Source organism: Rhinoraja longicauda, chromosome 29 (genome assembly GCF_053455715.1).
Source record: "Rhinoraja longicauda isolate Sanriku21f chromosome 29, sRhiLon1.1, whole genome shotgun sequence".
NCBI lineage: Eukaryota > Metazoa > Chordata > Chondrichthyes > Rajiformes > Arhynchobatidae > Rhinoraja > Rhinoraja longicauda.
In genome coordinates this window covers 14,489,364-14,633,542 of record NC_135981.1, presented here as the reverse complement: position 1 = coordinate 14,633,542, position 144,179 = coordinate 14,489,364, and the positions used below count along the sequence as shown (strand labels likewise).

The 144,179-nt window shown below is 43.6% G+C and overlaps 1 protein-coding gene across 1 annotated transcript; it reads left to right on the top strand.

Annotated features, from left to right (window-relative positions):
• Positions 1-39,771: 39,771 nt before the first annotated feature.
• stk17al (serine/threonine kinase 17a like) lies at positions 39,772-100,612 on the top strand. Its single transcript, XM_078424654.1, has 7 exons — positions 39,772-40,009; positions 68,747-68,959; positions 87,362-87,506; positions 93,172-93,298; positions 94,350-94,398; positions 95,004-95,183; positions 96,785-100,612. Exons 1-7 carry the CDS (start codon positions 39,912-39,914, stop codon positions 97,044-97,046), a joined length of 1,074 nt encoding a protein of 357 aa, XP_078280780.1. The 5' UTR covers positions 39,772-39,911; the 3' UTR covers positions 97,047-100,612.
• Positions 100,613-144,179: the final 43,567 nt, after the last annotated feature.

Here is a 144,179-nt window from a genome sequence, read left to right as displayed (position 1 = left end):
CCATTCACATCTGTTCACCGATCAAATGGCTTTTCTTCTGCTGAAAAGATTGCAAGGCCTGTTCGGAAAGCAGTTTAAAATGGCCATATAGCTAGGGCCCCCGAGTAAAATATAGTCGGGGTCTCAGCAGATTTCTCCCATAAACAATGGAGGACCAGACACGTCACCAACTCCTTTTCTCCAGAGATGCTGCCTGACTCGCTGAGTTACTCCGGCATTTTGTGTTTATCTTGGGGTTTTATAACATGCCGGTAGCTTCACGGTCATCCTTGCAGAGGCCGGCCTTTTATTCTGCGCAGTTCTGCTCACCCCATTACAGGAGGCATGTGGAGGCTTTCGAGAGGGTGCAGAACAGATTTATGTGGATGCTGCCTGATAAGAGTGCATTAGCTAATAAGAAGAGGTTGGATTAGCTAACAAGAAGAAGTCAACTATTTTCTCCGGAGCGTCGGAGACTGAGGGGAGAGCTGATAGACATAGATAAAGTTATGAGAGGCATAGATAGGGCAGACAGTCAGAACCTTTTTCCAAGAGTGGAAATATCAAAACACAAGCTTAATATCATGTAAAATATCATAGCTTTATGGCAAGAGGGGCAAAGGTTAAATGTAACCATTCCAAACTTGTGCAGCAAGTTTGATTTCCAGAGTGCCAGGGGTGGTGGTGGAAACAAATATAATGGTGGCACTTGAGGTTATTAGATAGGCAGATAGATATGCAGGGAATGGAGGGAAGTGCGGGCAGGTGAGATTAGTTTAACTTGGCATTATGTTCAGCACAGACATTGTGGCCTGTTACTGTACTGTACTGCTCCATGTTTCTTTAAAATTCCAGGGCATTTAATTAACTGAATTTAAATTCCACAATTGGAGGGGCAACTGGGAGACATGGATTAAAAAAGTCATCCTTAATTTCAAGGGATAAACAATTTTGAGCAAAGCTGCACAAAAGTCAAAGTTTCTCTGCGTGACCACTCCTCTGACAGGCCTTCACTTATGGAGCAATGGGTTAAGATGACATTTTTTAAACCATTATAATAACCTTCCAAAACAAAATTTCCCTCCACCAGCGAGGACATGGCTTCCTTTCAGGAGAATAGTCTTAGCCATAGACCGAAGATAGACACAAAATACTGGAGTAACTCAGTGGGACAGGCAGCATCTCTGGAGAGAAGGAATGGATGACGTTTCTGGTCGAGACCCTTTTCCAGCTCTAGACCCCTCAACATCTCACATCAATGCTTTGTATTAAAAAGGGGCACAGGAAAAGTGACGTTGGGATATTGGACCTGTCTCTCTGCCTCCCTAGCTGGAAGCTGACAGCTGTTGAAGGAGAATGGGGAGTCAAAGAACCTTCTCTCTGGGCGGGTTGAAGTAATGGCTAGTTGCTTATTCCACATCTGTTAAAAAAACATGGAAAATACCTCAAAACAAAAAACAAAGAACCATTTCCCATTCTGAAATTGGAGAAACAAGTAGTTGAAATAAAAAGCTTCCATCTCTCAGTGATGTAGAGCTCGTGCCTCCGAGGGTTCAAAGCCCACCAAGAATGCGTGTAACTGGAGTCCTGGTGTCAGAGGCTGGGGAGGGGCGATTCACCCATTCTTCCCTCGATCTGGGCTATAAATCTTCCTCTCAAAAAGCATTGACAGCTCGGCAGACGATGTTGCCCTACAAACTCCTCGTTATCTGACTTCACAAACAGTGCTAATGGTCTATTTAGCCACAGATGAATTAACCTTTGCTTCCAAGCTGACACCAGGTGACAGATGTTCAGTTGCTAGTGGTTTCAAGTGACCCAAGCAAGTTTTTTCTTTTAATCCTTGGGTCAGGTCGGCACAGTGCGGGGAGGATGCCGGTTCATGATAATTTAATTAGTGAGAATGTCCATTTAAAAAACATAGAATACTTAAGGTCAAGGACATTGCCTGCAGTATGTTAACTCTTTGCTTTCTAACTCATCAACAGCAGGCTAAACACAGTTGAAACACTTTAGATGATCTGTTTCAAGTTAGTTGCCCGGGCTACTCTCATGCCAAGTATCCGACAAATATTAAGTTCACTTCATAAACTGTGGGAGTGGAGGTGCAGTTGGAGAGAAATTGAGATCGGTTCCACCATGAATTGTGAGTGTTGAAAACAGTCTTGGACTGGCAAATAGCAGCAAATGTGAAGGGCAAGTTGCCTAGGTGCCATTCTGGTGTGGCAGGAGACCTTGCCATAATGGACATCTTGCCAGACGTACTCCGAGCGGGTGGATCTTTCCACCGATTGAGGTGCAAAGCTGAATGCCGCATGCCGCCATTTGGAGACTGGTTCTCCGGCCCTCTCCCCCCCACCCCCCCCCCCCCATCCCCCACCCCCTCGCTTGGTCGAACAACCTCTGCATAGACTGCATCTTCTTAGTGTGGACTGCATCTTCTTAGCATGGCCTGCAGTGGTCCGGCCTGGCTGGATGGTGAATCTGAGGCCATTGGAATGGGAAGGATGGGCAGGGGAGAAGTGACTTGCTGAGAAGAGAGACGGCAGCAGGTTATGCTTCACGGACCCACTGCAACTCCCAGTGGTGGCATCTCTGCACTGGGAATAATCACTGGCCGTACCGCCTTTAAACTCAGTCATCTGCAGCAACTATTGCGATCGCTGGCTGCTGCTGCAAAAGCTGCAGTGGAGTTGCAGAGTTGATCATCAGACAGTACAAGGCTGGCAACTTCCATGTTGGAAAGGATGGGCTCCACATTCTGAGTGAAGCCTTGTGTCAGGTTGATATTGGGCTCCTTCCTGCCCATTGACACTGAACACACTCACTCCAACCAGCAAGCATTTCACAGTGTATCAGCATTCCACTGGGATGAGTCCGTCTCTGGTACCAAGTGGCTTCATCTGTTGGCCAAGGTCTATGCCCATGACCTGGTGGCAGACCTCTGGTTTACCACCAGTTCAGATTCCATTTGTACGCAATCCTCTAAATCGGTGTCTGACCGGTAATTAAGTGACGGAGTTACTGTCCTGTCCCCTTGCAGTTCTTCCAGCAGCCTGACGGGTTGCGGCTCCTGTGTATCTTATATAATTAGTCACGGGAGGGGAGTTCCAGGAGAACGGGGAAGGTAAGTGGTGCCTGTTTATACTATCTGCAGATTGCAGATAGTAAGAGAGTGATGGAAGATGGGATGCAACAGAAAGGAATCTGACTTCTCCAGATTTTGCATCACTCTCTTCCCTCTCCTTGAGATGAACAAAGCCTTGGCAAGTGTTTTCTCCTCAAAGGTGTTTAGGACATGCAAGTATTTTGGTCCCTGAAGGAAGGAGATTGATGGGAACCAAGTGATGGCTGTGTGAATGAAGTAATCCAGAGTTGATAGTGCAGGTGGTGGGGAAGTGTAACGATGACCAGAGGACGTAGGTGAGGGTGGTGGGCAATATTTAATAGGAACCAGAGGGGCAACTTTGTCACACAAAGAGTGGTGGGTGCATGGAAGGAACTGCTAGAGGAGATGATTGAAGCAGGTACTATCACAATGTTTAAAAGACATTTGACATGGACAAAGACAAAAAAAAAACCATCGGATAGGTTTACAAGGATATGGGCCAAAAGCAGGCAAGTGGGACTAGTGTATATGGGGATTGTTGGTCGGTGTGGGCAAGTTGGGCCAGAGAGCCTGTTTCGACGCTGTATGACTCTATGATCAGATTAGTATTTATACAGATGATAAATGAGATAAATATTAGGAAGGACATCAGAGGAAACACATTTAAATACTGGCATGGGATCTTTTGCAGTCAGTTGGAAAAGCAGATTACACTTCAAGTTAACCCTGGTCCGAGGGTCAGCATCTCTACCAAAGCAACGTGCTCTCAGAGTTGCAATGAAGAGGCTAAATGGGACTTCTGAGTGCCATCACTGACCACCCATGGAGCCATGTCTACCACAGGTGCCTGGCAATAGGATTTCCATTTGCTTTGCCAGTCTCCCATTATCAGAATTATGGTTTTCACTTCGCAAAGCTTCTATCGGCAGCTGTGAAACTTATCACCATGGTCTGCACGCTGACAGATATAATTAAAATGTGAGAAAAATACATTGAGTTTCCACTGTGGTCAACACAGCTCCAGCCTGTGATAAAGGTGATCACAAGCCCTTTATGGCCCGATTCAGGCAAATGGGACTTGCTTGGATAGGGCATCTTGATCGGCGTTGTCGAGTTGTGCCGCAGAGCCTGTTTCCATGCTCTGTGACTATCTTATTACATCTTTTGAAATATGACGTGTATGGAAGTTGATTTTTAATTTTATATTAGCTATAAGACTAGAAGTTGGAGACATTTAAACAAATGCCATTTTTCAAAAATAACAATCAATAACTGGTTGGCAGTCTTGATATACCCTGTTTTTTTCTTGCGTCGAGTTAACCCCCCACCTCCTCCGATCAGCTGAAGAAGGGTCCCGACCCGAAATGCCGCCTGTCCGTTTTCTCAAATGCTGCCTGACCCATTGAGTTGCTCCAGCATTTTGTGTCTATCTTTGGCATAAACCAGCATCTGCAGTTCCTTTTTTTTTAATCACAATTAATAATGGCCTTGCAATGTTTTAGAACGTTCGTTGTCGCACTTTTTAATCATGCCTTTTAAGTATTGATGTAGTGTTTACTGTATGCACACTCAAATGATATTGATAATATAACAATATTTACATTCCTGCAGCGTTGAATGACGTCAGCTGCCCATCAATTGCAGCTTCTTTCTTCGGAATGAACGGCAAACTATTTCTCAACCAAGTCTAAACCCAGAGCCAAGAGAGAGCAGAGGTTAGTGTGCACCCCCATCATCACACTCCTGCGTCACTTAGCTCCAGCACAACGTTACTCAAAGCACCTGGAATTTATTTAGTATCCATCGACCATGTGAGCACAAGTGTCTGCAGAAATGGGCTCCACTCAGGCAAGTGCGCCTGGATTTTGTTGTATGCACCACTACAATGGCAATAAGGAAATTCTATTCTATTCTATTCAAATAGAATTAAAGGTAGAAATGGTTACCTTGTGGTTAGATTTAATCCAAGGATCTACACCTTCGGTCAAATAATTAGTCCTTCGGTTAGCGATGAAATGATTCAGCAGAATCCAAAGTTAAGCAAATTACCCACAGGCATGCTCTTCTCCCACAAGTGGTTATGATGTAAAGAGAGCTCTCCTTTGACTGATGTGCCACCTCGAATGACTCCTGTTAAGTTGGCACTAAAATTAAAATCAAAAGAGAAAGCGTTGGAAACGCTCAGCTGATTAGGCGGACATAAAACCAAAAGCAAAAAGACAACCGCAGCTGTGGCTCACCTACAGTCTGTTTGTCTTTTTGTTTTGTTTTTTGTCTTAATTGTAAGTGTTGGATGTGATGTAGTCTTTTTTTGTGGTTGTGTACTATGTGGGGGGGGGGGGGTGAACTATAAAAATTGTCTCTTCCGAACGGAGACATGAGCTTTTTTCTGGGTCGTGTCTCCGTTCCTGCTGCGGCCTACCATCGGCCAAACACCTGGAGCTGGCGGCCTCCAGCTGGGACCACCTGGGGCTCTGGTTCGCAGAGCCCGCGGACCGGACTGTACTCACAACCTGTGGAGTTGGCTGTCTACAGAGGCTGTGGTGGTGCTGCAAGTGCGGCTGCGACTCGCCTTCGGAGGCTTCGGCTGCGGGCCGCGGGCCCTGTGGACGTCGGAAGCTCGCAGGTCCCTGGTTGGGGGCCGACTTCGGGAGCTGCGGCAGCGACTTTGTCTGCCCCGAATCGCGAGGCTTGGGACGGCCCGCTGCGGACCTTTCACCGTCCGGCACGGCCTGGAATAGGCCGTGGGACTTTCCACCCGCCCGGCGGGGGCTTCAATGTCGGGAGCCCCGACCGCCCCGACGTGGCAATTTCAACAGCCTGCCCGCGGATGAATACGGCAGGGAAGAGAGAAGACATTCTGGTCTTCCATCACAGTGAAGAGGTGACTGGAGGAGACTCACTGTGATGGATATATATATTTTTTTATGTTGGTTTTTGTGATTGTAGGTTTTATTGCTTTCTTTTTATTGCCTCTCATTGTTGACTGTGGGTAACGTCATTTCGTCCAAAAACATGTTTTTGGATGACAATAAAGGCTATTCCATTCTATTCTATTCTATCTCCATTTCCTGTTGAAGACTCTTGCCATTTCACTGAACAAGTGTTTCCAGTATTAGCTGTTCTTTTTTCAAAATGAATGACTACCCTTCATCGTAGTTAATGACCAAGCCCTTGGGTTTGCAGTTCCGGCTCGGTATTATTGTGAAATACATTTAAGACCTAAGTAGTCTTAATGGTTTATATTTAGGCCCGCCTACTAATTGTCATACAGCATGAAACAGGCCTTTGGCCCAACTCATCCATGCTGACCAAGTTGACCCGACTAAGCTGGTCCCATTTGGCCCATAGCTCTGTAAACCTTTCCTATCCATTTACCTGAAGGAGTGTCCTAATGGTTACAATACCTGCCTAACTATCTCCTTTGGCAACTCGTTCTATTTACCCACCACCCTCTGTGGAAAAAGTTGCCCTTCAGGCTCCTTTTAAATCTTTCCCCTCTCAATTTAAACCTTTGGCCTCTAGTTCTTGATTCCCCTATCCTGGGGGGAAAAAAACCTGTGTATTCATCCTCTCTATGCCCCGCATCATTTTATACACCTCTACAGGATCATCTCTCAGCCACCTGTGCTCCAAGGAATAAAGTCCAAGCCTGTCCAACCTCTTACCCCGGGACCACTCATTGGAAGCAGATTAAATGCAGAAACAAATCATGGAAACTAAGAAGCTTGTGGTTTCTGACCTTTGCCAGGTAATGTAAGTAGCATCCACAGTGGATAGCCTGAGGATAGTGACATCATCCCAGTGAACTTCACCATGCAATACTTTTGAAATGATGGAGGAATTGTTATAACTCTTGCCACACAAGGTCACCCAAATAATTAAGGAACGAATACAGACAGAACACCCCCTGCTCTTCAGCAGTTTTCTAACAATCACATCCTTTTAACAGAACATGTGGCAGAGTTTATCTCGGGGAACTGGATGTCTCCATATACTTAACATGGGGCCTATATTATAAGTGGCTTGTCACTGTATAAATTAAGGATGAGCCAAAAGTCATAGAGAGACACAGCAAGGAAATGGGCCTTATAGTCCATCAGATCTGTATCGACCCAATAGACCCATTCCACAATATTCCCATCTTTATTTCCATCAAAATTCCCCCAAAATTCTATTGCTCATCTGTACACCAGGGACAATTTACAGTGGCTAGTTAACCTGTCTGCATTCCCCTGAGTTGTGGATGGAAACCAGAGCACTAGGAGGAAGCCCACCTGATCACACAGAGAGTGTATAAACTCTGCACAGACAATACCCAAAGTCAATATTGAACCAAGGTCACTGGGGCTGTTGAGGCTGCAGCACTACCAGCTGTATCAGTTGCCCTAAAGACGTTTAACACTTTGAATGCCAGAGAGTCCTGGTGGGTGTTGGGCAAATGATTCCAATCTTGGTGAGGTATGGCTCAAAATGTGAGTGTGGATTTTAAGGTTGTTGAATAACTGCGTAAGGTTGGTGAGAGAGAACAACATGAGAGTAGAAGAGAGTGTGCAGACTAAGTTTACAAGGATGTTTCCAAGGCTAAGGAGGTGTAGATAGGCAGAGAGACTGGGGCAAAAGCCTGTAGATGCTGGAACCCAAGGGGCAAGAGAAACAAGAATGTTTAATTGTCACATGAATCTGCAACAGAACAATAACATTTATACTTGTCGCTAATTTACAGACCCATTGATGCGCCAATAAAACAAATAAATATAAAATTAACAATAATACAATAAATTATCAGTTACATTACGTAACCAGACCACATTAGATAAAGAGTGCAGAGTTTTGTTCTCAGCAATGTAGCACATCAGTTCCCTAGACAAAGTCCACTATCCACACTGAAGTAGACGTGAATTGGACAGCACCCTTGCTTATGCAAGGACCATTCAGAAGCCTAATAACAGAGGAAGAAGCTGTTCCTGAGTCTGGTGGTGCAAGCTTTCAAGTTCTGTACCTTGTGCCAGATGGAAGCAGGGGAAAAAGGAATGACGGGGGTGGGACAGGTCTTTGATTATATTGGTTGTTTTTCCGAGACAACATGAAATGTGGATGGAGTCAATGATGGGAAGTCTGGTTTGTGTGATGTACTAGGCTACATCTACAACCCTGCAATTTCTTGCGGATTTTAAAGATTTTTTTAGATTTAGAGATACAGCGCGGAAACAGGCCCTTCGGCCCACTGAGTCCGCGCCGCCCAGCGATCTCCGCACATTAACACTATCCTACACACACTAGGGACAATTTTTACCCAGTCAATTAACCTACATACCTGTACGTCTTTGGAGTGTGGGAGGAAACCGAAGATCTCGGAGGAAAGCCATGCAGGTCACGGGGAGAACGTACAAACTCTGTACAGACGGCGCCCGTAGTCAGGATCGAACCTGAGTCTCCGGCGCTGCATTCGCTGTAAGGCAGCAACTCTACCACTGCGCCACCGTGCCGCCTTGGGCCGAGTTGTTCCCAAATGAAGCTGTGATGCATCCCAGCAGTATGGTTTCCAGGGTGCATCTCTAGAAGTTTGGAAGAGTCACTGGAATCATGCCGAATTTCCTCAGTCTCCTCAGGAAGTAGAGGCATTGGTGTGCATTCTTAGCTGTCGCACCAATGCAGCTTGATCCATGACAGACCATTGGTAATATATAACGCAAAGGAACTTGAAGTTCTCAACAATTTCCACTTCACACCATGGAGGCTGATTGGGGATGTGCTCCACCACACTTCCTGAAGTCGGAAACGAGCTCCTCTGTCTTGCGGGCATTGAGGGAGAAGTTATTGATGACATTGAGGGAGAGGCTTACTTGGACTAAAACTAATTCCAAACCCACAGAAATGCGGTTGATGGTTTTAAACTGCCCTCTGAAAACCTTTCGCTAAAAATGCCAATGAGGAATGAAACATAGAAACATAGAAAATAGGTGCAGGAGTAGGCCATTCGACCCTTCGAGCCTGCACCGCCATTCAATATGATCATGGCTGATCATCCAACTCAGTATCCCGTACCTGCCTTCTCTCCATACCCCCTGATCCCTTTAGCCACAAGGGCCACATCTAACTCCCTCTTAAATATAGCCAATGAACTGGCCTCAACTACCTTCTGTGGCAGACAATTCCACAGATTCACCACTCTGTGTGAAAAAAAACTTTCTCATCTCGGTCCTAAAAGACTTCCCCCTTATCCTTAAACTGTGACCCCTTGTTCTGGACTTCCCCAACATCGGGAACAATCTTCCTGCATCTAGCCTGTCCAACCCCTTAAGAATTTTGTAAGTTTCTATAAGATCCCCCCTCAATCTTCTAAATTCCAGCGTTAGATGCCACAATGGGCATTAGATGCCACAATGCGTGAATATAGAAACGACAATTGTTGCTTTGCATTTGCAAAATGATTCTCCATCACAAAGTCCTATTGGGACATGAGAAGAATTTCGATTGTTGACTTCTCATAGTTGCCAAAGGTAATATTCTAATTATTGCTTTCCCAACAGATTTCATTCAGGGATGTGCAGAGTTCTTGCTTCTGGGACATTCCATTTGTATTTATTATATTTCCATCACATAACAATGCAAGGCACCCTCTGCAAAATATTTTGATGGATAATGCTTTACATATGTAATCTTTGTAATCTTCACTGGAATTAATTTAATTGTGGTTGGTGGTTTATAGACAAATAGATAGGTTTTCCGTTGTTGCAGTGTCCGTGGGCTTCTCTAAGTTGCTGCTGAGCAGTAAACAGAATATCCCCTGCGGACAGGAGAACCGGGACTGAAATCCAGCGGTAGTGGAGAAATGGTGATATATTTCCAATATGTATTTCGGAAGTAGAAACATTTTGAAAGATCACAGAATTGAATGCTACTGGGAAATGGCGCAGAAGAGTAGAAGTTCTGTACCTTTTGCCAGATGGCTGATCCAGGATGGGGAGGAATCTGCCTACAGAGGGGAAGTGACACAGCTGGCGTCCTGGTGCCATCGCAACAACCTGGAGCTCAATGCTCTCAAGGCAGTGGAACTAATTGTAGACTTTCGAAGAGATCCCCCTCCCCTCCCCTCCCCCCACTCAAGGGTCTCGACCCGAAACGTCACCCATTCCTTCTCTCCTGAGATGCTGCCTGACCTGCTGAGTTACTCCAGCATTTTGTGAATCAACAACAACATAGTCACATCTGTGGAGTCATTTAAGTTCCTTGGAACCATCATCTCCAGGGACCTTAAATGGGGGGGCTACCATCGACTCCAAAGTCAAAAAGGCCCAACAGAGGATGTACTTCCTGCGGCAACTGAAGAAACACAATCTGCCACAGGCAATGATGGTCCAATTCTATACTGCTATCATTGAGCCCGTCCTCACCTTCTCCATCATGGTCTGGTTTGGCTCAGCCACCAAGCACGACATCCGGAGGCTGCAACGGATCGTTCGCACAGCTGAGACGGTTTTTGGCTGCAACCTTCCCCCCATTGACGAACTGTACACTGCAAGGGCCAGGAAGCGAGCGGGCAAGATCATCTCTGACCCCTCTCACCCTGGCCACAAACTCTTCGAAGCACTTCCCTCTGGATTGTCAAAGCAGTCACAGCCAGACATAAAAACAGCTTTTTTTCTACTCAATAACCAAAGTCTGTAGTCTCTTTTTTGCTCTGGTTTATTTTCACCCACATGTTTAGACCATGATGTTGTATCCTTATTGTTTTGATGTGGTTATGCTTTATTCTTAATTGTTAACTGTATGTTTGTGTTGTCATTTGTGAGCGGAGCACCAAGGCACATTCTTTGTATATGCACATACTTGGCCAATAAACTTATTTATGGAAGCAGGGAAAAGAAAAAGTGACCAGGGTGGGACAAACCTTTGATTATGTTGGTTACTTTTTGGAGACAGCGCAAACTGTAGATAGAGTTGTAGATGTAGAGTTGTTCCCAAACCAAGCTGTGATGCATCCCAACAGTGGCACAGAAGAATACAATAGATGTGGGGCAGGTCAGCCATGTTCATATAGTATAATGAGGCAGGCTTGATGGCCTGAGTAGCCTCCTACTGCTTCCATTTGCTTATGTTCACATGTGGTAACTCTCAACTAAACATCGGTGTCCCGTACAACAATGTACCATGGTCATACCAGATGATATTCTCAGTTCTGTGGCCTTGTATACACTCCAACTTTGAGCAATTAAATATATTTGTGAATCTCTGAATCTTGCCTGGAACAATCCCAAGAAACATATAAAGTGAGGAGTTCCTCAGGGTCGAATTTGACACCAGGCCTGGGGATTGTGACAAGCAATTAGGTCATGTTTGTTAATTACATTGCCAACTTTGTGGTGCTTGTTCACGAGGAACTCGATGTTCTTCACTGCTAACTGTGTTGTTAATTGGCTGGTCTCGCTAACATGGGGCCAATATTGTGAGCAGTTTTCTTTGGAGAAATCTGACTCCACATCTCTTTAGCACAAGGAGCACCACAAGGCCCTGATAAGTGTTGTGCTATTGATTCTAATTGAGGAAACGTGAAGAATTGAAGAGTGGACCATGGCGTTTATAAGTTGCTCTTACGACTTCAGTGGAAGAGGAGAAAACAGAAGATCCAGTGAAGAGCAGTTATGGGAAGCATCACAGTTATGAAGAACAATTGGAACAAAAACCTGCAGTTGCAGGAAATCCAACATAAAATCCGATAATACAGGAAGTACTCAGCAGTTCAGGCAGCATCTATGGAGAGAGAAAGATAATGTCAATGTTTCCAGTCAATGGTCCTCTCTCAGAAAGGGAAAAATAATGAAGAAAATGAGTGTGGTTTAAGATACGGAGAAGAGAGGATGCTGAGAAAGGAAGGAATGAAAATTTAAAAAATGCAGTTGCTTGAAATCTGAAGCAAAACAGAAAATGCAGGAAACATTCAGCAGGTTAGGCAGCATCTGTGGAAGGACAAACAGCGTTAACATTTCCATTGAAAACCCTTAACGAAAACTGGGAAAGAGGGGAAAAAAAGGATACTTTTTAAGTTGCAGAGAATGTGGAGCAAGGGATGTTCAGGCCAAAGGGAATATCTCTTTGAGGTACAGGCCAGAGTTGCTGCACGGAGGATTTGTCAATGGAGCATTTAGAAGATTCTGTGACGTGTTGCAAATAGCACCATGCTAATGAAGGAGGAATTTATGTGCCTTGTATGATTCACGCTTTTATGTGTCTTCTGAGTTTATGCCTACAATGATGTTTCATTGTACCTGCACCTCACTTTACTTATGCATGTGACAATAAACTCGACTTGACTCAACTTGAATTAAAATACTTCCATTATTTCTCTGTCCGTCTTACCAACATTCTTCTGAAACTGAAAGTCATTCTCCTCTCTTATCAACAACACAACAGTTTTCATTTAATGTGCAAACTTAGATTCTGCATTCATATTCAGATCATTCATTTACATACAGATGCAAGGGAGTCAGATGATCAGATATAGATTTATTGGTCTCACATATACCGAGGTACAGTGAAAAGCTTTGTTTTGCATGCTATCCACTAAGTTAAGAAAATACAATACATAAATACAATTAAGTCAAACTGAAGTATAATAAATGGGGCAAAGGGAAAGTTACAATGCGCGGAGTATAGTTCTTGGCATCGTGGCACATCAGTTTCAGAGACAGTCCAATGTCCACAATGGGATAGAGATGAATCAGACGGTACCCTGATCTCTGTGATGCACCACCACTCATAGGCTTCCAGACACAGAAACAATCTGTGACCATCATTCTCTGCCTGCTATCCCCCCTAAGTATTTTCAAGAGTGTGGGGCTAAATCATAAGAGCTCTAAAAAGACAGAGCCACTGTTGCACACTGTGTAAGAAAATAACTGCAGATGCTGGTACAAATCGAAGGTATTTATTTCGCAAAATGCTGGAGTAACTCAGCAGGACAGACAGAATCTTAGGAGAGAAGGAATGGGTGACGTTTCGGGTCGAGACCCTTCTTCAGACTGTTACACACTGATTGATGTCATGGGCTAGCTGCTGTACACACACCTACGGTGGATATTCAGAGAGTGTGTGTGTCAACCCCTACACAAGGGATGTGGCTTGTATGATCTGTGTTAGAAATATCTGTGGATTCACTGGGGATATAATTTTGGATCTCTCGGGGCTCTTGCAAGCCTCAAAACCAAACTCAGCTCAGCTCAGCTGTACATTCACCATGTGGTTGTCATTTAACTCGTTGTACATGATGTTCATTGCAGGAGATTAAAGGTTTTCCAAACACCATCCATGTGCTGGCTGCACATATTTAAACATTTGTCTGGATCTCAGCTCAAGCTTTCATTTCAAGTGGTTAAGAAGCACAAAGTGGTGCATTGTGAAAACATTGCGTGTCCCCACCTACTTTTATACCATTTTACTTTAATTTCTAGTCTCAGGTGATGTTGTGTATAGAATAATACAATATCTGTGAAAGCTTGTTGAGAGTTATAGAATCATGGTACCATACAGCACAGAAACAGGCCATTCGGCCCACTACGTCCATGCTGACCAATGGGCACAAACTCTTGGGGCTAACGGAATCAACGGATATAGGGAGAAAGCAGGACCCTAGATAGAGCTCTTAAGGATAGCGGAGTCAGGGGGTATGGGGAGAAGGCAGGAACGGGGTACTAATTGAGAATGATCAGCCATGATCACATTGAATGGCGGTAAGTTGGAGAGTATAAAATCAATGGAAGAATTGGTAAAATTCCAAATTCCAAATTTAATTTAAGAGTTTATTGACAATTGGTTTCCTGCAGAGGAGACATGCAAAATGCTAGAGTAACTCAGCAGGTCAGGCAGCATCCCAGGGAAACATGGATAGGTGACGTTTCAAGCCGGGACCCTTTTTCAAACTGTTTTGGGAAATGTGATGCCTCGTAACTCTGTGAGTGTTGTATAGATGCACTCTGAGATCTTTTCACTCTGCAAACTATGTCGGGGAATTGTGCAGCTTGGTCTAAAACCTTGTGCAGAATCTCCTGTGCAAGAGATCATGAAATTGCTGCAGTCTGAAGAAGGGTCTCGACCCGAAACGTCACCCATTCCTTCTCTCCAGAGATGTTGCCTGACCTGCTGAGTTACTCCAGCATTTTGTGATACCATGAAATTGCTGCAGATATATTACGAATGAACGAGCCGAGTAACTTTGTTATTTTCACCCTATCTTTGGAAGAATGTGTAGCTTTTGGTCATTATCTAGATGGACAGGCTGGGCATGTTCAATGACTTTCCCTTTCTGGAATAGGGCAGCCGAATACAAACATATCATGTTCTGGTGAAGATATTTATTCACAAAATGCTGGAGTAACTCAGCAGGTCAGGCAGCATCTCAGGAGGGAAGGAATGGGTGACGTTTCGGGTCGAGACTCTTCTTCGGACTGATGTCAAGGGGGCGGGACAAAGGAAGGATATAGGTGGAGACAGGAAGATAGAGGGAGAACTGGGAAGGGGAAGAGAGGGACAGAGGAACTATCTAAAGTTGGAGAAGTCAATGTTCATACCGCTGGGCTGCAGGCTGCCCAGGTGAAATATGAGGTGCTGTTCCTCCAATTTCCGGTGGGCTTCACTATGGCACTGGAGGAGGCCCATGACAGAAAGGTCAGACTGGGTGTGGGAATTCTGGTGAAGTGCAGTAGTGGTCCGCGTGCATTGACATCCAGTTCCAGTAAGCATGAATCAATGTTATTCCTTGTATGTGGTGTGCTCGTGGATTCTCAAGGCAGAGGAGGGCAGCTCTATGAAATTGGTGCACAACCTGCCCCAAAGCACAATGAAAAACACAGCCAGCTCAAACATTTGATGGAAAGAAATGTGAAACTAACGTGGCATGATCCGATTTTTGTTTTGCTTGCTAAAACTATTTTCATTCACAACAACTTGCATTTCTATAGCATCTTTAATTGAATGGCTGGTATATAGTGATCATTGGATAACAACTCCACGGGAACGCAGCAGCTATGTACAGTGCAAGTGCCAACCCGTGGTGGACCTCGGTACCTAAACTTTGAAAGAGGGAGGTCAGAAATGATCTGAATATCAACGCTTTGAATCCAGAGCAGAATTATACTAAGTTAGGGAACTGGAATCTCTTCACGTTTCACCACTCATCTTCATACCAAGGGGTGACTGGTGTAAGAGCATTCATCTGAAGGAGGGTAAAAGCAACAAACTTATTTAATATTACTTAGTCTTAATATTTTACAGTTCCTGTGCTTTGAGTCTTGTTAGCAAAAGGAATGGCCATCAGTGATGGTGAGATAATGTCAGGAATTCATTCTGATATAGCAAAGGGATCTTATATGCTTGGAATGAAGAGAGAGGTGGAGAGAGCGAAGACCATGGAGAATCTTGGGTTTTAAAAATTGTTCTGTTGTTTAATGAGGCCAGATTGGCAATTGGGCACCAGGTTTTTGGGTTGTAGAGTTTGTTGTGGAATGCATTGGAATAGTCAAGTCTGATGATAGCACTGATGTATATTTAATCAATAAATGAACTAAGTTGGTGACATTACTGAACAGAAGGAGGCAACTCTACTGATGCCATGGTTCGGAAGCTTACATTCGGGCCAAACATAACCCCAATTTTGTCAACAGCCTCATTGGACCTCGAACAGTAAAATAAACAAACTTTGTACATTGCTCAAAAGTTACAAATCTTTAATCTGCATGAAATATCTCCAATCATTCACTGGCACCAATGGAACATTGGTCTTCCAGTGAAATAACCGTCTCAGCCTGAGTGTAAACACACATCAGGATTATGAATAGCCTTTCATTTTATTTATATACATCAATTTATCTTGCATTGCAGCGTTGTGAACCGAGTGCAACATGGCCTCAAAGCAAAACACCAAGTTTGTTCAATACTAATGAATGTTTGAGAGGGAAAATAAAGAAAAAATAATTGTCAGGTTGACAGGACACCAGACTCTTGCCTCTGCTACTGTCTATATCTCAGCTCGGCTCCCATTCCAGGTGCTTTCAATCTTAACAAAACATTTCTGAAAGATAAAGTGGACACAAGAAATGATCTCTTTTCATTGACCACATTAATCAAATCGACCATTACACATGACACATTGTTCCCTGTACTCGTGCAGTGTAAGACATCCAAAGAGCTTTCACCAGCCACTTGCAGATGTAATATAATGCTTTGCATTTAAATCTGATTCACAGATTTATTGCTTCCTGCCTGTGGATATCGCTTTGTCTAATCCTTGGAAAATTGCAACAAAAGCTGTTTTCAGGATCATTTCCAAAATGCAACAATGAGAGAAAAAGATAGAAGGCAGGTATTACAAAATATTTCCCGAGAACTCTAATGTAAGTCTTGAATTTTGCAGATTCACCCCTCCCCTTCCCCCTCCATCGCCTGTATCCACCTATCACTTACCAGGCTTTGCCCCCTCCCCCCACCTCTTTTCCAACTTTCTCCTCTCCCCCCCCCACTCCATCAGACTGAAGAAAAGTCACAACCTGAAAGGCCACCTGTCCACTGCTTCCACAGATGCTGCCTGACCCGTTGAGTTTCACCAGCACTTTGTGTTTTACTCAGGATTCTAGCATCTGCAGTTCCTTGTGTCTCTCTTTATTACTGTCCTCCACTATTCTCTTCACCGACGAACTTCTCGCCCTTGATGCTGAGATGCTGCCTGACCTGCTGAGTTACTCCAGCATTTTGTGAATAAATACCTTCGATTTGTACCAGCATCTGCAGTTATTTTCTTACACAACTTCTCGCCCTTAGTGATTCCAGCTTCTCTTTCACAAGTTCACGGTCTCTCTCTCCCACCGCACTGTTCACCGGCTCCCACACCACTTTTAATCTTCCTGGTTGTAACCTCCCACGGTTTAGTTTCTGAAATAGTAATTAAACAAACACATTGTTGCTCAGTAAAACTTAGTCACCGTGCTGCTTTGGATAGCTTTTTATTGCTGTTTAGTTAGTCCACATGCTCCAATCTAAACACTGTGTTCTTCAATGGAAAGTGTAATCCCAGTCATAAATAAAATCAACCTTAATCACTTCGTCCTTTCACTCTGCAGCCACATTCCCCTTCCTTCACTCATCACATCCCGTCTGTGCCCAACCCTGATGCAAACCCTCTTCCAGCTCAAACAGCTGCATAGAGTCATAGCCAAAGAGTCATACAGTGTGTAAACCGGCCCTTCAGCCCAACGTTCAAGACAGAGTTAGATAGACCTCTTAATGATAACGGCGTCAAGGGATATGGGGAGAAGGCAGGAACCGGGTACTACTGATTGTGGATGATCAGCCATGATCATGGTGAATGGCGGTGCTGGCTTGAAGGGCCAAATGGCCTACTCCTGCACCTATTGTCTATTGTCTATAACTTGCCCACACCGGCCAACATGCCCCATCTACACTAGTCCCACTTACATGCATTTGGCCCATATTCCTCCAAACCTGTCCTATCCATGTACCTGTCTGTTTCTGTATTACAAATAAGCTGCACTTATACAAGTCCCAACTGTTTCTCCTGCAGCCCATCATTTTCTACAGCCCTCAACCAAACCCCACCTCCACCTTTGATGGTCCAGTCTCGAATAAAGCCCTTACTCCCCCTCGGGAGAGTTGCTGCCTGACCCACTGAGTTACTCCAGCATTTGTGTTTCCTGTGACATATGTATGACCCAGCAGGAACCTATTGGGCCGAATGGATGTTTCTATGCTGGGAATCCGATGTGACCCCCCTGCAATCCAGAGGTTATCAATGCAGTTATGATAAAAAGAAATGGTAATATTACACCTGGCATATACATTGGTTTAAAGGATCAACTTCTTGGTTGCTTCTGTGTTCTTATCATAAATCAATTTCAAGTTCAACTTTTTGTAGTTTCTCAAACAAACACAAGGACAGAATTGAATTAAAGATGTGTCTGGGTTACTGCAAACACATACAGATAAGATTGCAATGAAACAAGAACTGCCCAGTCATGTTTTATTAGATTAATTTGTACAAAATTATTTTACTTAATTCATTGAAAAACAATATTTGTGTTGATAATATTCCCAGAATCAATATAATTAAAGTACATTCAAAGGAAAAATGTCTGACTATGAAGAAAATGGCGATATCAATAAATGTTGCCTGGTTATTTTAAATAACCTGGTTATTTTAGTTTTGCGGTGAACTGCCCCTTATTGTTCATATTTGCAACAAAATACCGTTGCTAAGGTAACAGGATAACTTCAAGCCAGATGCATAGCCAGTTCAGACACGCAAATCTCTGAAATCTCAACTATTCAGAGAACCAGTCATCTTTGTACTGCTCCCCGATGAAATCCAATAGGTTTCACTTAAATGCTCATCAATGTCCTCTTGGTAAGTGTGGGTGGCAGAGTTGTTCTTAAATGGTGTTGGTCACAACAGTCATTTTCCACTCTAGGGAGATCGTTGGACTTAAATTACTTTGTGTGCCATATTTTCAAATGTTCTCCAAGTGTTGTGTAAAATTGTTGATGACCTGATACAATCGTGCACAAAGCTACCCTGATCGTCTGAGTTTCCATAGTACTTAGTTGGCTCATGATTTATGTCTGTACTTTAAGCCTTTGTAACCTGGAATTCTGTCAAACCAAGAAGGAAAGAACATCAACTTTTAACTTTGCAGGGAATCGTCTCTCATGAATCCTTTCCCTTTTGATCAGTTTTACGGTCTGAAGTTGTAAGGGTTTTGAACGCTTCATGTAATTGTGGACATTATGAGCAGAAACGCACTTCAGTCCCACAGACCCCAGGCTCTACATTCAGGAGCTCAAATGTCAATTTGGACGCATGGTTTCTTTATATCTTTTTGCCGTTCTTTGACAATACTTTTTTGTCGTGCTCTATGCTCTGGGCTCCAGATGGTTCAGGAGTCTTTTGGGGGAGGGTAAAAGAGAGGTTTATTGAACAATAGGATTCTTTCCAAAAAGCCAAAGTCTCAGCATGGCCAATTGGGAATTTCACAATTTGCTGGTCATTTTTAGATCCAGGTTACGTTACAAAGATCATGAACGGACTGCACAAACACAACTTATTCAACACTTAAATCAATTATGGATAGTTGTCATGCCAGAATTACTCAATGTGTCAGGCATTGCCCACCTGAGGTGTTCATCAATGATTTATAATCTACACACAGATTTTAAATCTTTAGCTTATAAATCAAAGAGTGATTTAATTTTATAACGATTTTTATCATGCCTTTGAAAACTTTGAACAAAGTCTAAACTGGGCATGTTTAGGGAAGAAACATCAGCTCAGTAAAACTAGGTATAAAAGTCATTTTGAAAAGAAATGGATCTTATTCAAGTTGAATGAATTTGTATGTCTGTATCAAGGTTGATGGTCATTGGGCTGCAGATTGCAGAGTCCATTGAGGAGATTGAAAATGGGGGACATTCCAAAATAAAATTGTATTTGCTAAATATTTAGAGGGAGGCAGTGCATCCATATATTAAAACTCTTGTTTGTTTGTTTGTTTGTTTGTTTGTTCCTGAACTACAGCCAAAATGGTACACGATAGCGCGACAATTTTAGGCCCACCTTTCTCACCGGCGTCCCTTTGGTGCTAATAGAAAAAGTTTCATTGAAATCGGTGTTATATTTTTAAAGTTATTCACATTTTAAAGTTCAAATCTATCTCCCGGGGGGGAGGGAGGGAGTGGGGGTGGAGGGAGGATAAGGGGGTGTTGAGGGGGATAGAGTGGGGGGAGGGGTATAGAGGGAGGGGGGGAGGGAGGGAGGAGGAGGGGGTGAGGGGGCGAGGGAGGAGGAGGGGGGAGGGGGAGGGGGGGAGGGGGAGGGGGGAGGGGGGAGGGCGAGGAGAGGGTGCTGCACCAATGCAGGAGAGGTTTGGGCCCAACGCGTCCACTTGGTCTAGTTGTTTACTAAGTTGCACACTGCTCTCAGGGTTCACCTGACTGCATCGAAGAATGCAAACTTCTGAGGGATGCAGGGTCAGGTAGAACAGTGAAACACAGACGGAGCTTCAAGGCCCAGATCACCCGACCTGAGTGAGCGAGACGAAATGGAGGTAATATGGACATAATTCCCAATCAGTGGGGTATCTATGGTATGGCAGGTATGGCACGTGCCCTGGGCGCCACTTGAAGGGGGGCACCACAGAGCTGTTTCTATTAAAGTCAGACAAGCCAACCTCGGAGAGTGAAAAAAGAATGGGACTGTAGGCATTCTCATCCCAAACACCCGCACCATGAGGCTGGTCATAGTCACCCCTAACGCCGCTTCGGGAATCCCAGAGCCAAACGCTGGTCCTTGGTTAGCTGGGACATTTGAGCAGGTCGGCGGTCACCCTCGCCAGTTATCACATGCAAAATATAATGGAGGCTGACGTGAGTAGATGTAGCGGACCTCCAGGTCAAAGGCGTGTGCAATTGAAACATAAACACAGATTGGGGCGGCGGGTGGAAACCATCTTGCCTCGCCGCGTCCACTTGCTGATGGCCGGCACCGGGAAACGCGCGCCCAGAGATCCCTTGATTGTAAAAATAATCCCTTGGCTTGGCTAAAATATAAATAAAGCAGGCAAGCAAGGTCGGAGGTGGCTGTCTGCTGCCACGGCCTCAGGCAATGAGTGTTTAACCCCAACCCTGGAATGATTCCGTAGGGAAAAATGTCCCTTGGAGACTGAAGGTCCGGTGCTCGCTGCCTCACGCACGCACCTGGCTGACGGCAGATGTCCGCTCTTGCTTCAGACCTCCGCCCGTCTATGTTGTGGCTAAGGTCCCTGCTTCACAAACTCGCCGTCAAAACCCTCTGCTGACGCGGTGGCCCCGGTCTCTCCGAACTGCGGGCCAACTCTCCCGGGAACCCTTCCTCCGCGCAGGCCAAGGCGGTTAGCCGGGTGTCAGGTGTTTGGACAGGGGTGCAATTTCAGCGCTTGCCGAAGGCGCTATTTTCCGCAGAAACGCCACTGTTCCCAATGTGGTTCACAGACGCATAATCAAACAGAGGGGAATTATTGCAACACACGAAGAAGGAAGTTGGAGTAGTTTTATAACTTCATAGATTTAACGATTCTACTGGATAGGTTGCATTGTGAGATTCATTGCCTTTGCATTTTGAATTATAACCACTATCAGCGACCAGAGGTTGAGGGGGGACTTGATAGAAGTATATAACATTTTGAGAAGCATACACAGGGTAGACAGTCAGAACCTTTAACCCAGGGTCTTCTTCTTTCCTGTCCATCTTCTATGTTACAAATGTTACATCACTGTCATCGTCCGTCCTGAAAAGGGCGCAAGCTTCCGGCAACAATCAGTGGGAGCCATCACTTGTACAATAGACGATGGCGGTAGCAGAATTAGCTCAGGACACTTCCAGTTTCCAGCCCCGCGACATGGACGCTTCTACTATGGGGCCTTTACCCAGGGTGGAAATGTCCAACACTAGAGGGCATAGCTACAAGGTGAGAGGGTGAAGGGTTAATGAAGGATGTGTGGGGCTAGTTTTGTTACAGAGTGATGGGAGCTTGGAACACATTGCCAAGGGTGGTGGAGGAGGCAGATACGATGGCGGCATTTAAGAGGCTTTAAGATATGGACAGAAAAGTGTAGGGAGTGGAGAGATTAATTTAACTTGGGATCGTGTTTGGCACAAATGTTGTGGGCCAAAGGGCCCATTGCCTGTGTTGTACAGTTCTATGTTATTACTAATCTATTTAAAGTTCCATTAACAAAATAGAAAGGTGCTGCAACTTTGCCAGGGACAGCACAATGACTGTTCATTCAACAACACAACAGGGAATCAGCGGGTTTGTTGAATGTCAGATTATCCATTCAGAGACATTGAAAGGCAAGAGCTTTTTAACAGACAATATATTAAAGGAGATGTGGAAAAGGACCGCGGATATTCATTCTACTTTTAGATAGTGTTACATCAAGCATCACAACAACAGAAGAAACAATTGCAGTTTTGGTCTCCAAATTTGAGGAGGGATATTCTTGCTATTGAGGGTGTGCAGCGTAGGTTTAATAGGTTAATTCCCGGAATGGCGGGACTGTCATATGTTGAAAGACTGGAGCGACTAGGCTTGTATACACTGGAATTTAGAAGGATGAGAGGAGATCTTATCGAAACGTATAAGATTATTAAGGGGTTGGACACGTTAGAGGCAGGAAACATGTTCCCAATGTTGGGGGAGTCCAGAACAAGGGGCCACAGTTTAAGAATAAGGGGTAGGCCATTTAGAACTGAGATGAGGAAAAACTTTTTCAGTCAGAGAGTTGTGAATCTGTGGAATTCTCTGCCTCAGAAGGCAGTGGAGGCCAATTCTCTGAATGCATTCAAGAGAGAGCTAGATAGAGCTCTTAATGATAGCGGAGTCAGGGGGTATGGGGAGAAGGCAGGAACGGGGTACTGATTGAGAATGATCAGCCATGATCACATTGAATGGCGGTGCTGGCTTGAAGGGCCGAATGGCCTCCTCCTGCACCTATTGTCTATTGACTGAATTTGACAAACTAACTCTGATATTTCATCGCTTGCTCCACTCGGCCATCAAAAGCCTGAAGTCCTCAGTTACCCATGCCTTATCTCCAGACAAAGTTAAGCAATCCAGACCTCTAGGAACATTCAAACACCCTCCTTCCTCAGGAAATTGTTCCTAGAATATTCCTGGAGAGGTCTGGAGAGGTTACGTTTGTTTGGAGATAAGGCAGGAGTAAATGAGGACTCCAGGGTTTGGCTGTGGAATGACGTTGTTGTGACAGCAAGCAAGGATAGGGATACAATAATTTTAATGTTCAACACTAGGACAAAAATGTTGAAGCAGTGTTTTGAATCAAATTTGCATTTTAACAATATTAGATATTTATTCATCAACCGTGAGTGTGCATTAACATACAGCTCTCTGCACTCTTCTCTGATGGAGTGTAGGCCGGTCTATTGTGGGGCTGATTAAATTGATGCTTCTCAATGGAAATGAGCATCCTACTGGAGTCTGGTTAATTGTCTACATTGGGAATGGAAGTGCAAGTTCTGATTTCGCTCGATGGCCCCATCACGAGTTAGAGAGAAAGTGACTTTTCAGTCTTAATGTTTAGCTGAAATGTAAGAATTTGCCCTGACTGTTGCATGTGGTGAGTGAGAGTCCTGGAACAGTGGGCATTTGAGATTTTTTGATACTAATTCAATTTGAATAAGAGGGTAACAGCAGGTGGTGGTGACCTCAAGACGAACAGCAACAGCATGAGCACAAGATTGGATTTCCAGGAATGTGTTAGACTATACAATGATGTTAAAATTCTCATTGAATTAACATTAGCTGCTGGCTTTTGCCTAATAATACAATCCAATCTTAATTTATATCCGTTTTTTAACGATTATTTGTCGATTCATTGTCTTCGACAGCAGTTGCCCCGGGGCAAGTGTGTGAACTGTGTCACAATGGAGCGCCACACTTCAGAAAAAAATCACTGTACTGATCTGAACCCCAGGCCCATGACACGGGTCAATGCTTAGACCTTTAAGCTCTGTCTCAGAGATGAGAGTCTTTGCAACTGACAGGTCATGTAAGGTTATCTGTCTCTGAGTCACATTAACATTGTCATTATTCTTTATATTTTCAAATCCGTTAAACCTCTATGTTTTATCGGATTAATCTTTTGCACAATCCTTCTTGGGATGAATGTACCAGAATGGGACTGAAGAATCTGGTTGCCTCTCTAGGGCTCTGGTGATTTTAAGTCATATTTCCCTGTATCTGAAGGCAAGTGATTGCAAGCTGGCCTTTGTACAATGAACTGGAATAACCCGAGGCAGCACTACACATGGGCACTGTACACTGTCCACAGTACAAGAGGTCCCAGTCTTAACTCAGACTCCAAATCTGGAATATCAAGATTCAGGACTAACTGTTAGCAATCTTATTGTACAAATGTCTAGCATACTTGTTCCAAATTCCTTCCTTTGATATTTTGAAATCGATCTTAAACAATTTAATTTAAATGGATAATATCTCGATTAAAATAGCAGAGTGGAATTTGATACAGGCTTGTGAAAGCACCTTGTATTTTTATTGCATACAGTCTTCAGTACCATTTAACACACACATACATACCACCAACACAAAAAAACCTATCACACGAACACGAACACAGACACATGCACATGCACACATGCACAAAGTTAATGTTAATGCCTCTGCATTTTTCTCAATTGCATCCCTCTCCTTATTTCCTTAGCTGAGCTACAAATCTTTTTCTTTGAATCTGGACTTCCAACTTTGGACTAAGAAATATTTGCTTCCTGTCCTCAGCGGTACTGCCTCCTCTTTGTTGTACAGGGGTCAGCACATTGCCATCTGAGGAATTCTGCTTGGAGGCTGCATCCTATGTCTGAGCGTCACCATGCTTAACAGAATATATCGTTCTGGAGAATATGGCTCTTTTTTTATACATTTGCAGAAACATAAGCTTGAATGAAGTTGTTCCAAGCATTCTAAAAATTAACAACAAAAAATCCTTTGATCGAAGCAGCCTTTAAATTGCACAGAAATGCCCCCAATTCAACTCTGCAATAAACATCATGCATTTTTGTAGAGTTAGTTCTACAGTTTCTCTGTCATTCCAGAGCTGGTCAGAATCATAACTAGCTTCATAAGAAACCTTTCAGCATGAATAGCCTCAGAGTGAAAATGGCTCTGGCCATACGAACCAGGAACAAAACCTGGTTTGTTCAGAACTGTAACAAAGTCTGCATGGTATTACTTCCATATATAATGGATTTGATCTGATGTCTTGTCCTGTGGGCTACCTCAAATGCATCCTTTTTTGATTGGACAGTGGATCTATTGAAGTGCAGATCATATGATTTGCAAATCATGACATTCAACCATTGTGCAGTGGAGAACATTAAAATTCAGTTATTGTGCTCTTGATCTCCCGATGAGCGGAAGAGGAGCATTCTGACCATGGATTGCCTTCGTATGACATGGATGCAACGAGATAAAATAAAATCCACTTCACATTTATTTAAAGGAAATTTGATCTCTTTCCCTCTATCCATCCATTTATCCGCCGACTGTGAACTGTGTCTATGGTTGCGTTGTGGCCTCTGGTTTTGCACTATTATGGGTATCTAATATTATGGTTATTAATTTATTGTATTGTTGATTTTTATATATTTATCCGTGTGTCAGACCGCAACAAGTAAGAATGTCATTGTTCTGTTGTTTGTCCATATGACAATTAAACACTCTGTTTAGTTTAAAGTTTAGAGAAATACAGCATGGAAACAGGCCCTTCAGTTCACTCGAGTTCTACTTTCCCATTCAGTGTGGAGGACCACTGTGAGGGGGGAGGGGAAGGGCAATGGAGGACCCGGCGTGGGGGTGGGGCGCCGTGAGGGAGGTGGGGGGAGAACAATGGACAAGGGGGGGGGGGAGGAGAAAAGGGGAAGCCGCGTGCTTTGTAACTTTGTCAGCGCCGTAGGTGGCTGCTATTTGTTTTCCTGGTATATGCAAGCAAAGAATCTCACTGTGCCTAGTCACATGTGACAATAAAGTATTCCGATTCCTATTCCTACACACCAGGGGCATTTTTTCCTTCACAGATGTCAATTAACCTAAAAACCCACAAGTCTTTGGGATGTGCACCAACCCCTTGATCTGCTGAGCTGTTTTACGGATCGACAAGGGAAGGGAGCAAATCAGAGATCGACTGACCATCCTTGATCAATGGTGTGAAGAATCTGCTCGAAAGAAGTACGTTGATAATTCTATCCTGAAGATCTTATTTCTCCGAATGAGAAACATTTAGGCATTGATCCACAGGTCCACAGGGAGATCAGGAGTTAGGCTGTGATGTGAGATTGGGAGGGGGAGAATTGTAGATCAAAAAACTATTGCTGTATATCAGTTGATAATTCCTCTGTCATGCTTGAGATCTTTCATCAATACCATTATTTATATTGATTGATTGATTGAAATATAAATCATGGAAACAGGCCCTTCGTCCTACCGAGTCCACTCCAGGTATTGATCACCTGTTCACACTAGTTCTGTTATCCCACTCTCTCATCCACTCCCTACACACCAGGAGCAATTTACAGTGGCCAACTAACTTACGGACCTGCATGTCTTTGGAGACGTGGAAAGATTTTTAAAGACGTACAGTCCCTCACACCTACTTCACCATGGCAACCATTTACATGAATGCTACTTTTCATTCTCTCCACATCCTCATCAATTCCCCCCAAATTCTACCACTTATCCTCACACAGGCATCAAACATTGCAATGATTACAATTGTTCAGTGGCCTCCCTGAGACTCTGTTTGATACTCAATGGGCAGGAAATCCCTTGGACAAACTGCCAGACTTCGGCACAGGTACGGCAGCAAACTTGTTCACATGGAATGCACCTCTCTTGCCATATTTCCAACGAACGCACAGTGCCAGAGTTGGAGCAGCTTCAAGGAAATTCCTGGCCCATGTTTTCATGAACACAATGTGGGCTTCGTGAACAGAAGCAAAAGGAAGGATTTGATAGTCCATGGGGGAGGGGGACACAGAAAGAATGGTTTCAGGGATGAGGAACTTCAATGAAAATAAAAGGAAAAAGGATGGTGCTGGGAATCTTCAGGGGAAGTTTGATAGGTGTTTACGATCATGTCAGGGTCAGACAGGTTAAGTTGAGAGAAGTTGTTCTAATCGGTGAAAATGTCACAGAACCAGAAGGTGCACACAGATTGGGAGTTTCAATGCATTGCCTGGAAGTGGAATGGGTGCAGATTGAACCATGGTTTGCAAAGAGGATTGGAATCGCGAACCAGAGGGCATAGGTTTAAGGTGAAGGGAGAAGGATTTTGTAGGAATCTGAGGGATTCTGAGGGATGGAACAAGCTGCTGGATGAGGTAGTTGAGGCAGGTACTATTGCGACGTTTAGGAGGCAATTAGACAGGTACATGGATAGGACAGGTTTAGAGGGATATGGGCCAAATGCAGGCAGGTGGGACTAGTGTAGATGGGGCATGTTGGTCGACGTGGGCAAGTTGTGCCAAAGTGCCTGTTTCCACACTGTATGACTCCAGGACTCTAACATTATCAGAGCTATGACCAAAGAGCAGGAGAATGGGACGGAGTCAGGGGAAGCTGAGCAAAGTGCCAGAAGCCATTCACTAGGCCAAATGTCATCTTTCTGCTCGTAATAGTACCATCATCCTTTCCCATGATTTCCATGATAAGTGATTTCCAACCTTTTTTGTGCTTGGTTCCGATTTTCCTGAATGATCTGATTATTGTACTTACACATCCCATCATGTCAGTGCTATGTCTGAGTACCCATTATAAAGTACCCATTATAAAGTACCCATTAACCCATTTCAATGGCATGTGACCAAAGTAATTGGACACAGGGCTGCCACAGAGAACAGTTGAGTTCAAATCGTGCCTTTTACTTACTAATTCTCATCAGACTAGTTAGGTTTACCGCTTCAAGGAAGAAGTGCAACCAAAGTGACTGAGGGAGCACAGAAATATATCCAATTACAACTGACCACTAAACAATACCAAGAAGATAATGCTGAAGTTCACATGCATAGCCATTTAATCTTCCCAACAACAAGATGCAAGAAAAGGTTAAATTGGGATAAAATTGCTGGATTGTTAGTTTGTTTGCCGGTTGAGAATGGCTGATCATTAATTTTGTTCCGAGTACAAAACTATGCTTCTATTGTACATCAAAGCAAATGCCAGCAATACCCAGGTCTTATCAACTGAATGAATCACTTTGATGTACAAATTGTTGTACTGTAACTTATTTATAAAGAAAATTAAACATTAAAAATGCGATATTGTTTTGTGTGGGGACACTTATCAGAAAAATGTGCAGATTGTCGGAGTTTATGAAGGTCTTTTATTATGTACACTCCATCCCACCGTCTCCCAATACACTCTGGCAGGTGACCTGCGCAGCAATATAGGAGCTGCCAGCAGTTAGCTTATGATAAGACCACTTGCAATGTTTGCCAGGTCGCGAACCCCATTGAATGTCGCACCCTCTACATTTAGCATTAGAAATCGGGCTTGGAAATTCATGTCGTTTTTTTCGGCACAAGGTCTCTCACATTGCGTAAACAATGCAGGCATTAATAACCTTCCTTACCTGGAGAAATTAGAACACAAGATCCATTAGTCAATGTATACTGGAGACAGTTGGAGAAAATGGAGTGGAGAATGTTGCAGTAGTAAGCTAACAAAGCAAATAATTCAACGTTATTTCCAAGATGTTGTTCCAGAATCACAGAGCATAACAGCAAGGACGACTTGAGTCCACTAATCCTGCACAGGTAGCCCTGAAGATCAACATAGTTCATCCACTCCCTCTTTCTTTCCAATGACCTCTGACATATTTTCTTATTCTAGTATTTATCTAGTCCCCTTTCAAATACTGTGATTGAATTTGTTTGCAAATCCCTTCCTTGCAAATCATTCCAAATCCAGTCACTGAGAGAATTGCCAGAGTTTTTATTTTCCCTGACCCTAAACGTTTTCAGTGCAGCCGGCTAATTAGAAAGGTGTTCCAAGATGCTGCCTGTCCCGCTGAGTTACTCCAGCATTTTGTATCTCTCACAGACACTCCACTGATCTTAAATTGCAGAGCCGTATTTAGCTAATTCTGAATCCTGAGGAGAGCTATCTCTTAGTCCAATTACACACAGCCCTGGTGAGATTAGAATTGACATGTAATGTACAGGTCTGATCTCCTCGCTTAAAAAGGAATGTTTTTATGATAGAGGGAGTGCAACAAAGGGTCACCAGGTTGAATCCTGGGATGGGTTGTTTCGCCAGTAAGGAGAGATTATGCTCACTAGGCCTATGGTCTCTTGAGTTCAGAAGAATCAAGGCAAATTGATCTTATGCTCAAGTATGGTGAGGTTCAGGCATGAAAATCTTGCATGCAGCATCACGTGCACATAGACTCAATACACACCAAAGCAGAAACTACTCCTAACTGACGGTAACAATGAGATGATTATATATATACATATATATACATACACACACATATATATAGATATATATACACACACACACACACACACATATATATATATATATATACACATATACACACACACATGTGTGTGTGTGTATGTATATGTATGTGTATATATATGTGTGTGTGTGTATGTATGTATGTATGTATGTGTATATATATGTATATGTATATATTTGTGTGTGAGTGTGTGTGTGTGTGTGTGTGTGTGTGTGTGTGTGTGTGTGTGTGTGTGTTTGTGTGTGTGTGTGTGTGTGGTTATATATATATATAGAAAGGAACTCGTTTAACTCAGCGGGACAGGCAGCATCTCGGGATAGAAGTACGTGACGTTTCGCGTTGAGTCGGAAGAAGGGTCTCGACCCGAAGCATCACCTATTCCTTCTATCCAGAGATGCTGCCTGTCCCACTGAGTTACTCCAGCATTTTGTGTCCATGTGAGTTACTCCAGCATTTCGGGTCTATGACCTAAATGATGTAGAAGTGAATGTAAAGAATATAGATGGATTGGTGAGTAAGTTTGCTGATGCAGGAGTTGCAGGCAGTGAGGAAGGCTGTCAGAAGGTAAAGTGGGATATAGATCAGCTGCAGAAATGGGTGGGGAAATGGCAGATGGAATTTAACTCGTGCAAGTGTTCGGCGTTTCATTTTGGGTTAAGTGTAAGGAGAGAGTATAGAGTTAATGGCAAGGGCCTTAACAGCATTAATGTGCAGAGGGATCTTGGAGTCCATGTTCATAGCTCAATCAAGGTGTCTGCACAAGTAGAATGGTCGGTAAAGAAAGTGTCTGGTATGCTTGCCTTCATTGCTATGAACATTGAACATAAGAGTCAGATAGCCATGATGTAGTTCTATTGGACTTTGTAAGACTGCATTTGGAGTATTGCGTGCAGTTCTTGTGGCCCCATTACATGAAAGATGTGGAAGCTTTGGAGAAGCTGCAGAGGAGGTTTACCAGCTTGCTGCCTGGATGAGAGGGTTTCAGCAACAGAGGTTGGATAGACTTGGATTGTTTTCTCTGGAACATCGGAGGTTGAAGGGGGGCTTGAGAGAAGTATGTAAAATTTTAAGGGGCTTAGATAGGGCAGACAGCAAGAACCTTTTTTCCAGGGTGGAAATGTCCAATACTGGAAGGCATGGCTATAAGGTGAGCGAGGGAAAGATTAATGGAGATGTGCCGGGCAAGTTTTTTTACACAGAGGGTGGTGGGCCCTGAAACGCTTTGCCTGGGGTGATGGTGGAGGTAGATATGATGGTAGCATTTAAGAGGCTTTTAGATATTGTGATATCATGAGAGGTAGAGTCATAGAGGGGAGATACATTTCCTCCCGGTGGATGCAACAAGGACTACAAACCATCATGGCTGCCAGCAAAAGACTACAGAACCCATAGTCAGCAGGGCTGCCTGCCCTGCTGACACTGATCGCTGCTGATACTGATTGCTGCTGACACTGATTGCTGCCCAGCTGAACCAGATGAGCTGATTGCCTCAGTGAGAGAGCTAAAAGGGAAGGGAGGCAGTATATTTAAAGAGAGAGACAATGACTGGAGCAGAGAGAAGCAGTGTTTGAGTTATATTTGGTAAGAAGGCAGCAAGCTACAGTTTTGATTTAACTACCTGTTTTGGTTTTGTGTACCTGTCTGCAAACAATTAAGTTTACCTGTTTTTGGAAAAGACTAAATATATGGAATTTAAGTTTGGAAACAAGAACGTTTTTGTCTTCATTTCCGGCACCCACACCTCCCAACCTTCAAGAGAAAAGCTCCCGACCTCTCAAGACATCACAATATGCATATGGAAGTGCAGGGAATAGAGCGATATGAATCACGTGCAGGCAGATGGCATCATGTTCGACACAAACATTGTGGGCCAAAGGGCCCATTTCCGTGCTGTACTGTTTTATGTTTTATATATGAGGACATAGCCCTCTGAGCTTTGGATGGAGCTAGGTGGAACAACTGCAGGTCTGAGGTTTTCTCTGGCTGTGGTATCTAGAAATAGGGTCAATCTCAGAATGAGTAGTTGGCCATCCTGAACTGAGATGGGATGAAACCTTTTCACCCAGACTGGAGTCAATCTTTGGATGTGCTTCCCAAGTTGGTTGTGGGGAATCAGGGTCAAGTCAGATGTTCATACTTTTTCGATCTTAAGGGGTTCGTGGGAAATGGGGCTGATGCAGGATATTAGCAGGAAACATTGGATGACCCACGTGTGCTAATGTGACAAAATCCGATCATCTCCCATTTCAGCAAGAACAGGTTATTATAAACTCTGGAGTGACCTTTTAGTTTTGAAGTCTCGAGAAGGCTGTTTGTTTACCCTCTGCCCTGCTGGAGAAGATGCAGTGCTCTGAAAACAGATGGAAATGGGAAGAAGGAAATGGACTTTCAGAGCTTGCTTTCTGTGCCATTGCATTTAGCAACAGCTTGTTTATGTTGCCATCATTCTGAATTGTCATTGATTGCTCTTAAATATCTTTAGGAAAATAACTGCAGATGCTGGTACAAATCGAAGGTATCACGAAATGCTGGAGTAACTCAGCGGGTCAGTCAGCATCTCAGGAGAGAAGGAATGGGTGACTGAAGAAGGGTCTCGACCCAAAACGTCACCCATTCCTTCTCTCCTGAGATGCTGACTGACCCGCTGAGTTACTCCAGCATTTTGTGATACCTTAAATATCTTTACTTCATTTTCCAATGAATATTTGAAATCTTTTTAAAAAAAGGAACCATTTCAGCTGTAAAACCCCGGGGAATTTCATTGGTCATATTTATTCTATTCCTGCTCACATGCTGTGGTATGTTTTAACCTATGCTTGTATCATTTGGATTCAATTATAAAATTCAAGAGCTCATAAACCAAATGTTTAAAATGTCTCTGAGAAAACATAAATAATATAACTTCTGTTGAACGTGTTTGGAGCTCTTTCAAAGAACATCGTTATGGTAAAAAGTCTTAGGAAATAGCAGTAACCTTTAGAATTATTGCAGATTTCAGAGTCTTTGTACCAATTTGAACTAGAACACTTGTTTATAAATACCATGTGAGTATCTGAAGGAGACTAGCATTTGAAAGGAAGGTTGCAGCTTTGAAGTAGAGTTTGGGGATTTCAACTAACAGGATTAGCAGCGTTTCTGTAAAGGTGTGAGGCGTCGAGATTGTTCAAAGTTAAACATTAACAGGGCAAAATCTGGACAGCATTGGCCTTGCCAACACAAATGGTCAATGCATTTTAAATGCTTAAGGAGTTGAACACCAAACCACTACAATCATGTCTTCCTTTTGATACCAAACCTTAAAAGCATCGGTAGGTTTTAGAGGATGAGAGAGGAGTGTTGTGGAATAAGATTTAGGGTAGAAAATTCCAAATTTAGTATCCAGACCCCTATCCATAAAACTGCAGTGACAGAACAGTGTCCATTAGAATACAATGGAATACAATGGTTCTTTGGTGTCATGTGTGCACAGCACAGTGAGATGCTTGCACAGGTCACCGTATTTTGGCGCAGTTTACAAAAGGAGGAAAGTCCAAAGTCCGGTCCACATGCTGGATGTACTGGGAGAAGATTAGCCTTGATCTCGATAAATGGTGGAGTGGGGCTATGATTCTTGCTCCTGATTCTTGCTCCTGATCCTTACATTAAGGGAGGACAGTGTGGGAGATCAGTGGAAGCTCATGGAGGTCAGGGTCCGAGCACATGATTGCCATGTCCTCCTGGTTGGTGGCGGTCACGGGATTGAGAGCCGTGGTACCAGCAACAGACCCAAGCAATGGTCCACATGACCAGCCTGGATCATCATCCCACTGTTGTACTTCTGAGTTATATAATCTCCATGAAATAACTGTGTATAATTGGTGAAAATTAATAGCACTGGATAGTTCAAGATCTGGTATCAGGAAATAATTATGAAACAAAGTGTTTCATAAACACTCGATCTGGCACTCACTTAAATACAAATCAAAACAGCCTGAGCAGATAGCTGGCACTGATAACCAGCCAGACTGGTATAAGCAGGAGCAGGCCATTGATCTAGCCCGCTCTGCCATTCAATGTGATGATATTTTATCTCCTTTCACTTTGCTGTACTAATCATATATCCCCCGATCCACATCATTTCAAAAATAATACTATTGAACTCTGAATTGAACATATCCAGTGTCTGAGTCTCCACACCACTTTGAGGTCTCCTGGTGAAGAAACGTGCTCTTGCCTCAGTTCCAAACAAGCAACCCTTCGTTTTCAGACTGTGATTCCAGACACCCCAGCCAGAAGAATCGTCATCCCTGCATTCACTCTGTGAAGCCACCTACCGATTTTTGACAGCATGTTTCAATAAGATTGTCTCTCATTCTTTCAGTATCCAGACATTATACTGTAGGTCCAGTCTGCTCAATCTTTCCTCCTGAGACAAAACCCAAGACAGGAATCAATCTGGTAAACCTTCATTGCACTCCCTCTATTTTGGGTATATGTTAGGGAGACCAGACTTTCACACAATGTTCCGCCTCTGGTCTCTCCAGGTCCTTATATAATTGCCATATCTAATATCCTCATCTGCAAGAATGAAGTTTACGCAACTGATACCCCATCTTAATCCTGCATTGGATCACATTTCTGAAGCCACTGCACAGCATCTGGTAGTTTTCATAATTCCACATATTATCAGCAAATTATTCACGCTGTCACCCATTACCTATTAATAAATGTATGCAGTGTTCTTTATATATATGTATAGACATAAAGGTGTCTGTATGCACCATTAATAAACATACATCTCACCTGGCCAGACAACAAAATAATGATGTTTAAATTTTTAGAGGTGCCAGTATATTGTAGACACAATCAAAAAAAAAAATCACTGAGCTTATATATCTTTGTTTGTATAAAATGAACTGATATTGGATAACGGGCTTCAGATTTTCCTTCCATGTCTAGACCCTCCAATTAAATTGTGGCAGTTGTAATAGAATAAGTCAATGACAAAGAAGTAATAGTTTGCAAAGATAAATAATGACGGAAATGCAGGAATATAAAACTATGGCATCAGGAAGTGAAGTCGTGTGTGAGAGCTCCAAGGAAAATCTTTAATAATAAAGTGTATATTTGTTGCAACATTTTAAAACCCTCATTTAACCAGCATTGAATATGACCTTTTTACCTTGGTGGAAGATGATTGTCACAAAGCAACATGAGTATTCAAGTTAATTATCATATGGAACAATTAAATTCTTACTTATTGCAGTTTAACAGGCACAATAACGCATCAACACAAGTAAATATGCAATAACCGATAATACCAAAAAATATTTGTTATACGAGGTAACTCAGTCTCACAATAGTGAGAGCCAAAGTATGGAGTGCAACCAAAACAATGTCCATAGTATTTCCGTGCTGCGGTAGTGTTATGGTTTTCATTAGGGTTGTGCAGTGCGGTTTAAGAGTCTAATAGTTGATGGGAAGAAGCTGCTCTTGAACCTGGAGGTAACAATTCTCAGGCTCCTGTACCTTCCTTTCAATGGCCATAATGAGATGAGGGCATGGCCAGAGGGCCATGGGTCTTTGATGAGATTGGCAATGCTTCCTGACCACACCTGGACCACTCCTTCAGAGACCACACCTGGAGTATTGCGTACAGTTTTGGTCTCCTAATCTGAGGAAAGACATTCTTGCCATAGAGGGAGTACAGAGAAGGTTCACCAGATTGATTCCTGGGATGGCAGGACTTTCATATGAAGAAAGACTGGATAGACTCGGCTTGTACTCGCTGGAATTTAGAAGATTGAGGGGGGATCTTATAGAAACTTACAAAATTCTTAAGGGGTCGGACAGGCTAGATGCAGGAAGATTGTTCCCGATGTTGGGGAAGTCCAGAACAAGGGGTCACAGTTTAAGGATAAGGGGGAAGTCTTTTAGGACCGAGATGAGAAAGTTTTTTTTCACACAGAGAGTGGTGAATCTGTGGAATTCTCTGCCACAGAAGGTAGTTGAGGCCAGTTCATTGGCTATATTTAAGAGGGAGTTAGATGTGGCCCTTGTGGCTAAAGGGATCAGGGGGTATGGAGAGAAGGCAGGTACGGGATACTGAGTTGGATGATCAACCATGATCATATTGAATGGCGGTGCAGGCTCGAAGGGCCGAATGGCCTACTCCTGCACCTATTTTCTATGTTTCTATGTTTCTGACGATCCCTTCTATCACGGAAAGGTCAATACGTGATGGATTTGCCAGCGTCCACCACTTTCTGCAGCCTCCTTTGTTCCTGAACTTTCGAGTTAGCAAACTTAGCTGTGATGCAACCAGTTAGTTTGCTCTCTATTGTACACTTGTGGAAACTCAATAGAATCTTTGGTGACATGCCAATTCTTCTCAAACTTCTGATTGCATCAATCTGCTAGGCCCAGGACAGGTCTTCAGAGATATGCATGCCCAGGAAATTAAAGTTGTTGAATCACAGGAAGCAAAGTACACATTGACTGCACCAAAGTAGAGGTGGTTGAATGCTTCAAGTTCATAGGAGTAAATATCAACAGCAGCTTGTCCAGCGCCAGCCACATCAAAGCTATAGATAAGAAAGCACATCAATGCCTCTATTTCCTTGGAAGGCTTAGGAAATTTGGCATGTCATCAACAATACTCACCAACTTCTACAAATGCACAATGGGAAACATTTTATCGGGATGCATCACAGCATCACATGATTTGGGAACTGCTTCATCCAAGAGTGCAAGCAATTACAGAGAATTGTGGACACAGCTCAGACCATCATGCAAACCAACCTTTTTTTCCCCATTGACTCCATCTACACTTAAGCTGCCTCGGCAAGGCCACCAGCATGTCCAGCGAGTTTCACCCTGGACACACCCTCTTCTCCCCTCTCCCATCAGGCAAGAGGTACTGAAGTGTGAAAACGTATGCCTCAAGATTAAGAGACAGTTTCTTCCCAGCTGTTATCAGGCAACTGAACAATCCTGTCATCAACTAAACAGTACTGACCTACCCTCTACCTCATTAGAGACCCTTGGACTAAGCTTAATTGGACTTTATTGGACTTTATCTTGCACAAAATGTTATTCCCTTTATCATGTATCTGAACAGCATAATCGTGTACAGTCTTTCTGCTGACTGGATAGCACACACAAAAATGTTTTTCACTGTACCTCAGTACACGTGACAGCAAACTAAACTAAACTAAACTAGAGTAAACTAAGGTAGACACAAAATGCTGGAATAACTCAGCGGGTCAGGCAGCATCTCGGGAGAGAAGGAATGGGTGACGTTTCGGGTCTCGACCCGAAAGGTCACCCATTCCTTCTCTCCCGAGATGCTGCCTGACCCGCTGAGTTACTCCAGCATTTTGTGTCTGCCTTCAATTTTAACCAGCATCTGCAGTTTTTTTCCTACACTAAAGTAAACTAAACTCTCCACTGCCATTCCGTAGATGAAAACAGGTTCACGGTTCCTTAGCTTTCTCTTCCTGAAGTCAACAAGCAGTTACTTGGTCACACTAATATTGAGGGTAAGTCTGTTGTTCTGGCATCATTCAACCAGAATATTGACCTCCCTCTACAGTGGTAAATTTAAAGATGGTGTTGGAGCTGTGTCTGACCGTGCAGTCGTAGGTGTAGAGAGAGTAGTGCAGGGGACTGAGCTCACAGCCTTGCGGCGTCCCTATGCTGATGGTCATCGAGGAGGAAATACAGAAATACTGCAAAGGGATACTCGACAATTTACAAGAATCTAGATGACTAATTTTACCACATCGCCACATGAGATGTTATGGACAAAATGACTACCGTTAAGGTAGACACAAAATGCTGGAGTAACTCAGCGGGTCAGGCAGCATCTCTGGAAAAAAGTAATAGGTGACATTTTGGATCTAACACCCTTCTTTAGACCAGTGTGAAGAAGGGGCTCGACCCGAAATGTCACCTCTTCCTTTTCTCCAGAGATGCTGCCTGACCCGCTGAGTTACTCCAGCATTTTGTGTCTAGCTTCGGTGTAAACCAGCATCTGCAGTTCCTTCCTACACCCTGAAGAAGGTGTTTGGAATAGAAATCAAATAAGCTGGTAAAATATTTGACCTGATGCCTGGATTTAACGTAAATGCAACCTTTACTCAGAAATTACAGCTGCAGTTATGATAGAAACCTTTCTGCCTTTGTCACCACCACCTTTGGTGGGTGAATTCCCATTCTCATTCAGTTGCAGCAACAGCTGTGATCAGATAGCACGAGCACTAGAGATACACTGAGCCATGCAGAAAGCTGACACACTGGAGCTAAGCACTGCTCCACGACTGAAGCCTGATGCCTCTGTGCTTGTGTCCTGTGACTAGCTATATTATAAACTTTATATTGGCCATTGTCAGCTGTACATTGCACTTTATGGTTGAAATTCTTGCACTTGAAAAATCACTTTAAATAGACCATTTTCGAAAATGTCACGTGAAACCCCAGCAATTCATAGGGTCATAGATTCTGCGGAACAGGCCCTTCAGCCCAATTTGCCCATGCCCACCAACATGCCCCATCTGCCCGTTCTTGCCCCCTAACCCTCTAAACCTATCTCACCCATGTACCTGTCCAAGTGTTTCTTAAATGTTGAGATAGTACCTAACTCAACTACCTCCACCAGCAACTCGTTCCATGTACCCAGCACCCTATGTGCAATAATGTTACCCTTCAGATTCATGACTTGCCAACTTTTATATTTAAATGCCTTGACCAATGCAAGTAAGCATGCCATATGCTTTTTTAAAAACCAACCCATCCACTTGTGATCCCACTTTCAAGGAGCTATGGACTTGAACCGCAAGATGCAGTCACGACCCAAAATTTCACCCATTCCTTCTATCCAGAGATGCTGCCTGCATTTTGTGTCGATCTTCGGTGTAAACCAGCATCTGCAGTTCCTTCCTACACATTCCCTATGGAACTCCACTGGTCACACATCTCTAGTCAGAATAACATCTCTCTACCATTGATTCCTTTCTACCATGACCACGCTAATTTTGAATCTATGATAGGCACAAAGTGCTGGGGAAACTCATTGGATCAGGCAGCACCTCTGGAGAAAGAGAACAGGTGACATTTTGGGCTGGGACCCTTCTTTAGGCTAATCTATGATGGATGTCATGATGGATCCCATGCATCATTATCTTCTGAATCAGCCCATCATGAAGGTCATTGCCAAATGCTTTAGTAAAGTCCGTGGAGACAACGTCCACTGTATAACCCTTAACAATCATCACCCTCTCAAAACCTCAATCAGATTCAAAAGACATGACCTCCCCTGTACAAAACGATATCTTCTCATGGATTGAATAGGGTTGAATATTGTGTGTGTTCTTCAGCAACAGGAGAGGTCCCAGAAGACTGGAGTGTAGCCAAACCTGTTGCATTGTTTAACAGGGGCAATATGGAGAACCCAACAACTTTTTCCACTCAGAGGTAATGGGTATATGGAAAAGGATTTAACAGACACTTGGATAGGTATATGGAAAAGAAAGCATTTCGAGGGATATGGACCAAATGCAAACAAATGGGACTATTTTAGATGGGGCATCTTGGTCGGCATGTACGAGTTGTGCCAATGTGCCTGTTTCCATGCTGAAGATAGACACAAAAATGCTGGAGTAACTCGGCGGCTCAGGTAGCATCTTTGGAGAAAAGGAATAGGTGACGTTTCGGGTCGAGTCCCTTCATCAGTCTCCACGCGAAACCTCGTTGAACAACTCCAGCATTTTGTGTCTATCTTCGGTGTAAACCAGCATCTGCAGTGTCCCTTCTTATTCTGTTTCGGTGCTGTGTGGCTCTGCGACTAACAGTAATAATTAAGTCTATGCTTATCCAGTGCAAGTCAATCCTGTCCCTGAGAATCTTATCTGATTATTGCACCGCAACTGATGCGAATCTCTATAATTTGCTGCATTATCTCTACTTTCCTTTCTTAAACAATGGGACGACTTTGGCTGCTCTCTCGTCCTCTGGGGTCACACCTGTGGCTAAAGAGGATGCAACAACAAAAAAATCCATCCATGGGGAAAGCGACGGGTAAAATATCCCTGGGTATGCATTAAATTGACGCCTTTTTGGTTGAACTGGACCAAGTTAGCCTGATGTGTGTTAGTTAGCCTGATGTGTGTTAGTTAGCCTGATGTGTGTTAGTTAGCCTGATGTGTGTTAGTTAGCCTGATGTGTGTTAGTTAGCCTGATGTGTGTTAGATAGCCTGATGTGTGTTAGTTAGCCTGATGTGCGTTAGTTAGCCTGATGTGTGTGTTCGCCTGATGCGTGTTAGCTTTAATTTGCTCAGCTGCATCTGTAGGTCGCTGCCGCGGTTTAGGGGCAGCGCTGTCGCCAATGCTGAGCAGCGATTGGATGCGGGCGGAGTGATGTGGCCAGGAGCTCGGCTGCTCACACTGTCTCATGTCGGGCTGCAGTGTAGTGTAGTGTATCAGAGCACCGCACACTCGCCCCGCTGCAGTGCAGTGTGTCTGAGCCCTGCACCAGAGCATTGCACACCAGCACAGTCCCGCTGTAGTGCAGTGTGTCAGAGCAGTCCCGCACCCCCACTGACTGCCGACCGACCGACCGACCGACCGACCCACCCCTGCACCAGTCCCCGGGAACCTGCCCCTGTCCCCAAGTCGCCCTGACTTGCACCGAGGAGCCCACGCCGGCCGCCCGGGTCCGCCACAGACTGCCTGAACACTTGCTGCAGCAATGATGAATCGCAAGGGAATGGTGGCGAAGATCCTCTGCCGAATACGGACCGACTCTTTCAGCAGCAATTACACGCTGCTGGGCAAGGAGCTGGGGAGGTGAGTGCTGGCCGAAGGGCCGCCGACAGATGCTGTACGCTGGGGCACCCCCTCCCCACTGACATCCCCCCCCCCTCCCCACCACCGACCCCCACCACCGACCCCCCCTCCCCACCACCGACCCCCACCACCGACCCCCCCTCCCCACCACCGACCCCCCCTCCCCACCACCGACCCCCACCACCGACCCCCCCTCCCCACCACCGACCCCCCCAACTCACTGACAACCCCACCCCTCCCCACTGACACCCCCCACCGATCCCCACTACCCCCCGCGTACTGACACCCTCATCCCCCCACGTTTCAACCCCCCCCCCCCCCCCGCCCCACACTGATACCCCCGCCACCCTGCACTGACATCCTCCCCCCCCCCCCGTCTCCCTCCCTACACTGACACCCTCGCCCCCTTCCCCACTGATACCCCGACCTTCCCCCCCCCCCTTACATTGTGCCCCCCTTTCCCTTCCTGTACTAATAGCCCCCGAACCCAGATCTATCCACCGCAGTGACCGGGCAAAACAGTAAAACGATCCGAAACGTGGAAAGGAGCAATTAAACGGGGAAAGCGTTTCTGAAAGAGGCCGGTGCACCGATTAAAGTGACAGGTCGCGTTTTAACGTCGAGGTGGGGAGAGGTCAAACCTTAACCTACAGATGTGTGGATAAATCAAACGAGAGTTGTTTTTATTTACCATAAGTATGCACCATGGGTCTGGAGAAGCTAAATTAGTTTGTTTTTGCTTTGTTAATGTTTGTGCAGCAGAGTGCATTTTAATTACTGGATCAGTGTCTTAATTGCTATTGAGCGCATTGTGCAGCCGTTGTTAATAAACACTGCGAACAGTTGCTGTTATTTTAATCGTCGCTTGAAGGTTATGTGCATGGCATTGCAGATCATAGTCGTCGTCGTCCCCCCCCCCCCCCCCCCCATTACGTTAAGCCAAGAGTGGCCAAAGGATGACAACTGAATGCGTTGTTCAAGAATGGAGACAGTGAGAAGTATAATGTCACATCTCTGCCTCGTAACCAGCTTCATGGGCTAGTTTAAGGACACAAACCGAGTGCCATTCAAAACTTGGTGCATTTTATGTATTTTTAAAATTATATTTTAATGCTTTTTGCAGGGAACCTGGTGGCTATTTCTCTGAGTAATTGCATCCCAATCCTTATCTTAGTCAGTTAAGTTAAATCTTATGACTTTAGACACAATTCGATCTGCTGTAGCTGGTTGCTTTCACTGTCATTCAGTTCCTGCTCTCATTCCACAATGGTGAATTGACCAAAGTTCTCTGGATATATCCCCAGACAGAACCCAGGTTAGTTTGAGCTTTGATTGCTGATTTGTAGTTAGAAGAGTGGCTGACCAGAAGAGGGCTTCTGAAAGCTGGGGACAGCCCAGCTCTGATATGGAATCAGTATTTATGGATCGAAGCAATATAAACAAATACAGGATATATGGCTTTTATCACAGGTGAGGCTAGCAATGTCACAAGGTCTCATTGTTCCCAATATCCTCTCTTGTCAGTTATGCTAATGTTTAGAATTCCTCTCTCTCTCCTGGAGAGCTAGTGATCCTGTATCCTAACAAAGATAGTGCACTGTGTTAGACTAGTCCATCCAGATATCCTCCTCTTGGTTCTTTGTCAGAAGCGTTCTCTGTATTCATTGAGAGCAAAGTGTGGGGATTGGATCTGTGGAACCCAGTTGTCTGAGCTGATTGCTCTGAGGTTATTTTACTATTGTCATATGTCAGGCATCACAAGTTAATAATGATTCAGAAAGCAGTAACAATGGTATATTTCTGGTTGCAATGTTATATCTGCAGAGTTTGGTGGAAGTGTCCTATTATATCAACACGCCAGCTGGTTGTGAAAATAGCAACCATGCAGTTCTACATAGTAATTCACACTGGAATTTGATTCTGACTTGTATAAACTGGATCAAATAAATGGTAGATTAGTTTGCTCACCATATTTCATTTGTACACACTGAATGCCCTGGAACATCCTTCAGATCTGAAACACCACCTATCCATGTTCCCCAGAGATGCTGCCTGACCCGCTGAGTTACTCCAGCACTTTGTGTCTTTTTTGCAAACCAGCATCTGCAGTTCCTTGTATCTATAACATAAATTGCCACAGAAGGCTGCGATAGATAGATTCTTGATTAGTATTGGTATCAAAGATTATGGGGAGAAGTGCAGGAGAATGGGGTTAAGAGGATGCGATTGTTCAGCCATGATTGAATGGCAGAGTAGACTTGCTAGGCCGAATGGCCTAATTCTGCTCCTATCACCTATGGTCTTGTGAAATTCTATTGCAGCTGCACAGTGCTGGGATTTGAAGTCAAGTCAGGTCAAGTCAATGTTATTTGTATAGCACATTTAAAAACAACCCACGTTGACCAAAGTGCTATACATCAGTTCAGGTACTAAGAAACGAACATACAATGGCACACAAACATAACAGCACATACATAAACAGTTCACAGCGCCCCCCCAGAGGGCCTCAAACGCTAGGGAGTAGAAATAGGTTTTGAGCCTGTACTTAAAGGAGTCGATGGAGGGGGCAGTTCTGATGGGGAGAGGGATGCTTTTCCACAGTCTAGGAGCTGCAATAGCAAAAGCGCGGTCACCCCTGAGCTTAAGCCTAGACCGCGGGATAGTGAGTAGCCCCAAGTCGGCCGACCTGAGGGACCTGGAGATAGAGTGGTGGGTTAGAAGATTTTTGATATGGGGGGGGGGCCAAGCCCATTTAGAGCTTTGTATGTGAATAGGAGGAGCTTGAAGTTGATTCTGTACCGTACTGGGAGCCAGTGGAGAGAGGCCAGAATCGGGGTGATGTGGTCCCTTTTACAGGTACCCGTCAGGAGTCTAAAGAACTGGTATCTAAAGACCAATGCTCCAGGTTTCTGGATACTGGCTCAGTATTTTATGCCTTTTATTGCAATGCTGTATGGATGTTGCAAGAACTTTGGCCACTGAGATTAATTTGGGGCAAATAACTTCCACCTGAGAAGAACCATCCCAGCAAAAATTCTGCAATGAGAGAGTTGACCCATTTCACATTGTCTCTTGTAGAAATGTCATTAAAATAATTGCTAACGGAACTCATCATAACAGAAAAAGGTGGAAAGAATATCTGAAAAAAAAAAACTAACAGTAAATGATTTGGTGTGAAGATAGACACAAAAAGCCAGAGTAACTCAGTGGGACAGGCAGTATCTATGGAGGGAAGGAATGGGTGACGTTTCGGGTCGAGACCCTTCTTCCTGTTTCGGTTTATATTATAAAAGATTCCTGTAAAAGCACAGCCGGACTGCCCATTGTGGTGGTTTTCAATGTTTCGTACCTTCTACTCTCAACACCAATTTTGGAAAATTTCAAAGATGCCAACAGTTTGTTTTGCAGAATGATGCATTGTTTAATGTAATCCATCTGTGAATTAAAACACTGGATTAAATTCACTTCCCCTTCCAACATTTAAAGCAAAATATAAGCATAATTTAGAAATGCTACTTCGAAATTTGTGTGATCATTCAGTTTGTGATCAGATTGATTTAGCAACACATTTGACTGAGGGTCTAGCACTCCTATTAGCAAAACACAACCAGGGCTCAGTGATGGAGGGGTGTGCTCTGAATCCATCTGACATTAAACATCTTCCAGGGTATCTCCATGTATCTAAGTTTCTTGGTGTTCCAATCTTTCACCAAAAGTGTGCTTCTGAACTAAATCGGGGGATCTCGCCACTGACGAATAATACTAGTTTTACAAAATGCAGGCAATGGGTCGTGCACAAGACTAGTAATCTGTGGAAAAAATAGCTGCTGTTTGAGAAGGAAGGCCAGTTGTTTTTGGAGCACTGCCTCTTCCAAGGGCTGGGGATGTCTTGCATTACGAAGCTCCAGGAATCTCTTCTTCGTGATCTGCGTTATCCTGTAGTCAGCTTGCCTGTGTCGGGGGTCATGCTCAGTCCTAGAAAGTGTGGCAATGCAGATGACTGGCACCGTAAACTCAGCTGCAGATTTCATGATCCAGTTCAGGCATTGTGCCAAAAAAACATGTGTATCATCCTCGTTCAGTTCAGTGCAGGTCTGTGCAGCTGAGGATGTAAATCTAATTAATCTAATTAAAGTAGAATTGTAGTATTTATTCAGCCTACATAGAGACTAACCTAAGTAGCTTAGAAAGTTAATAATAATCTGTAATACTATCATGCCGATGGTAGCTGATGATTGAATGCACTAACATGGCCTTTATTAGTTCTCAATTGCAGGAAATTAAATTTTCTGGTGCTTTTTCGTGATTAATTTCCCAAAATTTGACAGCCATGTCATTTTTTAATTCAGACTCTGTAAAAAGCCAACTGTTTTCATGCCTATGTGTATTAGATTGATTTTACAACATGTGCATGGTCTGTTGTAACGTATTCAATCAGTGTAGGCTTAATCCGTCACATTGGCCAAATCTGGCTGGTTGTGCATAGGGCCAAAAAAGGGGCAGTGGGGATTAAACACCCCTGGAGATGGGGGAGCTGGGGAAAAATATTATGTTAATGCCATTGCTGTACATTTTAGCAACTGTTGAGCTTGGTGCCGATGCACCTTAAGTAGTGAGCTACAGAGGATATTTAGTTTCATACAGATTTATATAGCAAGGAAACAGGCCTTGCACCCCAACTTGTCCATGCCATCCAAGTTGCCAACCTGACCTCGTCTGATTTGCCTGTTTTAAGCCCATACCCTTCTAAACCTTTCCTATCCTTTCCTGGATTTTATTTTGCACTAAACATTATTCCCTTTATCATGTATCATGTACACTGGAAAGATGATTGTAATGATGTATAGTATTTCTGCTGACTGTTTAGCACGCAACAAAAAAGCTTTTCATTGTACCTTGGTACACGTGACAATAAACTAAACTAAACTAACCATGTACCTGTCTAAGTGGTTATTAAACCTAGTTGTACCTGTTTCTGACTTATGTTACAGTTGAAAAAGACAGTGGTGAAATCGAATTTGGAGCATTATATTCACTTTTGATCACACTGCCATAGGAAGGATGTTATTAAGCTGGAAAGTGCAGAGAAGATTTACGAAGATGTTGCCAGGACTCGAGGGCCTGAGCTGTAGTGAAAGGTGGGCAGGCTAGGACTATTCAGCAGGCTGAGGCGGTGTATCAAACCATAAGGGGAATAGATGGGGTGAATGGAAATAAAAAAATCAGAGGGAAGGGCCTGGGCCATGCACAAAAAATTAAATGTGACTGCTTTTGGAAGACAAAGTTAAATACTTTGCAAAGAGTCTTTGTCTTGAAATGTTTTGTTTCCTTCTCCACAGACACTGAGTGCCTCCAATGTTTGTTGTTTTATTTCGGGTTTTCAGCATCTGCAGTTTTTCTTCATTTTTTCATCTTTTGTATAACAACATATACACATCCTCATGATGGCTTAATTACCAACAAGCGAAGGAGAATGTTTGCCTTTGGGCCTCTGCTGTACTGCCCCTTCAGCACTGTAAGAAGGGATCACTGGTCCCTATTGAATCTTGTGCATCTTCTCAGACTAGCCCTTCTGGCCATATGTGTAGGGAGGAACTGCAGATGCTGATTTAAACCGGAGAGACACAAAATGCTGGAGTAACTCAGCGGGTCAGGCAGCATCTCTGGAGAAAAGGAATAGGTGACGTTTCGGGGTGAGACCCTTCTTCAGACTCTTCAGAATTCAGGCCATATTTGTGTCCCAGCCTCATATGCTCTTATGAAGAATCCCAGACCTGATGTGATTATGATTTATGCCCCCCTGGATGCTGTCTGACATGATGAGCATTTTCCACATTTTCTATATTTATTTCAGATTTCCAGCATCTTTATTTTTGTTGATTATCACATGTGCTTTCACTCCTACCCCAACTGGGTGGTCAAGGTGCCTATATCGTAAAAACTATCTGGAAACTGTCAGCGTTGAGCACACACCCGGCTGCAGTGCACTGGTGCAGGGCAGGGGAGTGGGTCCTTCGGAACACTTACCATTCCCAGAAGCTCGTGTCTTTAGCCCATTGACGTGTACTCAGCTGTGACAGTTGGAAGGAGAAGGGCTGCGGGGCAGGGCAAACCTTCAGTAGAGCGAAGGGGAAGGACTGCGAGATGGTGAACAAGATCAGCTATTCTTGCCAGCTCCCCAAAACACCACTCGTTGGAATGCACTCTGGAGTCGACAACGATGGCAGTGATGGCCGTATGGGTATGGGGAGAAGGCAGGAACGGGGAACTGATTATGAATGATCAACCATGATCACATTGAATGGTGGTGCTGGCTCGAAGGGCCGAATGGCCTCCTCCTGCAGCTATTGTCTATTGGCTACGTTCTGACTCGGCGAAGGAGACTTTTAATTAAAAATCATGTAAATGCAGGACTTGTTACAAAATCTCAATTGTGTTGAAATCGGGTAAGGTTTGGTTTGGTCCAAGTGTGCGGTGTTACAAGCGTGTAGCCTCGCCTCTGGGCCAAGTCGTGGCTTTATATAGTATCTCCTCTGATTCACGGTCTTGCTTATCTATCGCACGAGTTCAGGCCAGGATTTGTTAACCGCCGCCTGGGGGCTAGACGGCAAAGACTGATGTGCTGACACCACATTGACACTCGGACCGGATGCAAATGCTGCGTTACATTCTGTGGGAAAAGAAAACTCTGCCCAGCGTTGCCAGCACACTGCTCAATGCTCTCCAGTTGCTCAAACAGCATTCGGGATAGTGTGTGTCCGTACCCTGGGAGACATCATTCTTTGCAGCACATGTTCTTATTCCAGACGGATTGCAGTATTCTTCGGGGCTCCAGATGATGTAGGCACTTTGTCGGGTGAGCTGAATATTTACATTGGGCAGGAGAATTGAAATCTCCTGTCAAAGCTATTCTGTGGCTCTGTGCTATGTAAACTTAAAGGGGTTTTTAACAAAACTGCACTGAACCAGTATTGGACTAAAAGAATGCTTGGTGCCAGGGGTGTTGGCAGATCCGCTGGTTCCTGCATCAGTCAGTGCCATTGAACTGATGTGACTATTGATAGAAAGCAGCAGCCTGTCCTCTCGCCCCCTGTAGTCTGCCAGTTTCTGAAAGCCCTTTCAACTAAACACATCCTTTCAGTTCGGGGGTGGTTTGCACGGGGTGCAGTTCCTAGTAACTGTGGACTCTCCACGTTGTTCCCAAAGTCCGTCATTCTTCACATGACGCCGTGTGTAATGAATGCCAGCTGGCCATTCAGCCACAGGGACCAGCACAGACAGGTCCGGTAAGATTCTCGCACCTACACGCTCCAACACTGAGCAGCGGTCAGGAGCTGGAACACCAGCCACTTGCCCCAGCAAACGCTGAGAACAACTATCGTAGTGCAGCCCGGACCATCACACAAACCAACCTCCCTTCATTGACTCTACTTACACCTCACGCTGCCTTGGCAAGGCCACCAGCATAATCAAGGATGAGTTGCACTGCGCCACTCCCTCTTCTCCCAGCTCCCATCAGGTAAAAGGTATAAGAAGATGACTGCAGATGCTGGTACAAATCGAAGGTATTTATTCACTAAATGCTGGAGTAACTCAGCAGGTCAGGCAGCATCTCAGGAGAGAAGGAATGGGTGGACGTTTCGGGTCGAGACCCTTCTTCAGACTAATGGTAAAAGTATAGATGTATGAAAACACACACCTCCAGATTTGGAGACAGTTTCTTCCCAGCTGTCATCAGGCAAACTGAAGCATCCTAACAACAACTAGAGAGCAGTCCTGAGCTACCATCAACCTCATTGGAGACCCTCTACCTATTTTTAATTGGGCTTTATTGGACTTTATCTTGCACTAAATGTTATTTACCTTATTCCCTTTATCATGTAAGTACACTGGATGGTTCGATTGTAATCGTGTATCATATCATATCATCATATCATATATATACAGCCGGAAACAGGCCTTTTCGGCCCACCAAGTCCGTGCCGCCCAGTGATCCCCGCACATTAACACTATCCTACACCCACTAGGGACAATTTTTACATTTACCCAGCCAATTAACCTACATACCTGTACGTCTTTTGACTGGTTAGTATGCAACAAAAGCTTTTCACTGTACCTCGGTAAAACGTGACAATAAATTAAACTGAAACTCATTAATTTGATGGAGGGAAAGAAAATTGTGTTTAGATTTTACCAAACCATTAAATTGCACCAGGCAGTGGTGACTCCCCACAGAATCATTACCAAACATGATCTGCACACCTATTTTCATTCCTGTCTTTAGAGTTTGACAATAGGTGCAGGAGTAGGCCATTCAGCCCTTTGAGCCAGCACCACCATTCAATGTGATCATGGCTGATCATTCTCAATCAGTATCCCGTTCCTGCCTTCTCCCCATACCCCATGACTCCGCTATCCTTAAGAGCTCTATCTAGCTCTCTCTTGAATGTATTCAGAGAATTGGTCTCCACTGCCTTCTGAGGCAGTGAATTCCACAGATTTACAACTCTCTGACTGAATCTTTTTTCCTCATCTCCGTTCTAAATTGCCTACCCCTTATTCTTAAACTGTGGCCCCTTGTTCTGGACCCCCCCAACATTGGGAACATGTTTCCTGCCTCTAAAGTGTCCAACCCCTTAATAATCTTATATGTTTCGATAAGATCCCCTCTCATCCTTCTAAATTCCAGTGTATACAAGCCTAGCTGCTCCAGTCTTTCAACATATGACAGTCCCGCCATTCCGGGAATTAACCTAGTAAACCTACGCTGCACGCCCTCAATAGCAAGAATGTCCTTCCTCAAATTTGGAGACCAAAACTGCACACAGTACTCCAGGTGCGGTCTCACTCGGGCCCTATACAACTGCAGAAGGACCTCTTTGCTCCTATACTCAACTCCTCTTGTTATGAAGGCCAACATTCGATTGGCTTTCTTCACTGCCTGCTGTACCTGCATGCTTCCTTTCAGTGACTGATGCACTAGGACACCCAGATCTCGTTGTACGTCCCTTTTTCCTAACTTGACACCATTCAGATAATAATCTGCCTTCTTATTCTTACCACCAAAGTGGATAACCTCACACTTATCCACATTAAACTGCATCTGCCATGCATCCGCCCACTTACACAACCTGTCCAAGTCACCCTGCAACCTCATAGCATCTTCCTCACAGCTCACACTACAACCCAGCTTTGTATCATCTGCAAATTTGCTAATGGTACTTTTAATCCTTTCATTCAAGTCATTAATGTATATTGTAAATAGCTGCGGTCCCAGCACCGAACCTTGCAGTACCCCACTAGTCACTGCCTGCCATTCTGAAAGGGACCCATTTATCCCCACTCTTTGCTTTCTGTCTGTCAACCAATTTTCTATCTATGTCAGTACCTTACCCCCAATACCATGTGCTCTAATTTTGCCAACTAATCTCCTATGTGGGACCTTGTCGAAGGCTTTCTGAAAGTCGAGGTACACCACATCCATCGGCAATAGATATTGCATGTTATTAGCTCCTGGAATATTGTGGTTTCATCAAACCTATGCAGGTTTTGTACAAAACTTTGCACTTGGTGGTTTGTATGGTAGCAAACTGTTTCTCGATCTTACTCTTTTGGGTTAAATGCAGTGAGATGGCATTGTTTAATGACGCATGCTGGTGGGAGGGTGACACTTTTCTGGTTGCAGTAGCAACGCTGCAGTTTTCTGCGAGAGTGCCTGTGAGTGGAATTGGTCCAATACTGCAGTTTCTATGCATTGCCTGTATTGGGGCATCATTTATTCAGTTTCCAGTCGAAGGAAGGTAACTTGCTTTAGGCACACGAGTCTTTTAAAATAGTGCCACCTGTACTGTGGATTTTCATCAGTGGTCATTTGCTCTCTCGTTTTCTGTGAAGATTTAAATATGACTAGTTAATATGATGCTGCCTTTTCTTCACACTTGTGAACTTAACTGGTAATGATGCAAAAGAAAAGATTTGCATGGGAGGGGCAAATAATGTCACAGAGAGCTCACCAGCACTGTGCAGTGACCCATTCAATGGTTTTTACAAGACGTAATTAGGACGATGGCACACACTAACACCCAACAGGTGCCAAAGTGGGTGTTCGAGACCACCTGCTGTGGGAGTCCCAATATAAACCCACATAAAAGCAGCTAAAGTTAAGTTGAGTACCAATGACCAGTTTCTCTCATTAACCTCATGACCTTCCTTCAACATGTAGAGAATCAGCTGGAGTTATTTGTTCCCCCTCCCCGGTTTTGTCTTGTGATTATCCAGCCCTGTTAACACCACATCAGATTGCCTCCGGAAATATACAGTAGTTTAAAGAGCAACCTTCTTGTAACATGATAAAAGTAGGAATAAGATTTCATTTAGCTGAATTTATTAAGTAATTGCTTCTGGTCTGATATGTAATCTGTACTCTGTGGGCACTCTATTGTATAAGTTCTTGAGGCAACCTTGATCAGCCAGCTTTATCAACTCGGTGCAAAGACTGCATATATTTCTGCAACAGCAGTACCAACTCTAACAATCCATATAAACAAAATTAGTCCTGCCTTGGTTCCAAGATAGGAATTAATTATTTGATCTATTCAGGGTCAGACAGCAAACTCCATTTGTTATGAGTAATTAGTTTTTTTTTAAAGAACCAGCCTCGGCAGAATGGGCAGAAGGAAGGAACTGTAGATTCTGGTTTAAACTGAAGATAGTCAAAAAAGCTGGAGTAACTCAGCGGGTCAGACAGCATCTCTGGACGAAAGGAATAGGTGACGTTTCGGGTCGAGACCCTTCTTCAGACTGAGAGTCAGTGGAAATGGAAATGAGGGATATAGATGGTATTGTAGAGAGAGATATAGAAACAAATAAATGAAAGATATGCATAAAAGTAACGATGATAAAGGAAGCATGCCATTGTTAGCTGTTTGTTAGGTGAGAACGGGTACAGGCAATGGTTTCTGTTCTGTATGTTAGGTGGGTGCAATGGCTGGCCTTGGCATTGCTCACATGGCATAAAATGCAGTGGAGATCCCTGCCAGCACTACATCCAGTGTCTGCCACCCCCATCAGTGGCATACGTCTCTGCACCTCATTTTAAACTAGTACAATTTATTGTATTTTGTATTGTTTCCTCAACATAATATTCTCCACCATTTTTCTTTTGAATGAATCCTGCTAAACAGAGAATGGAGAAGTAGGAGTCTCCAGTTAATAGTCAAAGGTCACAACTCTAAATATGTTTTCACATGTAGCGGTATTGCTGTTTTGCTGCACCGTAGAAAGGAAGCAATTTTTAGGAACCATACAAGGCATCGTGGGGATCTATGTGTGCACACGTGTGTGTGGATGGAGAGTTGGGGGGGAGAGGCGGAGGGATGTGTTGCTGAAGAGGCAGGGGGATGGAGGGACCAACTAAGGGTCTTCACGGTTCAAATATGGTCTTCTACAAGTATCTTTGAGCATGGGATCAATACTTTGTTGCCTTTTTAGGTTCATAAATGTTCCAATTATTTATATTTGGTTCATTTAAAAACAATTTTAATGCTTGAAAAAATCTGAATCCAGGTAGTTTTTCCACAGATTTTACTGTTCTTGCTGGTCACAAGGCATTAATTATTGTTTTGTGCTTGGGTAACTTAACACCAGGTTTAACCAGCCTCTTGTCCAAACAAATAGAGCTATGAACTGTGAATTGTTCGAGCAACTGTGTACGTGTTCTGCATGAATCCCGCTCCCCAGACTTGCAAAGTCTTGTCACATTTGCTTTCCAGAATATGATGGTGATGCAAATGGACTACCCTCTTTCCTCCTTGGTGTGAGTAAACTCACTGTGGACACCTTTCCATGGCTAAGATAGGCACAGAATGCTGGATTAACTCAGCAGCATCTCTGGATAAAAGGACTAGGTAACGTTTTGGGCTGAGACCCTTCTTCAGACTGAGAGTCAGGAGAGAGGGAAACTAGTGATATGAAAAGGTACAAAGAACACATGAATGAAAGACATGAAATGTTGGCGGGTTGCTATTCCCACTCCTGAAGGCACTGCTGGCTTGGTGGTGTTGTGGGTCCATGATTTGATGGACCCCACTTTGGAAATCTAGAGAGCTGATATTCTTAAAATGTCCTTGTTACAGTGAATCTCATCTTGCATTGAACACCAACCTGATAGAAAGGGGAGTCTGTTGCATGGGATCACCTGATCTGACCCATCGAAACATAGAAAATAGGTGCAGGAAGAGGCCATTTGGCCCTTCAAGCCAGCACCGCCATTCATTGTGATCATAGCTGATCATCCTCAATCAGTAACTCGTGCCTGCCTTCTCCCCATATCCCTTGATTCCGCTAGCCCCTAGAGTATCTAACTCTGTTTTAAATTCATCCAGTGAATTGGCCTCTACTGCCTTCTGTGGCAGAGAATTCCACAAATTCACCACTCTGGGTGAAAAAGTTTTTTTCTCATCTCTGTTTTAAATGGCCTCCCCTTTATTCTTAGAATGTGGCCCCTGGCTCTGGATACCCCCAACTTTGGGAACATTGTTCCTGCATCTAGCTTGTCCAGTCTAGGCCCCTGCTCCACTTGAGTTACCTGATTCGAACCACATCTGCCTCCACACTTCCAATGGGTAAAATGGGAACTGAAATGGCAACGCTGTGTCACTGATGTAAATTTAATTGTTGAAGCAGGATCAAATATAAAAGACATTAACCATAGTTTGGTTACAAATGGGGAATATCTAGATGAATTACAAGTAAATTACTGTGTTGTAACACGATTATTAACATTAACAAGTAAACAAGGAAATAATGTAGCTTAATGGAGCAACTTTTCAAAGTCTAGATATTTGATAACATTAAGCAACATATTAACATTAACGTATCAGTCAGTAAACTTGCATAGTCAATTTATTCACAAAATGCTGGAGTAACTCAGCAGGTCAGGCAGCATCTCGGGAGAGAAGGAATGGGTGACGTTTCGGGTCGAGACCCTTCTTCAGACTGATGTCGGGGGTGGGACAAAGGAAGGATATAGGTGGAGACAGGAAGATAGAGGGAGATCTGGGAAGGAGGAGGGGAAGGGAGGGACAGAGGAGCTATCTGAAGTTGGAGAAGTCGACGTTCATACCACCGGGCCGCAAACTGCCCAGGCGAAATATGAGGTGCTGCTCCTCCAATTTCCGGCGGGCCTCACTATGGCACTGGAGGAGGCCCATGACAGAGAGGTCAGACTGGGAATGGGAGGGGGAGTTGAAGTGCTGGGCCACCGGGAGATCAGTGGCGTTAATGCGGACCGAGCGCAGGTGTTCAGCGAAGCGATCGCCGAGCCTGCGCTTGGTTTCGCCGATATAGATGAGTTGACATCTAGAGCAGCGGATGCAATAGATGAGGTTGGAGGAGGTGCAGGTGAACCTCTGTCTCACCTGGAAAGAATGTTTGGGTCCTTTGATGGAGTTGAGGGGGGAGGTAAAGGGACAGGTGTTGCATCTCGTGCGGTTGCAAGGGAAAGTGCCCGGGGTTAGGGTGGTTTGGGTAGGAAGGGACGAGTGGACCAGGGAGTTGCGGAGGGAACGGTCTCTGCGGAATGCAGAGAGGGGAGGGGATGGGAAGATATGGCCAGTGGTGGGGTCCTGTTGTAGGTGACGGAAATGTTGGTGGATGATATGTTGGATCCGCTGGCTGGTGGGGTGGAAGGTGAGAACGAGGGGGATCCTGTCCTTGTTGCGAGTGGGGGGATGGGGAGCAAGAGCGGAGCTGCGGGATGTAGAAGAGACCCTAGTGAGAGCCTCATCTATAATGGAGGAGGGGAAGCCCCGTTTTCTGAAAAACGAGGACATCTCGGAAGCCCTAGTCAGAAACACCTCATCCCGGGCACAGATGCGGCGTATACGGAGGAATTGGGAGTAGGGGATAGACTTTTTGCAGGGGACCGGGTGGGAAGAAGTGTAGTCCAGATAGCTGTGCGAGTCGGTGGGCTTGTAATAAATGTCCGTCACTAATTTTTCTCCTGTGATGGAGATGGTGAGGTCCAGAAACGGGAGGGAGATGTCAGAGATAGTCCAGGTATATTTAAGGGATACTTGCATAGTCATATCTTGCAAGTGATTGCTCTATCTATGAAATAAAATTGCTGAGTTCCTTGTGCCATGAGTGCCATTCTTTCCTCCTTGGCAGAAAGCTACCAGACGCTGGAAATATTCTTGCATTTCTCAAAGCCTAGTGTAGATTGGGAATTTTTCTGCTTCTCCCTGTCAGCAACATGCATGTATGAGGCCACTGGTCATGCACAGTAACTTGCATCTGTGTACCACACCTGATCTTCATTTGCACGTTCAACAAGTAAATGACAGGTTAGTTTAGATATACAGTGCGGAAACAGGCCCTTCGGCCCACCGAGTCCGTGCCGACCAACGATCACCGCACACTTACACTATCCTACACACACTTTGGACAACGTTTACAATTATACCAAGCCAATTAACCTACAAACCTGTATGTCTTTGGAGTGTGGGAGGAAACCGGAGATCCCGGAGAAAACCCACGCCGGTCACGGGGAGAACGTACAAACTCCCTACAGACAGCACCCATAGTCAGGATCGAACTCTGGTCTCTGGCGCTGTAAGGCAGCAACTCTACCGTGCTGAATATCATTGTAACATGACCATTGATGTTAACTGGGTTTATGAACAGCTTGGCCTTGTATGTTGGAGCCCATTATACCAGAGGGGTTGTAGCATTCGTCAGTTGAAGTCCCTACCTCGGTTAGTAGCGGGCAACTCTTGGTTAAGGTAAATTTCTCGTATATTTGTTTTTGACTGTAATGATGACTCCTGCATTGCACCCCTTCAACACCACCACTGTCACAATTCTGTGTTCTCAGACAAACTTCTCCATTGCCCCCATGATGTCTCCCTGACTTCTCAAGTACACTTGTTCCTGGTGCTTAGTTTTTCTTTCTGACTTCCCCCCCCCCCCCCCCAAACCACCCACCCACTCACTCTCCAATCTTTCCTCCATAATCTTTTCATCTACTTTCCAGCCATACTAATTCCTTCACCTATCTGAGGAATTCCTACACCTATATGACTTTCCCAACTCCTCAGCCTCCCCAGTTATGCAGGGCAGTGCTCCCTCCAACCCACTCTCTCAAACAGTCTTATTGCACAGAAATGGGACCTTTTGCCCACCATGTTCATGCTGGCCATCAAATACTCACCTGTACCAATATGACCGGTAGCCTAATATGCCTTGGTAATTCAATCTCATGATCTTCTCCCCATTAATTCACCTGGACATCTTGTATTTGGGAGGTGCATGTATGAAAATAATTAAAATGAACTATTCTTCCACACAAAGAACTACTTCCCAAATATGGGCACTCGTCACTACTTAAAGAAATAGGAAGGCACAGTTTCTATGTGCAGAAAGTCCAAAGGTTAATGTTCAAATGCCACAAATAAAAAAGCATTGAAGATCTTATAAATATCCCTGTGCACTTATCTGTTTTGTGAAGAGTAGGTTTTATGTGCACATCTTCTGCTGTTGCCTGGTGCAGTTACTGGAAAGGTTAAGCAATGCCCCTTGTCACAGTACTGAAAAAGGTTTTTAAAAACTCTACCTCATAGAAATATTTGACTCTATTTCTAGCAGTTGCATGTTGGTGGCATATTTATTCTACTGAAAGTCATAAATAATCTTGCCGTTTGATGCCTGTAAACTTGTAGCATCTCTTCCAAGTGCCATCCTGTGGGTTGGTCAAGGACAATTAAAATTAATCTCTTTCCTGTCTTACTCTACTGCCTAACCCTGCACTTTACACCAGGGATCATTGAATTACAGACAGCATCGGAATTCTTTGTTTTTGTTTCCCCATGGCCTCCTTGCAGCTCCCAAGAAGAGTAGAGTCTTTCAGCTGCTGGCCTGGCGGAATCGGCTAAGTCAATACATTGCGATTAAAAATGCTCTTTATAAACCAGATCAGTGTTTTGTTGAAGTATTTGTAGCGGGCCTGCAGTGTTGAGAGTTATGTTTATAGACACATTGCTTGGCAGTTGCGCTGGGGTCTCTCCGCGTAGCTTGTCAGCATCTCCACCACAAGGAGCCCCGACAATCCATCTTTGTGGCACTAATTTTAAAGCCGTAACATGATTTACTGACATAAAGCACGGCCACTGTAATGAAAACTGTTATGCCTACCTTATGAAACAGATGTGCTGTGCAGTAAGAAAATCGTATGTCTCTTCAATAAAGCACTCTGTGATTCGATCAATTACAACCTCAAGCAATTTCCATTAATGTCCATTGTTTTGTCCATGCAACGAAAGCCCTTGCAAGAATGACGTTAAGGAAGAATGTTTGAGTTTGGGTTATTGTCACGTGTACCGAGGTACGGTGAAAAGCTTTTGTTTGCTAAACAGTTGGCGGAAAGACAATATTGCAATCGAGGGCAAAAGTTATAGCTATAGTTACAATCAGAGAGCAATATGCAGGAGCAATAGTTGTGTGGTGACTGTTGGCAATGCTTCCCTTTGGATGGAAAGCCGGGATTTCTGTTAAAGGTGCCGGCTCCTCTCTGGCTGATATTTCTCCATCCTGCTCTCTGGTAATTCAGCGGGTGCTGTGCACCCAGGAAGTCTAATCATCATGTGTTGGAAGGAACTGCAGATGCTGGTTTAAACAGAAGATAGGCACAAAATGCTGGAGTAACTCTGGTCTGGGTAACTAGGTCTCGACCCGACAGGGATGCAGCCTGACCCACTGAGTTAGTCCAGCTTTTTTGTGTCTATCTTCAGTCTAATCATCATGATGCTTACAGGCACAGGAATAATCTGGCTCTCGGGCAATAGTTTAATGCAAAAACTGTGTGCTTTTTTTGACCTTTCCTTTCAATTTGGAGGTCTGATTCAAATAAAGACCCTGGTTTAGATAAATGTGATCAGATGACTGGTAATTAAAGCAGCCTGCTGTGAATCAGATGGAAGGTTTGTAAGCTGTAAAGCCTGCTGTGATCCTGACACCATTGTTCATGGCATCTGGAGGAAACTGTACGAATAGTTGGTCTGGAGTTATTACATTACACATGATTTATATTTCTGGTAAAAGTGTCATATTGGAGTTGAGGTACAGATTAGATATATTATAGTAGAACGATCTGGCTGGCCAAATGGAGAATTTTAGACAATAACGGTCTAGTTGATGTAATTAATGTTGAATTCAAAGAGTGGTCACTTCTACATTTGAATCCCTGACTTATCTTCTCATCACTCCTATCATTTTACATTTCAATAACATATAATTTATTTTTAATTTTCACAATAGTGTAAAATTACAAGAATGTTTTCACAGCGGTTGGACTGTAATCTATTTAAATTGAATGCATGGATTTTCAAGCCCACATGTGGACAGGATATCTCACGTGGATGCATAGAGGCATCGCTTGGGTTTGGAATCGTTTGCTTGAACTCGCTATGGTTCAGCAAACCCAGATCTCTTCACAATTTATGCGCTTCCAATGTTTCCTTGTTTCGATATGGATCTAAAACTCGAGGTGCATGGTTCCATTTTGTTTCCATCTCAATGATGCCCTGGACGTGCAGCGGGGCTTGGGTCGGCCCGTTGCGGACATTTCACCGTCCGGCGCAGCCTGGAACATGGCAACGACAACAGCCTGACCGCAGGAGAAGACGGCAGGGGAAGAGAAAAGACATTCTGGCCTTCCATCACAGTGAGGAGGGGACTGGAGGAGACTCACTGTGATGGATGTTTCTTTTTGGGGGTTTTTGTGTTGGTTGGGGTTGTGTAATTTGCTTATTTTATTGCTCTTATTGTTGGACTGTGGGTGACGAAATTTCGTCCAAAAAACTTGTTTTTTGGATGACAAATAAAGATATCTTGAATCTTGAATCTCTTGACTAGTTTAACATGTGTGTAGCTTCTTCACTCTGATTCAGATGATCGGCCAGCTGTTTTACGCAGAGGGTGGTGGGTATATGGAATGATATGATATGGAATGGTATGATATGGAATGATATGATATGGAATGATATGATATGGAATGGTATGATATGGAATGATATGATATGGAATGATATGATATGGAATGGTATGATATGGAATGGGCTGCCAGGGGAAGTACAATGACCACATTTGGACAGGTACACAGAGGGATATGGGTCAGGTGTGTGCAAATGGGACTGGTTTAGATGGGGCATCTTGGTTGGTGTGGATGAGTTGGGTCAAAGGGCCTGTTTCCATGCCAAGTGACTCCACACCTCAGCAAGTCGCTTTTGAAAATGGAGTAGTGGCTTTCTCCAGAAAAGTGTGACCAGGTAAGCAGAATGTGCTGGAAAGAACTGCAGATGCTGGTTCACACTGAAGATAAACACAAAAAGCTGGAGTAACTCAGCGAGTCGGGCAGCATCTCTGGAGAAAAAGAATAGGTGATGTTTCGCTTAGAGTCCATTCATCAGACTGAGAATCAGGTGAAAGGGAAAGCAAGAGAAATAGAAAGTACATAGACCAAATGAATGAAAGATATACAAAAAGCAACGATGATGAAGGAAAGGCGGAGCCCACAATGGTCCATTGTTGGCTGTGGGGTAGGTGATAATGAGCTATACAGACAGTGAAACCCAACAGGATGACAGTGAAACTATTATACTGACTAGGATGGGTGAGGGACGGAAAGAGAGGGGATGCAAGGGTTACGAAGTTATAGAAATCAAAAATCCTACCACTGGTTTGTAAGCTGCCCAAGCAAAATATGAAGTGCTGTTCCTTCAATTTGTGTTTGGCCTCACTCTGACAATGGACGAGGACCAGGACATAAACGTGCTGTCAGTCGGTGATCTGATCTTCCATCAGCTGATAAATCCGATGCATTATATTCTTCCTGAATAAACATCTCTTTGACCTATCACTGGCATCTTTGTAAGTGTTTTTTTGTTCTTTTTGGCATTGTTGTTGTTACAGCATAAGATTTGCTAATTGCCGCTGGGCTGATCCAAAAACAAAAGAAAAATGGTGTGCCTGTCCCTGAAGGACGCTGCAATGTTGACATTTTACTTGAGGTGATTTACTGCTCGTCTAATACAATTTTGCATTAAAAATCTGCAATGCCAGAGAAAATGGTCGTATCCATAGAGGGAAAAAATCATATTGTGACCAGAAAGCTGAGGGGGACAGAGGGTGGAACCAGATCTTGGGTGTAGCACAGTTCCTCGGGTTTAGATGTAGCGAGCATAAAAACATTCAGTGTTAGCATTATCCTAACAAAACCTGTTGACTATGTTACGGCTTGGTAATCTGTTCCTAGCAATCTATTACATGTTTCATTGTAGTATTGTTATGTTTCCCTTGTGCCCCATAGTATTTAAAATTTTGAGAGGGACGGACAGAGTTGACGTGGGTAGGCTTTTCCCTTTGAGAGTGGGGAAGATTCCAACAAGGGGACATAGCTTCAGAATTGAGGGACAAAGGTTTAGGGGTAACATGAGGGGGAACTTCTTTACTCAGAGGGTTGTGGCTGTATGGAATGGGCTTCCGGTGGAAGTGGTGGAGGCTGGCTCGATTTTATTATTTAAGAGTAATTTGGATAGGTATATGGATAGGAGGGGATTGGAGGGTTATGGTCTGAGTGCAGGTAGATGAGACTAGGTCAGGGAGAATGGTCGGCGTGGACTGGTAGGGCCGGACAGGCCTGTTTCCATGCTGTAGTTGTTATATGTTATATGTTATCTGACCGTAAACTCTGGCATTGCTGGTGAATAGCGACCAGTAATTTAGTTCAGGAAGGAACTGCAGATGCTGGTTTAAACCGAAGATGGACACAAAATGCTGACGTAACTTAGCAGGACACTCAGCATCTCTGGAGAGAAGGAATGGGTGACGTTTTGGGTCGAGACTGAAGAAGGATCTCGACCTGAAAACGTCACCCATTCTTTTCTCCAGAGATGCTGCCTGTCCTGCTGAGTTACTCCAGCATTTTGTGTCTATTAGTAGTTTAGTGTAGAGATACAGTGCAGAAACGGGCCTTTCGGCCCACCGAGTCTGCGCTGACCAGCGATCTCCGCACACTAATGCTATCCTACACACTAGGGACAATATACCATTTTACCAAAGCCAATTAACGTACAAACTTGTACATCTTTGGAGTGTGGGAGGAATCCGGAGCACCCGAAGAAAACCCACGCAGGCCACTTGGAGGACGTACAAACTCCATAGACAGCACCTATAGCTGGGATCAAACCTGGGGCTCTGGCGCTGTGTGGCAGCAACTCTACCGCTGTGCCACCATGCTGTTCTTCACGTGATATGATGTGCGTTACCACAGGTAGTGAATTGTGTGAGCTCTGAGCGATGATGAGAAGTTGTCTTAGTTTTTTTAAGAGGAGGTGACATTTCCCCCACCTCGACTCCATGAGAAGAATAGGCTTCATCTGGCACATCATTGACATTGACCCGATCCCTGAGCCATGTTCTCTATGCATCAACCAAATAACTGACAATATCTGCTGAGAGTATAGTAAAGTGTTTTCAAACCCTGATTTGGATAGTCGCAGCACAAGTTGGACACGCATTAATCTGCAGAGTTGCCATCATATACCGTTTTATAAAGTCCCAGTGTTATGTGAGGAATGCATTTATAATATGAAGCCAGTGACATGTTGAGCTTCCTCTCATGTCTGTTATATCTCACTGAGATTCTTAAAACAGATTACTATATCCTTTGGGGAGAGGGCTCAACATGTGTCTTGTGTCCAAATATCAAGCAATTCTAGTCGGCCATAAAACATTTCTGATTTCCTAAGACCCCATTATTTCCAATCTAGGAGAAGGCCCTTTTTGTTCCTGTACCACCATTTAATTTGGAATGACTGATCAGTTTGTGAAAGTGTTTGAGATAGAAATATCTTCTTCTGCTTTTGCGGTCTTTGCAACTTTACTCTGAGCACTCATACCTGAGGTTTAATTCCCCTTATTCTGCTGCTCCCACCTCCTGCAACCCACGCACATTTCCTGCCTCTCCACCCACATACATACCTGCCTTTGAAGTGGGGAAAGAGAAACTATTTACTCAAATCTGCTTTGCTTCTGGCTGGGTTTCTCTCTCTCTCTCTCTCTCTCTCTGTCTGTGTGATACAGGTGGTATTCACTGTTGGCAAAATTGTCTAAATATCAGAACAAGTAAGGTCAAAGGCATATTTAAAAGGTGAATGTGAGAGCAATAGAATATAAATAGTATAATATAGGATTATTGCAAAGTTGGTGCTTGATGGACTCTGTGGGCCTAAAGGCCTATTTCTATATATCTTTGGTTTTAAAATGGAAAGTTGTTCATGTGCAAATGTAATGGTTACTCTCAAGCAACCGTTGCTGGTAGTTCCCTGCGCATTGACACTCTCCTTTAATGTTTGAAAATGTCCTTTCAAAACTTTCCAAACTTTCCTCAGAAGGCTTATCTTACTTAGCGATTGCTGTTTGAATTCCGTGTATACCAGTCACGCAAAGATTGCCCTTTCGCCTGACGTTTGCTTTTCTATTTTATATTTCTCATAAAACAGTGGCTTGTGTGTAATGCAAACAGGGCGAGCTAAAGGCCCTGCCCTGCCTGTATTTATGGCTGGAGCTGGAATGTGAGTTATAGGAGGTAAACTGCAACAAACAACTGTCATGTGTCATCATTTGTCACCAGCGGAATTCCACTGCCAAAGGTGAAGAGATAAGTATTTTGGTAAGGAGCCAGAAATTCCACACGAATCCTGCTGTGTTAAAGATTCCTTAATTTGTCTGCCCTTCAGAACAAATATCACTGCCGTGTTAACCCAGATGGCTTATGACAGTGGATCTGAGTTAACACACATGACGTGCAACTAGGAATACTCGCTGGGGTGCACAGGGAATGAATGTCAGACGGGAGTGACTCTGTAGACCGCTCCTGGAGGAATAAACAGAAGATGGGGGGTACAGTTCCAGCGGTTTGAGGGGAAAGACTGAACCAGATGTTGAAACTAGAGGGAGGTGTTTGGAGACACGAGGAAACGTAGATGCTGGAACCTTGAGCAAAAATGCTGGAGGAACTCCAGTACCTGTGGAAGGCCAATGTTTTGGGTTGGGACCCTTCTTCAGACAGTGATGTCTTTAGGGTCCTAATGTCTTCTTCCCCCAACTGTGAAGATGGAGATCATCAAATCATCCGGTGTCTAACAAGAGCTGGGGGGCGCAAAAGGTGCATATTGCCATTGTAAATTCCGAAGTGGGATGCAACCTAAATTAATTGCTCCCTGACTGGATGTCTTGGGTGGATGCACGTTCTGGCCAGTTCGCCTGGGTGCTCGGTAGTCTTAAAGGAACTGCTGATGGCTGCAATAAAATGTAATGAAACGGCCCATTCGAATATACTGTAATTTCTGCGGAGCCAAAGGAGCAATGGTCATCCTGCCTGCACCAAGCCCACCCTCCACACCCTGGGCACAACTGCAGGAACCAAACTCTCTCTCAATGGGCTAAAGGCCGTGCAGTCTCCTTGGGCCACCATTTGCCTCCCACCTCTTGTGTTTCATGTAGTCGAGACCTGAGGCTCGCTTTTAATTATAATTTAAAATTAAGCTACGTGTTTCGTGTCACAGTACACGTGCTGCTTGCAGTTCTCCGCCATAGTCTTGGGGGACAAAATATCCTTGCCCAATAAAACTGGTTCATTGTACGCAAGATTAAACTTCCAGGTATTAGAAAAAAAAAATCAGATAATGACACCTTTAGACAAACCCTCGCATCATTCCGGTGGGGTGGGCTCCAGCCCTAAGGTCCGCTGATCGTCTGTCTGGCGTGACATCTTTTTGCTCTTGGCTGAGAAAAACGTCAAGAGTGTTTCATTGTCATTTGTGTCAAGAAGGGAACAATAACATTATTTCCTGCTGCAGCATAACAGGCCCGTAAACACAATAACACACAGATATAGATCATAAGATCGTAGGTGATAGGAACAGAATTAGGCCATTCAGCACATTCAAATCTACTCCACCATTCCATCATGGCTGATCTATCTCTCCCTCCTAACCCTATTCTCCTGCTTTCTCCCCATAACCTCTGACAACATCTGGTTCATAACCTTTGAGCCAGAATAATACAAAGACAAATAATACAAAGACTTCTGATAAAACTAATGTTCATCACCCCTCAACCAATCTATCAGATATGTTCGAAGTATTGTGGAATAAATGACTTTTTGAGATGTAATTTAGAAAGCAGCCAGATATATCTAATTTAACAAAGTGGATAGGAAGCTGACCAATGTGCTTGTTAAAAATGAATCCAGCAGAAGAAAATAGTAGTTTAGTTTAGAGATACAGCATGGAAACAGGCCCTTCAGCCCACCGAGTCCATACCTACCATTGATCATCCATTCACACTAGTTCTATATTATCCCACTTTCCTACACACTAGGACCTCTTTGGATCGTTCACCTTGTCGTGGTGAAGAGGCTTGCATGCCCCCATGATTCCGAGAGTGATGCCGTCGGAAGCACTAGCTTCTGGTAGGGCCACCCATGGCGGTAAGGTCAGGGATGAGGGTCCAGACTAAGGACGATCGAACCTACAAGACCTCACGGCGGACCAGGCGGACGAAGTTATCTTGAACTCGATGGCTGTGAAGGCGGATGAAGGCTGCAACAGGTCTATCAGCTCCGATCGTCTTGATTCCCTTGCCGTTGGAATTAGTTGATTGATTTGTGAAGGACCGTGTGTTTCTTGGAGTGCAACATCAAGTACACGTTAAACAAACACACGCACAGGCGTCTTCGTTCTGTGAAGGAACGTAGACCATCATCCTTGACCTCGAGGGAGAGCCACCACGACACTCTAGGAGCAATTTGCAGAGACCAATAAACTTCACGTCTTTGGGATGTGGAAGGAAACTGGAGTACCCGGAGGAAACCCATGCGGTCACGGGAAGAGTGGGCAAACTCCGCACAGACAGCACCTGATGTTGGGATCTAATCTGGGTCCCTGGCACTTTGAGGCAGCAGCTCTACCACGGTGCTGCCCCTTAATGAAGTTTAGAATTTTGATCCGAGTGGATCTTGTACAAATGCTAGAGGTGCGACATATGAGACATATGTCACTGGTTACAATACTCACCCTTGCCCCCCTGACTTTGTGTGTGGCTCTGCGTGGGAAAGGATGGATTCTTCGACGTAAAAGTGAGTGGGCAAGTTTCCTCAGAAGCAAAATCTAACTAATACCTCAAAACATGCATCAATATAAATATAATTGGGGGGAAAAAGTAAATGCGCACAAAGTCCATTAGTAAACTGCTTGTTCCTGCTGTGCATTTGATGGATAATGCAATTTGAATCAAGGTCCAGAAGGATATAAACTTTTATTTTATGATAACCTGATTAAGTTGAAGCAAAGAGATGTGAATGAAACTGGTATTTGCAATGCTTGGTGATTATTCACTTGCTTGGCCTACACTACAATGACAAAGCAATGTTTGTCTTGTTCAGAGACCAATGTGCAGTACTTCCATGAATAAACAGATTACATTCAGTTTAAATGAATCATGTTAGAGATATCATTCATGTATGTGAAGTGAATTCCGTTTCGGGTTGCCCAGTGTACATTTGACATTGGGGTGCTCAAATACTCTGGATGCAGACAATATCTTCAGTGATACCTTGTCTCCTAATTCTGTTGTTAATACAATCTTCCACATTTTAAATACTAATTCCAAAATCAGGAATTAAATATAAATGAAACCAACCTCATTAGCACCCCCTCTCATTTAAAGCGATCCCCAGTTTTATCTTTCGAAGCGTGGCTTTTCATTTTGAGGAAATATCCCCACACACTTTTACTTTGACAACTTTCTTTCCCCACATGTAACCACATGCCCACTCAGCCAACCGATAAAGTGTGTGTGTTAAAACCAGCAACACTGATCTGATGACTCCTGCCCCCAAGGGTTGGATAAGATCATCCAGTGCAAAATGATCGCAGGCTTCATTTAAAGCTCTCTCTCATGGGTTCATTTACCGATATTACAATGATCAGCACCGAAGCATTCTTCAAATGAGTCTTTCTGGTAAAGTGTTCGATCTGTCTATGTGGGGAGGTATCTTTAAAGACCGTGTTTAGTTTTTATTAATCTATTTCTGCTAGAAGAGCTGTAAAATCAGATGTATCCTGATGTACTCTCAATCACTTCTCAAAACATGCCGATGTTTGGACCTGATGGGCCTTGGTCAAGGGTGGGTAGCTCGGGGCAGTGAGCCAGGTTCAAGTGTGCAGATCATTCTTGTGTGGTTAGAAGTGAATACAAGAATTGTAATAGAACAGTTTGTCGTTTTACCATTATATACTTGTTCTCCTTTCAGTTCTACACTACATCCACCCTTAACCCTGTTGACGCCATTAGCTATTATAAAACTGCTGGTTAATTAGTTTCAATGGAGTGGGCATCTGCAAACAAAGACTACAAGTTAAGGCACACTGAACAGTGGATGATCTCCACATTAGCAACAAAACCCAACACAAGTATACACCACATCCTGTTAGTACGTCTGATTAAACTATTCTGCTGCTAACATGTACTGAAATAGTGCAACTGCCACTGAAATGTACTCCAATACAAACCACGGTCTTTAATTTGCTGTAGCAGGATCATGACTTTAATTGTTTTACTGTTTAAAGCTGAAAAATTGTAAGATCATAATGAATTATTAAATGTTATTTTAACAGCAACAGTTGAGCAGTGAGTGGTTTGTTAAATATTGTGCAGCAATTATCTAATATAATGCTTTGAAGACGAGTTGTAATATTTGATAGCGACATATGTCAGTGTGGTCAGTCTTATTCTCGGTAAACGTACCGAAGCTAGATCCTCTGGCCAAGACTGCCAATGTTTGTGCTGAAACCAGTATTGCCTGTTGGATAGCTTCTTTGTTGACATTTTATATGGTGCAGTAAGTGGAGGAAGCGATTATTCTGCTGTACTTGCCCTGTCTGCTGTGTGGTGTCTGATCAAGTAAGCCCACAAAATTGATGTGCATTCCATGGTTACAGCTCAGTGAAAGATTAGACCTGTGGTTGATGTTACCACATCTGACCCAATTAACAGCCGTCCTTCCACTCAACTAAAAATATAAATGAAGCAAGAAAATGTTAAAGCACCAAACCTATTAAAAAAGTAATTGTCTTTCTGCATGCCGCTCGTAATTATTTAGATATTAAAACATTTAGTGCAGTTGCAAACCTTGGAGAAAGATCTATTACCTCTCTCCAATGCCCCACAAGGGATAGTTGGTCAAGATAATAAAGTGATAAAATTTGGGATGGGGCCGGGTCCATTAAATAAGTAGAGGCAGTACTTGAGCTGTCTGCAATTTGGAATGTCTTCACAACATCCTAAAGAACATAAATGTTTAGTGACTCTCTGCCTCTGCACCACAAGGTCCAGAATACTTGGATGGAAGCCAAGCCACCACATTCTAGTGAAGTTATGACAATACACCAAAACAATTCAAGAAAAAATTGTGGGACTGTGTGGAATTTATTGCATTCCAGTAAAGCTTGCAGACTATATCTTGATGTGAAAAAACAGCAGAAAGGCAAAATAATTATGACTCAAGATGTATTAAATTCCTATAATTGCTGCAACAATTACAACATGAGCAGTCTTGTTAATTGCACAACCAGCATTCCATGCATGTCCCTTCGCTATTATTTCTAATAATAGTGCAACTTTATAGAGTTGGAAGTTAACTACTTTCAGCCTCTCAAACTCACCGGTTACCATCAGAACTGGTGTTCAGTAGGTTTAGGTTTTTTATTGTCACGTGTGATCAGGTACAGTGGAACGCTTTGATTTGCATGCTCTCCAAACTGATCAGGTAATACTCTACATAAATACAATCAAGTCAAACTCAAATACAATAGATACAGCAAAGGGGAAGATACAGAGTGCAGAATATAGTTCTCAGCATTGCAGCGCATCAGTACCCTAGACAGTCCAACGTCCACAATGGGTTAGAAGTACATCATTTAGTACACTGGCTTATGGAAGGACCATTCAGAAGCCTGATAACAGAAGAAGCTGATCTTGAGTCTGGTGGTGCGCACATTAATGCTTCTGTACCTTCCGCCATATGGGGGCAGGGGGATGAAGGAATGACTGGGGTGGAACAGGTCTTTGATTATTTTAGCTGCTTTTCTCAGGCAGTGCGATGTGTAGATGGAGTCAGTGGTGGGAAGTCTGCTGGGTGTGATGGACTAGGCTACATCCACAACTCTGCAATTTCTTGCAGTCTTGAACAGATCTGTTCACTAACCATTCGTTGATGCAACCCAAAATTGCATCCCAAAACGGCACGGTGGCGCAGCGGTAGAGTTGCTGCCTTACAGCGAATGCTCAAGTTCGATCCTGACTACGGGCGTCGTCTGTACGGAGTTTGTACGTTCTCCCCGTGACCTGTGTGGGTTTTCTCCGAGATCTTCGGTTTCCTCCCACACTCCAAAGACGTACAGGTATGTAGGTTAATTGGCTGGGCAAAATGTAAAAATTGTCCCTAGTGGGTGTAGGATAGTGTTGGTGTGTGCGGGGATCAGTGGTCGGTGCAGACCCGGTGGGCCGAAGGGCCTGTTTCTGCACTGTATCTCTAAATTTAAAAAAAAACTAAATTAAATTTAAAATTATGCTTTCGATGGTGCATCTGTAGAAGCTTGTAAGAGTCATTGGAGACGTGGTAAATTTTTTCAGACTCCTCAGGAACTACAGGCGTAGGGATGCCTTCTTGGCTGTTGCATCAACGCGGTTTGGCCACAACAGATTGTTGGTAATATTAATGGCAAGGAACCAGAAGCTCAACCCTTTCCACTTTGGCACCATTGATGCTGATTTGGGCAGGTACTCCACCATGCTACCTGAAGTCGATTACGAACTCCTTTGTCTTAGAGGGAGAGATTATTGCCTTGACACCATGTTTCTAACTTCTTCACCTCCCTCCTGTTCTCCATCTTTTCATTGATCATGATCCGGCCCACCACAGTGGTGTCATCTGCAAACTTGTCGATAGAGTTGGAGCCAAATTTGACCACAAAGTCACGAGTATATGTAGAGTGCACCAGGACTGAGAATGCATCCTTGAGAATTATTGCAGAGGTGTTGTCACCTTTCCACACTGATTGTGGTCTGTGGATCAGAAAGTCAAGGATTCAGTCAAGGTATCTATGATTGTTATGCGTTTGCAGCTCATTTAAATGGCTTTTATAATAAATAGAAAAAAAGATATTGGGGTAGAAAGCTGCGCTTAATCTGCTACAACACAGGCAATTTGTAGCAGCTAAAGGTTGCACTGACCGACTGAAACTAATTCCAGCCAAACCGATGTGCTGCATGTTAAGCACGTGATCTGGATTGAGTTGTTACCCCACTACCTGTAGCTGTTCAGATCTCTATGATGTTCTACGGAAATAATAACACACCCTTTTCTTTATTTTCAATCTCTAAAGTTTGGCACAGCCACATTTACAAACTTGGGTTGAATGTACAACATGTGAGCTGTATCTGTTTGTATTGCATCATTCCCAGGGGTTATTCCATTTCTAAATCCTGTTGGCTCCTTGACTCCAACTTAAACTGTTGTGGAGGCTTGGTGGATGGGCATAGGTAGAGTCCGTGCTAGAACCAATTCTTTATCTAAAGGCAGTAGCTAATGTTGTGTATGTTTCTTTCTGCTCACAGGGGGAAGTTTGCAGTCGTCAAGAAATGCATGGAAAATGCCTCAGGAAAGGAATATGCAGCCAAGTTCTTACGGAAACGAAGGAAGGGCCAAGATTGCCGCATGGACATTATCAATGAGATCGCAATCCTTGAGATAGCGAAGAGCAACTCCCACGTGGTGGACTTGCACGAAGTGTACGAGACGACTTCGGAAATCATCCTAGTGCTGGAATAGTAAGTAGGATCTTAGAAGTTTGTCCTTTGTCGATACGAAAGAAGGGTATTTCCTTTCTAGATGATCTACAGCATCAGCACCCAAGGTCTGGGATCTGAGTATCTGCTGAGCTCTATAGAAGTTCTGATCATAGGATAATACAGATTAATGATCTTGTACCTCACTTCATGAAGCATGGTCTCGAAGTGCATAAATGCGATAGGAGTTCCTTCAATAAAACCTTTTATCATCATGAGCGGTGGATATCTGATCCGCCACTGGTACATCTGGTAACCTGTGGACTTATCAGTCACTAATACATAGATACATATAAAATATGTGCCGGAGTAGGTCATTTGGCCCTTCGAGCCATTCAATGTGATCATGGCTGATCATCCACAATCAGTACCCCGTTCCTGCCTTCTCCCCATATCCCTTGATTCCGCTAGTCCTAAGAGCTCTGTCTAACTCTCTTTTGAATGCATCCAGTGAATCGGCCTCCACTGTCTTCCGAGACAGAGAATTCCACAAATTCACAACTCTCTGGGTGAAAAAGTTTTTCCTCATTTCAGTTCTAAATGGCCTACCCCTTCTTCTTAAAACAGATGAGGTGCTGTTCTAAGAAAGCTGACACACTTGCAAAGCACAGGAGGGAAATGCCATTTGTTCTCGGCTCTGACTAACCTGTTATGTTCTGATATTTCCGTAGACGTGCAAGTGCTTAGTTCAGCCGAACCTGATGGAAAGCCTGAAGTAGCAAAATGGTTAGAATCCCAGCGATCATTTGTCAGTCATCTCACGCATAATCTTGAGAAAGACTACCTCTGACTTGTACTTTGTCCGAGTGGTAAAACTGTCCTATCTGAGACAGATGAGTGTGGGTTTAAACTTATGTTCCACAACAAAGCCGCATAATCTAATTTTGCTTCTTTGGTGTTACATTGTAAGAACAGCTGTAATTTTGAAGAGGTAGAAAACCAAGGCCTATGCAGTTGTCTAGTTAAATGTTTAAGACTTCATTGAAACATTGAACAAACACAAAGGAGTTCACCATGACGCCATGCCTATCATTGATCCTGCTAAACAGATTAGTGGTCCAGTTATCTTGTGAGCTGCCATGCCAATTACTTAACAATAGTGACCACAGTAACACAGCTTGTAAATATCTCAAAAAATGCTATAACACCATCAAAGTTCACTTTTTTGTAAGTATGTGCTTGATTTTGTTTTTCATTATCCAGTGTTTCCATTTCCAGAGGTTTTTCCTCCTGAGATTTGACTGGGATTTTGATCACAAATTATTCCTTGCTGAGTACCACACCTGGGAATGCCGTGCCTTCCCACAGTGAAACCTGATCACCATGGTTTACAATTTCACTCATATCACTGGGCGCTGTCTGTGCTTACAAGGGACGAGCCATACCATACCAAACAAAGCGCAACACTTTTTTTGAGCAAAGACACAAAATGCTGGAGTAACTCAAGGGGTCAGATAGCATCCTTGAACAACATGGGTAGGTGACAATTCGGATTGAGACCCTTTTTTAAGATTGCCAACCATGGCTCATTCTTCCCCCACCCCCCCCATTCTTCCCCACCCTACATCTTTCCCTTTGTATACCCTGTAATGCCATGGTGTGTATAAGAGAGGCCTTGCACGTTATAACACACAGCGCCTGGGGCACTACTAATTTCTGTGGAGCAGGGCAATGAGCATGGCGGTTATTGGAGACATGCTGGAATGAACTCCATGCAGTTGGATCCAGCACACTACATCAGTTAGCTTCCCATAGACGCCAAGTGATGGCACTGATTGGGAGAGTGGCCTTCTGAAAGGCAAACACATTGGAGAATTCTGTTAATCCATCGAGGATTTTGCCTCATGATCTAGCAAAGGAACAAGCTCAATGGTGCACCTTTTATCCAAACCATCTTTGAAAGAAACAAAGGTACAAGAGACAACAGATGCTGGAATGTGGAAAATCAAACAATCTGCTGAAGAAACTCAATGGGTCGAGCAGAATCTGTGGAGGGAAATGGTCAATAGATGTTTTGGGTCAGTCCTGTTGAAGGGTCCTCATATAAAACATCGACAGTTCATTTCCCTCCACAGATGCTGCTCCACCCACTCAGTTCCACCAGATGATTATTTGTTACTTTGAAATTAATTTCATTGATTCAACTCAGGAGATCACTGGCTTGGCTGTGAGAAGCAATGTCTGCTCTTGTATGTGAGGGTGGGGAGATTGTGTGCAGTAGTTGGGGGTGTAAAGGTGTGAAGAGAATGGAGTATTCTGTATCCTCCTCAGTAATGATGTTGAAATTAGTGCAAACCTCAAGTTTGTTATTTTTGGGAATTATATTCTGAAAGATTTAAATTATTTTTGCAATTGGAACTTATTTCTGCAGAAATTGTTGAGGCTTTTAAATGTTACTGAACCATTGAAGTGAGGCAAAGTCAGATCATGAAACAGCTTAGCTTGCACGCACTTCCTGTTATAACAGTAAATGTTTGTGAAGCCACATCCTTCAGCACTTCATCAGCCTGACCAACATCAGACTGTCTTCTGTAACTGTCAGCAGATGACTCCAGGTGATGGAGATTGTTCCCATACATGGTTATGAGAATTGATTGCAGCTTCTTGTCAGCAATTAAAGATTTCCTTTCCAACCTACACTGGTTTCACCCTGAACCCTATTATGCAAAGTCTGGGTGCTGTGTTCAGCTGGGTGGTTTTGAATTCATGAGACCAAATAGGAAAACAAGTGCCTTCCTCGGACACCATTGTTAGTCCAACACCATGGTTGTGCTGTGGACTTCCATTAAAGCATTACAAGCCATTTGGCGATTCATTGCAGGTGAATAACAAACCCTGTACAAATGTCAAGTACAGCCACCAGTACACACCAAAAGCAAGATTCAGCTCGGCTGAATGGGCAAGATTATTTTAGAATCTTTTTTAAATGAGAACCAAATTTGAAGAGGTGGAATTTTAATAATCCTCAAGGCATAACGACAGTAATATTGGCACTTGTCGGGGAAATGAGGAACAGGTGACAGGCGGTGATCCTGAAAGGAATGTGAGATGTGTACTGCTGTAATGGGCGAGTGTGATGCAGAGAAAGTTGTCCTCTGGGATATTGAGTGTCAGTGGAATGTTAGTAAGTGCGATTTTTGCAGAAATTATCTTACTTGTTCACGGATTTTGTTGCAGTACAGTTGATCAAGGAAAGATTTCATTTAATTTTGAAATATGAGCTCGAGATCTGATGAACTGAGTATTTTAGCCACAGTTTAGTTTATTATTGTCACACGTACCGACGTACAGTGAAAAACTTTTGTTTGCGTGCTGCGCAGTCAAATAAAACACCACACATGAATACAATCAAGCTGTCCACAGTGCATGGATAAAGGGTGCAACGTTTAGTGCAAAGATATAACATTGAAAATACGTCAATAGTTTTGGAAAGGCAGCCATTGTTATAAAAGCAATAGTATACTTTACATTGAGGAATTAATTTGGTCATTTTCTTATTGCATAAATGCTAATTTTAAAAAGTTAAGATTTTTATTATTGATGCCAGCTTTTGTGCATTGTTTTTTTTTAAATGTTTTCTGAATTCCTGTTTTATTTGCCTTCCATTTTTTCCCCACTGCTCTTTCTGTGGGTGAGTTCTTGGTTTCCGTGCATTTCCTCTGTTAGTCTGTGCGCGTAGAGACTTGATATTGGCAGAGAACCTTACCAGTTTGAAATGCAGCAAAGTCTAATCCATCCCCTTGTCTGATACCTGCTCAGGCACAGTGCTTGACAGGAATCACTCGGTACTCCTCTAACGTTAAAACCCACCACCTTGATCTTCTACTGCATTAGAATTACCAGAAAAAGACTGAGAACTGAACCAAAAGCCTTCCTGGTTTATATTGCTAAGACCACATAAGAGAGTGTACTTATCGACGGATATATCTGGGTAGTTAATGAGTCTTTTCAGGATCACTGGGTTAGGATGATTTCTAAATGTTAAATTTTGTATTCCCCAAATTAATTTGGTCTTTGCTTGATAGCTTTTAATCCACAGTTTCTGCCTCACTATCCAGACTGCACTCCCCTAAATAAGGTATGATATCTCAATGTTGCGTTAAGTGCATGGCTATTAAAAGCTTATATTTTAATCATCGTGCCCCAGTGTAAAGCTGAATTAAAACATGAGACTGTCGGCTGGCTTGATCAAAGCGGAGGTGACATGCATCGACTAGAAAGCATGAAGTGCCTCCCTTAATGCGAGTTGACTTAAAGGCATTTCCCCTTTATATTCTCTTGATTAAGTTGGAATTTTACATTTCCTGATACCCTTCCAAAAGTTTAGATTTAATTTGCCCAAGAATTCAATCCACCCTTTGTACAGAGCACTTAAGTTGCTTTTTAACATTTGAACAAACTTGACATTTCAAAACCTGTCACATCGGCATTTCTGGAGATGGCTTGCCTTTCAAGGAAGAGCTACAAAGACTGCTTGGAGAGGTGTGGGGTGATGTGATTAGAGTAGACGTTCATTCTAAGACCCAGCCTGAAGCACGGGCTCCAGCCTCACACGCAACCTGCATCCGGTGGTTTGTGCAGCTCTTGAGCGAGCATATGTTTTAGAAACCAGCCGGCGCTCGAATGACGAGAACTTGCCCACATCCTGTGCCTCGCTTCCTCGCACTTCTTCATTATGACTTCCAATTTGCAAATTATCACGTCAATGTCTCACAGTGGAATGACCTGAATGATCTTGTTTTTAAAAAATAATTACTATTTATCTCAAAAGTACATCTTGAGCAAAAGGTTATTGTGGAGAAACATTATCTCATTCTAGGCGGACGTTTCAAGTTAATTCAAGATAAATGCACCTAATCCACACCTACGTTTTAGTTGTAAGATTTATTGGCCATGATAATCCCATCCCCTCCCATTTCATAAACTCATTTCTGAACCCCTCCCTTCTCTAACCTTTCACAAACTTCCTTTGATCGGGCAAGATCACCATTCAGGGAATGTAGAGTCATATAGAACCGTATAAAATTATACAAGCTAGATGCAGGAAAAATGTTCCCAATGTTGGGAGAGTCCAGAACCAGGGGACACAGTCTAAGAATAAAGGGGAGGCCATTTAAAACTGAGGTGAGAAGAAACATTTTCACCCAGAGAGTTGTGAATTTGTGGAATTCTCTGCCACAGAAGGCAGTGGAGGCTAATTCACTGGATGAATTTAAATGAGAGTTAGATGGAGCTTTAGGGGCTAGTGGAATCAAGGGATATGGGAAGAAGGCAGGCACAGGTTACTGATTGTAGATGATCAGCCATGATCACAATGAATGGCGGTGCTGGCTCGAAGGACCAAATGGCCTCCTCCTGCACCTATTTTCTATGTTTCTATACAGCACGGAAACAGGCCCTTCTGCCCAACTCATCCATGCCGACCACTATGTCCCATTTAAATTGATCCCGTTTGGTCCATATCTCTCAACCTTTCCTATCCATGTACTTGTCCAAATGTCTTTTAAATGTGTAGGGGAAAAAACTGCAGATGCTGGTTTAAATTGAAGGTAGACAAAATGCTGGAGTAACTCAGTGGGTCAGGCAGCATCGCGGGAGAGAAGGAATGGGTGACGTTTCGGGTCGAGTCGCTTCTTCAGACTGACTGGGAGAAGTGGGTTGATGTTAGAGGTGGAAGAAGGTTTTGGTGACGGAGAAGGTATGAAGTTCAGCTCGGGGTGAAATGAAACATTGGACATTCACACACTTTATTTACTGTCGAAGGCTGCTGTAATTTATTTCTTGGAGTAATCTTGCATACTGTAGAATCAAGGAGCTCCAGACGCTGGTTTACAAAAACCGGCACAAAGTGCTGGAGTATCTCAACATGTCGGGCAGTGTCTCTAGAGAACATGGATAGAAGGGTCCCGACCCGAAATGTCACTTATTCATGTTTTCCAGAGATGCTACTTGACCTGCTGAGTTACTCCAGCAATTTGTGTTGGTTTTTTTCCAATCCTGCAGACTATGAGGGTTGTGCTGATGGCTGTACATGAAGTTTGAACAGGGTTTGGCATTCACCTGCATTGCGACACTTGTTTCATCACCAGACTTTGGGAAAATCCCAAAATAGAATAAAAATGATCTCACATTTATAATGGATAATTTAGGAACATAACAGAACGTAAAAAGAGTTCAAAGAACGTCGGTCAGCTTCCATCTTGCAGTGTGAAGGATGATTGGAACATGTCCTTGTGTAACAAGCCCAAGTCCACACATTATCCCACACTGAATGCAGAAAACCCTTGGCACTGAGTAGCTGCTGTTTCTTTGAGTGGCTTTTCAGCACAGTAATTGCCTGTGAGCAACGTGCCAGAGCACAAGCCGCTACATTCACAGTGATACCTAATACTTGCTGAAGGCCGCGGAGTGTGGAGGAAATGATTGCCGGCTGCCGAGGGAACATTGCCTGTTTTGTTTGCTGGGTGAAAGCTAACACCTGCACAAGTCAGGAAACACATTTCACTCCAGTGACCGACCAGCGTCTCCCCAGCCTCGCGTCTTCAGATCAAATGTCTAGCTTTTTATGCAAGTTGTCTCCAGGGGACGAGGTTGCTGCCCGAGCCACTTAATAAAGACTGCAACATTCTCCAAAGTCTTCCTATTACTTTCCAGCAGCTAACTGCCTCCTTCTGGATTGCACTTTACCTGAGTTGTTACTTAAAATACCTTTCATTCCTTTTCGCTGCAAATGGCAGCTTCTCTAATTGATCATTCTCCTGATTAAAAACCTCCGTACAGAGGTGTATCTGGGACCTGAGGAAATCCCTGGCACAAATTCTGTTCAAAAGATTGCCACTGATCCTAAATAGTGCAGGGTGTGTCCTGGCCAGTATTGATCTCTACAACAGATAAATTCATAAGTTATAGGAACAGAATTAGGCCATTTGGCCTATCGTCTATTCCGCCATTCAATCATGCCTGACCTATCTTTCCCTCTCAGCCCCATTCTCCTGCCTTCTCCCCACCACCCCTGGCACCCTTAGTAATCAAGAATCTGTCCATCTCTGCCTCAAAAATACCCAATGACGTGGCCTCCATAGCCTTCTGTGGCAATGAATTCCACAGATTCACTCCCCTCTGACTAAAGAAATTCCTTCTCATCTCCTTCCTAATGAAACATAATTTTATTCTGAGGCCATGCCCTCTGGTCCTAGACTCTCCCATGCAATAATCTGCTCTTATTGCAGCCACTGGGACATAATGTGTAATTTGGCAGCAGTGTTTGCTGCAGTGCAGGACTGAATATGCCTCTGAGGTATTGTGCTGTGGAGTACTTTGGGCCGATGTCTATCAACAAGCTAGCCAACTGTGGCTGCTGCTAATGTTACCTAGAAAGTACAGAAAGCGCAGCCTGTGATCTTTTGTTTTGTGCGGTGTTTTTTTTTCTTCCCCAGCCAGATTAGTAAATGAGCCTGAAGATAAAGTTTTCAGCTTGTTACACATTAATTTGCGGAAGGACTTTGCAATTGTACTGAGCCTGCGCTGCAAAGCGAAGGGCTTATTCATTGAGTTGCCACAAATCCAAAAATGAAGGATAACTTAGAAATAAAAACAAAGTACAGGTGAGACAGTATCCGTGGGAAGAAATAGAGTTGCATTCTAACCAAGGGACCTCAAACGTTGATTGTGTTTCTCCGTCCATGGAAGCTGCCCGACCTGCTGAGTGTTTCCAGCATTTTCTATTTTCATTTTGGATTCCTTGCCAATATGTGACCTTCACTACCACTCCATCAATGACACAGGTGTCAGGACCAACCAGGACAGTGGTGGCTGCACTGTGCTCCTTTTATTCATTTCTCACTGAGAGATGGATGGCCCCCATCTAGTTAAATTTCATTTGCTGTTGAAATTTCATTTTCATATTTATTTATATTTTCATATTTCAGATACAGCGCGGAAACAGGCCTTTTCGGCCCACCAAGTCCGCGCCGCCCAGCGATCCCCACACACTAACACTATCCTACACACACTAGGGACAATTTTTTTACATTTACCCAGTCAATTAACCTACATACCTTTTAATTCAGAATATTCTTTGGGTGGACCCTTGATTTTATAAACTTAAATATTCTTGCGTGTGGCTAATACTGGGCTTGAGTTCACTTCATTTGGGAGAACTCTTTTTGTCTGTTACAAACAAGAAAGAACGAGCTTGCATAAGTGCGTGTGAATTGTAAAAGGTCGGTAGGCAGGTGCAGCAGCGGTGGGAAGTCGAGCGCCATATTGCACTTTACTGCAGGAAGGTTGCAATTTAGAAATGGGGAAGTATTTGTTACAACTGAGCAAGTTACTGGTGAGGTCACACCTGAAGTACTGTGCACAGTTTTGTTCCCCTTATTTAAGTAACGCACCGGACAGTCCAAGGGAGATTCACCAAGCTGATTCTGGAGCTGAGAGGGTTATTCTACCATGAGCAACTAACAAAATTAGATGTATATTCTTTGCCATTTAGAAGAGTGAAGGGTGACCTCACTGAACCGTGTAAGATTCTTTGTGTGGGGGGGGGGGGGCTGACAAAGTTGATATTGAGATATTTCCATGTGTGGAAGAAGCTCAAACAAGGAGACAAAGTTACAAGATTAGCGGATGTCAGTGTGCTTTCTTGGCCATGGTGTCATTGTGATTGGACCACGGTGGCACAGTAGCACAGTGGTAGAGTTGCTGCCTCACAGCACCAGACCCCAGGGTTCGATTCTGACTACCTGTGCTGTCTGTACAGAGTTTGTATGGTTTTCTTGTGACAGCGTGGGTTTTCTGCAGGTGCTCCAGTTTCCATCCACACTCCAAAGACGTACAGGTTTGTAGGATAATTGGCTTTGGTAAAATAGTAAATTATCCCTAGTGTGTGTAGGGTAGTGGTGTATGGGGTGATCGCTGTGGACTCGATGGGCCAAAGGGCCTGTTTTTGAGCTGTATCTCTTTTTTTAAAAAGCTCAAGTTGTTTGTGATATTTATAACTGGGTGCTTGGGCCTATTGTTTCCGAATGCTCTTGTGTATTTGTATAAAGTACACAAACCTTGGGATGTTGCAATGTCATTTTACACCTGCCGTTGAATTTTGAATTGTTATAATCTAGGAAATATGGTGGCCACTTTGTATGGGGCAGTGTCTCTCAAACAGCAATGAGCTGGTTGATAAAATTAATCTCTTTTGAATACTGATGGCTGAAAAATACATGGTCAGGATGTTCAGGGGAAGGACCTAGATCTTCAGTAAAGTGGCATAGCGATGTTTCACATCCTCCAAATGTGTGAGATGCTGGTCCAATGTCTGATCTTCAAAATACCTCCCAGGGTAGTGCAGTTCATGGATAATCCTGGACTGGGCCAGAGTCTTGTTTCTCTGCACGATGTGATTGTTGCCATTGAAATAGGGCCAACAATTCTCCTCGGTTTTAATTGCTTATCTCATAGAGCTCACAATCTGATCTTCTTACTCGTGGGAGGGTTTAAACAAGTAGAGAGTTCTCAGCAGATGGCAGCGTGAGAAAGGCTCTTCATTGAAAGGGTTTGGTTCCTCTTTGAAAGAATAATGCTTGGCGAGAAAAGAAGTGACTGCGGTTTGAAATATATTGACTTTTATGAGGAAATGAGGTAGACCATGTTTCGGCAGTCTGCATCATGTAATCTATGTTAACTTGGTAGCTATTAGTTGAAGACAGTGACATTTGCTTCTGAGGATTCGAGAATGGTGATCAGTATTTAGAAATCAGCATTCTATACTTAGAGACATCTTAATTAGTTAGATTTGGAGTCACACAGCACAGAAAAAGGCCCTTTGGCCAAATCTGCCCATGCTAACCAAGATGCCACCCACACACACTAGTCCCACCTGCCTGTGTTTGGCCCATATCCCTCTAATCCATGAAACTGGCCAATGTCTTTTAATTGGTGCTTTCGTACCTGGCTTGACTACCTCCTCTGACAGCTTGTTCCAAACACCCACTACCCTCTATGTGGAAAATGTTAACACTTGGGTTCCTATTAAATCTTTCCCCTCTCATCTTAAACCTATGTACCCTGGTTCTCTGGGTAGAAGACCCTGTGAATTTACCCTATTCCCCTCATGATCTTGTACCCCGCTAAAAGATCACCCTTCAAACTCGTGCGTTTCATGCAATAAAGTCCTAGCTGTCCAAACTCTCCCTAAAGTTCAGGCCCTCAAGTCCTGGGAATGCCCTCATGAATCTTCTCTGCACTCTTTCCAGCTGAACAACATCCTTCCTAAAGCAGAGTGACCAAACTCAACATAAAACTCCAAATATGAAATTGGTTAAAGTTATAATGAAAGGAGACAAGAACACATAGTCTGATAAAGTAGCATCCAAAACATTGAAGCTCCCATTGTTCCGATACTAATGAAGGACGTTCTTTTAGGAAGGAGATGAGGAGAAATTTCTTTAGTCAGAGTGTGGTGAATCTGAGTTGTTTGCCACAGAATGCTGTGGAGGCCAAGTCAGTGAATATTTTTAAGGTAGAGATAGATAGATTCTTGATTAGTACAGGTGTTAGTTATGGGGAGAAGGCAAGAGAATGGGGTTAGGTGGGTGAGATAGATCTGCCATGATTGAATGGCGGAGTAGACTTAATGGGCCAAATGGCATAATTCTACTCCTATCACTTATGACCTTAATAATGAAATGTCTGCCTTTGTGGCCTAAATATGAGTTTTGGCTTCCTGCAAAATTTAAGATTCATTTTTAGTCTCAGTGTCAGTGTAACTTTGTGCTTGGGTGGTTAAGCCCAAGTTGAATTGTGTAGCTTTCTGAACTATTAGTTGTGCTTTGGAAGGTAGATTGATCAATGAAAAGAGATGACCTCATTCAAAATTGCATGAGGTAAGAAAAGATAATGAGGGAAGATGCACTGTTTGTGTTTGTGGACGGGTTGGATATCTTTGAGCAAATGCCCTCAGTCACCTGTATTTATTTTGCCAAACAGTCCAGTCTTTGAAAGTGGTCTGCTATTGTTCCTGGTCTCGTTAACAGTTTATGGTCAGATAAGAGGGCACTGGGAAATGGTCAGTGACCTTATTAACTTATCGGCAGTGTTTGTTTGCTTTTCCAAGCCACTAACAGGTTCACAATAGTTGCTCTCCCAGCTCCGCAATCATTAATTTCAGCAGGAATGGGCCTTGTTGATTCTTGTTTTGCATGCAATCACAGGCTTGTAGGACCCCAGCAGGCAAGCAAAGGTCAGCCACAGCGAGAGATGCTCTGGGCATCGTTGGCTCAAAGTGACACTGTACAAACCCAAGCTTCCAACTGAGAACCAAAGAGTACTGAATGTATAGCCATTTACTTTGCAATAAGCTGCCAGAGGAGGTAGTTGAGACAGATATAAACTGTTAACGAGGCCAGGAACTGGTAGCGGTACTGGTAGAGAGGAAAGGTTTGGAGGGATATGGGCCAAGCGCAGGCGAATGGGACTAGCATGGATGAGTTGGGTCAAAGGGCCGTTTCTGTGCTGCATGCGGTGTGCTGCATGACTCCATGACACTAAAATAATTTTGAAGACATTGGAACTGCTGAAGAGGGGAAAAAGCAATCTATGTTCAATGTTTGTTCAATTTGCTTCCGAATTATTGATATTTTGCTGTTGTCTATTCTCTTTATAAGAAAGATCTCACAAATATCAAGATAGCTGGAAAATCCCATTCCATTAATATCCTTCCCAAAAACTGTCACTACTTTGGGTTGTACACTAATCTTGTACCATACTGCTGTTTTGCACTTATTGTATTTATTGTTGTAGTCAATGTTACTGTATGATACTCTTTATTTTGTGAGCTTCATAAGTGATAGGAGCAGAATTAGGCCATTCGGCCCATCAAGTCTACTCCGCCATTCAATCGTGGCTGACCTATCTTTCTCTCTTAACCTCGTTCTCCTGCCTTCTCCCCATAACCCCTGACATCCACACTGATCAACAATCTATCTATCTCTGCCTTAAAGATATCCATTGACTTTGCCTCCACAGCCTTCTGTGGCAATGAAATCCACAGATTCACCACCCTTCTGTCAAAATAAACCCAATCTGAAGGAAACTCGCCTGGGAATGCTAAATGGCCAGTGTGAACTGCTGGAAGCAGTGCTGCATTCCTGGGCCGCTGTGAGTTGGTGGTAGTTTGAATGGTGCACACCTGTTTGCAAGGTGCAGCAGCAGACCTCCATGTGTAGAGGGTGCCTGCATCGTGTTAGTTTATCTTTAAATCAGGACCTGCCAGGGTCACTTCCTGCATGAGTTTAAGTTCACAGTGTGGTCTGTCTCAAGGAAGTTCTTAAAATTCCTTTACCTAAAAGAAACATTATAAATTGCAAACATCACAAATCTCACAAGCTTTGCAGGCAGGTGTGGCGAGGAGTGAGAAAGGTAAATGGCGTATTGTCCTTTATTTCATGAAGGGTGAATTTTACAAACAGGGACGGTTTGCCATAAGTGGGCAGTATGTTGGGGTGAGGCTGCACCTGGTGTTCTGCACACAGTTTTGATCCCCTTACCCCTTATCAGTTATATATTTACACAGCACGGAAACAGGTCCCTCGGCCCAAATCGTGTATGCCAACCAAGATGCCCCGTCTAAGTGAGTCCCATTTGCCCATGTTTGACCCATATCCCTCTAAACCTTTCCTATCCATGTACCCGTCCAAGTATTTTTTTAAATGTTGTTATAGGATTACCTCCTCTAACAAGGAGATTCATATACATGTTCCATATACCTGCCACTCTCTGAGTGAAAATATTGTCACTTGGGTTCCTATTAAATCTTGCCCCTCTTACCTTAAACCTATGTTCTCTGGTTCTTGATTCTCCTACATAGGGTAAAAGACTCTTGTGCATTTACCCTATCTATCCCACCTTATGATCCTATACACTATAAGATCACCCCTCAGCCTCCTGTGCTCCAAGGAATAAAGTCCTAACATGCCCCACCTCGCCCTATAGCTCAGACCCTCGAGCCTTCTCTGCACTCTGCTTTTCAAAAACAAAATATGTTATCACAAAGAATGTATGAAAACATTAACGTTTGTTGCCAATGGCTTGAACATCACTCATTTTTTTTACTTGGTTTGAATGATTCAGCAGCAAGTGATTTCATAGGGGAACCAGTTGGCACAAATCAACCTGGGAACAGATTCCTTTTTACTCTGTTGCACTCTGTACTAATCGGATCCAGTTGCTTTGTTGACTGCATCAGAGTTTTCTGTTTACACACAAATGAAGAGGTTGCAGAGAACTAGAAATGTGGAACTGCAGATGCTGGTTTACAAAAAAAGGCACAAAGTGCTGGAGTATCTCAACAGGTCAGCCAGAATTACTGGACAAACATGGATAGGTGATGTTTCGGGTCAGGACCCTTCTTCAGACTGATTGTAGGATGGTTGTAAAGAATAGATTCCCTGCTTGCTGGGTTACAGGTACGTAAGCCAGAGCTTCTAAAAGGAAATAAATCTTTGCCTTTTAGTGCCATCTTCCATGGTGCTTCATGTGTGGTATCTGTTTGTAAAGCAGCAACTTTTGCAGCTAATTAGTGGCTGGTGAAATGATAATAAGCAGTGTTTCTGGTGCAGGGGGTGAATATTGGCCAGGACTCAAGTAGAACGTTCCCAGCTCACCCGAATACTGCCAAGGATCTTCCCCGAGGCAGCAGATGAGGTCTTTGTGTGACTATCTCAAAGACTATGGCGCACGCCCTCAGCTTATTGAGCCATTTCAGAGAGCATGTGTAGGAAGGAACTGCAGATGCTGGTTTACACCGAAGGTAGACACAAAATGCTGGAGTAACTCAGTGGGACAGGCAGCATCTCTGGAGATAAGGAATGGGTGACGTTTCTAGGTGAGACCCTTCTTCAGACCTATTTCAGAGGGCATTTGGGAGTCCGTGTCATGCTGTGGTTTTGTACTCTGATGTCGGACGGCAGATATTCCTCCCTAATGTTAGTGAGCCAGATGTTTCATCTTCCAGATGTATTTATTTACTTATGAATATTTGGCTGTGATGGTCCATCTCCAGACTAAAGGTCCACGCTTCTGCACATTATTCCAGTAAATTCCCACCCGCTCTGAGAATATTCTCTGGGAATTCTTCAAAAATAATAGATAGATACGATTAGAGAGAGAAGATGAAAGTTTATGGAATCATTGTCTGGCTGTGTTCCACAGGATGTACATTTACAGAGGAGCAAAAGGTCAAATCTGCTTCTAGGAATGTGACCAGAATCACCTCTGTCAATGGTGGGCATTTTGTTCAGGGATCCGTCATCATTCCTGTGCATGGACACGTCTGAATTGTCCATGTGTCCCACCACTGGGCTCAAGCCTGAGGAGTTTGAGGGTTTTAAGGCATAAGATGTAATAGGAACCTGAGGGCAACGTTTCACTCAAAGGGTGGTGAGTATATGGAAGGAGCTACCAGAGGAGGTTTTTGAGGCAGGTTAATATAACAGCATTTAAGAGATACTTGGGACAGGTAGATGGATAGGAAAGATTTAGAAACATAGAGACATATAAAATAGGTGCAGGAGTAGGCCATTCGGCCCTTCGAGCCTGCACCGCCATTCAATATGATCATGGCTGATCATCCAGCTCAGTAACCTGTACCTGCCTTCTCTCCATACCCCCTGGTCCCTTTAGCCACAAGGGCCACATCTAACTCCCTCTTAAATATAGCCAATGAACTGGCCTCAACTACCTTCTGTGGCAGAGAATTCCACAGACTCACCACTCTCAGTGTGAAGAAATGTTTTCTCATCTCGGTCCTAAAAGACTTCCCCCTTATCCTTAAGCTGTGACCCCTGGTTCTGGACTCCCCCAACATCGGGAACAATCTTCCCGCATCTAGCCTCTCCAACCCCTTTAGAGGGATGTGAGCCAAATGTGGGCAAGTGGGACTAGCTTAGATGGGGCATCTTGGTTGACATGGAAGAGTTGGGCCGATGGGCCTGTTTCCGTGCTGTATGACTCAGTGCCTGCGCCTTCTATATCTTGCTGTGTTGCTGGTACTGAAAGCTCAGAATTCCAGTTGCAATCCAGAGACTGGAGCCCAAAATATATATGCTGTCCCTTTCATCGCAATGCCATCTTTGGGGTGTTAAATGAGGCCTCTTCCAGGTGTCTATGACACATCCCAAAGGGAAGGGCTACGTACTCATGAGTAAAATTTAACCCTTCATCAATATCCATACCAATGAAGTGGTTTCACAGTGGACGTTTGGATTCTGCATGTCCTGTCTTACAGCATTTCAGAAATGTAAAGTACACCTGGTCCTCTGGAAATGGATGTGGCAGGCGCTACATAATTGCAGGTCGTTTGTGTGACTGCTTTCTGTTACCTGTGGCAATGCAGTTTCCTAAAGGAGTGGGACCTTGCCTTCTTTGACCAAATCTTGCAAAATGAACACTTGATTTTGACAATGAGGCGTGCATATTACACAAATCCTGGAGAACATTTTTAATTCCTCCACCAGCTGCCAAGAAATTCTTTTCGGCAGAAATTCGCTCCCACAGTGAAAACAAACCCTGCTTTATATTTCCCTGTTTAAAGATTTTTTTTGTGTTTGTTTTTGCAGGAAATATCTTTGGTTATTTGTGTCCGAAATGTAATATGTCTTCAGCTGCACAGAACTAAAAATAAGTTGAAATAAAAACATAAAATACTGAAAACACTTGGCCGCTTGGACTAAGATCTGCTGAAAGAGGAACAGATCTGAAAGATCGTGTTCTGGACTTTCTGTCAAACTGGACAGAGCTATTGACCTGCGGCGTTAATCCTTCTGCAGATGCAGCCGAACTTGCTGAGTGTTTCCAGCATTCCCTTTTTAATTTCAGATTTCCACCAAATGCAAATCAGCAATTTTTTGATTTGATATTGACCAGTTTTGCCAGATATTAATCAGTATTATGTCAATTGGTTACTTTTGCTAGCTCCGGTGATGAAGATAATACAGCAAATCTGCCCCCTTTCATATCTCATCGCTGTTGAAGGGCAATATTGAGCAGAAATTAAGAAGCATTTCGTAGGTTCACAAGTTATAGGAGTAGAATTAGGCCATTCGGCCCATCAAGTCTACCCCACCATTCAATCATGGCGAATCTCTGCCTCCCATTTTCCTGCCTTTTCCCTTGATGAGAGACAGCACCAATGTATCAACTTAAAACAGTTATTAGTAGTAACTACTGGAAAATTAAACAGTGGACCAATTCTCAGACCCTGCAAAACCTCTGTGAACATTCGTTCTGCTGGGTAATTCAGAATAGTGGTGGGTAATTCCTATCTAGTAACAAAAGACTTTACATTTTGGATATCATTCGTCATTCAAAAGTGTTTCCTGCAAAGGTGGAAGTGTTTGTATGAAAATAATTTGATATCATGATCATATTGAAGTAAATAACTAGATGTTAGAAGAAACCTTTGTGCCTATCTTTGTACGGTTGGTTGACTGACCTGTAGGTCAATGGGAAGGAGAATCAGATGAGTGGTAGCACAGTGGCGTGGCAGATGAGCTGCTGCCTTACAGCGCCACAGACCCAGGTTCGATCCTGACTACGGGTGCTGTCTGTACGGATTTTGTACGTTCTCACTGTGACATAATCACTTTTCCTTCGAAGGTCCCTTGCAGTGCAAGTCCATAGCTCCTTGAAAGAGGCAACATAAGTGATACAATGATAAAGGAGGAGTATGACATACTTGCCTTCATTGGTCAGGGCATCGAGTATAAAAGTTGGGAAGTCACGTTGCAGCCATGTCAAACTTTAGGCCACTTTTGGAGTATTGTGTGCAGTTCTGGTCACCAACAATAAAAAGGAATGAGCAGGCTTTGGAGACATCCACTGTGCAGTGCACACATGACAATAAAGCACCATTGAACCATCTTCCCTTTCCCCCAACATGCCTTGAGGTCTTTTCACTGAACTCCTGCGATGACAGAGCTGGGAGTGGAGTCAGGCATGTGGCTCTCCAGGTGATTCATAACTAGTCACAGTGACACATCTGTTCCTGAAATGGAATCGCTAACATCAGAGCAACCACGAGGTGTGACAGTAATTGTTCCACGTCAACAGGTGGTTAAACTGCAGGGTGTGACTTGTTTTCCCATCACTGATACAGAGCAAACTTTTATCATCTGGCTGAATTTGAATGTACACTGAAGCATCCACGCCTGGCACTGGCCCTGACACTTGACCTGTTGTGCAACTCCTCCCTCCCTCGCTTCAACAGGTTCAAACAATGGACAGAGGAGAAACGTTCAAAGGTGTTAAATCATTGGAGCTGATATCATAAGCAGAATTTTCCTGTTTAAACTGTATCTGGACACGTGAATTAATCCAGAGCCAAGTGCCTAAAATGTCAATTGTGCAATGCTTTTCTCAGAATTAAGCAACTGAATATTGGATTTGTATTCCTGTTATAATACGTATTGAGGACCATTCCCAGATTGTGTGACATTGGTGGTATGGGATTTGGCACTCCAAGATGTGGGTCACCTTGTATGCAGCAGGGATGTATGGGTTACTGTTTCCCATGTAACACCCGTTCCATGGCTGGGCCTTTCCAAGGCAACACCTCATTCCAGTCCAGCACCCCTCTTGGACACGTGTACAATCTGGAGAACACTGCACTTAAACCCTACCCACCCTTTATTTGGAATGGAATGGAATACTTTATTGTCACATGTGACAAGGCACAGTGAAATTCTTTGCTTGCATACCCTGACAAAGTTACAATGTATGCTGGCTCCTCCTTTGTTCCCACCCTCTGCTGTTCCCCCATGCTGGGACCCCCATTGTCTATTATTCTTCTTGTTCCCTCACAGCCATCCCCCCATGCTCTCATCGACCACTGACCGCGGGATCACCCATGAGGCTCCACCGCGGAGGCTCCACCACTGCCGAATTATTTGATCTGTTGGTCTCTGTTTCACCAGTTCCAATCGCAATCCGTTCCCCTTCCGTGCCCGGCCACGGTCTCTGAAGGCAGTGAGTTTTCAACGTCCTGTCCTGTCTGGTTTGCCCCTCACCATGATGCTCATTCAACTCGTGCACTTGGGTGCCTGAGAATCTGAGTAAATGTTGCCCTCAATGTGAGAGAAAAATGAATCCCCTTTGGCAAGTTAACAAGCACTGTGAAGTCTGGTCACTAAAAGAGCTGTTTGGCAAAAGATAAGATAAATATTCATCACTTCATGTTGGGTTCGTGTCAAGCTGTGGCAATTCTCAACATCAATAGAGAATAACTTCTGAAAGATGCCTGTAAGTTTTCCGTTAATTGTTCCATGAATCAGAGCTTCAGATCTACTCCCGATTACCCAGTGAGTTTGATATGAATAATTTGCCCTCTTGTAGTGCTGCCGGCGGGGAGATCTTCAACCAGTGTGTCGCCGATAGAGACGAGGCCTTCACAGAGAAAGACGTTGTTCGGCTGGTGTGTCAGATCCTGGATGGAGTAGCCTATTTACATGGGAAGAATATTGTTCATCTAGACATCAAGGTAAGGTTCCTTGTCAGCACATTGGAAATCAGAAGGTATAAACACATGTGGCAATATTGTGCCTCCTATAAAATTGTTGCCTTTGCACCATGGAGTATAATTAAACATGATAAATGTGAGTGCAAAGTCTTCCCCTGTGTTTTTAAAAAGAAACTGCTGATCCATCCAAAGTAATTTCAAGATGGGTTGGGATGTGGCGATGTTGAGAGAGGTCCTTGCAGGTTTAATTCCTGCCGTACATCCAAGACATTGGCAGGATTTTTGTTCCATTGACTGGGTTCACCATTTGAGAGTCAAATGCAAGTTTTTCCATGGAGCAGGTTGCTTGTGTGTCTCAATAGACATTTGCATGGTATGCCTGTTTCTACATAATATTACTGGATAGATTTAAACTCGCCAGTAATACTCTATGAAAGGCTTGTGGAACCGGCGCCACAATGGCTCTCTGACTTGACAGGATTGCTGCCTGCTCCCATCATTACATCTGCGGTGAGTGGATTGTGGATTTCTCCAAGTTTGCGTGGGACACTTGCCAGATTGAAATTACCACATTAAAAAACTAAGGAATCAGCAGGTAAGTGCTTAGCAACCAACGAAGCTAGTGCAAGTTTTAACTGGCAAATGGTACAGATGCAATATTCATGCAAGGTAGCAGACTAGAGTCGTCTTTGTCTTGGCACCTTCAGTAATTCCACTCCATTTATAATGATGCCGTTCACAATCCGCTTTTCGTTCAAAAAAATCTGTATGTCAACATGCACTCAGTTGAATTTAAATTGCAAGGTACACACTGAATTGTCTCGTTACACATCAGCAGACTGACAGTCGGATGAAGATGGAAAGAATTAAAAAACAGTTTAGTTTAATTTAGAGACACAGCGTGGAAACAGGCCCTTCGGCCCACCGAGTCCATTTTACCGAAGCCAATGAACCTACAAACCTGCATGTCCTTGGAGTGTGGGAGGAAACCGGATCACCTGGAGAAAACCCACGCGGTCACAGGGAAAACAGACATATTTCTTCATTTTTCTTTTGTGACATAGAAAGCGGCTATTTGGCCCATTGACCTTTCAAAATGCATTACTTCACACTTGCCTGAAGTAAATTCTACCGATCCACACAAATTCTCAGCAGATCTAATGTCAATCCATGACAGATTCGTGGACAATCCTGTGCTGGGGAAGGGTGCATGTCTCTGCCCTTCTAAATATGCCGATGCTCACTGGGGTTCAGTTTGTCTCCTTCTCCTCTCCTTATGCTTTATAGAGAAACCTGTTGGCATCTCTGATAAATGAATAATATATCTCAACCTCTTCATTTTAACCGTAAGGAATCGAAAGATAAACATGAAACACTTCACCTCAGAAATCCCAGCAGAAAAGGAAATATGGAGAGAGAAACAGTCAGCGTTTTCTGGCTGCAACACTTCATTAGAGTTAAGAAAAACGGAGCCGGCATGATTTAAAAGCAGATTTTTCAACACTTTCCATTTTCTAAGCAGATCAGGCAGCATCTGTGGAAAGAGAAATGGTTAATGTTTCAGACCTGTCATCAGACTAGAGAGAGAGAGAGAGAGAGAGAGAGGGAAGCGAGTTAGTCTGTGTAGGCCAATGGGTGGAACATAGGAAATGTCTCTGATGGACTCTGGCCCTGGCAGGTCCCACCTAACCATTGATAACACAGCTCACCAACCTAGCAGCTCAATGTGCTGGTACCTCTTGCCATTCAGCCCTTTCAATGTATCCTATCCCAAACATCCCATTTGGTCCATGCATCTCCCTCTCCCCTCCTTCCCTACTCAAAACTAACTTTTATCTTTCTCTTTCCCAGTTGTTACAAAGGGTCACCGACCCAAAAATGTTGATTGTTTTCCTTTCCAAGGGTGCTGCCTGACCTGCTGAATCTCTCCACCTCTTTCTGTTTCTAACATTACAAGGGATTTGTTCTGTTTTATTGATTTCCGTTGTGGATGGATTGCTCTCTCAAATTTGAATTGTTTTCCCTGCAATGCCAGAGGTTGAGGGGTGACCTGGTAGAAGTACATAAAGTTATGAGAGGCATAGATAGGACAAGTTGAGGTGTTGTGCTACAGAATGACTCAGATTGGCAAAAGCAGCAAAGTTGACTGCGATGACTGTAAAAAAAATCAAAAAAAATCAATGTGCCCAGATAACTGGTGAAACATTTACAAAAGTGAGCAAGCAAGTGCCAGGAACTAAGAGGCGTGACTGGTTTAAGGTATCCACAGCAAGCATCACGATCACGTGTTGCATCAGTGATGTCATTGTCCCAGCTGGGAGTGGAGAGATCCAGTCAGCACGGATTGGACAGTTACTTTCTGAAAGCAGAACTCTTGGGAGGTGCAGTTTAGCACAATGTAACTTCATGGAAGGGGATGCGAGATAGAAATCTATGGATCTAGCAATGACTTTAGCCCATAGAACATAGAACAGTACAGCACACAAACAGGCTCTTTGGCTCGCAATGTCTCTGCTGAACTTGATGCCAAGACCAACTCTCATCTGCCTGTCCATAATCCATATCCTTCTATTTCCTGCCTCGTGCCCATCGGAAAGTCACTTAAACGCTACTATTGTATCTGCCTCCATCACCTCCCCAGGCAATGTTCTCTGGGCACCCACCACCCTTTGTGTTTAAAAAATAAACTTGCATTGTAATCTCCTTCAAAACATTGCCCCTTTTATCTTAAACGTCTACCTTCAATTATTTGATATTTGCATCTTGGGAAAAATGTTCTGACTGTCTATCCTATCAATGCCTCTCATTGTTTTATATACTTATATATTAGGTCTCCCGCTTGACCTCTCATGTTCCTGGATAAACCAGCTAAGTCTGTCCAAATCCTCCCTGTAGCTAATGCCCCCTAATTTTACTCGAGTTGATGAGGTTTGCTGAGTGCCTCTTGTTTTTTCATCCCATTACATTCTACTAGCAACATTTCACCCCACGATAGGGTGAAAGGGGGAGGAGCACTACCTCGAATCACTGTGGGTCTAGAGTGTGGATACAGGGGAGTAGCACTAGCTCGAATCACTGTGGGTCTAGAGTGTGGATTAAGTACATTCAAGCCTAAGATGGATCAATTTTCCAACTGTTGGTGAATCGATGGGAAAGAGGAAGCTCAGGAAAAGACGAGATCGGATGGGTCATGATCTGATTGAAAGTGGGAGTAAGGTTGAGTGGCTGTGCGGCCTATTCCTGCCTGATTGTTTTCACATCGTTAATAGAGTAAAACATAGAATGGGCAGAGTATAATTTCAATTATTGCAACACCACACTCTAAATTTGATAAATAAACATCTCCAAATATTTTGTTTCTGAATACCGTGCACTTTAAACATCGATGATCACGCATACAAGTGTAGATTCCACAAATTCCATTGTCGATGTTGCTTCCCCGGTCTTGTTCAATGACGGTCCATCACACAAAGGGTGGTGGGTGTATGGAACAAGCTGCCAGATGAGGTAGTTGAGGCTGGGACTATCCCAACGTTTAAGAAACAGTTAGACAGATGCATGGATAGGACAGGTTTGGAGGGATATGGACCAAGCACAGGCAGGTGGGACCAGCGTGGCTGGGACATGTTGGCCGGTGTGGGCGAGTTGGGCCAAAGGACCTGTTTCCACACTGTATCACTTCATAAACTCTATGACTCTATCTCTCTTTACCTGCCTTTTGTCTCCTCCCTGTTCCTATGAAGTCACACCTGTGTCTGACGCTCCATTGTGCTGTACCGTTCGTGCATCTGGTTGAGTGACCCAGATTTCAAATCTCATCGACGCAGGATGACACATTCTGTGCAGTAAATCTGGCAATTGGAAAAAAGCAACAGAGTTATGGGGAAGGATTCCTTTGTTAATGAAGCGTGTTACGATTGGGAAAGTATTGTCACGAAAGGAATGTTGGAGGCAGACATAAATCCAACTTTCACAAGACAATTGAACAAATATCTTGCATTGGAAAGAGCAAGGCATTAGACTGTAAGATTCATGTTAACTACTGAATACCAAGGCCTGAATGTATCTTTTTTTCGGCTGCTCGTTTACTGAACAGTCGAACATATCGTGTAATTCAAAAACATCCAAAATCCAAACTTCACAAATTTTAATGAAACCTTGATAATCTAACATCTGATAATTTAGAAATCCATGTTGTTCATCATCGGTCTCATTCAATCCCCCAGTTACCCCCCAACTCTACTTTCAATCTAGGGGAAAGGCCTCGACCCAAAACGTGACCCATTCCTTCGCTCCAGCGATGCTGCCTGTCCTGCTGTGTTCCTCCAGCGTAATGTACTCGTCTTTGGTCTCGTTCATTAGTTGGGAGAGTGAGCCAGGAGCCCAGTGTGAGTGGGGAGTGTAGCTCAGGCGAGGTCCAGGTGCATTGTGGGAACTGGGTTGGGATCCAGAACACTGGAGGTCAGGATGGGTTTATAGCTGGCATGGAGGTCCACAATGTTTGTATATTTCCTGCTCCTTTAAACACTGGGTTTACTGGAAAGTTTCGCTACTGCGGTGCGTGCTGAAAAGGGAAATCAAAGAGTCGTCTGTTGCCGGCCCTGATTTGTTCATGCCTTTTCCTACCTCCAGTTCCTCCTAGTTTAGTTTAGTTTAATTTAGTTTAGTTTAGAGATACAGCGCGGAAACAGCTGTGCAGCCCTACAGAGTCCGCATAGACCGGCGATCCCCGCACATAAACGCAAGCCTACACACACTCGGGACAATTTACACTTATACCAAGTAATACAAAGTAATACAAACCCTAGCCAATTAACCTGCAAACCTGTACGTCTTTGGAGTGTGGAAGTTAACCGAAGAACTCGGAGAAAACCCACGTGGTCACGGGGAGAACGTACCAACTCCGTACAGACAGTGCCCGTAGTCAGAATCGAACCCGGGTCCCCATAATGTTAGGATCAATTATTTTCCATGTTTACACAGTTTTTGGAGAGTCCACGCAGACTCAGCTGGTTGATCGTCCACCATCGGTGTTACAGTTCTTTAAACCTGTTCTGTGGACCAACACTGATAGGAGAATGGTATAAAAAAGCTGTTGAAATGTTACAAAATGCCCGCTGATTCACCCGTGCCCAGGTGACCCACTCATCAGGCCCACATGTGGCTCCAGCTCAATGTTTGTTACTAACGCTGCTGTGCCCTCTGCTGTGATCCAGCAACTATGCAGAATAAATGCAATCTTGGATAAACAAGGATAGGCAATGAATGTAGATGCTACCTGTGTCATCTACAGGCTAAAAGTAAGTAAGGAAACAGTCTTGCAGATATATTCCCAGTAAATGCAAGACAAGTTTTAAAAGACATGGATAGGAAAGGCAAGGATGGATATGGGCCAAACATGGGCAAAGATGGAGTATCTAGGTCAGCATGGGCAAGTTGGGCCAAAGGGCCTGTTTTTATGCTGTGTGACTCCAGGGCAATTCGGTGTGTCATTTATACTGGTTTTTATTATTTGCAGTCAATCCTCTTCAATTCAAATGGACAATGTGAGCCTGTGCTTACACGATAAACTATGATAGTGGCAGATCAATAATGCATTAAAAACAAAGCATTTAATGTCCTTCAAGTGCTTGGGGATGTTTTGGTGAACAAAGCACTGAAACTCCATTCCTGTTCTTTATCTCAGCCACAGAATATACTGCTTACAAGTTGCAATCCTCTGGGCAACATTCGGATTGTGGACTTTGGACTATCCCGAAGGGTGGACACCATTGAAGAGATCAAGGAAATTACTGGGACTCCTGAATACGTAGGTAAGTGTCAGGCCACTGTCCCTCATTCCCAAAGATAGATTCCTGGTGTGTTCTGTGAATGATTTGTTCTGGTCTTTTCCTAAGATAGACGCAAAATGCTGGAATAACTCAGCGGGACAGGCAGCATCTCTGGAGAGAAGGAATGGGTGACTTTTAAGGTCCGAAACATCACCCATTCCTTCTATCCAGAGATGCTGTCTGGCCTGCTGAGTTACTCCAGCATTTTGTGTCTATCTTCGGTGTAAGCAGCATCTGAAGTTCCTTCCTACAGACTGGCCATTTCCGACCTCCAGATTCCCCCCCCCCCCCCCCCCTACTCTATTTTCAGTGCAGGGGAAGGGTTCTGACCCGAAACGTCACCTATTCCTTTTCTCCAGAGATGCTGCCTGACCCGCTGAGTTGCTCCACCATTTTGTGTCTATCCTCTGTATAAGCCAGCATCTGCAATTTCTTCCTACATATTCCCTCTAAACCTGTCCTATCCATGTAAATGTGAAAATGTTTTTTTAAACACTGCAATTGTACTTGTGACTGGATGGAAGGAAGTGAAGAGCCTGTGATGGACTGGGCTGTGTTCGCCACTCTCTGCAGGTTCAGGCAGTTATGAGGAGTGTCTAAGACTGCCATGCATCCCGTCAGAAATCACTACATGCATCCCATCACTATGTAGCTGCAAAAGTACATTAGGCTCAGGTTTTGAATTTTGGAGGCCGAGTAGAGCTTCTACCGACTGAAATTAAATTTAAGCAGTCAACGTGGGAAATACAGCTAATCCGGTAGTACTTAAGACGTCAAGCTCAAAGGCCAAGTAGAGAGTACCATAGCCTCTACTGACTGAAATTAAATTCAAGCAGTCAACGTGTGATATACAACTAATCCTGTAGTGCTTAAAACGTCAAGCTCAAAATGAAATTGGCTATAATGCAGAACCATTTTGTGCATGGGTGAAACCATTGCACCTAGAGTGAGAAAGTTTAACGATCTCTGCACAGCTAGCAGAATATTGACAAGCATTCAAATGTCTAATTTTACTTTTTCTTAATTCCACCAGCTCCTGAAATATTAAATTATGAAGCAATCAGCACAGCGACGGATATGTGGTAAGGACGCAATTTTGCTGGGTTGGCAATGGTAAATTTTGACAATAGGCTCCAAATGTGCATGAATAAGCTGTGCTTAGTTCCCTGATACAATGTGTAAGTTGACAAGACTACCTACCAAAACACACGTCCATGAATATATATTTATATACACATAAATATATAAAATGTAAATACATAAATAAACATAACTTCAAAAAGGAGGATTGATGGAATAAATCTGTGAAAACATTCCACGAACAAAGAGATTCAGAAACTGTAGGTCATGGCTTCCTGACCAATGAACACAGTTCTCTCTAGAATGCAGTTTTTAATCCAGTTTCCAGCCAGAAGGTAAAAGATGGGCAGAACTGCAGGAGAAGCAGCTGAAAGGAGTAGCTTCTGCAATTTGTTCAGGGCATATAAACCTGGAGCTAATATTGGGCCTTGCAAACTGCCAAAGAACAAAGTTAAACTTGTTTTATAATGATAAAAAGATTGTATTTATTTCTCCCCGCCACTGGATTTAACACGTGAACATTATGGTGGTTGCCTGCACAGCCATCGAGGTTTCGTACACATTCAAGTACAGACTAACAGAATTCTATTTTCTATTGCTTTACCAGGAGTATCGGTGTGTTGGTTTATGTTATGCTGACAGGCATTTCACCTTTCCTTGGAGATGACAAGCAATCCACATACCTCAATATTTCCCAAATAGACGTTGACTATTCGGAGGATATCTTCGAAGGTATCTCTGATCTGGCTTTAGACTTCATTCAGGCTCTCCTTATTAAAGATCCCAGGTAAGGTCTTCAATTATCTGCAGATATCCACCTTTGTTTCTAAATTCTAATGCATCTACATTTATTTGAAAGATTTGGTTGTGATGTTTGCATCAAATACTTCGCCAGTTGGGTTTGTTTGTATCTGACATTCTGACACTTGTATCTATGGGTTTCAGCTCTCCTCCTGAAATTAAGCATAAATCATAAATCATCCTTGATCAGATGCTTGGACAAGAGATGAGAGAAAGTAGTGATCATAGTGAAGGAATGAAACAAAAAGGAAATTCTCAGTAAAATGGTGTCTCACCTTACTGGAAATTCACTTCCCCACCGCTGGGTAATATGTCAGAATGGAGAGGTTGTAGTCATTGTTACTGAAAGCAGCTCCTCCATGGTACTTTTCACACCTGAGACCTTTCCCACCTTGGGCAGGTCAACTGCTCCATAAGAACACTACCACACTCGAGCTTCCCTCCAAGTCACACGTGATCCACACTTGTAGATATATTGCCATTCCTTCAATGTAAATCATAGTCATACAGCACAGAAACAGGCCTTTCGGCCCAAATTGTCCATGCCGACAAACTTGCCCTATCTACTCTAGTCTTGCCTGCCTGTGTTTGCCCGATATCCCTCTAAACCTTTCCTATCCATGTACCCGTCCAAATGTCTTTCAAATTTTGTCATAGTACCTGCCCCTACTGCCTCCACTGGCACCTTATTCCATCTATTTTGAGTGACAAAATTGCTCCTCATGTTCCTGTTAAATCTTTCCCCTCTCACCTTAAGTCTATGTCCTTGGGTCTTTTACCTAGAGTATGGGAATCAAGAACCAATCTATTCCCCTCATCTCTTTATATACCTCTAAGATCACCCTTCATACTCCTCCACTCCAAGGAATAAAATCCCAGCCTGCCCAACTACTCCCTATAGTTCAGACCCTCAAGTCCTGGCCACATCCTCAAATCTTCTCTGCACTCTTTCTAGCTTAACGACATCCTTCCTATAGTAGGATGACCAAAACTGAACACAAGACTCTAAATGCTGCCTCACCAATGTTTTGTATAAATCAGCTTCATGTTACAAAAAGGAAAACACTTTAAACAAGAGATTAACTTGACGTTATGTTTTGACTGCTTGATATGTTTTAGTGAGGTCCTTTCAAATACTGTTGATTCCCAAGAACGCATCCATTAGAACGGCAAAGGAGAATGCAACCATTACACAGTCTTCAAACACGACATCCTCAGCCTCTGTACCTCGAATGTTAGTGTCATTGTAAATCCATGGCAGCTTCTGTGTAGTGTGCCTAGTATAATGTATGATACTGGGCACATTCCTAGTATAATGACCCATCGATCTGCATTACCCGCTGAGTTCCTCCAACAGATTGCTCATTGCCCCAGATTCCAATATCTGCAGTCTCTTGTGTCCAATATAATAGGTTCAACTTGTCTTTGGCAATCACAATGCCGAATAAATTCTGCAAAGTGTTGGTTAGCATGACGATGATAGTTAAGGACCATCATGTTTTGTTTAGTTTAGAGATACTGTGTGGAAACGTTAATGTGCTATAACGTTACTATAATTGCTATAATGATACCCTCTTCTTCTGAAAGGAAAAGAGCAAAGGCTGAACAATGTCTCAACCACCCGTGGCTCTCTCCCGAGACAGAAGTGACCAAGCCCCTGACCGAGTCAGAGGAGGAACAATCCGAGTCTGAGCCCAACACCCCTGATGCTGAGGAGCTGGTGCTAATGGCCTCCTACACACTGTGCAGGCAGTTGGACAAGGACGTTGAACTTGAGCGGACGGCAGTGCACAAACAGTTCAAGTTCAAGGAGCCCTTCACGACGTTGCGGGATTTCCTGAGCGCTTAACGCCTAGCGGACTGCTAACATGCGGGTTTCAAGCCCTCCACGCAGAGCACAGTGTTACCTGTCGCTCAGAGTGCCCCATGGCTGAATGCTCTGCAGGCTTTCATTACCTTGGACAATTAAACATTTTATCGAGCTTCAGCCTGCTGTGATATTGAGCACGCAGCCTGAATTGGGCACACGGTGTAAAGGTGAAAAAAATATTGCCTTTTACTGGGGGGGGGGAAGTGGTTCCCTCTTACGCCTAGTGATGGAGCTGAGAGAGTGGGACAGGCAGATCCTAGTTAAAGTCACAGCTAATCGGATCAGTGAATCCAGTGTCACGTCATTATCTACCAATGCCAGGTAATTATTTGCAGTGGTCGAGACAGGCCAGATCTGTGCCACAGATGGTGTTTGAAGTGGCAATCTGGTGGTGTTGGCCTTTTTCACTGTTTCTCAGCAGCTTGGTTCTACCAGTCATAGTTAATAATATATATATTTTTTAAAGGCACTTCTCAGTTAAGCAAAATAAAATCTTGCATTACATTTGAGTATAATTTGGCTTTCTGGTGGGAGACGTCTGTTTAGGGTAGCAGGACATTGTTCTTTACGCTGACAAGTATCCCTCTTGCACCCCGCTCTCCAAACCAATTTGATATTTGATTTCTTCCTAATTACAAAGGGAAATAATGTTGTATTTAAGACTCCTTTTACCAATATGTAAGACCAGCAAAGGTCGGATTTGTTGCAAGAAAATCTAATTGTTGCACTGTCGTTTATAATGTTTGCTCTGCATGCTTTGTGCAGTACTTAGTTCCACTTCAATTCACCTTCTGCTCAGTTCCATTATAACGTCTGATTACCATGTCCCTGCAATCATAAAATACTCGGCAATGGCTCTTTTTATCGAATTAGGAAGGAGATCCAAAATAAGATTGAGGGAGTCTAAACTCCAAGTCGATGGGATAAACAATAATTGCGGTTCTGGTGGCTACAAGATATTCAATGCAAATTTCCTTGTAAAGCTGTACATTGGAATGTGATGTGCTTCAATGAAATAATGGCACATGAAGCGTGAGTGCACATTTACTTGTCTTTCACAGGCCTAGGGAATAGGTGTGCCTTTTTTTCCCTCTTATTTATTGTATCCCCATGGTTAAAATAACCATTATTGAAAGTTCTTTGTCAGGGGATTAAAGCACGATTGATTTTCTCCCTCAAAAAAGACTCCAGAAACATGTCTTCATTGTGATTCTCGTGGTTTGACATGTATAGTGGTTGTTGACATGGGGCTCATACCTTCCTATTATCCATTAAGCACACGCACATTGTAGAGCCCTTTGACTGTGAGGCAGGTACCAGGTATGTTCAGGTGTTGGAAATGTGTGTGGGTTTTGAGACTGAATGACTGGGGGAGCAGGGTATGAAGGAGCATCCGTGAGGGGCCCCATGTAGCAGACTTGTCAACTGACACTTTATTTTGGTGACTGAAACAAGGCGAGGTATTTACAATGTGTAGGAAGGAACTGCAGATGCTGGTTTATACGGAAGTCTAAAGTGCTGGAGTAACTCAGCGGGTCAGGGAGCATCTCTGGAGAAAAGGAATAGGTGACATTTCGGGTCTGAAGAACAGTTCTGACCCGAAACGCCACCTATTCCATTTCTCCGGAGATGCTGCCTGACCCACTGAGTTACTCCAGCATTTTGTACCCATCTGAGGTATTCACAAGCTTGCCATTGTAGGTCGGTGAGCGATCCACTTTGTAGGGTGGGCTGCTTGAGCATTTCACAAATGAACTGTAAGACTGGGCTGCTGGTATAGTTCACTTTATCTGAGGCACAAATATTCAAGGACTGTGTGGTGTCGGCAACAATGCTTTTAGGTATTATATTTAATTCTGACCTAATTTGCACAATCAAAGTGAGCATTCCGTGAGGGATAGACTTTTGTTTTTGGAGAAGAAACTTGTTATATTTTGAACAATTAAACAGCCAGTGTGATCTGCACGGTTGATTCTACCTTAAAAGGCAAACTGCAAAAGTACGGAGACATTGATTGCATGTTTGAATGTATTGCATGGAGGTCTGCCACATGGGTGACAGGACATCTCCCCAAACACCAGTGGGTGTCTCGCCTACATTCCCGTTGTACAGCAGAGCTCAAATATTTGTAAACGAGAAGGAATTTTCTATTGTATTATATTTTCAATGGTTGAATAGAACTATCGGAGAATTATTTAATCATGTTCTTAGGCAGAAACCATTGTCCAATTGTGGTGACTGCACTAAACTGATAAGGATGCATTTTGTTTGAAGTTTTGGGCGAGTGCTGGAATGTAATCTGCTGGTTGGTCAGTACCGGTGCAGGAAAGTCCCACATTGGGCATTCTCCAACAGATCGCATTCACTTGCTTGCCATAACAAGCAGGCTCTCTGTAGAACTAGTGTACTGTGACCATGGGAGAGGGGCATGAAGGCACCAGGCACAGCATCCATGCCGCCCTGAGGCAACCCTGGCATGCAGTTGTTTCATTGAACAGTCAAGCCCAGAGTTTAATTGCCAGTATACTTTAATGTCCTATGACAATTGTAGTGTTATTGACTGAGACGAAGGAGTCTCGAAGATTCATATGTTTAAAAAAAGCACCTGTGATATCTGTAAAACAAGTTGAGGGAGATTGCTTAAATTAAAAAAAAACACAAAAAAAACAGTTTATTAATGCCACTTTTTCAATTTGGTGAAGGCATCAGCCTGATGTTTTTCTCAAAGTCACTGTTGTATTTATTTTAAATGTATTAAGGATGAAATTGCAAACAGGAGTTTTCTATCAGTAGTGATGAATGTTAGTGTAGCTTCAGACTGTTATTTGAATTCAGGCATTTTACCACAGTCAAAGCAAATGTCCCTCTCCTCCATTTTGTTAAGCCAGTAGGACATTTAAAGAAACAAAAATATGATACTTAACTGTTCAGATTCCAATAGCAAGGAAAATAGATTGTTTGTGTGTGTGTATCACAAACAGAAGAATAGTTGGGGCCAGTTCCTGGTGTCCAGGCTGTTGATTACAGCAGTAAGTGGCTCAGAGAAGTCAAGAGGCGATACCTTAAATTGATCAGGTCTTACATTATATACACCACCTCAACGCACCATAAAGGACGATTAGTTTGGAGATTAAAAAGACCACCAATAGAAAGATTGTTAGATCCTTGTCTAGAGCAGATTGATTAGAAGGAAATATTCCTTATGTCCATGATACAATTTTAGCCTGTTTCTTCTGTAAAGGAAAAAAGTGACATTTATATAGAACAATCAGGTTGTTAAGTATTCAAAGTTCACAATTAACTACTGAAATTCCACCGGAGGGTTGGTGATTCCTTGGTGTAGAACATTTGTTGGACCAAATCTTTGAACTGTAATAATTGTATTATTATTATTTCCTTTAAAATGCTGTCAATGTATCAACACCTCCACAAATAATATAATGTACAGTTTCTTCATGCAATAATCTTGATAGCCAAACTGATGACAAAGGTACTATTCGATGTTTTTCATGTAATGTGTTGACTTTTTTTACAATAAAATATTATGCAAGTTCATTACCTTTTCAACTTTACAAAAATCAATTTGCAAAACTATTATGAATGATAGGAAGACAGATTCTGATGAAAATCTCAAGAACTAGACTTGTATTGCCTGCAATATAGAAGATTAAAGGATGATCTACTGTTTATATTTGAAAGATTTGTCAGCCTAATAAGAGGAACTCGATCTCAAATGAGGGGTGCAGTCTACAGGAGAATAAACTATTTGAAACTAGGCTGAGCAAATTTGTCTTCAATGCATATCTACAAAAGGTGCTCAGAGGTGACCATCTTTGAGTGGAATTGGACTGGGAGCAGCATATGGAAAGGCCTGCTTTAAGCACTGATGATCACACACTAATGTCAAAACAGCACCAACCCTCCTCCCACCTTGCAATGTCTCTTCTGATCCACCACAACCCAGACCCAACCCTTGGATCTCCACATCAGGAAGGGGCATTGTGCTGCTGTCATGTTGGCACGGTGGTGCAGCAGTAGAGTTATTGCCTCACAGCGCCGGTGACCCGGGTTTCATCCTGACTACTGGTGCTTGTTTGTACAGAGTTTGTACATTGTCCCCGCGACCTGCGTGGGTTTTCTCTGAGATCTTCAATTTCCTCCCACACTCCAAAGCCGTACAGGTTTGCACATTAATTGGCTTGGTATCTACATAAAATTGTCCCTATTGTGTGTAGGATAGTGTCAGTGAGCAGGGTTCGCTGGTCAGTACGGGCCTGATAGGCCGAAGGGGCCTGTTTGCACGCTGTATCTCTAAACTAAATTAAAAACAGTTCCAGAAATTCCAGCACAATAAACATGGTTTTCATACAACAATTTCATAAATATAAAATACTTGCATTTTTTCCAAGCAAGGGTTTATAGCTCCTCATATTTTTACAATGTTATTTTCACATTGGGTAAACACTCAACAATTGCCAAACAACAATGCTGTGAACAAACATTGCAGCAGCATTCGCATGAGAGGTCTGTGCTCAGTTTCCATTGATGTGGACGGGTGATCCCAGAGGTCCAGGAAGTGGTGCAAAGTGAGATAAAGTAGTCCAACAATTTTGCAAAAACAAATTCCTGCGGATGCTGTAAACCTGAAGAGGAGAAACTGCTGGAAATGCTCATCGTGTCAGGTGGGAATATTAAAGGTGACTCCTTAGCTCGTGACCTTCCACAGTTCCTGCTCTTCCTTTGATCCCACACCGCTACAGACCACCATTCATTTTATCCTCCAATTCCATCCATTTCACTGTGCACCTTCGTTCTTCTACCCAGTCATCAACGTTCCTGTTCCTCTCCCTTCAATTTCCCTTCCTCTACATCTTAAGAATTGTATGTCTTATAACTTATCCCGTCTGATGAATGACCACTGACTTGAAATATTAACTCAATGGTACTCTATTGTCCCATGCACTTAAGCACAGTAGGTTTTTTTTGCATGCGGTTCAATAACAATCCTATTGTACATTAGGCACAATCATACTACGTGCAAGAGTGTAAGTCAGTAGACCACACTGGGACAGTACACAAGAGTTGCCATGTTTCAAGTGCCATTTTGTACCCGACAAGTGCAAATTCTTCCTCCACAAATTCTGGCTAACCTGCCGACTCTTCCAACGTTGTCTGTTATTAGTTAGTTGGAAGGGTTTAGGAAGCTTTCCCCTCACAAGCGATCGGATGTGAATTTAAGGGAATTTCTCCTCGCATTAAAGTAGTTGATCTTATAATACATTCCTGAATACTGTCGTGTGCTCCATTGAAAATGGCGAGAGGAAGGAGTTTGAGTGCAGCTGAGCAGGGATGGACATCAACAGGGTCAGTGGTAGATGCAACTAATTCATAACAAAATAGTAAATATCCATAACAAAATGAAAGGGTTCAGGTTCAAATTTCTGATGGTCACAAGCAATGGGTTGTTACCCCAAGGCGGTTGCATTCTGGAACGTATGCTCTGGAAGATTTGCCATTCTGGGCAGAGTACAACAGTGCAGCAAGCCACCCCAGGCTCCCTGTGTACATTGGAGAACAGGAGGCTATAGAATGGAACTTGCCAAAGTATTGTGTTCAGTTTTGGTCACCAAGTGGAAGGAAAGATGTTGTCAAGCTGGAAAAGGGGCAGAGAAGATTGACGAAGATGTTGCGCAGGAGGATGCAGGGCGATCTTATAGAGGTGTACAAAATCATGGGAGGGATAGATCAGACAAATGCACAGAGTCTTTTGCCCAGAGTAGGGGAAGCGAGAACTAAAAGAGGTAGGTTTAAGGTGAGTGGGGGAGAGATTTAATAGGAACCTGTGGGGTAACTTTTTCACACAAAGGGTGGTGGATGTATGGAACGAGCTGCCGGAAGAGGTAGTTGAGGCAGGTACTTACGTAACATTTAAGAAACATTTAGACAGGTACATGGATAGGATAGGTTCAGAAGGATGTGGGACAAATGCAGGAATATGGGACTAGTGTAGATGGGGTTGGACAGCATAGGCAAGTTGGGCCAAAGGGCCTGTTTCCATGCTGTATGACTCGATGTTTCTAAGTCTGCATTGGCTATCAACCACCCATTTACGCAAATCCTACATTCATCCCAATTTTTGTGTCCTTTGCGTAACCCAGCATCTGCAGTTCCATTGTGCCCACATTAATCCCGTTCTTTTCTCCCCCTATGCTCATCAACTCCCTGTATATTCTACCCACTCACCTCATGCTAAAGGGCAGTTAAACTACCACTGCACACATCTCTGAGAATAGGAGGAAACAAGGGTCCCCAGAGGAACATGGTCAAAGAGAGAACGTGCAAACTTCACAGAGACAGCGCCGGAGGTCAGGATGAAATGGGTCTCTGGTGCTGTGAGCAGTGGCTGCACTAACTGCACCATGGTGTTTATATGAGATTTCAACCCCTGATCTTCTGAGACACAGCTGATTCCCCCTATATGTTTTCACAGCCAAGTTGCAAAGGCATCCAAAATTTGATCCATTGTTTGATCCAAAATTTTTTAAACTTCCAGCGGAGAAGCAATGGAATGCGCCCAAGATTTTTTACAGCCCGGGAGATATTGAGCAAAACACGGTTGCAGCCAGCAGAATTTTCACCCAGTTCTCCGGTTACTACGAAGATCTTTCCGGCACCATTGTTAAAACACAAGTGAGAGGACGTGCCGTTCTTGTTTTGAGGAAGAGTTCACAAAGTCAACAGGAGGAACAGAAAAGAAACAAGAGCCCAATTCCTGTGTTCACCTCCAGCCACACTTCAATCCTCAGACACCCATCCATGCACCAGGCTACAAGAAGCCAGCCTGACATTAACCAGGTGAGACAAAGCAAGTACAACAGGTTGTGGTGCATTGCACTTCCATTCCAGTCTCTCATGATGCTGTCCGTTTACATAATGCAGACTGGTATTTATTTCAGATTAAAATAGTCAGTGTCAAATCGGCTGCCAAGACGTGAATCATAGATTTTTGAAAAGGGCAAAGGAGGTAGATTGGCAGTGAAATTATAGTCCTTTGTAAAAAGGCGATCATCACTTTGTGACAGAGATAACCGACTGAAGTTTTAAGATGTAGAATTAACACATTACATTTAAAGCTGACAAGCACAGTCCGGGAACTGATATAAAAGTTTAAATAATCTCTCAATTCTAACTGAACTCCGAGGAATTTTGGTTTCATTCATTTTATTGTAGTTAAAACATTCAGAGTTAAAGAATGAGAGTCAGAACCATAGTAGGTGATGTCTCTCCAAGGACACTGCTCTCAACTTTAGTTGCCTCAAAGTCTTTGTTGCAAAATATGTCTTTGCATCCAATGTCTTTGAATGCAAAACATGGAATTCGCTCCACCTATAGAGGCGGCACGGTGGCGCAGCGGTAGAGTTGCTGCCTTACAGCGAATGCAGCGCTGGAGACCTGGGTTCGCTCCCGACAACGGGTGCAGTCTGTACGGAGTCTGTACGTTCTCCCCGTGACCTGCGTGGGTTTTCTCCGAGATCTTCGGTTTCCACCCCACAATCCAAAGACGTACAGGTTTGTAGGTTAATTGGCTTGGTAAATGTAAAAATTGTCCCTAGTGGGTATAGGATAGTGTTAATGTGCGGGGATCGCTGGTTGGCGCGGACCCGGTGGGCTGAAAAGGCCTGTTTCCACGCTGTATCACTAAACTAAAGTACCATTGAACCATTGAACTTGTCCATTCCACCAGCAGACTGGTGGACAGGTCTATCAGCATCTCTTACTTTACTCTCTGCAAACTGGAGATGGAGATGAGGAGGAGTTTCTTTATCCGGAGGGTAGTGAACCTGTGAAATTCATTGTCACAGACGGCTGTGATGGCTAAGGCATTGGACATTTTTAAAGCAGAGATTGATAGGTTCTTGATTAGGAAGGGTGTCAAAAAGAGGGGCTGAGTGAAATGCTACCCATGCCCCAATTCGCACTGCTTCACGTTCTCCCATTGCTGTTGTGTTTGTTGGTCAGCACTGACTTGCATTGAAACAATGATTGAGGAGAGACCTGATAGAAGTGTATATAATCATGAGAGGGTAGACAGTCAGAAGCTTTTTTCCCCCAAGACCAAATACTAGAGGGCATAGGTTTAAGATGAGAGGGGCAAAGTTTAAAAGAGAGTTGCAGGACATATCTTTTTTTACACAGAGGGTGATGAGTGCCTGAAACGCGCTGCTGTTGGTGGAGGCAGAGACATTAGTAACATTCACGAGACTTTGGATAAAGTATCCTCTATTCCCTGCATGAAAGCAGATAAGAGTTGGTCTTTGCTTCATATTCGGCACAGCCATTGTGGACCGAAGTGCCTGTCCCTGTGCTGTACTGTTCTATGGTCTTGCATTTTTAAATTCTAGCACATTTTCAATTTTGCTCTCTGGTCTATGTCCCACACTTCTCTGTACTCTGGTCTATAACCTTCTGGGATATCGGGGCTCTTATCCTGATGTCTTGGCACATCTCATTATTCAAACATTAAACCATGACCAGCCTTGAATTCATCTGCCACAGCTTTAAACTCTGCAATTTCCTTCCAACACCTCTGTACCCCTTTCTGCCCCTTGAGACTCTTCTTGAAACCTACCTCTTTGAAAAAGCATTTGGTCACCTGTCTTACTGCCTCCTTGGAGTTTATCTTTTAGTTGCAAAACACTCTGTGAAGCTCCTGGGTAGATGTTTTTTTAATGTAAAGGCTCATTCGGTGATGTCCGTTGTCATTTTTATTTTTATTTAGTTTAGAGATGCATCATAGAGACAGGCCATTTTGGCCCACATAGTCCACGCCACGCATCGATCGCCCGCTCACATTCCTTCTATGTTATCCCACTTTCTCATCCACTCCCTACACACTTGGAGCAATTTACAGAGGCCAAATAACATATAAACCTACACGACTTTGGAATGTGGGGTGAAACCAGAGCACCTGAAGGAAATCCACGCAGTCACAGGGTGAACATGCAAACTCCACACAGACAGGATCGAACCGGGGTCTCTGGCACTGCTGTGAGCCGGCAGCTCTACCAGCACTGCGCTGCCTTTAAATCACTTCTAGAAAGAGTTCTTGTGATGGCAAACCTCAGGTGAAAGCACTCCATTGTTCCATTGTACACCAAGCAGACTGCTGCCCCTTTGCTAATGCCCTTAATCACATTCATGTGCTCAGTCAAATTATTTGAAAGTATTACTACACTCACAATCACGTCCACGAGAAGTATTTTTTTGCGTGCTTATTATTTTGAAACGAATTCTTCTTTTATTGCTTAATCAGATCTTAATGAATGTTCTAGCTGTTGCCCTGTTAACCTTCCTGTTTGTTAACTAACTCTAATGAGACTTCCTGCAAACTGTTTATGTTTATATTGGGAAAATGAGTAAGAATGCAGAAATAGTCAAGTTGCGAGAACATCTCACAAGTTTTCCTTCGTTCTGGTAAACAATAGATTTGACCTTAATGCTTCCAAATTTCCATGAACGTCAAAGGAAATTGGTGGGCTTTGGATATCAACCAGGGCACTTTATATGGAGATATTGACCAAAAATGTAACTTAACCCTTTATCTTTGGTGGAACTATTGATTGGGGAGTGAGAGTTCTGGAAGAGGAGTCAAGTGAAAGATGAAAGATTTTTGGAGTGCAACATATAGTTTTGATCTCCTTATTTAAGAAAGGAAATAACAGTATTGGGGGCAGTCTAAAAGAGATCCACTAAGCTTATTTTTGGGGCGAAAAATACCCCAAATTTGGTATTTTGGTATTTGAGCTATCATGAGTGGCCAAAGAGATTAGTTCTATTTTTCTTGGAATTTTGAAGTATGAATGGTGATTTTTTTAAATTTACATTTTTAAGATCCTGAGGGACAGGGCACATGTTGAGATATTTCCTAGTGGGAGATGTCACTTTTTCCCATGTTGAAATAAACATGTGAGGAAATTTCAAAGCTACTGTTGGTTTCATCGTTACAACAGTAACACTGATTCTCCAAAAACAAATTACACACTTATCAATCCTATTTTCTCAGGGGTACGGTAGCAGGCAGATAGCTTCATCAGTAATTCTGTTCCTTACTCTATTATATATACTTGTAATGCTGAAAACTGTGACCACCAGGTTCAATAACAACTTCTACCCAACAACTAACAGGCTTTAAACACTAACCTCAGCAACTATGATCTTTCATGGACTGTGCCTTTGTTGTACTATAGACTTTGCTTCTGCACTATTACCTATTATTACAGTTACCTATTATTACAGTTACTGATTTATTCTGCGTTTATTGTTTTTACAGCCCCATAAAGCTGCAGAGAGTAAGAATTTCATTGTTCCATGAAAATTAAACACTCCTGACTTTAGCGTTCTGATCTGTGAATTTATCCTCAGTTCGGCGGGATCATTAATCCTCACCTTCAGGTGGTATAACAGGAGATATCCTCCCACCGTTCACTGGCTGTGCACCAAGATGTAATTTCTCAATCCTCAGGTGGACGATATGCCAACAGAAAGCTTTACATTTCAGTAATGACTATCTTCTCATTTTACACCTGCCCGGGGTTTTGCTGAGTAAAGTGATCCTATGAACCTTATTTTGATGCAACAACAAAACAAAATTGGCAAACACGTGACTTGCTTTTCCGCGTCAAATAACCTTACAAAGTAGCAGACAAAAGCTCATCATGTTGAAAAGCACAAAAGAAAAGAAAAATATGAATCCCCTTCAAAAGGAAATGCGAGTGGAGGTATCAGACTCATTTTAAGAGCCTGCCTTTCTTGGACAATTGTTTGGGAAAATGCCAACATCAATTTCCATAACTAGATCTCTCTCCGAATGAAAGAGTCATTCCTTCCACCATGTGTGCACAGTGACTGCTGTGTGTACCACAGTTGCCGGTCGAAGCTACTCTGGCAGCACATCCCTGACCCACTGAGTGTACCACCAAGGACAAGCAGCTTAGATTTACTAGGTTAATTCCCGGAATGGCGGTACTGTCATATGTTGAAAGACTGGAGCGACTAGGCATGTATACACTGGAATTTAGAAGGATGAGAGGAGATCTTATCGAAACGTATAAGATTATTAAGGGGTTGGACACGTTAGAGGCAGGAAACATGTTCCCAATGTTGGGGGAGTCCAGAACAAGGGGCCACAGTTTAAGAATAAGGGGTAGGCCATTTAGAACTGAGATGAGGAAAAACTTTTTCAGTCAGAAAGTTGTGAATCTGTGGAATTCTCTGCCTCAGAAGGCAGTGGAGGCTAATTCTCTGAATGCATTCAAGAGAGAGCTAGATAGAGCTCTTAAGGATAGCGGAGTCAGGGGGTATGGGGAGAAGGCAGGAACGGGGTACTGATAGAGAATGATCAGCCATGATGACATTGAATGGCGGTGCTGGCTCGAAGGGCCGAATGGCCTCCTCCTGCACCCATTGTCTATTGTCTATTGTCTATTGTCTATTAACAAGGGCAATAGGTCCATGGGGCACCCAGAGCATCTGGACTTGGAAATATATCTCTGATCCTTCATCATCTCTGGAACTTTGATGTATGTTCCAGTGGAACTGTAAATCCCTGCCCAACAGCACCGTGAAACACCTTTACCAGAAAGACTGCAGTACTTCAAGAATGCAACTCATCTCTATCTTCTCAAATTCAATTGAAGATGGGCAATAAATATTGGTTGTGCCAACACTACCCAAATCTAAACAAAATATGGAGTTTAAGCTTAGGGAATAATCTCATGACTGTGAACTTGGCTATGTTTTCCCAGAACTAAGTGGTTTTGCTCCCCTTGATGATTTTCTTTAGAAAACAAATTCACAGAGTTCCAAATCCTGAAAAAAGTATTAGATCCGTTGATCAATGATACGCCCTGGAAATATATTTTATTACTTATGGGTTTTTTTTGTTGGTGCATGGTGCTTCAATACATTGCTGAGTTATACTACATCAAGAATCATTTAAAGGTTTACTGCAAGGCAGAACAATGGGATTGTGTAGGAAGGAACTTTAGATGCTGGTTTATACTGAAGATAGACACAAAATATTGGTGTAACTCATCGAGTCAGGCAGCACCTCTGGAGAAAAAGAATAGGTGATGTTTTGGGTCAGACTGGAGAAGGGTTCTGACCCACAATGTCACCTATTCCTTTTCTCCAGAGATGCTGCCGATATTATTTGATCCAGATTAACTGCATTTACAGACAGGTTTTGATTGCCACTTATGAATTCAAAGGCTAGTGAGAAACAATAACCCTGTTGTTGTTGTGAGACACAAAATGACCAGCATTATTGTTTCTCACTAGCCTTTGAATGCATAAGTGGCAATCAAAACCTCTGTCTGTAAATGCAGTTAATCTGGATCAAATAATATCATACCCAGATCAGTATTGTCACATTTTGCCTAGAAGGTGACTCGAGGTGGACTTAAAAGAGAATGCAATAGCATAACATTAAAATGTAATGATATAAATTAAAATGACACGAGCCCATGAAAGGCAATGTCAAAATAGAAACTGTTTTGTTTCATGTTTCATTATATTGGCATTCATTATATTGATCCCTCAATTAAAATCTTGAAAAAATAACGCGAGTTTGTTATTATTATTCTGTTATTTTGCAGGAGATGACAGCACACAAATTCCATATCGTTGCAAGAGTGACTCCATTTCAGTCCACCGGGAAAGTGGGTTACTTTGTGGGAGATGATTAACAGACACAGCCTTTCCTTTGTCCAGTGCAGTGTTTCATTTATTGCCATTGAAAATATTAGAAAAAGGAGAGAATTTGAACTTGTCTGGCCGTAATTTATAATGCTATTAATTGAAAATTTTATAAACGTAATACAAAACTTTTTAAAAAAAACGTATGTGTCATATTCTCTATCCGACTGACAGTTTATGTTTCAGATTTTGATGAGTTCTGACTGTCCATTGCCAGAGAAAGTAATTTTTCCACTGAACAAATCAGATTCAAGGCATAAAAATGAACACCTCGACAATTGCCACAATAGTTACAAAATGGAGGCAACGGATCAAAGTTTAACTTACCTGCGGGGTTTTTCTTTCAGCCTGGCTGGGTGCCCATTTGCTCCTTGTTCCCCAGGCTACCCAAACTCAGCTTTGCCTCCCCTAACCCTTGGCCCCTGACCTTTGCACTCTGCACTTTAGACCTCTGACTGGTTGACCTCCCACTGATGTCACACCAATGGAATGACCATGATGAATGTAGTTGAAAGTCTCAAGAGACAACACTTTCCAGCGACACGACTGTTAAGAAAAACTACATGGAGGATTAAATCCCAGGTCAAGGCAATGTAAATATTTCCCTGGCACAAACTGAATTATTTATTTGTAGGAGCAAGGAACTGCAGATGCTGGTTTACACAAATGAATGCAGTGCTGGAGTAACTCAATGGGTCAGGCAGCTATTCTAGAGAACATAAACAGGTGATGTTTTTTCGGGTCGGGATCCTTCAATTATTTATTTGTCAGTTCACGATGACAAAAAAAAATCATAATTTGCTGCATGGTATCGACAGATCCTAATTTATAATGGAAGATTCTCTTTCAAAGATTCATGCTGTTTGATGCAGGGACTGTTAAAACAATTTTTTTCTTGAGATATAATTTCAATGCGCAGAAACTGACACTGCAGTTTTTTGGGTTTTTTCTGCAACGCAGCTGTTTCCAACTGTTTCAAAGGCTACATTCTGAAAGTTGGATGTGAAAGTGAACAGGAGCAAAGTTGGAAAGAAAATTGGACTCAATAATTTTTTTATTCTATAATCAGTGACTCAATACGTTTAAAGGAGTACAGAGAAGTACAAGTGTTATAGGTTGCAGCTCTAACAAAGCGATGCAGGTGGGGAATGGTCTTTAGACAAACATTCGGCACATGACTGTTGCTGGGATAAAGTCAGAGGTACTGCCCACGCCAATTTCAGGGTTTGCGAAGGTTCACTCAGGAATGTTTTCTGGTATTATTTACATTGGATTCAATCCAATTGTGCTTGATTAATGCCTAAAAGTAGGACCCAACGTGATCTAATTTCCAAGCTATCAACAAGCGAAAGGTAACCCGAACCACTCCTGTGCAGTAGAAAGTGCTTGAAGGATTAAGTCACCACCAGGGACAGAGCAAGCTTGGTTTGAGTTGGGGCAGCTGCTTTCTTTATTGTACTTGGAGAGTAGTCCTTTCTTCTCAAAGTAACTTTGTGTTGCATTCTTACAAAATCCAGTAGCTGTCTAAAGATCATGTTAGTTATGCATTCACCACAGCTGCTGAGCAACTTCCTGAAGTGCATCAGTCCAGGTCTTTGCTATTTATCCCTAATTGTGATTCCTTTTATCATTAAAAGGAACAATACTTTGAATTTATTTAGCATCTTCATTGTCTTTCTGCACAGAGCTCAGACTGTGATGTTAAACGACAGTTGTTGTTTCGATGCAGCATTACCCAGATGTAACTGGTAGATTAATATTGAACAGTGAAAGATGGTTTGTAGAGTGTGACTCCATGCCGATGGCTGGGATACAGCATTGCCAATGGGGGTGATTTGTTGGCAAATAACTAAGTGGGTAGTTAGCATGTTTTATTATGGATTGTGGAATCTCCGGTTTTACAGATTTTGTACTGATACAATCTACATACCAATGTTCTTTGTTATGTCTCATCTCCATGAAACAACACACGAGTGGGTATGCAGGGAAATTTCGAACACACAATAATATTAAATTCTTTCTTACAGAGCAAGTATTTCAGAACTATCCGTGGTAAAAGCACACGGTGGAGGTCATGAGAATGTGCCAGGTATTGAGCACAGAGATTGAATTCTAAAGCCCCTGTTCCACTTAGGCGATTTTTTAGGCGACTACAGGCGACTAGGCAGTTGCCACACGGTCACCGAGGTGTCGCCTGTACGATCGTGAAGAGTCTCCAAAGAGTCGTAGCGTTTTTCTGGTCGCCGCTGAATTTTGAAATGTTTAAACACTTTCGGCGACTGTTGGTTTGACGCCAATGATCGTAGCGTGACGTCTCCTGATGTAGGTGCTGTCGTAGGTTGTTGCCAAGTGACATTGGTTGTCGCCGGTGCTGACTTTGGTGAATTCCATTGGCGACTACCTACGTCAACCTACGTCACAGGCGACAGGTGACCGGCGTCAAAACCAGAGGTGAAAATGACGTGAATTGTCTTCAGTTGTCGCCGCTTGTCGTAGGTTGTCGCGGGTAGACATAGGTTGACTTCAGTTGTCATAGGTTGTCGCCTGCGCGGCCGTAGGTTGTCGTAGGCGCGGTCGTAGGTGGACGTCCTAAGTCGCGACGATTGGGTCGCCGGTTGTCGATAGCTTGCCGTAGCTTAACGTCGACTAGGTGGTAGGTTGTTGCAGCTTGTCGTAGACATTTTCATAGGGGGGGACCAGTCGCCGGTTTATCGGCGACCTGCTATGACTATGACAGTCGCCGGCAGTCGCCTAATAAATCACCTAAGTGGGATAGGCCCTTAAGCAGAGCAAACCAGCTATTTACGATATACATTAATGACTTAGACGAAGGGATTAAAAGTACCATTAGCAAGTTTGCAGATGATACTAAGTTGGGGGGTAGTGTGAATTGTGAGGAAGATGCAATAAGGCTGCAGGGTGACTTGGACAGGTTGTGTGAGTGGGCGGATACATGGCAGATGCAGTTTAATGTAGATAAGTGTGAAGTTATTCACTTTGGAAGTAAGAATAGAAAGGCAGATTATTATCTGAATGATGTCAAGTTAGGAGGAGGGGGAGTTCAACGAGATCTGGGTGTCCTAGTGCATCAGTCAATGAAAGGAAGCATGCAGGTACAGCAGGGAATCAACCTAGTGAACCTACGCTGCAGTGAAGAAAGCCAATGGAATGTTGGCCTTCGTAACAAGAGGAGTTGAGTATAGGAGCAAAGAGGTCCTTCTACAGTTGTACCGGGCCCTGGTGAGACCGCACCTGGAGTACTGTGTGCAGTTTTGGTCTCCAAATTTGAGGAAGGATATTCTTGCTATGGAGGGCGTGCAGCGTAGGTTCACTAGGTTGATTCCCGGAATGGCGGGACTGTCGTATGTTGAAAGGCTGGAGCGATTGGGCTTGTATACACTGGAATTTAGAAGGATGAGGGGGTCTTATTGAAACATATAAGATAATTAGGGGATTGGACACATTAGAGGCAGATAACATGTTCCCAATGTTGGGGGAGTCCAGAACAAGGGGCCACAGTTTAAGAATAAGGGGTAGACCATTTAGAACGGAGATGAGGAAGAACTTTTTCAGTCAGAGGGTGGTGAAGGTGTGGAATTCTCTGCCTCAGAAGGCAGTGGAGACCAGTTCGTTGGATGCTTTCAAGAGAGAGCTGGATAGAGCTCTTAAGGATAGCGGAGTGAGGGGGTATGGGGAGAAGGCAGGAACGGGGTACTGATTGAGAGTGATCAGCCATGATCGCATTGAATGGCGGTGCTGGCTCGAACGGCTGAATGGCCTACTCCTGCACCTATTGTCTATTGTCTATTGTCTATTGTCTAAACCACAACAGCAGCAAGTGAGAATTTGCTTTTGTCATTTGGAACAATGTTAAAAAGCCTGATAGTTAGCAATTAATGGCTCACTTATTAATCCTTAATTGACAAAAAATGTAGTTCTCTTTATAGCACAAATCACAACGTGAAGGTCGTTAAAGTTAGTAGTTGACCAAAAGGGCATTGCTTAAAATCGTATCAAAAAGCACAGTGAACATGAGAATTGGGATCATTCGGATTGGAATTCGGCAAAATGGAACCAAAAAATTAATAAGTCAAGTGAAAATATAATGCAAGAGTAAACCAATAAGATATAAAAATACATTACAGACATCTCCACAGATATCTATAAAGGAAAAGATTTGCAAAAATGACTGGGTCCGTTATGCACGGGGGTAGGAGATTAGAGGGCATAGCTGTAAAATGAGAAAGGCAAAGTTCAAACTGGGTTTGGAGAGATTTTTTACACAGAGGGAGGTGGGTATTTGGAAGGCGCTGATGGTGTGTTGGTGGAGGCAGGTACGATAGTGGCATGTATGAGGCTTTTAGATAGGCACATGAATGTGCAGGAAATGGAGGTATAGATATCACATGCGGGCACGAGATTAGTTTAACTTGCCATCATGTTCGGCACGGGCATTGTGGGCTGAAGGGCCTGTTTATGTGCTGTAATGTTTTATGTTCTAAATTAAATTGGGGAATAAGGAAATGGCAGTGAAATTAAACAAATGTCATGGAAGAAAGTACAGACAAAAATCTGGAAATAGTGGAAAACATTAGGGCGAGAGTGAATGGGAAGTTGAAAGAAATCAGTGTCAGTAACAAGATGTATTAAAAAGTAATAGGGACTAAATCTCTAATGACCAACATCCCAAGATGTTGAATGAGATGAGATGGAGTTAATGCAGACATTGTTACTAGTCTTCCAAAATTCCATTGATTCTGGAAGGGTTCCCACAGATGTTTTAAGACAGCTTGCCATCAGTATCACCAGCTGCTGGGCAAACACTTTAAGAGTCTTGATTTTATTCAGAGTAACTACTTGAGCAGCATCCTTATAAAATCTGGTAAACGACTGACAATTACATTATGTGTAGGAAGGAAATGTAGATGCTGGTTTAAACCGAAGAGAGACACAAAAAGCTGGAGTAACTCAGCGGGACAGGCAGCATCTCTGGAGGGAAGGAATGGGTGACGTTTCGAGTTGAGACCCTTCTTCAGACATCTGTGAGAAGATAAAACTGCACTAAGAGCTTTTGAAACTTTGTCTGCGCCAGAAACATGGCGACTCTTTGAGTACCGCCGAGGTGAAATCTGCAGATGATTTTACCAGATTGTATGCAAAAACAAAGAATTTCACTGTACCTCGGTACAATTAACAATAACGTATCATAGAATCATTAAGTCACTAAATGTTAAACCTTAGGTACAGCAAGCAGTCAGGAAGGTGGGGGCTGTGTTGGTGATTTTTTTACAGAAGGGTTTGAGTGGTGAAGCGATGTTTTACAGTAGAGTCGTAATGGCACTTCACCTGAAATATTGTGTACATATCTGATCTGCCTGCATGAAGAACATGTTGCAGGAGAGAGTTTACAGTTTACATGGGACTGATTCTTGGAATCGGAAATTTATCCCAAGAGGGAAGATTAAGCAGACGGAGTCTATCATTTCTTGAGTGTAAAAGTATGAGAGGTGACTTCTTTTGAAGGTAGACAATCTTTTTTGGGCATGAGAGGTTAGATTCAGGAATGATCCTTACCCTGGCTGCGATGTCTAGAACTAGTGGCCACAGTTACAAAGCCACCAGTTCTGGACTGGCGTGAGAAGACACTTCTCCACACTGGGGGAGTGGAAGAATTGGAATTCTTTAGAGCTGAGTTGCCAATGACATATCTGACAGAAATCAGTCGATGTTTGGAAATGGGGAGAATCAAAGACTACGGTGTAACTGGAGAAAAGTGGAGGTTGCAGGAAAGGTTCAGCCAGGACTTTATTGAGCAGGGAGCAAGTGAAGGGGAATGAACGGCCGATTCATTTCTTGTGTTCTGCCGTGCCGAAGGGGTGAATGTGCAGAAGGTGGGGAATGGAGTTTAACTGCCCGGCAGTGATTACAATCGGACCGCGAGTCCCTTTTGACTCGAGTGAAATCATCAATCACACAATCGAGTGAAGTGGCTGGAGGCAGCTTCCAGTGGTGACATTGTTCCCTTCACAATCCACGTCAGTCATCCTGTCATTGGGATTGTTCCATTCAGTGGCAACTATTGCTAAGAGACCAGCTTTTTCTCCAAAGGAAGGATCTGTCAGTTTATAGTAACGATTCCGGCCTCAAGGAAAGCAATTATATCTGGTGCTGCAATAAACCTGTCATAGCTTTGCAATATTCAACTGTTTCGAACTTTCGCAAGTGAAGGAAATACATGTGTTCATTTCTTTTTCTTTTTTAGAATAAAACATAATGTGGGCAGCACAGTGGCACAGCTATTAGAGATGTTGTCTCAACAGCTCCAAACCCCCAAGTTCCATCCTGACCTCAGGTGCTGTCTGTGTGAAGCTTGCACGTTCTCCCTGTGATTGTGTGTGTTTTCTTGGGGGCACTCCACTTTTCTTCTACATCCCAAAGACTTGTGGGTTATAAAGTTATTTGACTGTTGTAAATTATCCCTCGTGTGTCGTAGAATTGGAAAGGAATTAATGGGAATGTGGGAAGAATAAAATAGGATTAGTGTAAAATGATGCTTTATGGCTGCGTGGACTCAATGGGCCAAAGGACCTTGTATCCATGCTCTATGACCCATGATTCTACCATCTCTTGACCAGAGGGTGAACGATACCTTGCTGTAGGTATTGACCAAGCCAACACCAAAGATTGACCAATCACAAGGAGGACTAAAGCTGATATTTTCCTGGTCACGAAGATTGAATATTTCTAATGTCACCCCAAAGAGTGTTGCATTGATTTCCTTGAAGTTGCATTTTGTCTCCATTGTTAAGTTTATTGATTTTAATCAAGTTGTCAGGCACCTTAGGAAAGAGCACACAGGAATTATAAATGAATCCATTCATTTAGAATACAAAATGCTGTAGTCATTTATCATTTTTTCATTTAGAGATACATTTCATTTAGGGACCCACCAAGTCCGTGCCGCCCAGCGATCCCCGCACTTTAACACTATCCTACACCCACTAGGGACAATTTTTACATTTACCCAGTCAATTAACCTACATACCTGTACGTCTTTGGAGTGTGGGAGGAAACCGAAGATCTCGGAGAAAACCCACGCTGGTCACGGGGAGAACGTACAAATTTCGTAAAGACGGCGCCCGTAGTCAGGATCGAACCTGAGTCTCCGGCGCTGCATTCGCTGTAAGGCAGCAACTCTACCGCTGCGCCACCGTGCCTCACCACTCTCACTCTCAGTGGGTCAGGCAGCATCTCTAGCTGAGATGGATAGGTGTCGTTTTGGGTCGGAACCCTTCTTCAGTCTGAAATGTTGCCTATCCATGCTGCCTGGCCTGCTGGGTTACTCCAGCAGGTGTTCAACACAAGATTCCAGCTTCTTCAGTTCCTCGTGCCTCCATTAATCATGTTGCCAGCTCCAGAAAAGAAACACAAGACATGGTGGACCACATACATCCCAGTCGCAAAAAAAAATAGCCATTCTGAAGTCAGCTCCACTCAATGCATAGCCCCATTTCCCACTGCAGATGCTGCCTGATGCATTGAGTTCATCCAGCAGTTGATTTTCTGATCAAAATTCAGTCCACTGACTTCAATAGAACAAAATACAAAGAAAAGTCAATGAAAGGCCAAAATACGCTGCCAGTTTACATTACACCCCAAGATCCTCACCCCACAATTAACCTGAAGGGAATTTTGTGCGTCCAAGACTTTTGTTTGTAAAAAGAGTGTTTTTAGAATATTTATTGTGCAAAACTGTTGTGGCGTTAAAATTCCATACACTCTGCTGCATTCCCTAAGATTGTTTATGCAGATGTCCTTTATTAGATTTGGATCCTATTCTACAGAAGTGATCACACTTCAGAAGTGCCTCACGACGTGATCAAAAGATTTTAAGACACCCTGACAGGGATGTGAAAGGTGCTATACAAATGCAAGTCTTTCACTGGTCAGGGAAACGAGTCCTTTCCATTCACCTCACCGATGTTTCTCATCGTTTTGGAAACCTCAATTAAATTTCCCCTCATTCTCCTTTGTGCCAAAACAAACACATCCACTCGAGATGGTTTATCTTCATAATTCTAATTCAGCAGTCCTGGCACCAGCCTTGTCCATCAGATGAACCCTGGCCTCTCATCCTAGCTGTGGTGTCAGGACCACAATTGCCTGGGAGTTCCAGCTGAGGCCTAATGCAGGTTTTAAACCATCGTAGCATGACTTCCCCGCTCATAAGCACAGGGACAATTAAAACTGAGAAAACAAAGATTCAGTCCATCAATCCACTTTCATAATTTTGGGGATAAATAGTCCTAGAGTAGCTAATCTGATACTCTATCATCAGACGTTCTTCCTTTGTGTCTTGCCCAGCACTTCTGTACATCAGCAATGTGTGGATGGTGGGGAGCAAGAATGCGGCACGGTGGCGCAGCGGTAGAGTTGCTGCCTTACAGCGAATGCAGCGCCGGAGACTCAGGTTCGATCCTGACTACGGGTGCCATCTGTACGGAGTTTGTACGTTCTCCCCGTGACCTGCGTGGGTTTTCGCCGAGATCTTCGGTTTCCTCCCACACTCCAAAGACGTACAGGTATGTAGGTCAATTGACTGGGTAAATGTAAAAATTGTCCCTAGTGTGTGTAGGATAGTGTTAATGTGCGGGGATCGCTGGGCGGCGCGGACTCGGTGGGCCGAAGGGCCTGTTTCCATGCTGTATCTCTAAATCTAAATCTAAAATCTAAAGAACTGTGTGGCTGGAATCTTTTTTTGCCACTTGAAGTGAAGTATTCTGTGCAGACACGTCATGTGGAAGTGGTTAAGCTGTACACTGTCAATGTCTCACATGCGTAGAGTAAGGTGGGTATTAGTTTAGTTTAGTTTAGAGATACAGCATGGAAACAGGCCTTTCGGCCCACCGAGTCACCGACCAGTGATCCCTGTACACTGGCACTATCCTGCACACACTAGGGACAATTTACAATTTTTACTGAAGCCAATTAACTTGCAAAACTGTAGGTCTTTGGAACGTGGGAGGAAACCGTAACCCCCGGAGAAAACCCACGCGGTCACGGGGAGAATGTACAATCTCCGTACAGACAGTACCCAAAGTCAGGATTGAACCCGAGTCTCTGGCGCTGTGAGGCAGCAACTCTACTGCTGCACCAGCGAGCCACTATGACAGCAGCATAATGCCCCTTCTTGATGCGGAGATACAAGGGTTGGGTCTGTGTTGTGGTGGATCAGAAGAGACGTTGCAAGGTGGGAGGAGGGTTGGTGCTATGTTTTGAAGACAGTGGGTGATCCAGTGGGCATCAGTGTTTAAAGCAGGCTTTTCTATACACTGCTCCCAATCCAATTCCACTCAAAGATGGTCACCTCTGAGCACCTTGTTTGCTTCCCCCACAAAGCTGCACAAGGAGCGAGACTCTGAGAATCGCGATGTGGAGGTGATATGGAGACCCAAGAGAAGTCCAGAAGTATCCTGCCGACTTTCAGAAGTTCTGCAGACTGACTACGATGTGGATGGGTCTGCGTTTCACTCTGGATACATTCAATTTTAATTACATCACTCTGAAAGAAGCAACATTGCACTATCATATTTTCAGACCACTGTTTAACTTTGCCCTAAAACTGAAAGGCAGGAAAGGTTGCCATGGTGGCCTCCCATGCCTTAATCCTATCCTCAGCTGCTGTTTGTGTGGAGTTTGCACGTTTTCCCCGTGACCACGTGCATTTCCCCCTCATGTTTCCATTTTCTCCCTCATCTCAAGGACGTGCAGGTTGGTGGGTTAATTGGCCACTGTAATTGTCCCAATGGTGTAGATAGTTGGAGGGAGTGGGCGGATTGAAATGGGATTCGTTTGGACAGGGGACTGCTGGTCAGTGCGGACTCGGTGGGCTGGAGAACTGGCCCTTCGTTATGTGACTCTCTGGGTGTGAGCTGATCGGGAACATGTTTGCTGCGAATTTCAGCAGAGGAGAGGCCCCCAGGCTTGTCATTATCCTCCATCCATTCCCCCCCTGATCTTGCTGCAGTGTCTGCAATTTGATCCGAATGTATCTACTGCCTCACTCGCACGTGGCGCCCGGCTGGGACTCACCTCCACAACGGCTTCCAGATGCTCCATCCTCTTGTGCAACCGATGGTTGGCTGTGGATTTCTTACGCTGCAGCCGGCCTTACTGTCTGCACTCAATTTGGAAGCACAATGCTGATTTTGTTTAATTGTTGTTGACTGTGAAATAATTTAGATTCTCTCCATCATCAGGCTGCTAAAATAAACCAGATGTTAAAATAAAACAAAGAACAAAATGCCAAGAACAAAGAGAAGTGTTTTCTCTGCAACCACTGAGAGTTCCTGCAATGCATCAATATGTCCATTAATTGAGTGTTTATAGTGACGCCATTAACAAGAGACATCGTCGTCAGATGGTATTAAATGGCTGGGCCATCTCCAGGGAGGTGCAAGTATTTAAAATATTTAAACAGGAAAAATTGACTACATATTGAAATCATAAAATCTCGAGCAATGTCTCTAACCCAGCGATTTCTGGGAGTGAATTTCCAAACCACAGCAGCTGACAGGAGGTGAAGATTGCAAGGGTTTAGGTTTAGGTTTATTACTGTCATGTTTACTGAGGTACAGTGAAAAGCATTGTTTTGCATGCTGTCCAGTCAAATCAGATAATATTATACACAAATATAATCAAGCCAAACTCGTACAATAGGTTTTTTTGTTGTTGTTGTTCGTCCGTCGGGTTCGAAGATGACCATGACTTCACTTTCAGTTGGAGGATTGGTGACTGTGGGTCCGGAAGTGATTGATGAGGCCAATCCGGGCCCGGAAGGCACGCCCACACGTAGGGCACAAGTGGATGGCTGCTGCAGTGGAAGTGGAGGTAGCCCGGGCCTTGCGCGCAGTGCGTTTCCTCTGGGCCTCTGCAGTGCATCTGTTCTCTGCTGCACGGGCTCCTGTGGTGAGCTTGCTACGCCAGGTTGGCGTAGAATAGGTTAGAGCCAAGAGAGATACAGAGTAGAGAATATAGCTCTCCGTGCCCACAATGAAGTCGAGATGAATCAGACCTTACCCTGGCCGATGGAGACAGTACCCTAGTTTATGGACAGCCCCCTAGCTTGTGGGCAGTACCCTAGTTTATGGATGGTACACTAGCTTAAGGAGACAGTACCCTAGCTTATGGGGACAGTACCCTGGTACACTAGCTTATGGAAAGGTAAGTTCCCTGACTGCACCCCCATGTGCCAAGAAGACTGAGACGACTTCCTTCCAGACCCTCATACTTAGTTTCATCCCTGTTCATTGGAGGTCGGCATGGTGGCGCAGCGGTAGTAGAGTTGCTGCCTTACAGCACCAGCGACCCGGGTTCCATCCTGACTACAGGTTCAGATTGTCTAGGTTTCAACAGAATATCCCTTGTTCCTCCTTCCCTCGTGTCCTGGGTAATTTGCTTCATATGATGTTTCTCGGTCTTCGCTATTCATGAGGATTATCAGAACAATGCAGATTTAATGTTGAGACAAGTATCCTATGACTGTAGAAATAAGGAACTGCAGATGCTGGTTAAGGTTTTGGGTCGAAATGTCAACCCGGAATATCACCTATCCATGTCCTTCAGAGATACTGCTGACCCGTTGAGTTACTTCATCACTTTGTGGGTTTTTTTAAAATCCCATGATTGTGGTGGATATTAACTTGCTATGCTCAAAGATCCACGAGAATCATAAAGTTTAATCTTGTGGATAAAATAACAATGATGGACGTCATTGACTCTGGCCTGCAATATTAACTGTGCTTCTCTGTCCACAGATGCTGTTCGGCCCCTCTATTTCCAACATTTTCTGTTTATATTTCGGGGTTCCAACGTCTGCAGTTATTTTGGTTATCGCTTACGTTGCTGCTTCATTTTATCTCTAAAATGGAAGGAAATTCTTTCCATTTAATAGGAGCACAGAGCAGATGTGAATATTGGTGACTGATGGTGACTGCATTTCACTTGCCGTAGGATATAAGTAGGCTCACTGGTGAGCCTCACATCTCATGGACAGTGAATCAACATCACTAACATCTTGATTCATAGTTTTGGTCGCTGAGTTGCATTCAGGAAATACTCAGTGGAACCGAGAGCCATGAAAACACCCAACTGAGGAGAAAGGAAGAATCCTTTCAAACTTGAACCCATTTGGTCAGATTGCTTCTAATCCATCACCACACACTGAGAGGGAATTGAGGAATTCTACGAACCTGATGGGATAATCTGTTCAAGATGATTTAGCTTCCTAGTGTTAGAAAGACGTTGCCATGGCAAAGCAGTACGACATTTTCCTCACAGGCTCTCAGTCATGTTTCATTCTGCACTTTCAACGTATCGGCCCTGGAGAAAGCCATCTCATCTTTCTGCTCAAAATAGAACAAGGTGATTGTTAATTAACCCAGAGAATATATTCCTCCCACATCTCAAGGGTGTGCAGGTTGGTGGGTTAATTGGCCACTGTAATTGTCCCAATGGTGTAGATAGTTGGAGGGAGTGGGCGGATTGAAATGGGATTCGTATGGACAGGGGGCTGCTGGTCAGTGCGGACTCGGTGGGCTGGAGAACAGGTCCTTCGTTATGTGACTCTCTGGGTGTGAGCTGATCGGGAACATGTTTGCTGCGAATTTCAGCAGAGGAGAGGCCCCAGGCTTGTCATTATCCCCCACCCCTTCCTCCCCTGATCTTGCTGCAGTGTCTGCAATTTGATCCGAATGTATCTACTGCCTCACTCGCACGTGGCACCCGGCTGGGGCTCACCTCCACAACGGCTTCCAGATGCTCCATCCACTTGTGCAACCGACGGTTTGGCTGTGGATGTCTTTTACGCTGCAGCCGGCCTTACTGTCTGCACTCAATTTGGAAGCACAATGCTGATTTTGTTTAATTGTTGTTGACTGTGAAATAATTTAGATTTTCTCCATCATCAGGCTGCTAAAATAAAACAGATGTTAAAATGAAACAAATAACAAAATGCCAAGAACAAAGAAAAAAAACAGGATACTTGGTTTCCTCATAAACATTTCCACTTTCCATGCTAACTCCTGCTGGAATGTTGCCCTTGGGACTGGCCAGTTTTACGGCACCTTGGCCGATGGTCCATTTCCCATGAGTGTGCTGGGAAACTAATCCAGCTCTGCTTGTTTTCACCTGATACCCACATTACATTCCAAACAAGGTTGCAGGAAGGCATAAAGTCAATATTTTGAAAGCATTGCTGCATTAACCTCAGAGACAATGAATATATAGTTTTCTCGTGAGAAAATTACAATTGTTTAGACATTAGATCTGGAACCGCCAGATTATTTATGTGCTACGTGATCTAAATTCAATAAAGAATGAAGCCCTATTGAAAGGCAGGGACTTCGAGTCATTGCACTGTGTTTTTAAGTTTGGATCTTCATTGCCAAAGACCTGTCAACATTTGAAGGGCCCTGGACTTGAACAAAGTTTTCTTTGTGGAAGCTTACTATGCAAAATTTGCTGTCATTTCCCCATGGTTCAACAGTGACTATGTTTGGGTGGAACTCTATTGGCTGTGAAGAACTGCGCAATTCTCTGAAATGAATGTGAAAGGCGCTATAGAAATGAAAGACTATCTTTCTTCTTTCAGAGCTTTGCCAAATTTGCCATGTGCTGTCTTTGGACTTTGGATAAGATTGATCTGTGGGCAGCAGTGGTTCCCTTAAACATGGATGCAATCTGCCTTTACACATCATGATGAGAAATATGTGAATAGTAGATGTGGATTTTAATCATTTTGTGAAGAAATCATCTTATGGTGTTTGCTGGCCATCTCTAAGATTAACCATGAAGGCATCACTTAGACCAGGCCACAACAAGTTTAGAAGGATGAGAGGGAGATCTCATTGAAACTTACCGAATAGCGATAGGCCTGGATAGAATGGGTGTGGAGAGGATATTTCCACGAGTAGGTGAGACTACAATCAGAGGGAATAGCCTGAGAATAAAAGTAGATACCTTTAGAGAGGAGATAAGGAGTAATTTCTTTAGTCAGAACGTGGTGAATCTGTGAATCAGACGGCAGTGAAGGCAAGTCCATGGGTATATTTAAAGCAGAGATTGACATATTCTTGATTAGTAAGGGTGTCAATTCTCCCTTGGGAGAAGGCAGGAGAATGGGGTTGAGAGGGAAAGATAGATCAACCATGATTGAATGGCAGCGTAGACCCGATGGGCTGAATGGCCTAATTCTGCTCCTATGACTTATGAACAGCAATGCACTCATATGGTGAAAGGACAAATAACTCACTGCTCGGCATGTCCTTGACCTTTGGTGCAGGGTACTTGCAGAATCAGTTGTGTCAAAGCCTGACGGCCTTCATCTCACAGCCCTTGGTGCACCAATGGAACCCACTTTCAATATCCATTACTTGGAGACAGTGTTGTGTTTATGTGTGGTAGGGAGGAGGTGAAAGTTGACAAGGAGTCCAATGTGGACCCATGTAATGAGGCTGACTACGTTTCATTCACCTCTGCATTATCAGTTTGTCAATATCCTAAAGCCGTATCACACGAGATTGCTGTGGGTAATAATCAACCTTCCTACGTCACTCTATAGTTACTAACTACATCCCAAATCTCCACGTACATATCATTTTGCTTTAATGTCACATTAGTAAATGCTGACTCACTGTCCCCTCCATGAAAAATTCCTTTTTTGTCCAACAATGTCAAGACTCAAGAGTGTTTGTCCTTTGTGTCATATCTACCAGTCATATCAACAGAACAATGAAATTCTTACCTGTAGCAGCTTAACAGGCTTGTTAACACAATAACACACCGATAATATATAATAATCAATAATGAAATAAATAAATAACCTTTTGTGGCCAGCTGCAATTGGGACTTTGAGAATGGTGTTAAAATCTGTCAACTCTTGCTTGTCGACTCAGTGAGCTGTTTCCATGCATTCTGTACTTCATTGGGGATCGTGCTTATGTATGGCAATAATTTTACTGAACTGTATGCAAAAAAAAGAATTGTCACATGTACCAAGGGACAGTGGTACTAAAGAACCATTGAACCTTTGGTCATTTACTTGATCCTCTGAAACATGGATTGTCAATCGCATATTTTTTATTTGCAAGTCATTTCCACTACCTACAGCTCACACGTAAAGTAAAGACCCATCAAATGGCTCTCAGTCTGAAACCATGTGGCGCTTGGTACATCATACAGGACAGACAATTGTCAAGTGGGGAGGAATCAATTTGCCCAATCACATCTGGACTTCATAAGTCCATTGCTTTTGGCTCAGAGCTTGTGAACTCAATTCCACTGGAGGGCCATACCTTGGTAAGTTTCTTGGGTGTATTTTGTTAGGGTTTATAAAATATATATTTTCTCGGTGTGCTGTAAAGCCCAATCATGCGAACAAGAACAATCTGCCCAGTGTGGTTGTAAGGCTGGTCTTATGTGCATTTATCCCAATTATCAGTCTGTTTCCATCTGTGTGAATACAGGCAAGTCATAATGTTTTAAGAACGCTTTGGATGTATGAAAGGGAACTCACACACACACACACACACACACACACACACACACACACACACACACACACACACACACACACACACACACACACACACACACACACACACATATATATAGATATATATATATATAAATATAATGATGTACAGAATGCATAGAAAGAGCTCACTGAGTTGATAAGCAAGAGTTGCCAGATTTTAGCGCCATTTTCAAAGTCTCAATTACAGCTGGCCACAAAAGATTATTTATTTATTGCATTATTGATTATTGGTGTGTTATTGTGTTAACAAGCCTGTTAAGCTGCTACAAGTAAGAATTTCATTATATATATATATATATATATATATACTAACACACACACAATATACTAACCTTGCAACCTTGAAGTATACTTTGAACCTGGTGACGAGGTTGTGAAGCAATTGATTAAGGTAAATAAATTACAGCTAGATATAATGGTGAAATGTACACGGTTATGATAGAACCAAGAGTCTCTCTTTTAAATATTGAATCACAAGATTTTCATTCAACGGAGGAGAGGATTTGAGTCAATTGCATTAACGCTTCGGAAGTCACGTAGTGACTTGAACAGACTGGGACTGTTTTCCCTGGAGCAAAGGAGACTGAGGGTGATCTTATAAAGGTTTATAACATTATGAGGGGTGTAAATGGGATAGACAGTCATAGTCTTTGTTCCTAGGGTCAGGGAGTCTAGAATTAGAGGGCATAGATTTTAATTGAGAGGGGAAGGATTTAAAGGTGCTTTGAGGGACAGGGTTTTTCACAGAGAGGGTGCAGAAATGTCGAAGGCCACAGGAGACACTTAGGACATATACAACATGCCTTAAAAAATTGTACTGGTACATGGATAGGAACGATCTAGAGGGACATGGGAGAAATGCAGATGAATGGGATTAGTTTAGATGTAGCATCTTGGTCAGCTTGGACAGCTTGGGCTGAGGCGCTTGTTTGGTTACTGCATTACTCTATGAAGCTAGATCAGCCCAGGTAAGGATCACAGAGCAGGAGGCAGCTCGGTTCGGCTTGTGCATTGTCGATAGGAGCTGGAAAAGTCAAATGCATGTGCTTCATTGAAAAGTTGGATATGCCAATGGATCGACAATAGTTTCTGAGCAAGGCACCAGCCTCTAACGGGATCATTAAAGCATGGTCGCGGCTGGGACATGCGTCACAGTTGTCTGGCTCAGACAGAGACGTAACAATGGGCTTCCAGGTCTGTCACTCATAGCTGCTTCACGGTGAAACAAACTGTTTACGGGAATACAATTCACACTCAGTCAGGGGGAATGAACTAACCCAAAACTCACCAAGGCACAGCTCGATTGTGAGTTCAGCACAGAGGAATAACATATTTTTTGCCTTGTAACACACACTGTGAAATCAGTGCCCCAAGAAAAGGCCTTGCATTTGCCTGGACAAAGCCATTTTAAAAATGAAATGTTCTGGATTACATTAGAGGTCTTAAACAAAATGCTAAGTAAGCCAAGAAAATAAACCCCTCATGTTTCGTGCATGTTGCTGCTCCTTAGAAAGTAAACTGTGCACATGAGACATGATCTCTGATCAGATCACACGTGAAATTTAAAAAATTTGTAATGATGTATTTAATTGCCTTCAATTCAACCCAGGGTAATTTGATGGAAGGTAATATACAGTGGCTTAAAAGACTAAGTAGATGCAGTTAATTGCAGCATGCAGTTAATCTCTCGGAGACTGTGTTCAACAATTGTTTGCCTCGATTCAAATGTTGCTGAGGTATTATAATCTCTGTGATTTTTTTTAATTGATTTGGTGTTCCCAAAGGTAAGTCAACCATCCATAGAGTTTTAGAGTTGTACAGCACAAAAACAGACCTTTTCATCCGCTGAGATCGTACTAACCACCAAACACTCATCCACACTCGTGTTGCACTAACCCCATGTTTATTCTCCCCACATTTTATCCGGACTTTCTCTGTAGCTGTAACACTACGTTCTGCACTCTGTTTCTTTTCTCCTTTACACTGCCCACTAACCCTAACCTAACCCTAACCAATGTATGGTGGGATTTGCCTGGCGAGTATCCAAAACAAAGCTTCTCTCTGTATGGTGGTATCTGTGACAATAATAAACCAATAACGATATTCAAGTCTGAAGAAGGGTCTCGACCAGAAAAGTCACCTATTCCTTTTCACCAGAGATGCTGCCTGACCCGCTGAGTTACTCCAGCATTTTGTGTCTATCAAAGGGAGATATTAAAGGGAGGTTTCCCAATTTTAAACCTTGCAATAAGAATATTAAAATGATTTATGAAACTGCAAAATTTCTCAGCCAATGATCAGTTATCTTTAACAAATTACGCAGCCCTTTCCCGTATTGGTTGCAAATAATTTTTTTTCCCCAGTTCTGAAATCACTTGAACTTGTTTATTGGAAGAAACATTGTACTGCAGCACATAGCTGTGGGAACATGAATCTGGACCAGATTATTTTCTATTGTTTTGATTCTTGTAAACAATAGACAATAGACAATAGACAATAGGTGCAGGAGTAGACCATTCGGCCCTTCGAGTCAGCACCGCCATTCAATGTGATCATGGCTGATCATTCACAATCAGTTCCCCATTCCTGCCTTCTCCCCATATCCCCTGACTCCGCTAAACACCATGTTGTTCAGACAGATTATTGTTTGTGGGCACATATACCTGGAAACAATTGGATGGTTCACCCCCAGCTCAGTCCAGTTAGCAGAGAGGATCTAGAAACTGAGCAGGAGAATGTGATATAACGGCACACCCATGGCAAAAGCTTAGCATGAAGGATTTTTGCACATAAATGCGAAAATATTGCACATGTCAGATAATATCAGCTGTGTAATACCAGTTTCCACTACAGTTCATTACACATCGATCATGTTTTCATTAGCTAAATGTTTCCCCTTTTAGATCGTCTGCATAAATTAATTTGCTTTTTGCAGAATGCAGTGGAGGCCAAGTCTCTGAATGCATTCAAGAGAGAGCTAGATAGAGCTCTTAAGGATAGAGGAGTCAGGGGGTATGGGGAGAAGGCAGGAACGGGGTACTGATTGAGAATGATCAGACATGATCACATTGAATGGTGGTGCTGGCTCGAAGGGCCGAATGGCCTGCTCCTGCACCTATTGTCTATTGTCTATTATCTATCCCCCCTCATTGTCCCAAGAGTATCGCACTGCCCCACAACAGCCACGGAATTACGTTACTATTAAACCTACCCCAGCACATTAACCCTCAGCGGGGTAGGTGCATCAGAATGGTAGTGAACGTTCTCACTGTTCCTGATCTGATAAGGGTTATCAAATGAGATACATTTCTGAATCCAAGAGCAAGGACCTACTCTCCTCATGCTGGCTCCGTGGCCATCTCCAACAACACTGCTCAAACCAGCCTCCTCTCCATGTCCCTGCATGGTCAAGATTGCCACCAACATGGCATCCATTGAAGCCAGTCCATTAACATCCACTTGTCCAATAGCTAGGCAACAACTCCAGAGGCCACCCTGATCGTTGGCTTCCAAAGCAAAATTGAAGTGTGCAGGTTGTCATTGCAGCCTCCCCTCCCAACAGGTTGGGAACCCAGAACAATGATACTAACATGGGAAGAGGTAGAATCAGTAAACAACCCAGTGCACCTCATGTGAATTCTCCAACTTCAGGAAACTTTCCAACAAACAACTCCCCTCTCCTCTTTTACCCCTCTGTTCACTGTGCCCCACCTGGATTTGAGCCAATTTCTCCCCTTCCCCCAGCCCACATCCCCTTCCATCTATATTCATTCCACTGGCTTCACAATTTGCACCTCCTCTCTTTATCTCAAATTTAGCTTTTTTATTTTCATCTCTGGCTTTGTCCAACCAGCTCCCCCCTCCCCCCCCCCCCCCGCACCTGCCCCACCTGTCACTTGCCTAGTCTTGTCCCTCCACCTCTCTTCCAGCGTTCTCCCCCCCCCCCCCACACCCCACCACAGTCAATAGACAATAGACAATAGGTGCAGGAGTGGGCCATTCGGCCCTTCGAGCCAGCACCGCCATTCAATGTGATCATGGCTGATCATTCTCAATCAGTACCCCGTTCCTGCTTTCTCCCCATACCCCCTGACTCCGCTATCCTTAAGAGCTCTATCTAGCTCTCTCTTGAATGTATTTAGAGAATTGGCCTCCACTGCCCTCTGAGGCAGAGAATTCCACAGATTCACAACTCTCTGACTGAAAAAGTTTTTCCTCATCTCTGTTCTAAATGGCCTACCCCTTATTCTTAAACTGTGGCCCCTGGTTCCGGACTCCCCCAACATTGGGAACATGTTTCCTGCCTCTAATGTGTCCAACCCCTTAATAATCTTATACGTTTCGATAAGATCCCCTCTCATCCTTCTAAATTCCAGTGTATACAAGCCTAGTCGCTCCAGTCTTTCAACATATGACAGTCCTGCCATTCCGGGAATTAACCTAGTATATCTACGCTGCACGCCCTCAATAGCAAGAATATCCTTCCTCAAATTTGGAGACCAAAACTGCACACAGTACTCCAGGTGCGGTCTCACTGGTGCCCTGTACAACTGCAGAAGGACCTCTTTGCTCCTATACTCAACTCCTCTTGTTATGAAGGCCAACATTCCATTGGCTTTCTTCACTGCCTGCTGTACCTGCATGCTTCCTTTCAGTGACTGATGCACTAGGACACCCAGATCACGTTGTACGTCTCCTTTTCCTAACTTGACACCATTCAGATAATAATCTGCCTTCCTATTCTTACCACCAAAGTGGATAACCTCACACTTATCCACATTAAACTGCATCTGCCAAGCATCCGCCCACTCACACAACCTGTCCAAGTCACCCTGCAACCTCATAGCATCTTCCTCACAGTTCACACTGCCACCCAGCTTTGTATCATCTGCAAATTTGCTAATGGTACTTTTAATCCCTTCATCCAAGTCATTGATGTATATTGTAAATAGCTGCAGTCCCAACACCGAGCCTTGAGGTACCCCACTAGTCACTGCCTGCCATTCTGAAAGGGACCCATTTATCCCCACTCTTTGCTTTCTGTCTGTCAACCAACTTTCTATCCATGTCAGTACCCTACCTCCAATACCATGTGCTCTAATTTTGGCCACCAATCTCCTATGTGGGACCTTGTCGAAGGCTTTCTGAAAGTCGAGGTACACCACATCCACTGGCTCTCCCCAGTCAATTTTCCTAGTTACATCCTCAAAAAATTCCAGTAGATCAGTCAAGCATGATTTCCCCTTCGTAAATCCATGCTGACTCGGAACGATCCTGTTACTGCTATCCAAATGCTCCGCAATTTTGTCTTTTATAATTGATTCCAGTATCTTCCCCACCACTGATGTCAGACTAACTGGTCTATAATTTCCCGTTTTCTCTCTCCCTCCTTTCTTGAAAAGTGGGATGAAGGGTCCCGACTCAAAATGTCATCTATCCATGTTCTCCAAAGATGCTGCCTGATTGAAATGCTGAGTTACTCCAGCATTTTGCGACTCTTTTTGTTAACAAGTATCTGCAATTCCTTGTGTCCCAATTTTACAGCTCCTGTTTGATGCCTGGATAGAGTGGATGTGGAGAGGATGTTTCCACTAGTGGGAGAGTCTAGGACCAGAGGTCATAGCCTCATAATTAATGGACGTTCTGTTAGGAAAGAGATGAGGAGGAATTTCCTTAGTCAGAGGGTGGTGAATCTGTGGAGTTCGTTGCCACAGAAGGCTGTGGAGGCCGTCAATTGATATTTTTAATGCAGAGATAGATAGATTTTGATTAGCACATATGTCAGGGGTTATGGGGAGAAGGCAGGAGAATGGAGTTAGGAGGGAGAGATAGATCAGCCATGATTGAATGGCAGGGTAGACTTGATGGGCCGAATGGCCGAATTCTGCTCCAATCACTTATGAACTTCTGAGCTTATGATGCGTACCTCTGAGTGAAGTGAAAAAATGGAGACACTGGAAATCTGGAACACAAATAGAAAACATAGGAATTACAGGTAGAGCAGTATCACCTGGGAGTAAACCAGAGCTGATGCTTCTGATCAAGAAAAATTCTTCAGAGCTGACTAATCATCCTTGACCAGAAACATTAGTGCTCAGTCTCTCTCTCTCGCTCCCTTCTGATACCTCTTGACCTGCTGAGTCACGGCTTTCCTTTCTGAACCCTAACCCTAATCCTTGCTGTTGTAAAGCACCCCACCTCACCCACCCCTCCTCCCAGCCCTTTATATTCCGCTTGGGTAGCTTAGAACCCAATGGTATGAACATTAAATTCTCCAATTTTAGGTAACCTTCTCCCTCAAGTCCCCCTATTTTTCTGACCACTCCCCGGTGGACTCACACCTATTCCTCCCCTTCCCCTCCCCCTCCTGCTACATTCCTTTTTTCTGGCTTCACAATTCGCAACACTTCAATCCTTTTGTCTCACACCTTCTGCTTTTTTCATCCCTGGCCTTTGATCAACCATCTGCCTATCAACCCCCCCTTGCCCATATTCACCTATTGCCATGCGTTTTCTTGCCCCTTGTCTCTTCTTCCTCCCCCCCCCCCCCCACAATCAGTCTGAAGAAATATCACCTATCCAGGTTCTCCAGAGATGCTGCCTGACCCGCTGGGTTACTCCAGCACTTTGTTTCTTTTTTTGTAAACCGGCATCTACAGTTCCTTCGTTCTACCTCTCTTACAAGGCTAGCTGTCAAATGAATGGCTGCACATCTTTATTCCGATCCTGGGGAGACCATGAGTTGGTGGGAGAACTAAACAGGAATACAAAAAAAATATAAAACTAAGCAAAGTATGTGGAGAAAATGAAAACCATTACCTGTCAACAGTGGAACAGTCAGCCAACAATAAACAAAACAGCTCTGAATCTGGTTCATGACTTGGCTGTGATTATTAAACACTCTTGTCAATTTATAGAACAAATCTAAAATTGGGTCCGTCACCCATAAAATATTTATGTGAAAGCCAAGTACAATATAGGTAATTATTTAAAAACAAACTCTACTGCTACTAGTTTTATGAATTAATTGCCTGAGAGATTTGAAATCAGTAGACTTTGCATGCCAGTGGATTTTCTGATTAAAGCCATTCCACAATTCATTTCTCAGTCGTGAGTACATCATAAAAGAAACACATTTTTTTAATGTAAAACTGGATGCATAACGGTTTCTTAACCAAGTCAAAATGGCAAAGAAATGAACGGCATTAAATGTGTATTAGGAAGACTTTAAACCCACATTATTGCAATACCTTCTCAATACTTAAAATAATAGCTGCTCAGATCATTCCATATAAATTATAGAGTCATAGAGTTATCCATGTGGAAACAGGCCCTTCGGCCCAACTTGCCCACACCGCCCAACATGTCCTCCCAGCTACACTAGTCCCACCTGCCTGCGCTTGGTCCATATCCCTCCAAACTTGTCCTTACCATGTACCTGTCTAACTGTTACTTAAACGTTGGGATAGTCCCAGCCTCAACTACCTCCTCTGGCAGCTTGTTCCATACACCCAGCACCAATTCTTGCTGATTATCTCATTGGGGGAGTCTGCATGGATTGCCATGTTTCCATTTCGGATCTTTTGTGTTCTAACAATGCTTGATAGACCTGAAGATCTGCCCAGCTTCAGGTTTTACAAATCTACTTGGTGATGAATTTTCAATGTTACAGCCACCTTTTCGAAGAGGTTTAGTTTGTGTATTGGGGGACAGTCCAAAAGAGGAGGCCACGCCACTGTAGCTCGGAAGTCAAGTTATTTGGTTCAAAGTCCCAATGGTTTCAGAAACTCTGCTGCATGCCTTTTGCACAAAACAGGATATTTTGCGTTGGGATTCCTAAGATGCCAAGAGACATTGAGGACCAATCGTTTGCTTTGGATAACCAGTGTTGAAAGGCACAACCCAGCTGAAGTATGATTACCACTGTAGTTGATTCAAGCCTATTCATGTCTGTTGATTCAATGCCAGTTTTATTAATTGACAATGGCTTTTTTAATCTATGTACCACCTTGGCTAACTGAAGGAAATGGAGACATAGAACCAGGTTGCTACCTTAGGTTTGCTAGTTTTTGTCATTACACTGGTGTAACACAAACTTGACATTGTAAGGATTCTATGATTTGTGTACTGGGTAAAGTTTTATATCTGTAACTTACATCTTGAAGGTCGGCACGGTGGCGCAGCGGTAGAGTTGCTGCCTCACAGCGCTTGCAGCGCCGGCGACCCGGGTTCGATCCCGACTATGGGTGCTGTCTGTACGGAGTTTGTACGGTCTCCCCGTGACCTGCGTGGGTTTTGTCCGAGGTCTTCGGTTTCCTCCCATACTCCAAAGACGTACAGGTTTGTAGGTAAATTGGTTTGGTAAATTGAAAAATTGTCCCTAGTGTGTGTCAATGCAGGGATCGCTGGTCGGCGTGGGCCCGGTGGGCCGAAGGGTCTTTTTCCGCGCAGTATCTCTAAAACTAAACTAAAAACTTAAAGATTATGGGAAATATCTGTAAGCTTCAGAGATTGCCTTACGATGGAACAGATGAAGTAAAAAAATATTTGTAATGCTTACCTGCTACCTTCATTCTGAATAATCTTGCTTTTTAAGTCAGTATGTATTAAGTGTATGAACTGATCTACTTGGTCTGGCAGGATGATGTTTTCCACCAGTTTGAAGATATCTGGAGCAGGGTTGGACTGGTTTGCTTTCAGTACATTGCCAAATAAACAGAGGCCCATTGTTCACCCAGCAGTGATATTACAGCAGATACAAGGTGCACAAAGCCAAGTTTCCATTCACAGGAACATGGGAGTGTCCACAGAAGGTACCCGCAAACAGAAATCGAATTAAAATCTTTGGAAAAATCCCAAACTTTAATCCCTATGTTATTAAGCATTTGAATTTTAACGTGTCTATGTGCTTTGGCAATACTTCAGTGCTAAGATTAAATTTGTTTAATTGGAAGTTTTCCAGTAGACAAAGCAACTTCTATTTCCCTGCACACCCCCCCCCCCAGCTCCTCCTCATCGTCACCACATCAAAAATAAACGCAGGAAGATTGGAACCCAGGAGACCGAGATGAAAGCATCATTAAACACACCCAATGATGTCGAAACAGGAGGAAACTATCTCTCGCACTATCAGGCCAGTTGAACGTTGTGTCCAAATAAAGACAATGCTCCGACGATCAGGCTTCTGTTTATCTCACGTTACAAAGCATGATTATCGGAGGCAAATAAAGAGGACGATCTTCATGAGAATGAGAACTGGCACAGAGGAGGCGGTGAGGCTCGAGGCAGATCAGCCGACCGGCAGAGCAGGTTCGAGCAGCCGAGAGGCATCATCCTGCTACATTCTTATGATGAACAGAGTGTGTGTGGATACATGGAATCTAAGTATTTGTAGAAAGGTCCTCAGTGAAACCAGACATTTGAGGCTGGATATTCTTGGTCGGAGAGTAGCCGGAATGAGGAGGGTGAACATGGACTTGGTTCCTGATCTCTGTACCACGTGGCTTTGTCATCCAATGCTCTGTCCTTTTCTAGCAAGTGAACTCAACTCAATGGAGGTGCATGGCTTCCAATTGGATGGGGGAGCAGTCTGTGGCCATCTGCAGGAGCAGAGAGCATCATCCCATGAACCAGGCAGTGTCAGATCCAAACTCAGGGTGGATGGACAGTTCACAGACCCTGAAATGGTCATCAACTCTGATTCAGCAGGACTTCATTGACAGGAAGGAGATCAAGGGACCGGAAAGAAGTGCCCCTGGTTTCCCCCTTGGCCCAGGGATGTACAGGCACCTGACCTCATCCACAGCTTTCCTCGTGCAAGTCAGTCATGAGGATACTGAACTGGAGATTTGCAACGAGGTTTCAAGAGAAACTAAACAATTTGAGTGTGTGATCCAGAACGTAGCAAGTGGAATATAATGGAGAAACAAAATGTGTAGGCATCCATTTAAATGCTGAGAGATTGTATAGCGTCTGATGTACAAATGGACTGAAGTTTAGTTTACAGTGACAGCAGCCCAGCTCCTGCCTACTGAGACCATGCTGGCTATTGATCAACTGTTCATACTGGTCCTATGTAATCCCACTTTCGCATCCATTCCCTGCACACTACTAGCTGTTTACAGAAGCAAATTATCCCACAAACCTGCACGATTTGAGGATCTGGGAGAAAACCGGAGCACCCATTCTCCCACAGGGAGTACATGCACACTCCACACAGGCAGCGCCCGAGGTCAGGATTGAACCTGGGTCTCTAGCGCAGTGAGGCAACAGATCCACCATTTGCGGCACTGCGCCACAAAGTGTGCTTCTGCACTGCGCCAGCCACTGAAAGGCAGGATGTAGGCACGGCAAGCAATTAAGAAGAGAGAGGGGCATGAGTTGGCTGATGTTACGGAGATGGAAGGAGGCAGTTTCAGCAACAGTGCAGATACGTGATCAACGCTTAGCTCAGGGTCAAAATGAAGTTTGATGGCAATCATGTAGTCAAACTCCTTCCTTGAAAAGTTTAAGAATAAGGGGTAGGCCATTTAGAACTAAGATGAGGAAGAACTTTTTCAGTCAGAGAGTTGTGAATCTGTGGAATTCTCTGCCTCAGAAGGCAGTGGAGGCCAATTCTCTGAATGCATTCAAGAGAGAGCTAGATAGAGCTCTTAAGGATAGCGGAGTCAGGGGGTACGGGGAGAAGGCAGGAACGGGGTACTGATTGAGAATGATCAGCCATGATCACATTGAATGGCGGTGCTGGCTCGAAGGGCCGAATGGCCTACTCCTGCACCTATTGTCTACTGTCTAAAAGAGCACCCATTAAAAAAATTATCTCAGTCAGTCTTGTTATTGCAAAAAAAAACAAATAACAAAAAAAATTGGATCTCAGCACAATTGGTCTGCGGTGTGCACAAAATGTATTTGTTAAATTAATAAATACTAGGGTTCTAAAATAGAAATATCATTAAACATGTCCTGGTGTTATGTTATTTTCCAGCAGATTTTGGGGCATTCTGTGTTTTTTACTGGAAGCGATGCACATGTTGTTTGGCTGCTCAAAGCTCTTCATGTTCCAGGCATTGCCTGTTCTACTTGGTATCTTCTGTGTAAACAACGAAAAGCTGAATTCTGATATGATTTCCATTTTTGGCATGTCCAACTTTCTGAGGAATGTGTCTTCATGACTTTCTTCTTTCAGACATAGACTCATAGAGTCATACAGCACAGAAACAGGCCCTTCGGCCCAACTTACCCCATTCAACCAAGATCGGCACGAGTGTAGTATCTCATCTACACTAGTCCCTTGTGCCCGCATTTGGTCCATATTCCTCTAAACCCTTCCTATCCAAACACCTGTCCAAAAGCCTTTTAAATATTGTTATAGTAGCTGCCTCAACTACCTCCTCCGCTAGCTTGTTACGTATTCCCACCACCCTCTGTGTGGAAAGATTGCCCCCCAGGTTCCTATTAAATCTTTCTCCTCTCATCTTAATTGTTCTCCTCTCACCTTAAGAATTGCAATATTTTCCAAATGTAGCATGCTGTGAGTGGAGAGAGTTGCATTCGCAGGTTCATGATTTATCTCCCGTGACTATTTACAGTTCAAATCCTGCAGGGAATGGGATAGGCTGCATTGTTCCGCAGAGAGCCCGCAGAGACTTGACGAGTCGAATGGCTCCCTTCTGCTCGATGACTTGATGTCTAAATCTCACCAAGGTAGCAACAACAGTGTTCGAATAAGTATATTTTAAGCAGCATTAAGAGGGATGGCGCAGCGGTAGAGTTGCTGCCTTACAGCGCTGGAAACCCGGGTTCCATCCCGACTACGGGTGCTTGCCTGTACGGAGTTTGTATGTTCGTCCCGTGACCTGCGTGGGTTATCTCTGAGATCTTCGGTTTCCTCCCACACTCCAAAGACGTACAGGTTTGAAGGTTAATTGGCTTGGTATAAAATGTAAATTGTCCCTAGTATGTGTAGGATAGTGTTAATGTTTGGGGATCGCTGGTCGGTGCGGACCCGGTGGGCCGAAGGGCCTGTTTCCGAGCTGTATCTCTTAAACTAAACTAAACTAAGCAAGGAAAAAAGTTGAACTGACTCCAGTAGCTGTTGCAAACAGAAATCTAAGCAGCTCCCTCCAATCCCAGCAGTGAATGTTAAACACGGGAAAGCAGGATTAATAACACTGATATTTTCCATCAAAGTCAGCTCATTGGTACCTCTGAGACTATCAGCCTCATTTACAGCTCTTGTCGTTCCCTGGTACACGTGCTTCGAGTCATGGGGATGGCAATTATCCGAGTCCAGCCATTACGGCCATATCTGTGTCATGTTAAAATATTCTGGAAAAGGAAATTGTAAAATGTACCAGCAGCATAACACTATTTAGGGCCAATGTTTAACCGCTGGAGCACATGGATGTTCTTTCTTCTCAATGCTCCTTTCAAAGCCAGATGTGGAAGTATTTTTTCTCTGACCAGTAGAAAGAGCTGATAATTGTAAACCTGTGAATTCTACTTTATTTCCAGGCAGGACATAGCACAGACAGCACAGGAACTGGTTTTTCGACCCACAATGTTTGTGCCGAACATTATGCTGTTAAACTGATCTTATTGGCCTGTAGATGATCTGGATCTCTTTATTCCTTGCACTTCCATGTGCCTATCCAAAAGCCTCTTAAAAGCCACTATCATATTTGCCTCCATCGCTACCACCCCTGGCAGTGTGTTCCAGCCCCCCCCCTCCCCCTTCCCACTCCCACTTCCCACATATTCCCATTAAACTTCCCCTCTCTCACCTTGCAGTTATGCCCTCTAGTGTTGGACATTTTCACCCTGGGAAAAAGGCTCTGACTGTCTACCCTATCTATGCCTCTCATAATTTTACATTTTTCTATCAATTCTCCTCAAGCTCTGACACTCCAAATAAAAAAAATCCAGGTTTATCCAACCTCTCCTTGTCATATCATATATATACAGCCGGAAACAGGCCTTTTCGGCCCTCCAAGTCCGTGCCGCCCAGCGATCCCCGTACATTAACACTATCCTACACCCACTAGGGACAATTTTTACATTTACCCAGCCAATTAACCTACATACCTGTACGTCTTTGGAGTGTGGGAGGAAACCGAAGATCTCGGAGAAAACCCACGCAGGTCACGGGGAGAACGTACAAACTCCTTACAGTGCAGCACCCGTAGTCAGGATCGAACCTGAGTCTCCGGCGCTGCATTCGCTGTAAAGCAGCAACTCTACCGCTGTCTGTACGGAGTTTGTACGTTCTCCCCGTGACCTGCGTGGGTTTTCTCCGAGATCTTCGGTTTCCTCCCACACTCCAAAGACGTACAGGTATGTAGGTTAATTGACTGGGTAAATGTAAAAATTGTCCCTAGTGTGTGTAGGATAGTGTTAATGTGCGGGGATCGCTGGGCGGCGCGGACTCGGTGGGCCGAAGGGCCTGTTTCCGCGCTGTATCTCTAAATCTAAAAAAAATTAATTAAATCCTTGCAGCCGAAACCCTCATATCCAGTATTTCCCCCCAGTTCAATCCTAGTCATCGATAATAAGAACACAATTTGTTTAACGTTAAAGAGGCTCATACTCTCACTAAAGCAACAAATTATATAGCTTAAAACTAAATCAATTTATTGCCAAACTCTTAAGTCCTGAGCTTATGTACAGAGGGATCTTGGGGTCAAAGTTTAAAACTCGCCAGAAATAGCAACACAAGCAGATGGAGTGATAAAGAAGGCATGAGATATTCATGCCTTCATTGGTCAGAGCATTGAGTACAAGAGTCAGAAAGTTATGATGCAACTTTTTAGAACTTTGGTAGGCCGTATTTGGAGTATTGCGTGTGATTCTGGTCTCCCCATTACAGGAAGGATGTGGAGGCTTTGGAAAGGGCGCAGAGGAGGTTCACCCAGGTGATGAGGAGATAGAAGGGAATGCAGATGCTGACTATCATTTTTTTTTAAAGATACAAAGTGCTGGAGTAACTCAGCAGGTCAAGCAGCATCTCTGGAGAACATGGATACGTTTCAGGTCAGGACCTTGTCTCTAAAGAATCCTGACCTGGAATGTCACCAATCCATGTTTTCCAGAGATGTTGTCGGTCCCTCTGAGTTACTTAAGTATTTTATTTTACCAGAATAACATCAGGATTAGGGAGTATTAGCTTCAGGGAGAGCGTGGATAAATTTGGGTTGTTTCTCTGGAACACCAGAGGCTGAGGGGAAACCTGGTAGAAGTATATAACATTATGAGAGGCATAGATAGGGTAGACAGTCAGAGCCTTTCTCCCAGGAAATAACAACTGCCAGAGGGCATAGCATTAAAGTGAGAGTACAGTTCAAGTTTTAAAGGAGAGTGCAGTTCTATTTTTATTTACACATTGGGCGATGGGTGCTCGGAACATGCTCTCAGGAGCAGTGGTGGAGGTAAATACGATGGTGGCATTTAAGAGACCTTTGGATAGGCACATGGATATGCAGGAAATTGGTGGGCTATGGATAATGTACAGGCAGATAAGAGTTGGTCTTGGCATTATGTTCAGCACAGACATTGTGGATTGAAGGGCCAGTTCCGATGCTGTATCTTTCTTTGTTCTATGTTCTATGTGATCTAATTTGCTTTGTTTCTTTTTTTTTGCTTTGGTCATTTGGGCACCACGATTGCGCAGAGGTAGAGTTGCTGCCTTACAGCACCAGTGTCCTGGGTTTGATCCTGACTACGTGTGCTTTTTTGTATGGAGTTTGTACATTTGCCCGTGACCACATGGGCTTTCCCTGGGTGCACCGGCTTCCTCCCACATCCCAAAGACGTAAAAGTTTGTAGATTAGCTTTGGTAAAGATTGTAAATTGTCCCTAGTGTGTATAGGATAGTGTATGGAGACTATTGGTCGTTGTGGACTCAGTGGGCCGAAGGGCGTGTTTCCGGACTGTATCTCCACAACTAAATTAATTCTGGGGTGGACATTGACAAATGATACGCATTCATAACTCATTTCTTGTACTATTTTAGCTATGGCTGGAATTACCACATCCTCTCTGCTTTGATGTAAGAGTAGGAAGGATGTGGCACAATTTTACAAAAGTTCCATTGTCCTTCCGTGTGCACCAATGTAAAAGAAGAACATGATTGCACTGGGTGGGATGGGACCTTTCTGTTGTAAGGAGGAACTCTCCAGGCTGGACTTCTCCTTGGAGCAGAGGAGGTTGAGGGAGGAACCTGATTAAAAGGTGTACAAAACTTCAGGTCTTAGTTTGGCACTAGTATTTTCTCCCAGAAGAAATGTAATTCACTTTTGATTATTTCTGCCTCCAAATATCTCAAAGCATTAAAGTATTATTCCAGAGATGTTAATAATGTCACGTTTTTGGACTGGATATCAGGGTAACATTGCGTTTTCCATCGGAATGGTGAACATGTCAGTGAGATGAGGCCAGAAACAAGCTGTTGACCTGCTTGGCTCCACAATCACTGCTTTAACAGGCAGCTTCATACATTAAACCAGTTCATAGTCACACAAACACTGGTCCTTCAGCCCATCATGTCAATACCGACCATCTTGCCTGTCTACACTAATCCAAGTTGCCTTCATTAATCCCATATCCCTCTGTGCCCTGTTCATTCAAGTACATGTCCAGGTGCCTCTTGTTACTGTACCTGCATCCAACACTTCTTCTGGCCACTTGTTCCAGATACAACTACTCATTGAATGAAAGGTTTACCTCTTTTCTCTCCTTTACACCACCTCCCCATAAACCTGTGTCCTCGAATTTTGACACCCCCTACCCTGGGCTAACAGACACTGGCTCCATACCCTACCTATGCCCCCATAATTGTTACGCACCACCAGCATTTGATATTCTTTCTCTTCCCCTTCCTTCATGAGCAATGAGCTGGAAGGAATCACACCAGGATCAACACAATTGCAAAGCAACAAAAATAAGAACTTTTGTGGACATTTATCATGCTGATGGAAGCTCTCACCCCACAATGGCGGGACTGTCGTATGTTGAAAGGCTGGAGCGATTGGGCTTGTATACACTGGAATTTAGAAGGATGAGGGGTTTGGACACATTAGAGGCAGGAAACATGTTCCCAATGTTGGGGGAGTCCAGAACAAGGGGCCACAGTTTAAGAATAAGGGGTAGGCCATTTAGAACGGAGATGAGGAAGAACTTTTTCAGTCAGAGAGTGGTGAAGGTGTGGAATTCTCTGCCTCAGAAGGCAGTGGAGGCCAGTTCGTTGGATGCTTTCAAGAGAGAGCTGGATAGAGCTCTTAAGGATAGCGGAGTGAGGGGGTATGGGAAGAAGGCAGGAACGGGGTACTGATTGAGAGTGATCAGCCATGATCGCATTGAATGGCGGTGCTGGCTCGAAGGGCTGAATGGCCTACTCCTGCACCTATTGTCTATTGTCTATTGTCTATCAAGAACAGACGGGAGTTGACTTTCCACTCTTGGTCCGTGATCCTGCCGGCCATTCATCGGCTCATCCAAGTCTTGGTTTAAGTATAGTGAGAGTTTCAGCTTCTACGGCTGATTCACACAGCGAGCTCCTGACCCCCACTCGATGAGGCGAATATTTAATCTCTGGCCTTCCCTCTGATCTTTTCAGCAATTAGTGGGCAGCATAGTGGTAGAATTGCTGCCTTACAACACCAGAGACCCGAGATCGATCCTGACTAGGGATGCAGTCTGCATTGAGGTTTTACGTTCTTCCTGTGACCGCGTGGGTTTTCTCCGGGTCCTCTGGCTTCTCCCTGCACTCCAAAAACATGCATGTTTGTAGGTTAATTGGCATTGGTAAAATTGTCCCTAGTGTGTAGGATAGTGCTAGAGTACTGGGTAGTCGCTGGTGGGCTGAAGGGCCTGTTTTCGCGCTATATTTTGAAAGTAACGTCTAAATCACTGACACTTCAAACTCCCATTGTGTCAAAGGCTCTATCTCCAGACTATCAGTCTCTAGTTTACTTCTCGAGTGATGCATCAACACTGCTATACAAACAGTGCCCTGGGATACCGACAGACCCGTGTTCCCATCTCAGCAGCCCCTGCTGAAGGCTGATGGCTTCATTTTTAATTTGCAAACTTGCCACAAGCCTCCCTCCCACTCCAGCCCTTCCACGTTGACCTCTGACACTTAGCATGCTGACCTCTGATGTTTGGCTTTGCGTTTCCAATGGACAGGATGTTCAAGTCTTGACCTGTGACTCTGTCCTCTACACAGGGGTTGCCCATCAGAGCTGCCAATTACATTGAAGATTATTCCGAGTGTAAACTCTAGGAAGCCTGGACTGCAGAGATCAAAAGGATCAGGCATTCCAATGTTTAATGTGTTAAAATTTCCTGGAAAGTGTTTTTAATAAGACCCCAGTGTCTAGTTTCCAATTCACATCTGTAGAATATATCTGTTCTCAAATTTAAAGGCAATTTATCTTTTAACTTTCCATCCTGATGGGGAAGTCTTTAAGCTCCTGTTTGGCATTTCACTCATGACCAAGTCTCATATGTGGGAAATTCCCAGTTCGCTCTCTATCTTAAAATCACCTGCAGCCAAAACTCAAAATAAGTCTGCAAATAGGGCGGCACGGTAGCGCAGCGGTAGAGTTGCTGCTTTACAGCGAATGCAGCGCCGGAGACTCAGGTTCGATCCTGACTACGGGTGCTGTACTGTAAGGAGTTTGTACGTTCTCCCCGTGACCTGCGTGGGTTTTCTCCGAGATCTTCGGTTTCCTCCCACACTCCAAAGACGTACAGGTATGTAGGTTAATTGACTGGGTAAATGTAAAAATTGTCCCTAGTGGGTGTAGGATGGTGTTAATAGTGTTTGAGTGCGGGGATCGCTGGGCGGCGCGGACTTGGTGGGCCGAAAAGGCCTGTTTCCACGCTGTATCTGAAATATGAAAATATGAAAAATAACTACTAAATCACCACAGGTCTATATGGTCACATTTTGCCACCTCCACTCCTCTCTCTCTTCTGCAGAGACCACTTCCTCCACAATTCCTTGGATCACATCTCTTCTCATCCAAAATGCCTCCTTCCCAGGTACTTTGATGTAACATCTGTCACTATAACCTCCTCCCTCACCTCCATACAGAGACAGCAGTCCTTACAGATGTTCATGTACACGCCTTCTAACCTCATCTTCTGCATCCAGCGTTCCCGCTGTGGCCTCCTGTACATTGGTGAGACCAATGGTATACCAGCGACTATGTCACTGAACAAGGCCGACTGGATCTCCTGGTTGCTAACCATTTCAACTCTTCATCCCATTCCCATACTGACCTTTCCCTTCCTTGTCTCCTCCATTGCCAGATTGAGCATCTGCACAAACTGGAGGAACAGCTCCTCATATTCTGCTTGGGCAGCTCCAAAGAGATGAACACTGAATTCTCCAATTTTAGGTAACCACAAACCCTTCCCTTCCCTCTCCTTGCCAGCCCCCCCACCCCCTGCCCACCCACTCACCCACCAGGACTCAGTTATTTCCCCCCTCTCCCCACCCTTACACTGACATTTATTCCTCTAAGTTCACTATTCTAGACATAGACATAGAAAATAGGTGCAGGAGGAGGCCATTTGGCCCTTCGAGCCAGCACCGCCATTCATAGTGATCATGGCTGATCATCCACAATCAGTAACCTGTGCCTGCCTTCTCCCCATATCCCTTGATTCTCTATTCTTCAATCATTTTGTCTCACATCTGTCTTTTTATCTATGGCCTTTGTCCAATCCCTCCCCCCCTCCCCCATCTGTATCTATGT

Bases quoted from the DNA above. Each gene is read 5' to 3' on its own strand.
- stk17al (XM_078424654.1), top strand. From the start codon at position 39,912: ATGATGAATCGCAAGGGAATGGTGGCGAAGATCCTCTGCCGAATACGG. The intron at 68,960-87,361 runs GTAAGTAGGATC...GCCCTCTTGTAG, and splicing joins ATCATCCTAGTGCTGGAATA to TGCTGCCGGCGGGGAGATCT. The intron at 95,184-96,784 runs GTAAGGTCTTCA...TTCTTCTGAAAG, and splicing joins CTCCTTATTAAAGATCCCAG to GAAAAGAGCAAAGGCTGAAC.